This window comes from Perna viridis, chromosome 14, assembly GCF_037379345.1.
Source record: "Perna viridis isolate PV_CMFRI_1.1 ecotype Kerala chromosome 14, ASM3737934v1, whole genome shotgun sequence".
Taxonomy (NCBI): domain Eukaryota; kingdom Metazoa; phylum Mollusca; class Bivalvia; order Mytilida; family Mytilidae; genus Perna; species Perna viridis.
In genome coordinates this window covers 4,337,306-4,481,104 of record NC_142458.1, presented here as the reverse complement: position 1 = coordinate 4,481,104, position 143,799 = coordinate 4,337,306, and the positions used below count along the sequence as shown (strand labels likewise).

The following is a 143,799-nucleotide window of genomic DNA, read 5'->3' as shown; positions in this document are numbered from 1 at the left end:
ATGGACAAGGACAATTGGGATTTATATCAGTAAACCATGGACAAGGACAATTGGGATTTATATCAGCAAACCATGGACAAGGGCAATTGGGATTTATATCAGTAAACCATGGACAAGGGCAATTGGGATTTATATCAGTAAACCATGGACAAGGGCAATTGGGATTTATATCAGTAAACCATGGACAAGGGCAATTGGGATTTATATCAGCAAACCATGGACAAGGGCAATTGGGATTTATATCAGTAAACCATGGACAAGGACAATTGGGATTTATATCAGCAAAACATGGACAAGGGCAATTGGGATTTATATCAGTAAACCATGGACAAGGGCAATTGGGATTTATATCAGCAAACCATGGACAAGGGCAATTGGGATTTATATCAGTAAACCATGGACAAGGACAATTGGGATTTATATCAGCAAAACATGGACAAGGGCAATTGGGATTTATATCAGTAAACCATGGACAAGGACAATTGGGATTTATATCAGTAAACCATGGACAAGGACAATTGGGATTTATATCAGCAAAACATGGACAAGGACAATTGGGATTTATATCAGCAAAACATGGACAAGGGCAATTGGGATTTATATCAGCAAAACATGGACAAGGGCAATTGGGATTTATATCAGTAAACCATGGACAAGGACAATTGGGATTTATATCAGTAAACCATGGACAAGGACAATTGGGATTTATATCAGCAAACCATGGACAAGGGCAATTGGGATTTATATCAGCAAAACATGGACAAGGGCAATTGGGATTTATATCAGTAAACCATGGACAAGGACAATTGGGATTTATATCAGCAAACCATGGACAAGGGCAATTGGGATTTATATCAGCAAACCATGGACAAGGGCAATTGGGATTTATATCAGTAAACCATGGACAAGGACAATTGGGATTTATATCAGCAAACCATGGACAAGGGCAATTGGGATTTATATCAGTAAACCATGGACAAGGACAATTGGGATTTATATCAGTAAACCATGGACAAGGACAATTGGGATTTATATCAGCAAAACATGGACAAGGGCAATTGGGATTTATATCAGCAAAACATGGACAAGGGCAATTGGGATTTATATCAGTAAACCATGGACAAGGACAATTGGGATTTATATCAGCAAAACATGGACAAGGGCAATTGGGATTTATATCAGTAAACCATGGACAAGGACAATTGGGATTTATATCAGTAAACCATGGACAAGGACAATTGGGATTTATATCAGCAAAACATGGACAAGGGCAATTGGGATTTATATCAGCAAAACATGGACAAGGGCAATTGGGATTTATATCAGCAAAACATGGACAAGGGCAATTGGGATTTATATCAGTAAACCATGGACAAGGGCAATTGGGATTTATATCAGTAAACCATGGACAAGGGCAATTGGGATTTATATCAGTAAACCATGGACAAGGACAATTGGGATTTATATCAGCAAACCATGGACAAGGGCAATTGGGATTTATATCAGCAAAACATGGACAAGGGCAATTGGGATTTATATCAGTAAACCATGGACAAGGGCAATTGGGATTTATATCAGCAAAACATGGACAAGGACAATTGGGATTTATATCAGCAAAACATGGACAAGGGCAATTGGGATTTATATCAGTAAACCATGGACAAGGGCAATTGGGATTTATATCAGTAAACCATGGACAAGGGCAATTGGGATTTATATCAGTAAACCATGGACAAGGGCAATTGGGATTTATATCAGTAAACCATGGACAAGGACAATTGGGATTTATATCAGTAAACCATGGACAAGGACAATTGGGATTTATATCAGCAAAACATGGACAAGGACAATTGGGATTTATATCAGCAAAACATGGACAAGGGCAATTGGGATTTATATCAGCAAAACATGGACAAGGGCAATTGGGATTTATATCAGTAAACCATGGACAAGGGCAATTGGGATTTATATCAGTAAACCATGGACAAGGGCAATTGGGATTTATATCAGTAAACCATGGACAAGGACAATTGGGATTTATATCAGTAAACCATGGACAAGGGCAATTGGGATTTATATCAGTAAACCATGGACAAGGGCAATTGGGATTTATATCAGTAAACCATGGACAAGGACAATTGGGATTTATATCAGTAAACCATGGACAAGGACAATTGGGATTTATATCAGTAAACCATGGACAAGGACAATTGGGATTTATATCAGTAAACCATGGACAAGGACAATTGGGATTTATATCAGTAAACCATGGACAAGGACAATTGGGATTTATATCAGTAAACCATGGACAAGGACAATTGGGATTTATATCAGTAAACCATGGACAAGGGCAATTGGGATTTATATCAGTAAACCATGGACAAGGACAATTGGGATTTATATCAGCAAAACATGGACAAGGGCAATTGGGATTTATATCAGTAAACCATGGACAAGGGCAATTGGGATTTATATCAGCAAAACATGGACAAGGGCAATTGGGATTTATATCAGTAAACCATGGACAAGGGCAATTGGGATTTATATCAGTAAACCATGGACAAGGGCAATTGCTTAAGTGGTTTATTTATTTACTTTTTTTTGTATTCGCAATTCTTTTAACCACTTTTTAAAAAGCACTAAGTAAACCTTGTGATATTCAGACTGAAATTATTATACATCAGCATATTTCATCGTTGAACCGATTACATGTAGTGGTTCCTTATAGCATGATTTAGTTCTTAACAGTTTGTTAGTCTTGTGTCGTGTCGGCGTAATTATTGCTATAGACAATTGTCTGAAGGGAATTGTTGTGATGGAGTGCATTTGGTATTACTCATTATGAATTAATTATAGAATAATTAATTGGATATCGAATAGCCAAAATACAATGAAGCACGAATTATGAAATTATCATAAATGACTGGCAAATGGCTGCTTCCAGATACTCGGAATGTCCTGTTTACCAAAAAAGTCTATTTTTCATTAAAATTAAACAGGTTTCAGATCAGAGTGTGTAAATATTTGCCTCCACGTTGATATCTTTGGTGGCTTCGACTTGAATAATATGTGAACTATGCGTTGTTTATACCAGTATTACAAACAACTTACTGGCTTAGTGAAACTTATACTTCTAACTATATTTCACTAATCCTTTATTTAATAGTTGAAATACTTGTCGCATGTAAAGGTTAAAAATGTACATTATCTGTAAGAGTAATCAAGGGAACCAAGGTTATAGTGGTAATCAAAAGAATGTAAAAATCGAAGCAGCTTAAAATGTACGCAGTTCTTCATTAGTCAAAACACATCATTTGATTCACTTCAACATATAAATTGGCTTAATATTGTGTTAAACATTAAACCTGGTTTGACCCTTCTGATATTTGAATCGTGATGTAGAAGTATCAAAGATACTAAATACATGTCTAGATATCCATGCTTCAAGCTTTTAAAAGCTGTTGAAGAAAGTATTGTTAAAAAATGCCATATAAAGAGAAGAAAAATGAATTCTTTCTGTAAATATATATGGTCATTATTATGTCGGTCAGGAATGTCTCAGATATATAGCAGCTGTACAGGCAGGCATCGTTCTGATAGCGGAACACCTGTACGGTCTATTTTATGTAAAGCAAGAATGATTAATAAAGTGAAACACTTACAGTATGATCGGTGTTAAAATTATGTAAGTCAGGAATGGTTCAGATAGAGGAACACCAGTATGATCGGTGTTAAAATTATGTAAGTCAGGAATGGTTCAGATAGAGGAACTCAAGTATGGTCGGTATTATGTAAGCCAGGAATGGTTCAGACAGAGGAACACCAGTATGATAGGTGTTAATATTATGTAAGTCAGGAATGGTTCAGATAGAGGAACACCAGTATGGTCGGTGTTATGTAAGTCAGGAATGGTTAAGATAGAGGAACTCCAGTATGGTCGGTATTATGAAAGCCAGGAATGGTTTAGAGGATGGGACACTAGTGTGGTCGATGTTAGGTAAGCCAGGAATGGTGTAGATGATGGGACACTAGTGTGGTCGGTGTTATGTAAGCCAGGAATGGTGTAGATGATGGGACACTAGTGTGGTCGGTGTTATGTAGGCCAGGAATGGTTTAAATGATGTAACACTAGTGTGGTCGGTGTTAGGTAAGCCAGGAATGGTGTAGATGATGGGGCACTAGTGTAGTCGGTGTTAGGTAAGCAAGGAATGGTGTAGATGATGGGACACTAGTGTGGTCGGTGTTATGTAAGCCAGGAATGGTGTAGATTATGGGACACTATTGTGGTCGGTGTTATGTAAGCCAAAAATTGTTGTGATAGTGGAAATTTTGTTTGATCGGTTTTAAGTAAGGCAGGAATGTTTCACTTGTTTTCTGTTTTCTAAAAACTTTGATTTAATGAACTACACAAAACAGCAGTAACAGATAAATGACAAACTGTCATGTTTTCAATTTATTGAATGTGAACAAATCCTTGTTTCAATTCACATTCAATCTTTATCAAGATTTGGACGGTCATTCGAACTGGATATAGTGTTACTCATGATTTATCTTTCCCAAATGGGATATTTCAATCTGTAGAATATTATTGATTTTTATCATTTCTTTTATGACGAATAAAGTCGAAGCTAGGATTGTATGGTCACAGAATCTCTACAGTGTGCTCACAAAATAAACTTTATGGTAAAAATAAATCCATGCCGAGGTCAAATTCATCAGATCTACTGACATGCCATAGTATTCAATTATGGATGGAAACCAAATCTCTAATAGGATATTTGGAACAAAACACGACAGCTACTCTGTCAAATTAAAGTAGCTTAATGATATTGTCTACGGTTGATAGAACATAGAGACATAAATTATGACACATTGATGTATAAGTAATTATGGGATATTGAGTAAGTTTTGAAAAGAAAAAAAAACGTATAAAATTAAAAAAAAACGATTTTTTTTATCCCAAATTTATGGCAAATTACAAAAATAAATTAACACGTAGATTAAACCTAAGTGGTCTGATATAATTACATTGTCAACCATGTCTGCCTCATAACAAGTGCTATTCATCTTTATTTCATGCCTTTCCGTAGCATCGACACATGATGGTTTGCATACATTTGAACTGTATATAATCCAAATATTACAATGCGTTTATTTATAGTTAATTGAAAACACCACATGCCGTATTACCCTCTATGTAACCCAACAACTACCCATTCCTCTTTTAACTGATACTACTCTATATAAGTGACATCATGTCTACAAAATCCACAAGAGAGGAAAGCTTCTGAGAAAAAAAAATCGAAATGGCTGTTTCTTCAATAGTAAACATTCTCAAGGTAAATAAGGTATTGAAGAGTTTGTAGATGTTACACCGATCAGTTTTTGCATCGTGATATACGTCTTTTGATTCGCTTTGGAGCTGGATCAGGACCTCACTTTGAAAATTTACCTGTCACATTATAAAATTGTCGACAGAAAAAAAATAAAATCCGTGAAAACAAATTTCTCTCTGAGCTTTTCTTATTTCTTCATCTTACAGAACAGTATGACCAACTTCCTGATATTTTTGTTTATCATGTATGTGAATGCTATACCGGGATTTACTGTCGGGTTTTGAATTGATAGGATATGAGTTATCCTAGAAAAAGTTCAAAGCATTGACTTATAATCAATATTAATCATTGTAACCATCTCATCAGTAAGCTGTGCTACAGTATTACAATAAATAAATGTATATTATTTTAGTTCCTTTTGGCATCAACATTTCAATCGGTGTATTATACAAAATCAATATAAAAATCTAAACCACACCAAACAGCTCAGGAGTACTTGTCTTTGAACGAGCCAATTAGCAACAAAATAAATGCAAAGTAATAGTGTCTGGAATAAACCCTGATCTGAATATAGTGCAAGCAAAAACAAAACAATAGAAACACTCAGACATTTCGTACAAGTTGGTGAATTGTTTTACACTTGACTGTGTTTTCCTGTAACTCATATCTAATCAAATTTTAAATACTCATTGTTAAGATGCGTTCGATTGCAATCCATTTATCTTGTAGATACTGCAGTTTCAAGCCAATACCCGTGTTTTGTTCATTAGAATAAAGGTTTTCCATGCTTTGATATGATCCAACGATTTAGCAAAATTAATTTCCACTATGCTGATTTAATTAGAGGGATTCAGGCATAATATTAAATCATTTCTGGACTATTATTGTTGTGTTGATTTATTCAACGTGTCTTATATTTCTAATAGAATGGATTCTTAAAGTAAATAGAAATTGATGGAGAAAAATAAGTGCACCACTACTCTATTCACATGTTGGTATTTAATTTAAAACCAATACAGAAATAAATTTTCATATCACAGTGCAACAGACTTGCAACGTTAACGCCATCTCAAAAACAATTAACTTTAGCGCATCTGAAAATAAAACTGAATTAATGATTTTTCTCCTTGAATTTTGATGTTAATATAACATACTGTTTTATTTTTTCTCGTTGCCTTACACCGTTCAAAAGTGTAACAGGTTCACCAGTACTCACTTAGAAGGAAAGGCACCACCTATGGACCAACCGTATGTACCGTATGAGCTCTGTGAAAATTAAAATAGTGCCCTTAAAAGTTATTTCCTAAGTCAGATTCTTTATCCACTTTTATGAATTATGTGGTAATATGTAGTCTTTAAAGGTAACAGTGAAATTACTCGCACTTTCGATTTATCGTCTGTTTTTTAACAAAATACATCTGACAATGCGTAGCAGAATTGGTATAATTATACTATTAGAGATTCGACTTTTACACGGTTTCGTATTTCAATGAATAATGTTAACTCAAAGGACACTGATAACTGCATTTCAGTGGTTTTGTATAAAAATAATATTGGCTTTGTTAGCCTTTATTAAAATGTAGTATTGAATGGGAGCGTTGTTCTCGGTGTTGTGCTTCTATTTCATTTTTGATGCAACATCGAAACGGTTTGTAAATCCCCGCCGGACATCTCTCTGGCCACAAAACCAAAAGTAAACCACTCAGAGTTAGCCCTAAAGCTGTTATCTGCATACCATCAAATGTTTGATTTTTGAACACATAATCTGAAACTAAAATAACTTGTTTTAGTTATATTAATATAGAAACGACCTGTGGAACAGAAGTATGCCTGTTGCTCAAAACATGTAGATGTTTCTTATTGGTGACTGTTTTTTAATGTAAGATAAATGTGTTTGTTATTAAAATAACGAGCAACAATCTAGTAGTGACCTATTTGTAATGACACCATCAAAGTTTATACAAAATTTTTTTTAAAGTATTACGCACAGTCGTTTATATTTAAATACTTTTCTTTGATTTTTTTTTAATTCGATATTTTTTTATAACAAAATTAAGGGTAATAAAAAAAACTACCCAACTAATAACCTCAAAAAGGAACTGTCAAAAAGGAAAGTGGGGGTAACGAATGGCAATATTAATGCAAAAACCGGAAATTTGGAAACAACCGGAAATGGTCCTGACTTGGAACAGCCCGATGAAAATGAGGCATTAGGAACCAGTTTGTTTAGCGCTCTAAACTTTCTGATTTCCTGGAATGATTCAGGTATATTACAAAGTAAAACCAGTACAGAGGACGTAATGATGATATTATGAAAAAAAATCTGTTGTTCGTTTTATGTGGAAACCAAATGACATTTAGTTAATTTTATAATACGAATGATTTTATATCACAAACTGTACATATATTTTCAAATATCTAAAACAACATACTTGCACAAATAAGAATGCCTGCAGCCATCCCCAGACCGAAGAACACTTTATATGTCAACCCATTAGTGTAGCTCATTAATATATGGTACGCTGTAAACGATAATTTTTATTTAAAATGTAAAATCACAAGGTTAAAATAAATGTAATGCCATAATAAAGTAACACAAGAGTTGGTAAGACAAATCCAAAAAAATGTAATGATTAGTTTACAGTTTAACTTTATGCCGCAACTGGTTGGCCAAATGTACCTGAGCGTATTCACAAACCCTGTGGTCAGATCTGTCTGACACTGAAACATATCAGACACTATTTATATATCTATATATCAACATCCAAAATACATAAAACACTGGAGCTTCTTGCTTTGTATTGCACATGGTAGAACCATTAGGTGACGAGTTTAGTTTCTATTTCGATAGTTTTGGGTTTGAATACTTCTTGTATACAATTAAATTTTGGATTTAGATCTGTCTTTATAATTGTTTCTAATGCTGCTTTTGAGAGGTTACTCCTTGCATTATGTGTACAGCAATTTGAAATTTGGAATATATATAATTGGTATTTTTAATAGTTTATAACATAACTAAAAGACTTACATAAAAACAAAACACTTGTACCGCATACTTTATCCCAAGGAATTACCATGTTCGAAATATCTTCTGTCTTTGTTAAAACCAAAGCTAAGACTATAGGCCACAGGAAAACAACTGTAAATAAACCTACAGCAAAACATATTTTCATTAAAATAAATGGTGTATCATTATTTTCTGCATATTTTTTTAATATTGTAAGAAACAAGAGAGTATTTCCTATAAGGAGTCCGCAGTGATAAGAGAAAGTATAGAATCTTCAGTATTTGAAAGAATGTTAACTGTTTGATGTTCTCTGACTCTTATTTAATTGGTAGTTAACTTCATTTCCAGGGTGTTATTTTTCCATTTGTTTTATAGTTTTCAAGGATGAAATATACATAATTTCGCAAAAATCATTGAATACAAATAATAATAGCAAATTTCATTGTCAGATATATTAAATATCGGCAAAACATATAGAAACATTAGCATATTCTTTAACCGAAAAAATATTTACGCCAATGTCATCAAAACATACACTTTTCAAACTTACCATTTATCGAAAAGAATAAAGAAATCTTCCCAAAACCTGGTTGTCCTGCAAACTTTTTAAATAAAACCTAGAACAGAAACAAATTATAGTTCTGTTTTGTTCATAATGATAATAATGCTAATATCAATTTTTCAAATATGATAATTTATAGACGTGACCTTATATCATCTGTTTCATTAGGTTTCTGAACAGGATTATGTTACTACAAGATTGAAGTAATCACTACAGAAGTTTTATGGTCGGCATCATGAACTAATGGATCGTTTCCGTTTATCCATCTGCACAAATCGATTTGTTCACGGTGTCATAGTTTTCCCTTTCTCTTTCATCTGCCCCGGACTTGACATTTTATGGGCAATTTGGCGGGTGTTTCTGGAAAAGCAAATGACGCTTACCCTACCAGTGCGACATGCGGGTTGATTCCTTCTCCAAATGAGAACTTTTTCAGGTGTGTATTCATCTTTTTCTCTGTAAGACAGTTACAGTCAGTAGCTCTGACTTATCCACGTTTATTTTCGTTTGCGCATTTTATGTTCATTTAGTTAATTTGTTATACTGATTTGGTCAATTCTAGATGTTCAATCGTACAATTAGAATATAGGTTGTAACCTTCAGGTGTCAACCCATTTAATCAAAGTGATCAAGTGTAACGTATTTATCAGCGAAACTCACTATCATTATATCTGACAACTTTGTATTCATTATGTGACTAACTGAAGTTTCATTTAAATATCGGCAAAATAAAAAAAAAATAATAAGAAGAAAATCCAGAGCGACAGCGTACGGATGAACTAGCGGTAAATATCCAAACAAACGTGGCCTATAGGTGCGCTCATGAAATAAAGACGATCTACATGCTCAATATAATGAACCGAAAAAAAATTACACATAAAACTGAAGAAAGGGAAAACAAGATTAACACAAAATTAATAAAAACTCCCACAAAAAGCCCGGATGTCTAGCAACAAAAGTGCAGTTCCGCGACACATGTCAAACAATTTTGGCATTAGGGCGTATTTTTTCATTTTAACTAAGTATCATGCTGCAAGCGTAATATATAACTTGGAAATAGTATACAAATATCCGAAATTGACAAAATTAGATTAAAGTAACGAAAAAATCACAATGGCACGACATTTCCAAATCACAGATAAAATGAGTTTACAAAAAAATGTAATAAAATATTAACATTTATTTTAGCCGGACCTGCGTATCGATATTCGTATACCACGAATATAGGGTATGTATAGGTGTTATAATCACGCACGGTTTTTAGCAAGATTAAAGATACAGTTTGAATTCATACATTCAGCTAAGCAAAAATATGTTAAATAAAGAAGACTACAAAATCTAAACACATATATTACACTTTATATCAAAAACAAACGTCATAATAAAGCAAAGTAGCTATCTATATAGTTCGATTAGTATCGCAGATTTCAAAGTGTTTACTGACCATTTTGATCAAACATCTTGCTGACAAAGCGACCCTTGTAATAAATAAAAGCAATTATGATGAAATGACCAAAATCATGCACCAAATCATCAACTATGAAGAACAAAGGACTTAATCGGGAACAAATTATATAAACTTTGCATAGGCCGTAAATGTAACGCAGACAAAACCAACAGTCAATGTTTAGTGGATGTCCAGCGGAATACGAATACATGTAGGTTAAATAATAAACAAAAAAAAAAAAAAAAAAAAAAAAAAAATAGGTGATCAAAAATTTTTTTTCACTAGGTTCCATGTAGTGATTTCGAAAGTTGCAGATACAAACAGGAAACAGACGGGCAAAATAATCACTATATACCTCCTACTTTCAAGCAAGAAAGTAATAACAATGGCCATAAAAACAGCGTTCAAATTAATAAAAATATGTACGTCGATCATACATTACTGAACGCTTAGCAACTATTTTTCAGAACTTAATTATGGTCCATCTTATCCACGACTAAATCATAATGAAAAAAAAATGTTTGAAAAAAACACACACACAAAATTACAAATTTTCCAAACGTATAATATTAATGATTTTGCAACGTTAGATTGTCTGATTTTATCTTGTCAGTGATGATACATTACATATTTAATAAACTCAAATCTTGATGCTTTGATTGACTTTTTTATTTGAAAAAATCCATCACAGGAACAAAAGAATCACGATAATTTAAGTCAAACAAATATTATGATATATTTTGTTTAAAGTACAACCTGTGATACTTTTTTCTATCGCATCATCAATGCCTTAGCAACACAATATTTGAATGGAGCGTTAGACGGTTAGAATATATTATTAATTTTAAAGTAGCACATTATCATTTTTTTTATCTTTTCACGTGTTACAATGTTATTGTGATATGACATATACCAAATAAAACAATTATTTCTGGTTATTCATAATTTAAGGGTTTTGATATTACTGCAATTGAAAATTAATATAATATGTTCGTTTTAATTATTAAAGTCTTTTTAAGTCTTCAAGCCACGACTACTTTACAAATGAAAGAGAAATCAAGAGAAAAAGGATGCCTAGGATAATCAAAAGAACTCCATCCTAGGATAGAAGTTAAACAGGGAAAACAGACACACACAACAAAGAATATCCAAGGATAAGAAGAAGACAAGAAAAAAACATACACACACATCAAAGTGCTCTATCCAAGGATAACATATATATAGGGAAAACATACACACACAACAAATAACATGAAATAATTTAAAAAAAACATGGACATAGAAAGTAGATGAACATCCCGACTACACCAAAACTGGGGGCATGTACCAGGTGCAGTCCGATGTAGACAAAAGAGGAAAGATAAACTATGACATGGCGCAGATAAATGTACAACAGCAATCTAAAAATTCATGATGAAATCTACCTAACATCATATACATACTTTAAACACTGCCATAATAGCTGACGACCCCACTGCTAACATAACTCCCCAAGTATACTGAGAACCAAATGTATCTGTATACAGAAACATCACAACACCAATGATAGAACATATCAATGCTATAATCTGTGAAGAGAAGAACAAATATGTACATTGGCAGTGCAGGTATAATGGCGGAAAATATATATTATTTGTATGCGCCTTAGATACAGTCTGATCGTTTTTTGTTTGTGCACTGCAACTATTTATTTTTAAAGATTATTAACCGTGTTATTTTGAGGTACCTAAAAACTGGCTTTAAACAAATAGCTATCGGTTTTCTGCTATAGGTGTTACCCAAATGAAAACAGGAGTAGACATAATGCTACCATGCAAATACTGCAATGCTTTATTGGACACACTGTATTGTAACATAGAAAGCGTAGTTGCAGGATAAATACTGACAATTTACTACATTTAAGCAATTTGTATTTCGTAGACACTTTGTACAGAAAAAATCTAAGTACATTTGTAGATTGCTGATTTACTTTCATGTTTTCACTCTTTTTGTTCAGCATGTTGCTGTTTCTATTTTCCGTAATTTTTTCCTGTCGGTTTTTGTATGTCGCTGTTTCTGTTTTCCGTTATTTTTTCCTATCTGTTTCTGTTCTTAGTTTGTCCACTTGTTTTCTCGATGTTGCCGTTTTTATCTTCCTTTGATTTTCATATTTTTAGTTTAGTTACCAATGAAATAACATTATTCTTTAAAAAATTTAGTGCGTTCATCATTTTGGCATTTACAGCAGTTATCCTCAAAGTACAAATACCCTCAATAAAGCTATTTATGTTTTTTTTTATATGTTTTCCGACACGGAGAAATGTTTTTTCCAACATACTTACTCTTGCTGCCACAAACAGTTCAAACAAAACTATCCAAGAAAGCATGTAGTAATAACAATAGTGCGTTGAGTATATAGCATAAACATCTGCCGCGTTAATCAGGTCGGGATCTAATGCCCGGATAAACGTGTAAACAGCTCCGTTCCATAAAATACATAGTACTGCAGATTTACCCAGAAAATGGATCAGTGGGAATTCGTGATGACCAAATATTTGGAAATGTTCTCTGAAATAATGTAAAAAGATCTATTTTGGTCTAGGGATGACAATAAGTTTTACATATCATTACAATGCAGACAATTATCATAATGAACAGTTTAATAAATATTTGTTTTCCATACTTGGAATAAACGAATGTTGCAAATGTTTGTAAGTAGTGCTACACTTTTAGAATCAATAGATTTTCTAACAAGAATTCAACAGCGTAACAAGAGCGACCCGAAAGATGTGCACAGATTGTCAAACGCCAGAAACATTAGATATATATCCAGTTTTGTATGATTCAAAATTAAAAAACGATAACACGCCATGGTTGCTTTTAGTCAATTCAATTACAATTATTAAAAAAAAATTGCTTACTTCATTCCATATTCAATTCAAGTACATTTGAAGCGATAGAAAAAATCTAATGGACAAAACCTATACATGCGTCATTAGTTTATTACATGAAATATATATATTTACAACAGCTAATGCATTTGCCATTAATATGTAAGTGTTTACTTTGTTTACATTAAAAATTGTATAGTTCCATATAAAAGAACCACCAAAATACATTTAATTAACGTATAAAAAGCAGGATTTGTTTTGGTTTTTATCACATGGTAACTTTTGATAGTGACTAATGAGTTTACTAATGAAGATTTGAATCGAAGCGATAACAACAAAGAAAGGCACTTTAAGATATCCACACCTAAATTATATACAACAATAGATCGATGATCACAATGATCATTAGTATAATTATGATATTGTCACTTCAGAAATAGTTAGAAATAATAAAAGAAACCATTTTGCCCAGTTTTGTTTTGTGTTAACGACCATAAGCAGACACGAGTGTATCAAACATGAGATTTCAGCGCTGATATTCCAGCATGACAAATTATACAATAGAAAATATATTGCAATTCTTACACCTATTTGATTGATAGTCAACTATGAGAATTTTTGTGGATTATATCATTAATAATAAGGTACAGCCATTATGTTTACAGGGAAAAAAATAAGGGGATTCTTTCCTGGTGAAACTGGCATGTTGACCTACTTTTGGCCATATATTGTAGCCAAAAACCATGGTAACGAGTGTATTTGATTTGTTTCACTGTTTGTGTGACCAGAAACAGTTTATCAGACAAAGAAAAATACCGAAGGAGCACTACAGGACATTACATACCGTATTGCATGCTTTGGTGAGTAAGCTCCCTTTGAATAAAGATATAATGCCAGTGTGTAAATCGGGTACATGAGAACAAACCAAGCTGTTATAAAATACGTCACAAAATATGATGCATTGAAATTCCCTTCAAATGTGCTTTGGGCCAAGTATGTTGTAGAAACTGACGTGACAGCGATCAAAACAGTTAAGAGTATTCCAAATCGAATTCGGTTTGAGCTTTCATGTATCTCACAGAGGCATTCTGAAATGAACACAGTCGTTGCAGCGCTTGTTTGACTGGACTCACCATCTGGAAATAAAAAAAATAAAAACGAATCAAATGCGATTACACGTAGTTCCTTTTACTTCGCGAGTAAATACTCAATGAATATGAAAAGAGATTCTTGTAAGTTGACTACAATCAAGCTGTTCTTCGGTTTGTAAGATATTAACAAATATGAACTTAACATACAATAATCTGTATGTACAATTCCAATTAAGTCATGACGCAAATAACTAAATTTTAATTAAAACACAAGATTTGAAACTTTGTAATATATCATTGAAAGACTTCTGCAACTTAAAAAAAACATTTAAAGCATTTTGGTTACGTGAATTTAAAACCTCATTAAATATTGGGATAAAAAATGATCGAACTATAGATTTGTGACGATATTCATCTCTAAACTGATAAAAAAATAATGTATAACTATTTTGTTTTTTCTCATTTCAGTTAATAACATTTCTTCAAATTGTGGCAACTATCTCCATGGAGGAGATTGTTATTGAACAAGTGTCATGAACCTGCATATTTCCTCAAGTTAATTAAAATTAAAATCCAGTTTGCTTTAACTTATTGTCGGGCTTGATATTTTGTTCTCAATCTTTAGAATTTATTTGAGAAGTATGACGGTGTAATGAATTATGAACAAATTATCAATTTAAAAAGTACCAGTTATTTTTAATGGGTTATGAAAAGTATTGAAGTAATAATGTGGGTTCAATTTTAAAAGCATCGATTTATCTTTCGCCTACCATTAAACGTGTTTCATGAAATTGCATATGACACACATTCATCCTCTCAATAAAATTGTTTGAAATGCATAATTAATCTAAACATATAATACCTAATGTAATTTTATAATTATTGAACAAATTGTTTTTTTTTAATAATATGAACAGAACAAGGTACACATGTACATGAAATAGGTAATAAAATATATTTAAGCTAAAAAATGTTTCTGTTTTAACTTTAACTGTGTTTTTACGTTAAGGCCTGTTTTCTTTATCACCCTGACATCATTACAGCCACATTCCATGTTATTAAATTTCGTATTTCATAGTTTCTATTTAAACAGTGTATTCTTGACACACCCATATTTTGTGACATTGCACAAAGTTTTTAATTTTAAGTGATGTTTTTAAGTTGTAATTTGCATGGCTGGTGTTGGCTATCTATAACTACTATAAAATTGTTTTCTCTGGCAAAGACAACAGTACGATGTACCATATACGTTTTTTAAATGTTTTTTTTATGTTTGGTATTGCAAGGAAATGACAAACGGGAGAATAGAAGGAAACATGAAAACAAAATTTTAATTAATTGGCTAGAATCATTTTATGGAACTGTAAATCTGAACTGTTCTATACATATTATATTCAACTTTATTCTTCGATTGTACTCGAATTTATAACTGATGTTATTTTATTGTAATATGCGAAGTTATATTAATTTGTTTTACTATCAAAATTTAGATGTTTAGCGCATAGTTAATTGCATATCGGTCACTTAAATAACGGACATGTGTACGTAATATAGAAAAAAAGTGCAGTAAACTTTTGCACTTTTGCACATGAAAGTCTAACAATTGCAGGCTAACAGAGGCTACAACATGTTTGTTGTAGGACACTAGTCGTTTTGTGGTTTGTGTGAACTGGACAATGAATAACTAGCTAAGGACAAATAACTTAAGACATGTAACAAATTGAGAAAAATGAAAAAAGTGTGATTTACAAGAACTGGTTTCAATGTAGTTATTAAGATTTCTGCTATATACAAACTCAATTTATGCTTTTCGACTTTTTTTCAAAAACATCGTCTAAATATAAAAAGCAGTCAAAATTTAAATAAAAGACTTTTTTTTAGTAATATGATAAAAACCCAGGGAAACTGTAATAAGATCATTAAATGCAACATTTGATAAGAAAACCAACAGATAACAGAAAACTATCACTACAGTTGTTGTTTTTAATGAATATCAATACATAGCATTTTTCTTATCACACCAGTAACCAGCTCTCACTCAGTTATCCTCTAAAGCCTTAAGGTTCCTGGGCAGATATAAAGAACTGATATGTGATATTTATCAATTTTGGACTTTTTAGGTCCATACGTCATATATAGACCCGTTAAGACTATATTGACCGAGACGAAGCCGGATTTTAATGTTATGAAACGGATCCATATATAATGTATTGACTGAGAAAAAGAAATATATTACATATGTAAAAAGTGCATTTTGCGAATTTAAAAATTCGGACTCGGCATTTCTGTTTCACTCTAAAAACCAAATTTTATCAAAGACAAAGCATTTTCAAATTCTGGCAGAAAAATCGGTCACCATGACTTCCGAATCGTCTCGAAACCTTAAAATTTGAATTCAATATATCAAACTCTTCTAAAAACCAAATTTCATTCAAATCAGAGATTGGTGAATTTTGGGAATCGTTCGTCATGGCAACTGGCAGCAATTCGTTTCCGTTTTTTTTGGTAACGCAATCTTATTCAGCATGTCAAATTCCACCAATGTACTTAACAAGTTCCTGTCCACCTAGATTTCCGAGATATCGAAATGGTTTGTACCCGTTTTTATTTTAAGAAACATTGCATCAATAAATACGAAAATAGAAACATAGCGTCAAAATACGTTTAAATCGAAACATGGCTTTAGGCACACTGAATACCTTTTTGAATCACGCGGCCTTGATAGCCAATGCAAACAAAAGAATGCTACACCTAATGTGGGATCAGAAATTATATAAAAATCAATATTTATTTTTAACGTTATCGAAAGATAGCTTATTTAGATGCCAAGCATTGGATTGTTTTCCATGTCTGGTCTTTGTCTCTGAATTGCGTTCTTTTGATTTCCGCTAGAATCTTGGTTCCCTTGATTACTCTTGCAATAATGTGTTCGTCTTTTTACAGATGCTATTGAAATATGCATATTATATGAAGCCTTTGTATCATCCATATCATTTATCTGATTTCAGATTTTAACATTTGTCCCCTCTGGGTTTTGGGGAGTTTTAATAAGAAAATAAATGATATAGCAAAAATTTCCTTTTTGTTCTGCTTCACTATAATGAACAATAATGTCTATATTACGTAACTAGGAAGTCATATGAATAAATTAATTAAATTTTGATTGAGATATTTTTTAAAGGAACATATGCAAGTTAATTAGCTAATGGTTCATATAATAACATTACAGATGGTGTAGCGCTTAGAGTTTTCATTTCTAGCATATATATATATCCAATAGTTACAACGGGTATATTGAGATATCTTAAAATCCCGGTTCAAAATTACTCTCGTCTCAAGAACCAAAAGGAGAATTAGGGGAACCAGGGTTCAAATAGCATATAAAAGAATATAATCAAAGGATACCGTCTACAGACTCAACAAGACTAAAACGTACAAAGAAGCATAAATAAAGGATTTAGCCGGACTCCACTAAAAACTGGGAATATGGTCCATGTGAATCGCTGTAGACGGAAGAGGAAAGCAAAACGATGGCACAAAAGAACTTCTTTAGTAATTTTGTAGCAATATAATTATGTTTCTGAAGACTAATTTTAAGAAGTCTAGCATGGCACAAATAGTCCGTATTGTTTGGCAGATTGTGGTATAACATATGCTTTGCAGGTGCTAAAGGGGTGTTGTCAAAGAAAAGTTTAGGAAACAAAATGTGACGTCATCGGGTTTGTCATTTAGTTTGGTTATGAGATTCTACCTAAATGTTATGTCCATTTTAAAAAAAATATTTGCTGATTTAATAGTTTTAACGTCGTTGGAAATTTTTTAGACCCTTCTATGCTTACGTTCTTTTCCCTGAACTAATTGGATCCGATGGAGCAGTGTAACGAATAAAGGTTGTCACATTCTGAAACGTATGTATATGTATATAAATCAAGTCAAATATCGGCAAATGATGTCGAACAAAAGTAAACAACGCTATTATTTTTTTTTGGTATCACATTATCTATTTAGATCTCAATTTCGTATAGTTTTAAACCTGAAAAACACCGATATTTGTACTTTTTAGATATATTAACGAATGTTTTTGTCGCCAAAAAATATAAACTGATGCATTTTTGTGTTTTTGGCTACTTTGTATACCTCGTTGAGAAAAAAATCATTTTTTAAAGTTTTTTGATTCTAAGAACTTCTTCTTTCTACTGAATGAAGTAAACTGACATATGTATATACCATCATGTAACCCAATGTCTCAGCTTTACAATGGCACCCAGAAAAATGCGGTATCACTTATGATTTGCGGCAAAATGAAAAAAATGTACCCTTACTCTGCCGAAAACTCGCATAAATTGACATATTTTCCATGTCAAAAACCCTAGAATATTTATGCTTCTGTAATAAAAATGACTTATTTGGTATTTTCTGTTTAGTATTATCACAATCCATACTTCTGGGGTTCTTTTGGTGAATTTTGGGCGATTTTTGTTGTCAGAATTTAACATAAAAAGCGAAAAATGAGATTTTCGGTCTCATACTGAAAGGCTTATACTGAAAAATAATCCGAAGATATTCTTTGGCGACAAATTAATTCGGTTATGGGAGGTATGAAGGTACCTAAAAATCACCATGAAGTTGATGAGGGGGGGGGGTGTGCACGGTGGACCCTCCCAGCCCATGGACTATTCCTTATGGGTGTTTTAATTATAAATGAAGAGCACTTTACGTATGATATTTCCGATAAATATCGACAAAAGTACCAACGCTTCAATAATTGGACAATTCAGACACAAAATCTAAGTATTTGACTCAAACGCAATAAAGAATAAACAACGATAATCTACGTTTTCATTGTAGCGAACAGAATACATTTCTATTAATTACAACTGATTATTAGGAGAACAAGACGTATCACAAAGATCACGTGACATTTGATAGTGAGGTGTTCCGAAAAGGTAAGAAGGTATAATACGATAGTCTAGATACAATAATGCAGCTCCCCGAAACAGTTGGTCAATATTTTTAATTCAACAAAGTATCCTGATGTGATTAAAGTAAATAATAGGGAAATGGCGGGTAATTATCCGAAACGGACAAATTACACGGAACAATAAAAACCCACATTTGTATGAACGCTAGAACATCATTTTACCTGGAACTTGATATAGCAGCAAATAATCATGCGAAAAACTAACAACGTGTCAAGAATTTACTTTAAGATTTCAAAGGAAATGAAATGAAATGTATCTCTGTGTGATTTCGTCACCATCGCATGAGGGTAGAGTGATTTACAATCGTTATTGAGAAAATGCCCTAGTGAGTCATATGACATTCATAGCTCTCTTTACAGTTGAGCACTATACATATGGTAATTCTATTCTTTGTGCTGTTATTTTAGAACAAAGGGACGAGACAGATGATTGTTTTCTCCTTGAACTGTCAGTACAGAGATACCTATCTTTATTTTTAAAGTCGATTTTACGGCATTTATGCATTTACAAAGTAGCAAGTCAAAATAATAATGCTTACAGATAACATAATTGATACAACGACCATTAAACAAAAGTCTAGCCACATAATACAATAGAGAATTATAATATGATTATTCTGCTAGATTCTCTTTTATTATTGATGAAGTAGATAAGTCAGTTATACTGGTTGTTATATAAAGTTGAAAAGTTGAACTTCATGGAATGCGAAATTACTTCACAGGATTTGTTGAACATAATTTTGTTAAGCCTCGATTTAATTTGTAAAGAGTCTATTTTCTCCAGCAAGAAACATCCTAAAATATACGTCTGAAATTGTTATTTGTTTACTTTCATTGATATACCTGTCGGTCAATACAACGTTATGTCGATCAATAGGAAATCATATGAACCGCCTCGTTTTCAAAGTGACGTCATAATTTAAGAAGTTGTTTAATTGGTTTTTTTACTTTTCTTCCCCACGAATGAAATATATAAATATCTAATGTAAAATATGTTTAAAAAGTATAATACATGAAATAGTTCAATGATGCTGAAGGTCACATGGCAAGATATGGATCTGTGATCGCCCCTAAAAGTTTAATGAACCTTAGTTTCGGTTCGGTCCATATATCGCCATGTCACCCATGGCAACACAAAGAATTTGCTACAAAGAACAGATCAAATTTCTATAAAATAACAGAACAACCATGGCCACTGTGCTATTGTAAACCATGGACCTCGAACCATGGACCTCGAATTAACAATTGCAATGAACGTATGATTCAAGTTAAGAGGAGCGATATACGTTTTTTAGTGCTTTTTATTCTGTAAATATTCTTCGAGACTTCCATTACATTTGACAATGTAAAGAGAAAAGATTAAAGGTGCTCGATAGTTGTACTACAAAGATCATGTCCGTTGAGCACAATAAAATAGAAAAAAATCGAGGCAATTAAGAAAACAATGAGAAAATCCACATGAATTTAACTACGGTATAACCAAATCAAGATCAAGCTTAAAACCGAACAATTAGATAAAATTATAAAATACAATTTTCCTGTATAATTGTACTGTGCATACAAAAATACCAATCATACATATTGTAAATTTTGATATGCCGCTTGGGGTTAAACAAATTTGACTATTTGATCGGTGAATACCCTCGGGGACTATAGGTTGGCCAGCAGCGTCATCAATTTTTATTAAACACAAAAAACACCAATCATTGTTTAACAATAACTAGGTACTGCAATGAGTTGAACATTAATATCATAGATAATTTAACAGATGTTTTATACCAGTTTTTATGATTATCTTTATTTTCATTTATGAATACGCGTAAAACATTCTGCCAGTATAACTTGACTGTATACTATCGTTATAAATAAATGAAGGTGTATCTATATATTTATATAATAAGGATATATAATTGTATATTAACCTCCATTTATGCATCGTGAGGGTACTATATAATTGTTAACTTACCCCTACAGTCGCGTTGTAAGGGCACTATATAATTGTTAACTTACCCCTACAGTCGCATTGTAAGGGCTCTATATAATTATGAACTCACCCCAATACTCGCATTGTTAGGGCATTGTACAACTGTAATCGTATTGTTACGATACTATATACAATTAATTGTATACTTACCATTATCTTCGCTTGTCCGTTGCATGTCCGGTTGCATTATGGCAATGCAAATTCCATGATAATGCGATGGGTTGTATCTGATATTAATCCACTTTCATTTGATATATCCTGCAACACAGAAATACTCTCAATTTCATTTTAAACCTTCAGCATTTAAATTACAAATCAAGCTGATGTAATCACTAACCATTCCAAATAAAAGTAATGCCTTCCTACAGAAAATATCTCCAAAATAACTGAATAAACCATTTACAGGAGAAATGTTGTTACAATGTCGGTATTATATAATCATGGATTCCAATCGTCGGTTTCTCTGATTTCGTTTACATCAAATGGTAACACATTTCACTAATCATATAAAAAGCTGATAATATGTGTCAATAAATCGTACAAAGAAATTCGTCATTAAACATGCAGTGTATCCATATTCAACAACACTGACTGGACAAAGCTTAAACTCTTCCATACAAATGAAATGCTTTAATATGGTTTGACTCATTAAAAACAGACAAGTTTTTAAAAAAAAGAAACGCACACCTTTAGTACATATACGCAAAATAACCAGTGTGAACAAGATTTTGTTTAATATCTGACTATAGTTATCCAATAACAACTCTATCATAAAGTAATGAACAAACAGAGACTACGTTGATTTGTAGTATGTAAAACGTTTTATTGATTCCACCAGTAAACAAAAATGAACTGCAGATACGTAAAGCTTTCACAGACAAAATTGTATTTTCAATACATTTATATTTTCCTAGCACATATATAAGTATAAAAAGAAAACTTGATATTGAGCATTGGGTATTTGGTTTCAATGTTTTTATTAACGTATTGGTGATCAAATTATCGATATAGCAAGATAAAATTTGATTGACGTAAAAACCATTCTTGGCAAGTGAATGTATACAAATAACATCAGAAATTGACATATTATTATATTTTTCAATGATCATTAAGTTACAAGAGTAAATGTGCTGTACATTATAATTAAACAATGCAATCAATTGTAGCATGAACCATTTGAACTCTTTAATATGATAAAAATCAATGTTCCAGCGCAGAAACTTAAGAATTTTACATCATTACTGCATTATTCATTTTTCAATTTCTATTCCTTTAATTCGGATAAAACACATTGCAGTCAACGACAGCTAAAAACTTTCAACTTTCATACGACTTTAATTGGTTCATATAGTCAAGGAAATATTTGGGTTTTTTTATTTTATGTGGCAATTTACTCATATACTGTACATATCCATCGTTGGTGACCCGAGTCTATATTTATATGATCTTACGTCGCTTGTGATTTTGACCAGGTAACCAGGTGACTTAATTGAAGTACCTTTTATATACCTTCGAAATAATCATAAATTCAGTCGTTTAGTTTTTTGGTCCATTGAATTTTAAAATTCACCAATTTGTTTCCATACTAATAGTTTATATTATTTGTCTTACTCGTACCATATATTTATCATACATGTTTAACTTAAAATATTTTAGAACAATTGATATAGACGTTTGTTTAATCACAAGGCGCTACACTTACACAGAATATCAAAATTTGTAATGTACCGGTATATGATTGGTACATTTATACTTTTTTGCTTCATCTTGTTTTTTGTCTTAATCTGCACTATTTAAAATATAAGTTCTTCATGGGTAAGTAATTTGTAACTAGTCTGCGACTAAACAAACTGCGTAAGAACTACTTTCAATGGTGATATAGCCTAGCTGGCCGAGTGGTCTAGGGCACTGGACTTTGTGCAGACGGTGTTGACATAGATGTCACAGCGATAGAGTTCGAGTCCCGCGGAGTGAACGACCAAAAATGTGCTTCGCATATTTGACAGTTCTAACATCATGGGAATTGTCAGATCATTCTATTCATCTGTGTATTGATAATCGTCTTTTTGTATTGCCTTACTTTGATATTCGGAGATCGATACATTCGTTCTACGTGCACATATTTGTTGTCAAAGATATTCGTTTAATCTATAATACGTAATGAAAGCATTAATGGTATTGTCCTTCGAAATCTCTATTTATTTTCATAGTTGTTATACAGATGCACAAAGCAAATTACTTTTTTCATTTTTATCAAAACCCACATAAAAGAGAAAAAACTTATGTTTTTAAATAGTGCAGATTAGGATATGATGAAACGCAACAAATTACCCAGTATATTACCTAAATACAAACTGTTAAGTAGTCTCAAATATCACCAAAAAGGTCTTCAACAAGTGTCAATACACCTATTAGTAAGCTTTGAAGAGACCCGAAAACAAAAGTAAAAAGATCCACCAATTGACAAGGACATCGATTCTAGTATCATTTTTCCAGAATTATGTGGATAATAAGGGTAACAGCAAAATTACCTAACACTATTCCGATCTACAATCAAGTCAATCCTAAATAATATTTGATAAAATAGATGATACACCTCCGGAGAAGCTGATACCGCAATGGTCCTGCCTAGGTACATGTATTTCAAACGAAATTGTGGGTTCAATCTAGGTTTTACAGAGGGCTAAACCTTTTTTCCAGTTATGGCGTAAATAAACCAGAGGTGATTAAATATCATTTGCATGCTTTACTGTCATAATCGGTGGGTTAGTGTTCAAATCAGCACCAAACAAAAATACAAAAAGCAATCATTACTCATTGTTTTAGAAGAAACCGTGTATTTTTCAACATTGTACTGATATCTGAAAAAGAATTTCGTAAGAGACCATTTAAGACACATTTCCTTATACCCCTAATTCTGTCTGTTATAGAGATTTTTATGGCGTTCAAGAAAATTGAAGTAATTAGTACTTGCTCTAGAGTAACGAATCAATTTTGAAATATAAACACAATTTGCAGGAGGTAAAGATATATTGCTGCATAGGTAAGAAACATTTATAACTTTAAGACTAAAGTCGTCTGTTTATCATAAATCATTGTACTGAGATGACCACAATATATCATCAATATATCTGTGAAACAAAAGGATTTAGCTTCTTTTATATTTTTATTCTTTACGAGATTCTGAAGAAATTCAGTCTCGAATGAATACAAAAATAAATCTGCTAGGAAAGAAGCACCCATTGGAATCCCAACTTGTGGCTGAAAAATAGCGCCTCCAAATGTGACGAATATGTTATCAATGAGGAATCAAGCATGCTGCAAACTGCTTTTCTATTTAGCACACGGTACCCTTCTGAGATTTTTTAGAAAAAAAATTGTAATTTTTGTGATCTAGAACAACATTAATTCTCGAATTGGCAAAAGATTTACGAAAGAGTAATAAAAGGAACCAAGATTCTAGCGGATATCAAAAGAATATAATCCAGGGACAAAGACCAGGCATGGAAAACAGAAATACACAACAAAGAACATGAAGTAACTAGAAGGATAAGCGTCCTCTGCTTTTCTAAAAACACCCGTCGAGTTGCTCACTAAAGCCTTTTAAACGAGACTTCAATTTATCATGTGGCAATGTAGTGTCAAGAGTTGAGAAGTCAAAAGGTTGAAGAGAACCAATTTTGTGAAAAAAAATTGGATTTCAGATTTTCAAGTAATTTTTTTGAATTTTTAAGTATCCACATATGAATAATGCTACTACGAGAGAAGGTGGTATTGCAAGTACCTTGCTGATACAGTTACTGAAAATGAAACAGGTTGTATTTATCATAAAATGACATACGAATTTTAGAAATTCAGTCCCAATTACATTTGTGCAGGTCAGGATGGCAAGAGCTTTGTTTGCTCTGTATAGCAACCAAATATCATAGAAAAATATGGATAGATATGAACGATAGTGAACTGTTGTAATGACTTATATCGGCGCCGCTTTGTTGAATGTAAAAAAACGCACCTGATGACATTTCTCAAAATAATAAGTTAAATAAATATTTTTATATTGAATTTAAAATATTTTTAGGTCAACATAATACTTGCAGGCAGTAATGCGACTAAAACCTTTGAAATTTAGTAAACACATATCTCACTTTCTTCAATCAAACGCACTAAAATTTATATTATATCATTAAGATTAATAGTTGAAAGAAACAAAAACTTACGTCAAAATGGGTTTAAAATAAATAAAAATAAAAACAAACAAACAAACAAAGCAAAGGAAGACAGAAGCCAAAACAAACAAACAAACAAACCCAAAAAACCAAAAAAAAAAAACAACAAAAGACAAAACAAAACGAACACAAAAACGAGCAAATTTAACTAAAAATGGAATTAAACCAAATCTGTAAATATTTTAAATTAAACTGAATTGTCTCAATAAACAATATTATCATGATTAAACATTCAAGTGTGTGAAAGGGTTTATTTAGGGGTACTATTACTATAAAGAAATAAAGAAAAGTGGGGCTGGGGTGTTTTTGTTTAGTTTTTTTGGGGGGCGGGGAGGGAGTTAAAATAGTTCACAATGCTAATTGTCAGTGATTTGGATGGATAGTTTTTGATTTTACATGTTCCATGATATTTGAAGATATTGATTAGTATTTACGATGTTTTTTTAAGATATAAATTACTAACAAGAATGTTACATCATGGGATGTTTCACAAACGTTTTTTTTTAATCCAGGATATTTTTATGGTTAAATATTATCCCGGAAAATATTTACTTGCATGTACATGTATATTTCAAAAAGAAGTAAATAGTTTCCAGAATATTATTTTTTCTTCTTCTCGAGAATAGTTTTCAATTATAATACTACACTAAACATATTGTTAAAAGCATATATCAATGTTTGTTTTATGTATCGCTTAAATTCCAAATTAAATGATTCGTTTACGCTTGAAAGGGATTTAAAAACAAGATATTAACAATAATACAGAATAAAAAAATCAATTAATAGTACTAAAAAGTACTGCAATGTTAAATTTTCTTACACGTTTTTCTTTCTTGTGCTGAATACTAATCCACCTAGTATCATTATCACTTTTTTCTCTTTATGACTGTTCGTTTTCTAAAGTACTGAAAAACAGATAAATACATAAAATACTACTGATTTTTTTTAAAAGCCGGAAAAAGTATTTTTAAATGCCTAATTGAAAGATAATGCGGTTCTTTTTTTTTTGGAAACGGGGGAAACAGACTAATGCAACAACTTCGATTTTGTTTGTGTGAATTTTCACGTAAAATAATACATTGTTATTATAGTGACCGAATAACATTTCAATCCCTGGAGCAGTTTAATGTTTATCTTTTTTACCACATTTATATGAGTTTCCAATAGATAGTATTCTATAAACATGTTCTTCCATTGAATTCTAACCTTTTCTAATAATTGAAATGTAGAAAGTAGAAACTATGAAATGACGTTTGCCTATCGGTGATTTCAGCTAGTTAACACATACAATGTATGTATGCTTATTTCAGCCATTATCACCCATTTTAGAGGACGTTATAACCACAATCATTGGCTCATTTACAGAGGAAACGCTATTTTAAAGAAATTGTTATTTCCAAAAATCGCGACAAATAATAACAACAAACACAGAACAGGAGAGAAAAACTAACAAAATTGTATTCATAATCAACTTTTTATAATAACGTAAATATGGACAGTTTATGTTAATGGCTAAATTTGAGTTTGTCACTTGTTCGGGAGTATTCATATTCAATGTGTGTTTATTTGCTCTTACATGCAATTTTTATTATTTTTTAAACGCTACAAAAATGTATGTACTGTAAAGCTTCATTTATATTTAATCGGGCATTTTTTATAACGGGGAAAAAAGACAGAAAACTCCTTACGTTTTAAACTGTGGTTAATTGGGTTTTGGAAACAAACATATCAGTACTTTTTTATTGCTTGATTGATTTATTCATAGTTATGGTTTTCACTATTCATTTTTCTTTTACTTCCAAAACTTCAAACTGTGCTTTATGCAGCAACAACATTTTTCCGTATAATTTTTTATCAAAAGATTTATGTAAATGTCAAAAGAAAATTCAAATATTTAATGAAAATGATCTACACATATTATGTACAATTGCATACTTGGTTTATTGTTTGTCTTTTTTTTTCAGGTCTTACGGTTTAAATTCATATTGTGCAAAACAATTAATGTTGAAAACTTAATATGAACGATTGTATTGATTATGTTGGTATAATGGAAAGTTGCATCTGAATATTGAATGAAAAAATAATTAATATAATATTTTTTTGGATCCGATCAATTTTATTGAGTAAGCTGAGTAGAAAAAAGACAATGATACATTAAAGAACTTATACGAAAAAATTGAAATGTAAACACTTAAGCTCGTTAATGACATATATCTTTAAATATCTGAAAAATATACAGAACCGTGTACAATGGGACAATTTAAATACGTCAAAGTCCAAATGCATAACCAAAACGTAAAATCAGGAAAAAAAAACGATCTACATGCACAAAGTAGCGAACCGAATAAAATCAATTAATAAAACTGAAGATAAAAAAAAAGACGTAACACACACACACACACACAACTATATAACTAGCAATATGATCTCCCACAAAAACATAGAGTGATACCAGGTGCCCTGGAAGAGTAATCATATCTTGTTCAGCTGGTGGTAGCGGAGTGTTATCCGGTAACAATAATGGAGCTCTTTAACAGGGTTCACAAAGGGTTACATCAAACCCAATTCACGTTTGGACATTATCATTCAATTCAACAAAGTATCATGATGTTGATAAAGTAAAAAAATCCAGAAATAGTGGAAAATTATCCAAAATTAGATTAAATAAAATTCACCATAACACATGGGACAATATCATATATAAATGTAAAAAAGCTGCAACATCGTTTGAACTTGAAAAAAACATAGCAATACATCAAGCGAAAAAATTATATCGTTTCAAGAATTCAATGGGCGATTTCAAAGAAAATAAAATATAGCTTTGTGTAATTTCCACGTTATCACAGGATGGCATTGTGATAAGTGTATGTAACTGGAATTCAAAAATACCGTAGTGACACTTATGTAAAAAGGAGCAACACCACTGCGGCTAGTAAGTGTCAAGATCGGTAGGTTTTCAATCAGGGATGACGTGGAATCTAATTGATTGTACCTTGTCTCATCTGTGACTTCATATCGTTCGATCAAATTGTGATGACGATAGTAAAACTTCTGTAGGGATTATTTTAATAGGCTGATCGTACCCATGATTAAGAAGTTTATTTGAGAATATCATAGCTCTAGAGTTCGTGTAGTTAATCAGGCTCGTTAGTAACGAATCAAATGTGAAATTGTTCATATCTTCTGTACTGTTTTGATTTCTGATTATACCGATTTTGACAGGTGACAATTTTTTTTCTGCCCATTTGTATTGAAATATACCGAAAGTAACGAACCGTAATGGAAGCGGGATGTTTAGCGCGCTATAAAACCTGGTTTAACCCATCTTCCATTTTAAAAATGTCTGTACCAAGTCAGAAGCACTGCGGTGATTTCCAACTTTCCGATTTTACCCTGACATTGTCATTTGTCATACGAAGTTTCCTTTTGACTATTCCCTGGATTTAATAATTAGATAACTATGTTTTTACCATTAATTTATATCCCAGAGGCTGAATATGTTGGTGTTATACCACTAAAAATGGTAAGTTTACAATTGGGACGTCGAAATTCTCACGTTCGTAATTACAGATCGATTTCAAACGTCCTGTATTATCTATATACAAGTTAAGGTCTCTGTATGATGCAGTTGTCCTTTTAATTTTAAGTTCATTTTGGGTATATTAGATGTAGGTCATCTTTGAAACTAAGAATATTCAGGGATAATACATCATCTATTTTACGGAAACGGAAATTCAAGAAGTGGCCTACTCGCCTTTTTTTTCTGTAATAAAAATCTGGCGTCGTCCAAGTGCAGAAACAGATCGACCAAGAGTGGCTAACAATTCGTTCTCATAGATATTTCGATGGTCTTTTGAAACACATGTCTACCAAAGTCGACAAAAATATTGTAAGGCAGAAATTCCAACATTTCAACAATATTAGTCATATGAGTACTTTATTTATTATAAAAAGTATGTTTTTTTTTCACTAAGTCTTTTCTCTACTTAATATTAGATATGCATGTCTTCTAGTTCCCTGCTTTGCATAAAAACATAACTGAATAAGATAACATAAAACTGTCTTAAGCTAATCATGTTGGTGTACAGGGTAGAAAAATTAAAAAAACTGTACACTGATACATAAGATAAGGCTACTTAAAGAAAACAGTTCTGTAGGTTTTTTAATTCTTGAAAATTCACATGTGATTCAAAGCCCTTGTATAATAGGCTTTAGCACACAAATAATTAGTTGTCAAAAGCCTGTTTTTGGACTTTAATGCATCTATATAGCTGAGACAGACCTTTCCCTTCATTTTTATTTCAGTAGCCATTCTTTGAAATATCATATCAAAAAATATATCATTACGTCATCAATAATACATTAATGCCATTACGATAATGATAATCATGGTGTTATTGTAAAGTTTTGGGGTTTTTTTACGTGAAAAGTTGAATGTAGCTCCTAAATTATTCTCAACGGGTGGAGGCTGCTATTTTAGTTTCTTTTGCCGATATATGGTTTGTTATGTTTTTTTTAAAAATGTTTTTAATACTGATATTGTTTTTTTATTGTTGTTTCCTTTTATGATATGATCTACATTTGTCAGTTTTCAAGTTGATGCATAAAATTCTATATAAAATTGTCTCAAATGACTGCAATTACCAGCCATCTGTTAACAATCATCTAATTATAAATCGACTTTTTATCAAAGATTTTCCAGTGTTAGATCATCAAGATGTGCCAGTTTTAATTGTCTGATACATTAATCGATACAAACAATGTGATAAATATAGCATGAAAGCTGCTAATTAAACAAATTGTTTCTTAAGAAGAAATGGCTTTCAAGTCTTTCAATGAATGTTGACTGTACCGAGTAACACTGTTTTTTTTTTTTTTGGTTTTTTTATTTTTTTATTTATTTTATTTATTTTTTGGGGGGTGGGGGGTGGGGGTAATACTATCTAACCTGAAGCACAATACTTTCCAAAAACCAATCATATAAACCTTGAAAAATTCAGAATGATGTACATGTGTTTCACAGAAAAACTTTTCACCAAAAGCAATAAAACAAAACATCCAGAAGGTACAAAATTTTGATGAACAAAAAATAGTCAAAATCTAAGTGGCTGCATGAGAATTTTTGTTGATTGATTGATTTTTTTTCTTTTCTTTTCTAATTTTTTTTTCTTGATTTGTTGTTTTGTTTTATGATTTTTTTATTGTATACATACGAGTTTTCATGCAATCATAACATTTCAAATATAAACTATATAAAAACTATTGCAGGGACTACTTACCTTAAAAACTTTCGTTTGATTATTAACCAAATAACGTATATCTCTCTGCCATTCAAGCTCCAATAGTGATAGTCATTTGTGCATCACATGTGTTCATGTTTCGTTCAATTCACGTGAAAGTTACAAAAGATGTTAATCTATTACTAAGGATATAATTGAGCGCAGGTAAACATTCTGTTAAATGGCTGCTCTTAATTCATGTTGAATCCAACACATCTTTCATTCCTTTTGAAAAATAAGGTGTTGCTCATAAATAAAAGTTTTCCGTCAATTTTTTGAGTTCAGAGAATTGTAAAAAGCTCCTTACCAGAAAACTTATACAACAAAACAATGTTGTTACATTTTTCAATCGAAAAATTGTTACAGATATAAGATACAAATAAATTGTTCCATCATAAAGAGCCAGACTACGTATTTTCACTGCTTCCAATGAAAAAATAATTGGTTTTTTAACCTGGAAATGTATTTTCCTGTCGAGACCACCACTTGGGAGAAAATTACATTGCTTCATATAACTCCTTAATGTCATTTAAATGCAAATGTTGAGCTATGCTTGTTTGATGTTTTCTTTATTTAGGTATGTTTTAGAAATATTGTAAAGCAAATCGATCGCCTGATTTTACAGGTAATATCAGATAATACTATTAACTAAATAGTAAAGGAGGACTGGCTACGTATGGGGTTATGATGATGGTGTATATAGCACCTATACTGTCATGTTTCACGCCAACATTCCATGTTTACGGAATTGGGAGAACACTGCACTACGTTACATGGTAGACAAATAAAAGAAAGAGTAATCAAGGGAACCAAGGTTATAGCGGTAATCAAAAGAACGTAACCCAAGGACAAAGACCAGACATGGAAAACAGACATACACAACAAAGACCATAAAGTAACTAAAATCATACATACAAAGTAAATGAGCAACTCGGACTCCACTAAAAATTGGGAGCATGGAATAGGTGCACGGGTAAGCGTCCTCTGCTTTTCCAGAAACACCCGCCGAGTTGCTCATAAATAGTCATGTCCAGAGTAGACGAAAGAAGAAAGGAAAACTATGACATGTTGAACAAATCAGCTTTCATGGCGCAGATGGATACACCATAACGATCCACGAGTTCATGATGACGACCATAAAACTTCTGTAGTGATGACTTCAATCTTTAGCAACAAAACCCTGTTCCAGAAGCCTACTTATTAGAGTTCTCGCGCGATACAAAAAGTCTGCGTAGTTTCGGCAAGCTCTGGCATAACGTATGAGTTGTGATATGAACACTCCATACGCAGGTGCTGAAGGGATGTTGCAAGAGATGGAAGGAGAATTCTGAATGAAAAGTCATCACGTTTATCGTAAAGTTTGGTCAATAGTTTTCCTTTACCATCGATTTCTAAGTGTAGGTCAAGATATGAGGCTGACTTCACAGTGTCTGTAGTATCCTTTATCTCAAGTTCTTTGGGGGTAGACGCGATGTATCAAATCCCCAAAATTAGGATTGTTTAAAGATAATACGCCATTTAAATAGCGGAAACTGAGATTGAAGGATCTAGCTAAACGATATTCTTTCTTTCGGATCGGATCAGCTATAAAGTCAACCTCATAAGAGTAAAGGAATAGGTCAGCAAGTAAAGAAGCACAATTTGTTCTCATTGGAATGCGGTTCGTTTGTTGAAAAACGTGTCCACCACACTGGACAAATATGTTGTCGATTAAAAATTACAGCATCTTCTTTGGTATATTAGGAAGATGATTTGGAATTATTTCTTACAAAGTATGAGGAATCTCTACCAAGAACTATATATTTGTATCTAGGTGTACCATCTTTTTTGGAAAAACAATTTGCATAATGTTATTAAGTCGGAAGTTTAACTGAGTATGGGGAATAGAAGTATACAGTGTTGAAAAATCATAGGTTTTAATGCTATTATATTCTGATAATGGTCTTGAACTGATTGTCTCCAAAAGATCTTTCGAATATTTCAGGATCCACATTGAATTAATACCACTATGGGAATAACAAGTGCTGTAGTAGGACTGCAGACCCTATCTGACAGCTGTGAAGGTAGAAATTAAAACTTTTGAAAGAGGTCTGGTGGTATATTTTGCAGATCCAGCTATGTAACGTTGTTTCTATAGGTTTTTGTGGAGTTAAGGAATCCAGTACATAGACGGTAAATCACAGTTATCGTCCTTGGTAGAGAGACCAAAAGAGGATAGCACAGTTTTATGGTTTTCCAAATCTCTTTTTTGGAAAACGTGGTAGCAGTATAGGTCTTATCACTGCTATTATTGTCTACGTCTACCTCTGATAATAAACATTTGATGTAAAACGTTTTGCAGACAAAAGCAATGTTGTTTTGGGCTTTGTCTGCTGGTACGACAACATATTTGTCATGTATATTAGACAAGGTTAACCTCTTACATCTAGCCTACTACTTCAGAACACTTGAGTTCATCTCTTACATCTGGCCTTCTACTTCAGAACACTTGAGTTCACCTCTTACATCTGACCTACTATTTCAGAACACTTTGAGCTCACTTCTTACATTTGGCCTACCAACATCAAAGCTTTTGAGTTCTCCTCCGCTTTTTATTCGTAGTCGTGCTGTTCACTTTGTGTGTGTACTTTTACACACACAAATACATACGCACATACTTTTGTGTGTTCTTTTGTGTCGTGTGATTTGTTTATTGTCTTTTTGTGGTTCATTGAATTATATCGGAAAAAAATACAGAAATTATTTCAAAACCTTACAAACACAAAACCTGAAAATATATTTTATATAATGATTTTAAAAAAAAATACACTAACAGTAAGCTTACAAATTGTAAAATTGGATTCAAACCAATGCATTTAATAGAATGTATGACAAAATTAAAAGTTAAGTTAGTCTGGTAGTTAAAATCAAATAATTGATGGAAGACTAACCAAGGGAACCAAGATTTCTGCGGATATCAAAATAATGTAATCCAGGGACAAAAACCAGACATGAAAAACAGACAAACATAACAAAGAACATCAAATAACCAAAATAAAACAGACTAAGTAACAAAGGTAAATCATCAACTCGGACTCCATTACAAACTGAAAGCATGAACCAGATGTATTGGTAGGGTAAGCGTCCTATGCTTTTCTAAAAACACATGCGGAGTTGCTCATAAAAGGTCTAGTCCAGGGTAGAAGAAAAAGGAAAGGCAAATTATGACACGTTCAACAAATTAGTTTTCATTGTTCATATGGATACAGCGTAACGATCAATGTGTTCATGATGACGACCATAAAACTTCTGTAGTGATGACTTCAATCTTGTAGCAATATAACCCTGTTCCAAAAGCCTAATTGTAAGAAGTCTAAAGCGATACAAAAAGTCTGCATAGTTACGGCAAGCTCTGGTATAACGTATGAGTTGCGATATGAAAACTTCATACGCAGGTGCTGAAGGGATATTGCCACAGATGAAAGGAAAGTTCACAAGAAAGAATGAAAAATAATCGCATTTGTTGTATAGTTTGTTCAATAGGTTTCCTTTACAGTCGATATATAGTTGTAGGTCAAGATATAAGGCTGACTTCACGGTGTTGGAGTATTCTTTATCTCAAGTGATGTATAAAATTCCCGAAACTAAGATAGTTTAACGATAATGCGTCAGCTATATAGCGGAAACTGAGATTAAAGGGATCTAGCTAAACGATGTTTTTTTCTTACGGATCAGATCAGCAGTCAGCCTCATAAGAGTGAAGAAAAAGGTCAGCAAGTAGAGGAGCACAATTTGTTCCCATTGGAATGCTAATCGTTTGTTGAAAACCACGTCAACCATACTGAACAAATATGTTGTCGATCAAAATTTCGAGCTATTTGAAAACATCTTCTTCGGTATATTTGGAAGATAATTTGAATTATACTTCACAAAGTATGAGGAATCTCTACCAAGAACTATATATTTGTGTCTAGGTGTACCGTCTCATTTGAAAGAGTAATCAAGGGAACCAAAGTTATAGCGGTAATCAAAATAATGTAATCCAGGGACAAAGACCAGACATGGAAAACAGACATACACAACAAAGAACATAAAGTAACTAAAATCATACATACAAAGTAACAAAAGTAAATGAGCAACTCGGACTCCATTAAAAAGTGGGAGCATGGACTAGGTGCACCGGTAGGGTAAGCGTCCTCTGCTTTTCTAGAAACACCCGCCGAGTTGCTCATAAAAAGTCAAGTCCGGGGTAGACAAACGAGGGAAGGAAAACTATGACCCGTTGAATAAGTCAGTTTTCATGGTGCTTATGGATACACCATAAGGTCTCAGTATCGTATTAATTTTCCCATAGACTTCTATAGTGAAGTGCATATTTTTAGGATTTTTTAAAAAATATGTAATTTGATTCAATAAAACTTTCACTTATGTAGCATTTCTAAGGACATGTGAAAAAATAATTTCCCGCATAGAAAATAGGGTGAGTCCACGAAGATCGGACAGAAAAGTAGTCTTGAACTATAAATAGCCATTTTCCCTACTTTCACTTTCGTTTTGCACTCACCAAACCAACCTTTACAGTGGAACATTTTTATGATATTATGTTAGATTTTCTTTTAAAAAAGTTCTTCATCTTACAGTGTGATATTTGCTCTATTTTTTAAGTCATTGTTCATATCTTTTGACAAAACATTAGTTTGTAGAGAGGCAAAAAGAAAATGCACTATATTTTTATAGCATCCATGTTTTGACGTACACCCGCTCAGGGATATGCAATACGATACTGGTACCATAACGATCCACGAGTTCATGATGACGACCATAAAACTTCTGTAGTGATGACTTCAATCTTGTAGCCACATAACCCTGTTCAAGAAGCCGATTTGTTAGAGTTCTAGCGCGATACAAAAAGTCTGCGTAGTTTCGGCAAGCTCTGGCATAACGTATAAGTTGTGATATGAACACTCCATACGCAGGAATGTTGCCACAGATGAAAGGAAAGTTGACAATTCTGAATGAAAAGTCATCACGTTTGTCGTAAAGTTTGGTCAATAGTTTTCCTTTATCATCGATTTCAAAGAGTAACGACAATGTATAGTGTTTTTGAGTTGGGATTTTAATTGAGTACGGGAAATAGAAGTATAAAATTTTGAAAAATCATGAGATTTTAATGCTGATGTATGCTGACAATAATTTTGAATTGAGGGTTTCCAGAAGATCTTTCGAATTTTTCAGGATCCACTTTGAATTAATGCCACGATGGAAGTGTCGTGGTAGGACAGGAGACACTCTATGACAGCTGTGAGTATAGAAGTTAAAAGTTTTGAAAGAGTTTTGGTGGTATATTTTGAAGGTCCATATATATAGCGTTGTTTTTATGGATTCTTGTGGAATTTAGGAATCCAGTAGTATATAGACGGTAGATCGCAATCATCGTCTTTGGTAGACTAAAAGAGGAAAGCACAGGTTTATGGTTTTTTTACTATCTCTTTTTTGTAAAGTGTGGTAACAGTATAGGTATTATTACCGCTATTATTTTCTAGGTCTACCTCTGATAACAAATATTTGATGTAATACGTGTTGCAGATAAAAACAGTCTTGTTTTGGGCTTTGTCTGCTGGTACGACAAATATTTTCGTGTATAGTAGATAGTGTTTTTGCAACATCAGGGTCTTTGAAAACTGATGGAAGTTGACATAAACTCATACTTTTAACTGTACATTTATATCAATAGGAAAACTATGTAAAAGGAAAATACAGAAAAATATCAAAATCTTAAAAATCGGCTGCAGGTATCAGAAGAATTAAAGAGCTACAAATCAATTAAATAATTCAAGAACAATGTATTTGTTTTATAGTATCACAAGGACCAACTCCTTTATTTTAGGTCCGAACTAGCTTACGAGGAACTTCTTTCAATAACAAGTATACTTAACATCAAATTCTTTTATTTTGTTTTACATCAAGCTTTCTTTTCGGTGGACAGTTGATTCATATTTTTTCCAGTCTACAAAATTCGAAACTGAAAAATATGTGAAGAGCAGACATTGGGTTCTGCTGGTTTGAATATCATACACTTGATTATGGTAACTGAATTCTGTACGTTTAAATGATGAACGTTTAAAAGAAAAAAAAATAGCTGACGATCAAATATTATACCCATACTTATACATAATCAACTTATTGCACCCTCATATGCATGTGGAGGACCAATAACTCATGCTGTCTACGTACAAATATGTTCACCCCCTGATGAATGTTGACAGTTATATTCTTGTTTCATAGTTATAATAATGAATGACTAAACACGACTAATTGAGGAACTTCTGTTTTCGACAGAGTACTAGCTTTCAAATGCATTTCTTTTACGCGAGCTAAGGAGGTAGATCTAAGGTAAGGGGCACAACGCTTACAAATGATTGAAACGTTTGTATTCAGCATTTGACATCAATCTCGTGTAAGCATCAAAGTAACTCGGACTGATTTCATTCTATTTCAAATGGAAGCTTGAAAGGCTTTTGTAAAATTGAATATGATACAAACATATCACTGATTTCAAGAGTTATTTCCCTTACCCTAGGTCTACCTCCTTAAAATAGAAATCACAGGGTAAAAAATGAGAACTGATAATTTATTGTTTCCCTTTCCACCAAAAACACCAAAATAAGTTATTACAAGGGACACTGCAGGGATATTGAAGTGGAAGCTACTCCAGTGTTTAAAGAATCCATGCTTAGCTGGCAATTATACAGACCAACTCTTTAAAGTTTGCAGCGGCTGAAAAGACAAAATAGACAGGTGTATGTTATCTACCAGTTAAAGTCGAAGTTTCGAAAGTTCTATCACCGTCAACGTAACTGGATTTTGGAGTGTGTGTCACATTTTCATCGGTCAACAGATTCCAACAGTCTCAGATGTTCTGTAACTTTCCCAAACACGATATTTTCCTAGAATATTGAACTGTCGACCGTACAAGAGTACATATGTTTACTCCCGATTGTTAGCAGGCATGTGCTTCTCGTGTTTCTGTGTACAGTTTCTATAGGTTTGCGTGACTTTGTCTCCGACTGTTGTCATAAGCTGCTCTAGGTTTTTCTCGTTTGACACTACGATATTCATAATTTTACTCTTTTAAGAGGAGCATCAATTTTCACCTTTTTCACCTGTTCTATCAAAACATAATCGGATTGTACTGTTTGACGCAAGCTTTCAGGTAAAGAACTTAATTAACGGCTCGTTTTCATGGTTATATCTTCGTTTTTATAAGAAAACTAATCGGATTGTCTGCTTATACTATGTCAGACTTATACTCAAGGTAAGTCACAGAACAGTGAACGTTGTAGACTACAATTTAATATTTGGATTCTCTAACTAACAGAATATATTTTTTATCTCTTAAAAAAGGCAGTGATATTTTTCTCACTATATTTCTATAAATGTCTCTGCTTGATTATATAATATCATATTAGGCCGACATCGATTTATTTAACGAGAACATGTAAATCAATACTAACAGGTCGACGTATAAATATTTCTTATCAACTTCGTAATAACAAATAGTTTATGATACACACAAGTTTCATGAAAAGTAAGCTTTTATTGCTGTTTAATTGAAAATAGTATTTTACTCGTGGATCGTTACGGTGTATCAAACCGATTTGTTCAACGTTTCATAATTTTCCTTTCCTCTTTCGTCTACCTCGGACCTGATTTTGTATGAGCAATTTGGCGAGTGTTTCTAGAAAAGCAGAGGTCCATGCTCCCAGTTTTAGTGGAGTCCGAGTTGCTCATTTACTTTTGTTACTTTGTATGTATTATTTTAGTTACTTTATGTTCTTTTTACATTTAACGTTTGTTGGTTGCATGTATGCAGAAACACTACATTTCAAATAATAAACTGATTAAAACGTGTGAATTTGGCCAAAGATATATGCAAGGAGACACGAATATTCCGGGAACACACAAAAAAGAAAAAATATGAAGGAAACTTAAGAATTAAATTAAAATATACACTCAGAAGAACAAACATCATGAATTCGAAAAAAACATGGGTGAGCTTAAGTGCTCAGGGTGGACAGTTCCTGCTTAAACATTTGCAAATGTTGTAATGTGACAAAGAAAAGAAGTTATTAACCATATAGATAACATCACTGAACTTTGTTGTATATGAAAATAAAATTGAATGTTTAATCATTGGTTTTGTAAATAAAATTCCTTAAATATTGTAATTCAAGAAACATGCTATTATTTTCTATTCGAACCAATCACACATTTTTGCGTATTTGAATAAACATTTTCAATTGATATGATATAAATCAGTGATCTTTGAGTCGCACGGGAATCACTGTGTAACATTATTCATTTTTAGGTAAACTTCGGCAATCATTGGAATAACTTTACTGAGAGTAAATGAATTCTTCAACTTCGCTGTAAACAGGATGTGAATTCAGTTTTTAGTCGTTTAGATGAATGCATTAAGGTTTTGTGTTATGCATTTATTTAAAGGAATATAATTGAAAACACAAGCTTTCTTATACCACTTACTCTTTTTATGTTTTTTTTAAATTTGGCTTTTTCTAGAATGATTAGGTACACTAATACTCCTTTTTACACTACATACACAGTGATGAAATTCAATGTTTTTTTTTTCTGCCATTTTCTTAATTTTGTATTTAAGTTATGAAGGTCTATGTTCTACAGATCCTTTAGAAATGCTACATTCGCAGGTTGTTGTTCCCCTTCTCTCCAATGGTATGGCCATGTAGCCTGCACACTAGGGCGTTTTTGCATTAATTCAAAATAGTTTTTGATGTAGGGAAATTTGTTGAGATCCAATGACATTCTCCATGCGAAAGCAACAAACGGGAAGAACAAACAGTCCGCTAATGTGAACTCATTACCAGCAAGGTATGGATGGCCACACTGAAAAAGAGTTAAAATATCCACAACCATCAATGCAAGTTGTCTATACTGAAAGAAAGACTAAAATATAGCAATGCAGAAATAGCATACTGTTTATATCCAACCCGTGCACTATGTACATATTTCAAAGTGTTTTTTTTATTGAGTCCGGTTGCTCATTTATTAGTTTTCTTTTAGTGTCTATGTGACAAAAAAGTAGAATAAGTACTATGAATTAAACAAATTAAATAAAGAATACACATAGAAACTTGAAAGTCCCCACTCTTCCAAATACTAGGAGTTCCGTATCTGAAATTAACTTTTTGATATATTTGTTATCTTTGGGCAACAAAAACTAGTTTGAAACACTGACTTCTTTAATTTCGACTATTACACAAATATTAAAATAATTTCAAACGTGATATCACGTTTTGCTCGAATTAATGGATTTTATAGACTTTAATAATTTTGTATCCAATTAAAAGGTAAAATGATTGAGGGTTTATTGTTAACCCAGAATTGAAACAAGGATGTGTTCTGTCACCTATTATGTTCAATATTTTAATCAATAATTCAATCGATTCTATAAAGGTATTAGATATTGGTTTCAATATTGATGATGAAAAAATTGTTATATTCTTATATGCTGATGATATTATCCTAATGGCTGAAAATTTATAAAAAATGATTTATATTTTTTATTAGATGTTTTAAGTAAATGATGTGAAACAAACTGTTTAAATGTTAAGATAAATAAAAAAAATATACATTTTCATAATTCCGAATCCTTAGTAAAAGTACCATCAAAATCGTTTATTTTTAATGATATCATTGTATATATAGTATTTAGTTACCAATATATTGGTCTCCTTTTAACATAATATCTTGATTGTAATGAGATGACCTGAGCAGTACCTTGGTCTGCAAGTCATGCTCTTATATTACAAAAGCACATTGTGCAGTACTTTCACGAAACATTTTAATACTCTCGACTTGGCAATCTGGGGCACTCGAAACTGTTAATGTATAAACGCTGTACAAAATAGGGCTATCAGATTGTGCATGAGTGTTGGCAAGTAAATGCCAAATGATGTTATTATTGATAATATGGGTTGGAGACCACCTAGTGTAAAACATTGGACACTTGTCTTTAATCAATGTGCCAGATGCATTGTTATGTACAATGATAGAATCAGTTATAAAAAGTTCATATATGAATGATATTAATAATAAGAAAAACAGTAGCTTTCGAGGTGTATTCGAACTCAAAGAATATAATTCAGATATGTGTGTAAATTTATATTATATACTTGATAAAAATAATATTGTACAACTTGAAAATTTTTTATTTGAAAAATTAAATTGTGAGTGGTAAAATAGAATATTGTTACAAAATGTTGGAAATAGGTTGCATACTTTCAAATCATATAAAACCAACTGTTGTGTCCGTTACATACAGAAATTTATTACTTACTGAGGCAATTAAATATAATGAATAAATTATACATTGCCTGATGAAGAAAAGTCACTTATTTATTTGAATATAAGAAAGTGAATCTAAGAACGTGAATCTGAGAACGTGTGCCAAGCAGTTGCTATACCTACTATAGCACGTTACGTAGAACCAGTTTACAATACAAATAGTTATTATTTAATGACCGCATGTTGTATAAATTTTGCATATATTTACATATATATATAAATGTTTTAATAGTCTCTCATAATTCTTAAAAGAATGGCACCTGTATGTACCTTATTGTTATAATCACATATTTTTTATACTTCTAATTTTTAAGCATAACTATGTTTTAGTTAAATGTGATTTTATATGTGTTATAAGTGTTGAGACTTCAATAAAATGTTCAACCCTGATAGTGAAAATTATATGGCCGATAAGAATTTTCCAAAAGCAATTAAAGTTTTATGGATGAAAAAAACGGACTTATTTTTATCACTATTTTTTCTGTTTTATCAAATGCTTTCAGTCTGTACATCCTGCTATGCTAAGTGTAAATTGTATAATAGATAGCTTCGAAGGACTGCTTATCAAAAGGAACAACTTTTTTCTAAGGTAGTATGAGGTTTGACAAATGTGTTGTGTCCATTTAACAATGAAATGTTAGCTTGGATGCAACAGCAACTTCTACTCTTAGAAATAATTTAGTTCTCATGGGAAGGTATAAAATTACTCATGCAAGTTAATGACGTGGTATAATATTACTTATACAAGTTTATGACGTGGAATAATATCACTCATGCAAGTTTATGACGTGGAATAATATCACTGGTGCAAGTTTATGACATGGTATAATATCACTTATACACGTTTATGACGTAGTATGATATCACTCATGCAAGTTTGTGACGTAGTATGATATCACTCATACAAGTTTTAGACGTGGGACAATATCACTCATGCAAGTTTATGACGAAGTATAATATCATTCACACAAGTTTATGACATGGTATAATATCACTTATACACGCTTATCACGTAGTATAATATCACTCAAGCAAGTTTGTGACGTGGTATGATATCACTCATACAAGTTTATGACGTGGGAAAATATCACTCATACAAGTTTATGACGTAAACTCGAAGGTACCTTTTGCTGACATCATACTGCCAGGAAGTAATGTAATTTTGCTATTCGTTTAAAGTCAACAAGTAATGTTACCTGTCCAAGATATTCATTCCAGTAGACAAACTCCTCCCTGCATTTCTCTAAACTCGATTTTAATCTTTCCTGAAATGGTCTGTCAAATTATTTTTCGTTCTATGTTCAGATAAACAAATTATGTACCTATTGAAAGAGTAATCAAGGGAACCAAGGTTATAGTGGTAATCAAAAGAATGTAATCCAGGGACAAAGACCAGACATGGAAAACAGACACACACAACAAAGAGCACAAAGTAACTAAAATCATACATAAAAGTAACAAAAGTAAATGAGCAACTCGGACTCCACTAAAAACTGGGAGCATGGACCAGGTGCACCGGTAGGGTAAGCATCTTCTGCTTTTCCAGAAACACCCGCCGAGTTGCTCATAAAAAGTCAAGTCCGGGATAGACAAACGAGGAAAGGTAAACTATGACCCGTTGAATAAAACAGTTTTCATGATGCTGATGGATACACCATAACGATCCAAGAGTTCATGATGACGACCATAAAACTTCTGTAGTGATGACTTCAATCTTGTAACAACATAACTCTGTTCCAGAAGCCTATTTGTTAGACTTCTAGCGCGATACAAAAAGTCTGCGTAGTTTCGGCAAGCTCTGGCATAACGTATGAGTTGTGATATGAACACTCCATACGCAGGAGCCGAAGGAATGTTGCCACAGATGAAAGGAAAGTTGACAATTCTGAATGAAAAGTCATCACGTTTGTCGTAAAGTTTGGTCAATAGTTTTCCTTTACCATCGATTTCTAAGTGTAGGTCAAGATATGAGGCTGACTTCACAGTGTCTGTAGTATCCTTTATTTCAAGTTATTTTGGGTAGATGCGATGTATCAAATCCCCAAAATTAGGATTGTTTAAAGATAATATGTCATCTATATAGCGGAGACTGAGATTGAAGGATCTTGCCAAACGGTATTCTTTCTTTCTGATCAAATCAGCTATAAAGTCAGCCTCATACGAGTGAAGAAATAGGTCAGCAAGTAAAGGAGCACAATTTGTTCCCATTGAACCCGACGGTTTGTTGAAAAACGTGTCCACCACACTGGACAAATATATTGTCGATTAAAAATTCCAGCATTTTGTAAACGTCTTCCTCTGTATATTTGGAAGATGATTTGGAATTATTTCTTACAAAGTATGAGGAATCTCTACCAAGAACTATATCTTTGTATCTAGGTGTACCATCTTTTTTGGAAAAACAACGATGTATAATGTTTTTAAGTCGGAATTTTAACTGAGTATGGGGAATAGAAGTATAAAGTGTTGAAAAATCATAGGTTTTAATGCTATTATATTCAGATAATAGTCTTGAACTGATTGTCTCCAAAAGATCTTTCGAATTTTTCAGGATCCACATTGAGTTAATACCACTACGGGAGTAACAAGTGTTGTGGTAGGACTGCAGACCCTCTTTGACAGTTGTGAGTACAGAAGTTAAAAGTTTTGAAAGAGGTTTGGTGGTACATTTTGCAGATCCAGCTATAAAACGTTGTTTGTATGGATTCTTGTGAAGTTTAGGAATCCAGTACACAGACGGTAAATCACAATCATCGTCCTTGGTAGAGAGACCAAAAGGGGATAGCACAGATTTATGGTTTTCCACAATCTCTTCTTTGTAGAGAGTGGTAGCAGTATAGGTCTTATCACTGCTATTATTTTCTACATCAACCTCTGATAATAAACATTGGTTATAAAACGTTTTGCAGACAAAAACAATGTTGTTTTGGGCTTTGTCTGCTGGTACGACAACATATTTGTCATGTATAGTAGACAATATTTTTGCTACATCAGGGTCTTTGAAAACTGATGTAGCCTTGGCACTCATTGACCTACTTAAAACTTTCATTCGTTTCAAATTTAAAGACCTCACAGCCTTTAACCACTCTGACAGAGAATCAATGTCTTCTTGTTCTCGTTTTATCCATTTTCTTGCATAGTCCTCGACGGCATCCATAAGAACTTTTAAGTTATAATTCCAATTTATGGAGCGTGGTTCACGGTACTTGGGACCTTTAGAAAGGATATTACGTAGAGATTCGTTTTCGATAATGGTTAAATCTCCCGTAACGACGTGACCAGAAGGACCATATTTGAATGGAGAGCTTTTGCAAGAACAGTCAGGTGGTTTAACCTTGAAGTTCTCAATCTCAAGGTTCTGCAATAGCCTTTTATAATTGAAAATTTTGGATGCAATGGGTGAAGTATAGGAATAAGAAATAATTGGTATGGATTTGTCTTTGAAATATGGGGGAATTTTGTTGGTAACGTTTTTGTGATGGAGGATGTTAGTCAAATTAATTGCATCTATACCTTTGTTGACAAACGGTAGTGGAAGAAATGATCTTCATCTTGACTTTTCAAACAAACTGGTTTAAAGAGTCTGTGGAAACCAATATCCAAAATGATGGCAACAAGTCTGTATAATGATGAGGTGGGGTCAGAAATAGGAGTGTCAAGACTTGTTTTTTTAAAGGGAGTGTAGTAGAGTGAGAGGTATAGAATAAAGTGTGGTTCTAATGTGATGAAGTCCAAGAGATTTTTGTATGAAAGGAAGGAGACCATCTATGGAGACATCATGTAACTTAGGTGACGTATAGTGGCGATGGACATGACTCCTTTCCCGTCTTGGATTTTTGTCAAATAAATTCATCACATTCATGCTATTGTTATATTGGCTTGAAAGGTTTCCTATACTTTGGATGTTGTCATTGCATCCGTAAGGTATTGCAGTACCTAGTCTGCGTATCCAGTACTCCTCTCTTTCCCTACGATAGTTTTTACTTAGAACAGGACTGTTGGTAGGATGGTTTTTTTTTTCTAAAATACGAACTTTTAAGTGTTGTTTTACTTCATACAATGTCGTCCTTTGGAAGTTAAGTGTATATATTACATGACAAACAAAAAGAAGCTATAGTGAGTCACAACAAATACTTCAAATTCATTTTTGTGACAAGATATATCCATACCCATTTTACCCGACGAGAAATTTGTTACTATCAAATTTGGCGTAAACTAAAAATTTCACTGTTTTGCTCAAATAGAGAATTACCTTAAATGTATGTAGAAAAGGAAAGACAATCCTGTGTACCTCATTGAACGGACAGTGACGTATTTACAGTCAATAAATGATACATTCTGACAAATTAGGATTATAGATATTGTATTTGAAATGCTAGAATGTAATATTTTTTTCAGTACTATCTTTTACATAATGTATCAATCAATATTTTAACCCGTTTTTTGTTCTGTTTTGTTAAGTTTTATCTAATTTGATCTACTGTTTTATGGAATCAATTTCGAACCGGCAACACGGAAGTCTCTCATTTTATCTATGGAACTTTACTATTTTTTGGGTTCTTGTCCGATTATGTACAATAGACTAAAAGCAATATTTAGGTTATACCCACTTTATCCCTTGTGTCTTCAGTTGTATCCCAAATATAGTATGGTACTTCCTCCATAGATTTTCTCATCAAGTTTTCTGATGCCTTAAAATTAAATAAAAAAACAGAGTTGCATCTGTACACTTCATATCACAATATACTTAGTGCGATAAATAATTTGCTTTTGTGTTGTCAAGTATATGTTATTACTTTCCCTACTTTAAGATAACACTAGCAGTTCTCTTTCATTGAAATTTCACTCCTCATGTCTATATAAAAAGGACTTTTAACAACAATATAACACTTCACACTTTGTGGTATTACACATATATGCCTTTCACTCCATAATGCCTTTGCCTTTTTTCTAATTGATTAACATACATAGGGGAAACATCATTTTCTGTCACAACTAAAAAAAACTAAACAACAATTACCTCAAACCCCTTTTGAAGAACTTTGGCTCTTGCTACAGGATCTGACGGAAGGAGTTGTGGGCCTTGGTTGGGATATTTCGACTGAAAAACAAAAATGTTTTCACTATTTCACTTTGTGACAGATTCCAGTCTGTCATTCATTCTCTTAAGGTTGATCATATCTAATATTCTTTATATAAATTTTGCTAATTTTTCTGGAATATGATATTGAATTAACTTCAAAATTTTAATATAAAAACCATAGGTCATAAATTCACTATTTAACAAACTATCAAAATACTGATAGATAGAAATTCTTCTAAATTTATATAATTAACACTTAACTGACATTCTTTCAAACTCAGGAAAACTGTGGGTCATCGAATTTTTTCTCTTGTAATATCAAAAAACATCCCTAAAATTCCCATTACATTTCTATTGAGCATTTTCCGGCCTATTACTTCCCCTTAAAAGAAACTGTATACAATTTATGTTTGTAATTTTACCATACAATATTTCATGTCAAAATTCTTTTAAAATGATTTAAGCATACTATTTTACATCATTTTAGACATAATTAGTTCATCAAAAATATGTCTATGATTTTGTAAGGTGACAGAAAAGAATGCTCAGTGTAATAGGTATTATCTACTTTATTGTTTGTTTCAAGAAATCGAATAAAAGTGAATTATTACAAAATAGAGTTCAATGAAAACTTTCCATTGTTTATATGATAGCAGAAGTGTTTACATTTTACATGTAGTGTGACTGATAGTAATATGATATTCACGATACAAGTAATTCTTGAATAACTTTCGAATATACGCCTAAATATGATCAAAACTGTCAGAAGTGCGGCAATACTGAATTTAACCATCCAATACGTCACGTTAGCTTGGTTAAAATCCAGTATTAAACTAGTTAGTCAGTAAAAGTATAATTGCGTAAGGTTTTCCATATTGGCTAAGTTATTGGTCCTCTGCTAGCCATATACCTGGTAGCCAGGTTTCTGAATGGGGATGCAAATTAATCACTGATAAGCAATTTTACTTGTTTATCTGGTATGATTCATCTCTTTAATTACAGGCTAAGATGTAAATCAAAGTTGTTATTATTTTTTAAAGAGGTGCGATCGCACCCGCCGCACCCCTGGCTACGGCCTTGATATAGGATTTCGACTACGTCTCAGTCCAACAGTCCAATACGGCTACCCTCGCACAAATGACTAAGCAAATATGAAAAACCTTCCCCAATAATACTATATTAATACACAAGGTTTATTTTCATGTTCAATAAGAGACAAGTTTTAACCCAAGAGTTGATAGGGTAAAATTCTTATTAAATTATTTCAATCATTTTCACGATGTTGTTCATTATTTCAAGCAATATTAGTATAGGTGTATCAAGGCTTCCGCCGCCCCTCGAAAAGCACAATGTGATTATTTTAGAAAATCACAATAGCGAATTCTGCTTTTCGGAATTTCTTGATTCTGGTTATCACAGAAAGAAACCAACACATTCTTATTGTCATTGCCATAAGTGTTTAAACCAACCTCAAGCCAGAGACAAATTGCATAAGACTCACAGATAACAGCATCTCCATCTTTGAATGTTGGAACCTAAAACATAAATCAAAATTACATGAAATATCATAAAGCAACGTAGTTACCGACGCTAAAAAGTGATTGATTAGAATTTCAAATGATAGAGAACACCTAATCTAAGCAGGTGGTTTAAATGCACGTGACTGTTTAATTATCGGGTGGTGATTTAATTTCTGTATGAGGTTTCCCGCCATTAATTTTTTTCCAACATTGCTATATACACATGTATTTCAATGGCGGGATCGATTCTCCTTCAGAGTATTCTTGATTTAAATTATTTCCCCACTATCTATGTTGGAAAAATCTTAATTTACCATGGTCTCGAATGTACTGAGAGTCCGCTACCATAAAACAGTTGAGTTTGTTATCCGATATAGATGCTCGTTGTAACCTGATGCATTGTGGGTAAAACATACATTGGGGTAAAAGTCAGATTAAAGTAAAAGAAAAGTGTTTTTTTCATAAACAACACCAGATATTATCCAATATGGCAGATATAAATATGTTTCCTGAATGAGACAGCATTCTTATGTAGAATCAAATAGAGACAATAATGGAATATTTATTGTTATGCTAAAATTATAATTGTTTATCAAGTGCCTCATTCCATTTTATATTTTCACAAGTAAAATTTTAGTTTAAAAAATTTGGTGGTATAATTTTCAACATAACATTGCGATAGTTGATACAAACAATGTTCAGTGTGAGTAGCTGAGTGGGGTAAACTGTACTAGAATGCACCAGTTTCTCTTATGCACTTCCATAGTTCTCTTTAGAAGTACTTCTTGTATACAATCAGTTTATGGATTTTTATCTTCCTATATATATTTGATTCTAATGCTGCTGATGAAACACGTGTACAGTATATCGAAATTTGCTATTTATGATTGCTGTTTTTGTGTTACATAATCAAGGAAACAAAATTAAAAAAACAACTTCATTTTACGAGCATGGACCAGTGCAATAATTATGGTTAGAGTCGGTGTTTTTAAAGAAACACAAGAATACTTTCTGGAATTTCTTGTTTTAACGAAAAAAAAAACATAATGACGAATAAAATTAGCTTGTTCTTATTGTGGAAATATGTTTAGGTGATTAACACAAAATCAATGAATAGACTATAGTTTCGTTTTCTTCCTTAACACTGTCCAAGGGAATAATAAGGATTTACTACAAATGTAACCTCCGTTTTGAAGGATATAGTGAACTTTGTGTTTGTTCATTCGTTTGCCCATTCGTTGGTCCGCACCTTTTTCTCTTGATATTTTCACTGAAGCTTTATACAGGTATGCCAAATCGTAGAAGTCCATTTCAGACTTAAGCGATATAAACTTTTGTTAGACTGTTCTTTTGACGTTGCTTTTCATGGTAGATCCAGACTTTTATATTTTGACGTTGCTTTTCATGGTAGATCCAGACTTTTATATTTTGACGTTGCTTTTCATGGTAGATCCAGACTTTTATATTTTGACGTTGCTTTTCATGGTAGATCCAGACTTTTATATTTTGACGTTGCTTTTCATGGTAGATCCAGACTTTTATATTTTGACGTTGCTTTTCATGGTAGATCCAGACTTTTATATTTTGACGTTGCTTTTCCAGACTTTTATAAGTGTGTCTCTAGAGCGGTTATGGATTCCGCAAAACAATGGCAATTTCTGCATTTTTAAAGGCCTGGTTCCGGATTTTCATGGTAGATCCAGACTTTTCATGGTAGATCCAGACTTTTGATGGTAGATCCAGACTTTTCATGGTAGAACCAGACTGTGTCTCTAGAGCGGTTAGAGGATGCATTGTTTTTTTCACATTTTTTTTTCTAGTTTTAGTACCCGATTTATGTACTGATATAAATTCATTTTAGCTTAAAATGGAAATTGAATTAAGATGTTGACACTGAAAGTAACGCTTTAAATGTAAGCAGTAAATATTTCGTATACATTTCAACACAGAATGAAACATAATTTCTTATACAAACAAATAAGAATTTAAATCTATAAGTATTAATACTTGCTTTCCTGCTTTACATGCAGCGGGGCAAATAAATTAACGCAGTATTTCGACGAATTTTTGCATGAATGTCATAAAACGTTCTTTCTTTTTAGTGTTCTTTCTTAACGTGTAGTCAAGGGAACGTGCACGATTCAATGCCATCTGATAATTATCAGGTAACGGTCCCTTTGGTGAACGGAATGGTAGTCTTGCAGTCCATTTCCCTTCAGTGCCGATATGAAACTCTTTGTCCATAATTTTGAGAAAACTCCCATCATCAACTGAAAGACTAGGTTTGTTGTCCTTGTTTGTTGTTTCAAATATGTTAAGTCTAGTTACCTGTGATTTTCTATTAGTGTTCATGAGACCATCCGAAATACTAATCATCTGCTCACAAGGTTCAAATATAGAAGGACGGCCATTATCACTAACAAAGGTTTTGTATACATTTGCAGGCGAAATGTGGTGACCTGACAAACATACATCACCGATAACTGTCCATCCCAGAGGGGATCGTTGTGCAAAGGGGGCTTGTGGTGGTCCAATTCTTTGATCAATTACGTGATGAGGATCAGGTAGGTCACGACCTATCAATAACAGTATTTTCATTTCAGAGTCTCTTTTAGGTAAGTACTGAGAAATATCACTCATGTGCGCAAAATGTCTGGCAACATCTGATGTTGGAATCTCGGTTTCATTATCAGGAATGTTGTCACATTCGAGGACAGGCGGTAAGTTCATCCTACAATTATCATGAGTACTTTCAATGACTAATCCGTCTGCTACCCTTCCATGCATAACAATTTTCCCGGAACATGACTGCATAGTGTATTCTACCGGATTAGAATGTACACCTAACATATCCATTAATGAACCTTTTCCGAGTGTCTTATTGCTCTGATCGTCTAGCATAGCATACGTCAAAACTGAGTTTTCAGATTGACCTTCCCGAAACACACGTACTGGGACAATCCTTGCGCATGATTTACCACGAAATTTACCACAGACTTCGGTAAAGATAACATTGACAGTTGTACCTTCAGAGGGTTTCTCCTCGCCGTGCTTTTGAGTACTCTCTACAGGCAATTTTTCCCTCAATCTTGAGAACTGTTCTGGTGAAAATCGAGATCATGATGAAGTGCAGAACAGTGACGATCACTCTTACAGATTTCACACAGTATTTTGGCCTTACATTTATTTGCAAAATGTTCCGCTGTTCACAACATCTCAGGCAAGTGTTGTGCTGATTGTAGGGGGGTTTTTCTTTTCTGTATTGTAAGTTACTAAAATAGACAGAAGTTCTGTAAAATGATGTTTTATTTTCAGGTTCCAAAGATCAAGTCTACATTATATATTCAATAAACAATTACAATCAATTATGAATAAATCATGCATCAGTAAATCAATAAACAATTATCAACCTTTACAGTCTCACATACAACTTATTTCAAAGGGGAATAACTCATCAGGGGAATTAACTCTGTAACTTTCAATAGTTATATTTCATTAAAAAGGGGTGGACCTAACTCAAGAGCTTAACTCGCATATTTTCATTAATTGCATAACTAAATATATTTCTTTTAACATGCCAGATAATTCACAATACTAAATCAATGTAGTTTCTTAATAATTGCCTTTTTCCTAAATTAAAGTTATCTCATTAATCAAAAGAGGTACATGTACTTAAAACTCTAAATTGAAAAAGGGACTTTATATTTCTAATAATTAAAATGTTGTATGTAAGGCTTGCTAATAACATAAAAGTAATGATATGTATTTTTACTATCTGGATCAATCTAAATTCTAAGCATTCAAAATATTAACATATTAAATAACAATATAGCTACATTATATAATGAATACCTTAGTCTCCAGGCTTCAAACATTTCTGCAATTTCTGTAAGTTAAACTTATTCAAGTATTCATTAAAATTAGGGTTTTGAAGATTGTGCTTGTTCAGAATATTTAGCAATATAAATTTACACTCAAAATTATCTCCCATGAACTAAGTAATTATAAAACTTATTCCGGAGTAAATATGATAAGTTCCGTAATTCAGTAATGTTCTCTTTTTAAACATTTAACCTTTTAACAACTTTTAAAACTAATATCTTAAAAACTTATAATAACTCACATTTAACATAAAACTTATTTACAGATAACTTTAACATTATAAGACCTATTCAAGAGTCCATTTTGTATTTAAAATATTATATACAATTTGTCCTTAAAGTACAACAGATATTAATAAATCTTGACTCAAATTAATTATAAATTTAGTATTAACTTATTTAATTCAAAATCATATGTTAAATTAAATATTACTTTAACTTACCTAAAATAGACAGAAGTTCTGTAAAATGATGTTTTATTTTCAGGTTCCAAAGATCAAGTGACGCTAAAACATAATTTTGGATATTCGAAATTTTAGTCACATGACCTTTGGATTTAAGAACTTCTTCTATTTTCTCCAATGAAATGCCAAATAGTAATTAAAACGACTTCCCATAATTAATTTCATTGGTCATCAATTACCTGCTGATCATTTAAGCTTTTGTCAATCATTTTGACTTAATTCTTAGCGTCCCTAGTAAACGGATTATCGAACTTTTACCTATAAACAAAGAAGATAAATAATTCCCTTTGTTCCTTTAAATTAAAATACTTCCCAAATACAATTGAAATTTTTTTACTTGGATTTATCTATTTACTTTATAAAAGTCTTTATTAGCTAAAAGTATTTGACATCTAGTACCTACAAAAGAGACTTAATTAACATGCTCTTTGATATAAAACTTTACGTAATACTATGTACAAAATATCTGTGAAAGTATATAATTAACTTTTAATTCTATTTACAAGTTTCCAACTTCAGTTAATATTTAAAATTATATTCTTCAACATAAATCCGTTTTATAGGGTTACATTAATTTTATTCAATTCTTCTAGTATGAATTTTCTTTATAAATTAAGCATTATAATTTCACTTTCTTATAAAATCTATAATATTTCCTTTTATTCAAATTAAGCATTCTTTCTCTTTCTTTTAATGGAAATATAAAATTTCCATATTTTGTCTATTTTTCCTTCACTATAATACAAAAAATAAATCCGTTTTATAGGGTTACATTAATTTTATTCAATTCTTCTAGTATGAATTTTCTTTATAAATTAAGCATTATAATTTCACTTTCTTATAAAATCTATAATATTTCCTTTTATTCAAATTAAGCATTCTTTCTCTTTCTTTTAATGGAAATATAAAATTTCCATATTTTGTCTATTTTTCCTTCACTATACAAGCATTACTGGACTTTATCAATTTTTTCCAATCTTGCAAACTTTTGTTTCTAAAGGCTTTACATTGATTAACTGTATGCTTCGAGCCTTTGTGGATCAAACAAAGCAACTTAGTATTTCCAGCTGTTATTTCAGTTTTGTGTGTTGAAATACTTGTATTTCTTTTCATATTATAATTACTTTTCAAGTCTTTTACAGTTTCTTTAGGTTGATTACATATCAGTCCAGGATCATTTCGAATCAAACTAATCTCTCCAATAAACTTGACAAACTCAGCGAACGGAGGAAACAATACTGAATTTTGCTTCTTGAAATTAACCACTCGAGTGATCCACTTATCTTGAATATATCTGGGCAGTTTCTGTACGATTGGTCGTATGCCAAGAGAAGAGTCCAGGTATGAGAATATGGCGCTATAATTTTTCAAGTTTTTGACTACTTGAACTTCGTTTAACAAATCTAATAATTCGTATAACCTTTTGTAATCTATCTGGTCTGGTAAATTTGAAATTCTTGACTTCAGTGTAGATTTGATAAGTTCTGGCGACCCAAATCTTTCGTCCATTCGGGCCCAAATTAATTTCAAACATTCTTTAGGGTTAGATGAATAGGCAGAACGTGCACTCATAACCAAACGGTATGCATCTGCATTTTTACTGATACAGTCTTAAGTCATGATTTGAAATTGTGTTTTCCATACTAAGTAACGATCTGGTTTATCATCAAACTGTTGTTTCTGGAAACTTTCCAATACAAGATTTTTCTTATTAAGTAAGAGGAAGTTCCACAATTAATATCATTATGATCACACCCAGTAGTTGTTTGATAAGCTTGCTGGTGAAATTCGGGAACAAACATAGTGTTTGGCAAGGTCGCACCCTTTGACACTTCATGTTTAACAAATGGTGTGGACGTTGCAGTATTCATTGGAATATACGGAGGTGCATCCGCAGAAAGTTTCACTTCTGAGTTTTTATTTGAGAGTTCATTTAAGTAATGCAAAGTTTTTTTCAAATGGTGTAACTTCTTCCTTTGGCAATTCCTCATGAAAGAAGGAATGTGATCTTCGTCAATGTCTACTTGACTATGTTTTTTTCTGCCACAGTTGCTTCAGCTTCTTCTGCAGCAGTAGCTTTCTGTTGCTCTAAAATCTGAATCTCAAGTACTTTCTCGAATTGCTCTTTCTTAAGTTGAGTTTCCTTTTCCAGAAATTGCAGTTTTACCTTCTCAGACTCTGCTTTTACTCGTTTTTGTTGTGCTAATTGACTTTTCACAGATGAATGAGCATGACGGGAACTACCAGAGTGACGTGATCTAAACGATTTCTGTGACTGAATGTCTGATGATTCTTTAGCCAACTGGATATTATCTATAGTAACATATGTTTTCTTTTTAAGTTCATTGAAAATTGACCAGTAGTTTTCCAATTCTTCTCGGGAATTTTCAAGACTTAAGCGAGACAAAAAGTCCAAATATTCATTTGCATAATTTTCATATCGTTTGAAGGCAGTTTGAAAATCTTGTTCTGTATTGTCTAATGCTTTTATTGATTTCGGCAAAGATTCTATGTTTCCAATACAATCTGATAGAAAAAATCCTGCTGCTTGAACGTTCTTCACTAATGTGTGCCTTTAAGTTTTCTTGATACTCCTTTCCTTTCTCAGTCAGTTTCCTGGTTTCTGTTTCCATTTTCTCTTCAGGGGAAGCCATGTTTTTCTAGTACAAGTCTTTTTACTGTTCTGCCTCTAGATTACATGTATTGCAGCGGGGCAAATAAATCAACGCAGACAGTTAACCCGATATTCTTTGTGGTGTTCATAAACATATGGTAAAAAGACTGTGCTTATTTATAGCTAGGAACAACAAAAATAGTTGCTCGACTTCTGCGTGTTTCCGACAGGAAGTATACAAAAGCGTAAGAGAATGCTAGGAACCTGAAAAATTCCGTTTTCGAAAATGCGGGTACAGCACACTTGCATTTTTAAAAATCAAAACAAGAACTTGAAAGTATATACTTCTTTAAGATAATATGCTTGAAATTCAATGCAACAAATATTTTCACTTCTAACTAAAATATGACATTTTCACATGTTCTTACTTATAATGAGTAAAATAAAAATATTATTTGCGTATAAATGTACATGTAATAGCCCTAAAAACATCTCAACTGTATCCTATCCAGCGGTAAACTATCGCGTCACACATCTCAACTGCATCAATGTCATTTATTTACACGATTAAACGAACCCAAGGCAAACTTGAGTTCAAGTTGTTCTGTCGAAATTTTGCAATTAATATCAGGGTTTGTGGGTAGTTACATATCCTATAAACTCATAAACTAAATACTCTAAAAGATTTCTATCTTTTTGTTGAAATTTTTTTTAATTTATGGTGTACTGGTAATACGCGTTTTCTTTGCATGGGGCGAAGTGCTGATAATAGGCGATTAAAACGTGTTCATTTTATAGTTCATCATATCGGAAGCCCGAGTGATAATCTATTTAGATTCAAAGTACTATATAGCTACTCGTAAAAGCTGAAAGACAAATTGTTCAGACGGTTTGTTTACGATTACAACGATTTACTACTACCAAAAACGAGCTTTTACCGTTTTACGGTAGCGTATTTTCAGTACATTGATCTCATCGTATAGATAAAGATGTTATTTACCTGGCCACGTGGGTTTAAAGCCATCACTTCGGAGCTTCTTTGTCCATCTTCATCGAAGCTGATACGCCTAGAATCGTAATCAATGCCTTTCTCCGCCATAACCAGCATTGGTTTCCAGCATGGGATACTTCCTGATCCCCAGTATAGGATTCTTCCCGACATCTTAGTGGTATTGCTCGACTGCCTTGATAAAATATAGTAAAAACGTTCTTTATCATGACCCGTATTCGACGCGGGAAATAGATAATTTTTTGGTATGCCAAGGACAACATTTACCTGGTTATTTGGAGATGTTTTATATCAAATGATAACACATTTAATTTTTGTGTCTTGTTAGTTTGTGTAAACATGGGTCCAGATCTTTAGAAAACATATCTCTCAACACACTGTTACATGTATGCGCATATTTATATACAACGTCTCAGAATGTGACGACTCTATTCGCTACACTGCTCCATCGGATCAAATTGATGCAGAAAAGATATTGAAAACTTATAGAAGGGTCTGAAAAATTCCCAACGATGTTAGAACTGTCAAATTTGCGAAGCAAATGTTTGGTTGTTCCCTCCGCGGGACTCGAACTCGTACTGCTGACACCTACGGCAACACCGCCTGCACAAAGTCCAACGCCCTAGACCAGCTAGACTAAATAACCAGAGGCTCACGTGAGCCTGTATCGCTCACCTGGTTTAATTACTTGCTAAATATTTCATATAATTTTGCGTAAATTTACAAGGAATTTTCCTTAGATGAAGATTTTCTTGCAATTTAAAGCATTGGTAAACAGGAATTATTGCATGGGACAGGTTGGAAAGGGGACATAATGCATAGTTTGCAACCCCAACATACTAAAATCCGGAACCAGGCCTTTAAAAATGCAGAAATTGCCATTGTTTTGCGGAATCCATGAAATTTCTGCAAAACACAGCGTTTCTTAGACTCCAACATGATTACTTTGCTAAAAAACTAATCTTATTAAACTAGGCATTTCACATCCAGTTTTGTATGGAAATATAGTTTACAAGGCACATAAATGCAAACAATGTCCATCAAATCTTAAGAATTATTTAAATAGACTGATTCATAAAGGATATAAATTCGACATTGTTGTCAGATCATTAAATCTTGTCTTTGTAGGAAAAAATATTGATACTCTTATTAGATCATTACATTATAACTTAATCATTCATATTTTAGCATTTTAGTCATTGCACAACTTCTTGCTAGACCAACATAGTCTATGATGTTGCAGTTCTAAATCCTTTGGAAGTTTTGTAACTGATATTTTTTGTGTTGGGAGGCTTGAAGATTTGTCATCCTTATTTGTGTCCTGAGCTTGCTTTCAGTAACTGCGAGCATTCATTGTTTATACCTCATTTGTTTGTCTTCTATGTTATTGTTAATAATTGTTGAGGTACTTTTCTAATGAATTGGATGTATTTCAGGTTGATTTTTACTGTGTGTCTAACTTTGTATTTATTTTAGCCTTTGACCGTATAGAGGGGGAGGGTTTGGATCCAACAAAACTAGTTTAACCCCGCTGCATATTGTTTGCGCCTGTCCCAAGGCAGGAAATATAGTCACTGGCATGTAGTTGTCTTTTTTTAAAACATTTTAGTTTCTTACCATAAATGATAAACTGATATAGTATTGAGGAAGGGCCGGACCTTTTTCGGGATGCTGGGATCAGAGGTTTTTAAGCTCAGGATTTCGGGATTTCTGAGAATTAAGCCCGGGATTTCGGGAAATAAATCCACCGGGAATCGGGATTTTAGCAGTTTTTAAGTTCCTTTGTTGTTCGGGATTTCGGGATTTAGTAAAAATAAAGTCGGGATTCCGGGATCAGACCCCCTCCAGCCCCCCTCAGTATTGTGTTCACTGATTTATCCACTTTGTTTTTATTGGGGCAATTTAGAGCTTGCTACATGGAGGAAATTTCCCACTTGTTGAAGATCATGTGGCGACCTCTAGATGTATATTTTCTCGAGCGGAAACTTTGGAGATGGGAGGTTGTCTCCTTGACATTAACTCCATATCCGTTCTTTTTCATAAATAAAACCAAACACCAATTGCTTCTGGTTAAGTCAATAATCTGGTTTCTACAAAAGTTGATTATAAAGCTTCATACCAAATATCAAATTATTTCCATTAGTAGTAACTGAGAAAATTTGACGAAAATTTTATTTTGTTGTATGGTAAAGGAAAATTTCAAAGTCTTGGCAAACAGGAAGTGGTCGCAAGACTGAACTGAAAATTGGCTACACGGTACAACTCATCATTATCAAGCTTCAGACCAAATATAAAATCATTCCCATTAGTAGTAACTAAGATAACTTTGACGAAAATAATTAATGACAGACAGATGGACGGACGGACAGACAGACAAAGTGAAAACTATACGACTTCCGAATCTCACGATGCGGGGGCCCTAATTACTGATACTCCATGCCAAATTTCAGAAAGCTAGGATATGTGGTTCCAGAGAAAAATGCGACAGAAATGTTTTGTGACACAGACGACAGACAACGGATAGTAATCCCTATATGTCATCACTGCATGAACGCAGGCGACACATTAATGGCTGCAAGCAGACACATGCAAATTTTTTTAGCTCTTTGCATTTTTTACATGCAGAATAAAATATCTACTATAACCACTGGTAATGATGCTTCAGACCAAATATCAGAGCGTTCCTACATATATATACATGTACAGAAATGGAAAAATCATGGAAGTATATCTTTCCCAACAGATGTACAGCGAGAAAAACTTAATACCCCCTCGCCTACAGGAAACAGCCAACAGGAGCCAAGATTTTTGCAACGAAAATAGTCGACGGAAGAACTAACAACAGACACCATGATCAATATATACATTGTACCACCCTGAAAAAAAGGGGGGGTAATAAACACCAGAGATTGTGAGCCCTGCACTTACTATTAGGCCACAGTAAGTTAATTTATAGATTCTCATCCATCAGCAACAAAAAAATTGGGGCGAATAGGAGAATTCTATTTTAATATTATTTTTTTTTACCAAGTGCAAAATTCGTGAGAGAAAAAAATTCTAGAATTGTCATTCATGTCTTCACCGTGACAGTGACCTTTTTTATCCACGTTTCCGCACAGAAATTCATTAAAGAATTCTTTAACTGCACGGCCTCCGTGATGTTAGTGCCATACCACGGTTTAATTTCTTTAATTTCACTCACGAAGCACCATTTGACATTTGTTTTTATCGGAAGTACTATTTGTAGCATAAAAACGGAAACGTGACGGGCAGATACAAAAATAATCCAGAATTTTCAATTTTCAGGAAAATTTTAAAAATAAATAAATACCGGGCGTGTCATTTTGAACTGGGGTGGGCAGGGATGATATAATCTACCATTAACTTGATGTGGTCTTAACTGTTGGAATTTTATAAACATTGGCCACATATTCTTTGATCAAATGTAGTTTTGAACAAAATTAAATGTTTTCCAGTCCTTTCGTCCCCAAGTAGTTCCGGCCAAAGTAGTTCCGTCCCAAAGTAGATCCGGCCTAATTTTAAAAGTCGTTCCATCCCCAAAATGAAAAACCCCAATTATGCTAATTAACTGACAAAATAATATAATGTTTTAAAATTTTACCGACAAAGTGATGAAAGTTGCAGATGTTTTTTTTTTTATTTTTTGCCGACATTAGCTTGTTTTTTTCGTAATTTTGCCGCTAAGATCAAAAGACAGTGTTTTGTATTGTTCAGTAATTAACCTCTTCCTTTATATAGACGCCTTTTGACGCCTCTAAGTTGAAAAAGCACCCCCCCTTTTGAAGGCCTCTGAGAGTAGCTTGTGTTTTCGTAATTTTGCCGCTAAGATCAAAAGACATTGTTTTGTATTGTTCCGTAATTAACCCTTTCCTTTATATAGACACCTTTTGACGCCTCTAAGTTGAAAAAACCCCCCCCCCCTTTTGAAGGCCTCTGAGAGACTATAAACTATAGGTACACAGGTCCTTTTGGCTTATTTTGCTTTATTGACAGTCACTCAAAAAAATAAGTGTTTTTTCGGCGCGCCTGAACCTGTCAGGGGGGTCCCAGAGGGGGGATGTACCACCCTCTGTCCTGGTGGTTCGAAAGGGGCGCAAGCCCCCTCGCCGCTAGGAATTTCTGAGGGGTACATACCCTTGCCAAATGGCCTAAAAATAACAGGGATAGTTAAATTTCAGAGATTTGGCATGTTTTTGGCTGTAGTATCTACTGGTGATTTTTTTAAAAATTTTGAACACACTTTTTAGGGAAAATCTGGAAAAAAAATTGCAATTTTTAAGCCCTTTGGGGACCCCTGGTATCACCATGGTAACAGTGAACCCACTTTTGCAAAAGCCTAGAAAGGAAAGGGTTAAGAGAGTAGATAATTATGACTACGGAAGTAATTCAGATGTAAGCCAAATAATTTAATCATGTGCTTCTAATTATAAATCATTGAATTAGTAATTGATGATTGATGAATGTATCAAAAATTGATTGGCGGTAATAATTTTTTATTTTTAATATTCGATTGCATTGCAAAATATGTTAGAAATTGACATATTTGGTGGTTTGTGGTTGTTTTAAAGCAAGTTGAACACGAAATTAACATTTTCATATTTTTTGGAATTCCCGTAAAAGGTGTAAAACCACTAATTCCAGCTCCCATTACTTTCTAGGTTAGATTGAACAAATTTGGCATCATGTAACTTTATAACCAACTAAACCACATTTTTTAATTTTTAATATACAGCATATCAAAGGAACTACTTCGTCTCTCTAAAGTACTACTGGATTCCGAATTAGTGGTATTACACCAAAACAACATGAAACATATAAAGATCAAAAATCAGGGCAAATATACAAACAGTTAAAAATTTGGCCCTGAACGACTTTGGGACGGAACGACTTGGGCCGGAACGACTTTGGCCGAAACGACTTTGGGCCGGAACGACTTTGGGACGGACTGGTTTGGGGACTGAACTACTTGTAACCAATTAAATATTCAACTTCAATCTTAACTACATGATTGTGGGGGAGAGGTATCTGAAAGGTTCATGACAATGCATACATACTTGATCTCACTCATTCTGGGAAGGCAAATAATTCCTTAATGCCTTTTGTTCCCTATCTTTATTAAGTACAAACATTCATACATTCACATTCATGCAAGTCGTTGACAACTGCATTTTGGGATAGATATCGCTGTAATAGTAGTTGTTAAGCTGTTAAACTGAGCCCTCTTGTCCAGTCTCCTTTTTCAACTAAATGAATAACTGCAAGTATTTTATTAATTTAAAAGTTGCACATGTCTGTGAAAAGTAAATGTTTCATGGGCTTATTTTTACTTATGACAGTTATAGGAAGCGAAGCTTCCATATATTCTGAAGACATGATTTTGGTACTATGAGTTTGGATTCTGTCTGCGTCGCGTGCATTCATACAGAGTTATCTTTCTTTCCACGGTTGTCTCCATAAAGAATTCAGAACATCTCTAACAAAGTGCACGTAGAGGAGTACCGACTACATAGTGTAAGGACCGATAACTCTTTGCAAGAGATTATGAACCAGGGAATGTACGAAATGTTCTATTGCGGAAACGAAGAAGAGTGAACTAAATTTAAAATAAAATTAATTTATCATCAAACTGGCTTTGCTTCCTTAGAGGTTGCACCTCAAATTATATTAACTTTTGTCAAACCCAAGATTAAGTCATCATGCATTATTTCATTATAGCCTCAAACAAAAATGTTACTCTTTAAAGTATTGATAGATCACCGACACTGGTTAGAAAATATTTTAGGTTTTGGGGGCGGGAAAACAGTCCCAGTCAAAAGCAGATATTTACGACTTTAAATTTCATTGATACTAATAATTTTAGTTTTAAAATGATCTGTATACACTTTTCTAAGTACTTGTACAGGTATTATCATCTCATCATGAATGAAAACATAACAATTGTTCAATAATCCGGTGTCCCATCCATCAAAACTTACTTTCCAAGAAAAATTTTCATTCGGAATGCCTCTGTACACTTCATAAACACATACTAAAAAGTGTACTTCAATCCCGAACTTAGTTTTTTTTTATAAATAATTTTTGAAATAACAAGTTTCAAATATGTGACTCTTCTATTGTGAACTAGGCTTAAATATCAGCAAAATTTATCATTGAATAAATTAATAGTATAAATGATAGACATAGCAAATATTTTTTTTAATCTAACATAGCTTTTTGTATGGTCCTCCAATCTCGGAGCACCATCCTATAACTTTCTGAAAACTATGATTTTGTCAACGAACTTTCTAAACAAATGATAACTTACATTGAAGCATGTGTATGAGAATACAGCCATCCCATTGAGACCAACAAACATTGAATCAAATCTACAGGGAAGCTAGTTTTTATAGTTCCCAGTTAAGACCCTCTGATGCCTATAGGCTAAAAACCACTAATTCCACTTCCCATAGGCTTCTATGCTAATTTCACAATATTCAATGGCTTCTCTGGACTTTACCTTAACTTTAACCTGCAGATGACTATATATCAGCATGATTCTACATATGTCAGCTCACAATCCTCAGAATGGCATGTGGGGTTAGCAGACTTGCAGTGCAGTACTGGTCACCGGAAGTGAAGGGTCTATAAATAGCATGGGAAATCCCAGTGTTTTCACAAGATAGGGGTATATTTAAAAATCATTGTGGAGATTAGGCTTCATATCACAAGAAGCAAAATGCACCTATAAAATGTACAGAAATGTTTTTCCTTTCAGAAACTGTTTAAATTTTTAAAATAAGATGAGAACTTTTTTCACAGCACTATGAGGAACAGGGGTAATTTCTGCGTAGGACTATTTTTGCGTACGTTCCAAATGCTCATTGGTTGAATTGGTGGTCTGTAACCTAAAGAGTCACTTTTTGTCTTAGAAAAAATAAATAACTATACAGGTATCTTCCTACACACATACTGAATGCATTTGCAAAGTTTCAGTGAAATGTGACAAGCACTTTTTTAAATATTTGATTTTTAAATATAGGGTAACCAAGTTGTGCGAGCAAAAAAGTGAAAATATTCTACCATACTGAAATGCATTAAATATTTGCAAAGAACTTTTTCTGACTTTTCAAATAAAAAATATCAATCACAACTTGTTTTTTAACAATATTAATGAAGAAATAGTTTTAAAAGTAATCATTTTCTGAGAAATTGGTCTATTTTTAAAAATTTATTTCTGACATGCCTCCCATTTTTTCTTGATCACATGTCAAAAATCCTAAATCTTTAAATTTTCACAAAACGTGATATATTTGGCTTTAAATTTGTAAATATAGTGTTTTCACATTAAAACATGACCAGTAAAGGGCACCTAAAGCAAAAAAAGTGCTCAATAATGGATTTTCCATGTTGCCATAGGGGAATGCTTATATGGCCTTAACCGCAGTAATGAAAGTGAGTTTTTCCTCATTTCTAACCTAATTTTTGCTCAAATCTACACAAAACTTGATTTCAAGTGCTTATTACTACCATATTTAGGTAAACATAGCCCTCAAAGTTTAATATTTGATATTTTTACTAAATTTTCTACACTTTTTACAAGATAGGACATAAAAATCAGCCAAAAAGACCAATTTTCCATAATTTGGACCTATAACTTAAAAAAATGCATATTTTGAAGGATTTTTGTAGTGTATTCCTCTCATGGCAAAGTTAACAAGATCTTCAAGTAGTTTAAAGCTATTTGAAGAAACTTTTCATTTTGCCATGGCTTCAGCTTCAGGCTAAAAACCACTAATTCCACTTCCCATAGGCTTCTATGCTAATTTCACAATATTCAATGGCTTCTCTGGACTTTACCTTAACTTTAACCTGCAGATGACTATATATCAGCATGATTCTACATATGTCAGCTCACAATCCTCAGAATGGCATGTGGGGTTAGCAGACTTGCAGTGCAGTACTGGTCACCGGAAGTGAAGGGTCTATAAATAGCATGGGAAATCCCAGTGTTTTCACAAGATAGGGGTATATTTAAAAATCATTGTGGAGATTAGGCTTCATATCACAAGAAGCAAAATGCACCTATAAAATGTACAGAAATGTTTTTCCTTTCAGAAACTGTTTAAATTTTTAAAATAAGATGAGAACTTTTTTCACAGCACTATGAGGAACAGGGGTAATTTCTGCGTAGGACTATTTTTGCGTACGTTCCAAATGCTCATTGGTTGAATTGGTGGTCTGTAACCTAAAGAGTCACTTTTTGTCTTAGAAAAAATAAATAACTATACAGGTATCTTCCTACACACATACTGAATGCATTTGCAAAGTTTCAGTGAAATGTGACAAGCACTTTTTTAAATATTTGATTTTTAAATATAGGGTAACCAAGTTGTGCGAGCAAAAAAGTGAAAATATTCTACCATACTGAAATGCATTAAATATTTGCAAAGAACTTTTTCTGACTTTTCAAATAAAAAATATCAATCACAACTTGTTTTTTAACAATATTAATGAAGAAATAGTTTTAAAAGTAATCATTTTCTGAGAAATTGGTCTATTTTTAAAAATTTATTTCTGACATGCCTCCCCTTTTTTCTTGATCACATGTCAAAAATCCTAAATCTTTAAATTTTCACAAAACGTGATATATTTGGCTTTAAATTTGTAAATACAGTGTTTTCACATTAAAACATGACCAGTAAAGGGCACCTAAAGCAAAAAAAGTGCTCAATAATGGATTTTCCATGTTGCCATAGGGGAATGCTTATATGGCCTTAACCGCAGTAATGAAAGTGAGTTTTTCCTCATTTCTAACCTAATTTTTGCTCAAATCTACACAAAACTTGATTTCAAGTGCTTATTACTACCATATTTAGGTAAACATAGCCCTCAAAGTTTAATATTTGATATTTTTACTAAATTTTCTACACTTTTTACAAGATAGGACATAAAAATCAGCCAAAAAGACCAATTTTCCATAATTTGGACCTATAACTTAAAAAAATGCATATTTTGAAGGATTTTTGTAGTGTATTCCTCTCATGGCAAAGTTAACAAGATCTTCAAGTAGTTTAAAGCTATTTGAAGAAACTTTTCATTTTGCCATGGCTTCAGCTTAAGAGTCACTTTTTGTCTTAGAAAAAATAAATAACTATACAGGTATCTTCCTACACACATACTGAATGCATTTGCAAAGTTTCAGTGAAATGTGACAAGCACTTTTTTAAATATTTGATTTTTAAATATAGGGTAACCAAGTTGTGCGAGCAAAAAAGTGAAAATATTCTACCATACTGAAATGCATTAAATATTTGCAAAGAACTTTTTCTGACTTTTCAAATAAAAAATATCAATCACAACTTGTTTTTTAACAATATTAATGAAGAAATAGTTTTAAAAGTAATCATTTTCTGAGAAATTGGTCTATTTTTAAAAATTTATTTCTGACATGCCTCCCCTTTTTTCTTGATCACATGTCAAAAATCCTAAATCTTTAAATTTTCACAAAACGTGATATATTTGGCTTTAAATTTGTAAATACAGTGTTTTCACATTAAAACATGACCAGTAAAGGGCACCTAAAGCAAAAAAAGTGCTCAATAATGGATTTTCCATGTTGCCATAGGGGAATGCTTATATGGCCTTAACCGCAGTAATGAAAGTGAGTTTTTCCTCATTTCTAACCTAATTTTTGCTCAAATCTACACAAAACTTGATTTCAAGTGCTTATTACTACCATATTTAGGTAAATATAGCCCTCAAAGTTTAATATTTGATATTTTTACTAAATTTTCTACACTTTTTACAAGATAGGACATAAAAATCAGCCAAAAAGACCAATTTTCCATAATTTGGACCTATAACTTAAAAAAATGCATATTTTGAAGGATTTTTGTAGTGTATTCCTCTCATGGCAAAGTTAACAAGATCTTCAAGTAGTTTAAAGCTATTTGAAGAAACTTTTCATTTTGCCATGGCTTCAGCTTATAAAGAGTCACTTTTTGTCTTAGAAAAAATAAATAACTATACAGGTATCTTCCTACACACATACTGAATGCATTAGCAAAGTTTCAGTGAAATGTGACAAGCACTTTTTTAAATATTTGATTTTTAAATATAGGGTAACCAAGTTGTGCGAGCAAAAAAGTGAAAATATTCTACCATACTGAAATGCATTAAATATTTGCAAAGAACTTTTTCTGACTTTTCAAATAAAAAATATCAATCACAATTAATTTTATGAACTGCAATAAATGCCCAGTCAGCATATAAAACCTGTCAAATTATTGTACCTACATAATACTACTAAGGACATACTTTCACTACATATTTCTACAAGGCAACTACCATTAAATTTTTATTTGTGTGTGTGTGTGGGGGGGCTATTGCTTTTTTTTACCCTTAGTAAACAATTGTTTGTTGTCAAGTTTGGTTTCATTTGGCCCAGTGGTTTCAGACATGTTTTTCCGATAGGCTCCAATGTTAAGTTAAGATCCACAGTGGCAGCCATTTTGAAATGGCAAAAGAATCACAAGCTTTCATCTCCTCATGCCAACGATCATTTTTTTCCAGTTTTGTTTCATTTGGTCAAGCGGTTTCCGAGAAAAAGATTTTTACATGTTTTTCTCATAGGGTCCAATGTTAAAGTAAGATCCTCGGTGGCGGCCATTTTGAATTTCCGATTGGCACCAAAATCACAAACTTACATCCCTTCATAAAAGTGAACATTTGTGTCAAGTTTTGTTTAATTTGGTCAAGCGGTTTCCGAGAAGAAGATTTTTACATGTTTTTCCCATAGGGTCCAATGTTAAACTAAGATCCTCGGTGGCGGCCATCTTGAATTTCTGATCGCCACCAAAATCACAAACTTTCATCCCCTCATATCAGTGAACATTTAATAGTGTCAAGTTTTGTTTAATTTGGTCAAGTGGTTTCCGAGAAGAAGATGTTTACATGTTTTTCCCATAGGGTCCAATGTTAAACTAAGACCCTCGGTGGCGGCCATCTTGAATTTCCGATCGGCACCAAAATCACAAACTTTCATCCCCTCATACCAGTGAACATTTGTGTCAAGTTTGGTTTTATTTGGCCCTGTGGTTTCAGAGAAGAAGATTGAAATGTAAAAGTTTACGGACGGACGACGGACGGACGGACGACGGACGCCAAGTGATGGCAAAAGCTCACATGGCCTTTGGCCAGGTGAGCTAAAAATATAGCTTCTGCTGGCGAGTCAGTCCAGACATTTATTGTTCCCTTGATTGCTCTTTAAAAACGAAATGACAAGATACTCACCAAATATAAAATAGCAGTGTTGGTGTTATTACACAGTTTTAGGTAAGAGAGACAACTCGTTTTATCAACTGTATGTATAATTATATTTCGGTATCTAGCAAAATCGTCTTTTAACAACATTGTTTTAAGGGGTTTTCCATGCAAAACCAGGCAGTTGGTAGCATATGACAAATCCTGTTTTCAAACATTTTTCGCTCATTTCATATCACACATGCATCCTTTCTCAAAGATGAATGTTGGTTTTGGATAAAGAGACATAAATTTAAATTCATTTAAAAAAGGCAGATACTTCTTTATTTTCAAAAAAATTCGGTTGCTTTGTTAGAGAACTTTAATATCATTTTCTGAGCCATCTGTTGTCGATTCAAAACAAAATTGATACTACTTGACATCCATATAAATATATACATTGGAATCAAAGTTCCTGTGGGATGAAATTTATCCTGTGCCACCCAGATCATCGGATATGCCTGATTATTATATGGACAGCCTCTTAACACTTAAAAGAAGAAAAAAACACACACGAAGTAATTGAATGTTGGATGTTTGAGGGAGCGAAGGTGGACTCAAAACCCTGACTTGGGAGGATGATCATTGACATGATAATCTTCATTTAATTATGAATGAAATAAGTTTTTTTATGGAAACGATTTAAAGCAATCGGCCACCAAGTGTGGTGACTTATATTTTAAAAGTGGATACTGAGTATAACTGTTTATAATTATTTATAACTTAAATTACGATTATGTAATTATATCATTTTATGAAATGGTATCCATACTCGTGTAGAATTGAATCTTACTGTAAATGTCTTGGAACAAAATGGAACTGAGTAAATTATGATCAAAGAAAGTGTCGATCCTATGCTTTTTACAAACTATTAGTTTCACCAGTCTTGCCGGGTAGCAATTTCATGTTGGCTGTTTTGCAATGTAAACCACACTACTTCAACAAAAGGTCGGAACGCAAGTTTGCACACTCCGTAGAATTTCCACACATATAGATGATCTCGTATAAAACTAAATAATCCTAGGTTTGGTGACCATCTGCATGATATCTACCCAAAAGAGTTTGAAATTAAGGATGTTCGCTTGTCTATTTTAAAATATCAAGGGTTTCAAAGGGTTGTGAAATCTTTTATGATCTCCATGTTAGAATGATATAAGAATGAAAAATAGTTGGGTCAGTGTCCTCGTTTTTCTAGTTTTAAACATGCGAAATTTTCGCAGGAAAAGGATTTCTCTAGATTTTCCATAGGTTATGTCTGAGTAGGTTTATCTATTTGAAGAAGAAAAAAACAGAAGAAATAACAAGGATTTCATTAAAAATTCCGAAATAACATTTTAAGGCATTTTTAATGAAATTATGAAAAGAAAAACGGGTATGACTGTGCAGAAAAATGTAATGCTATGAAATTAATAAAACAAGAGGAGTCCGAAAATCTGACAAAAATTGCTGAACATAACCAGCGAACATCCTTATACTTAAGGACACTACAGACGCATTGAAGTGTGCCTTTAATTTGAATTTTCAATTTCAAATATTGACCATGGAGGGAGTTAAGCTTTCAACTATACTCTTTGACAATCAAAACGCAACGACTTTCAATTGATTTGTTTTCGAATAAAAACTTTACCGTATGGAGCCACGGCTTGTGTCAATTCTATACGCGTTTCTAGAACTTGTTAGCTCCCGCCGATTTCCTCGAGGAAGTTGAGCGGCTATAGTTAACACATAGATAAACGGGACAGGGAAATGTCCGTAGATCAAGTCCCCAGAATATACTAAAGTTAACGGACACCAACGACAACGGCGACAATGTGATTATATTATATACGAACAAAGAAAGTTGTGATTGTATTTCTCTCCTTTCTCCCCCCCCCCCCCATTTTTTTTCTTCTTCATCCCGTCCGCCGTCCCCAAAAAAATCAGTTGGAATCTACGTGTTAATAATAGATAAAATGTGTGATCAATAAATTTGACAGTTCACCTGGTAAATTTAAGATCACTGAAACAGTTAACAAACATTCTACCTCCTCTAGAAATTACGATTGACGAAGAGAGTCAACTGCTGCCCATATAGTGGGCATGTCAATAGTCCTACGGTCGTCACTATTATTCTGACCAATATCATGAATATTTCTTCCGGTTTGATCAGCAACTCTACATTATAGATGCTCAATGGACTTCATCTTCAACGAACAGCACAGCCGAAGTCTCGCGAAAAGCAGGAACTGCTTGCACAGAGCACGTGAGTTCCGGTTTTTAGGTTTTTTATTCGTTTCATTAGAATATGTGTGTGTGTTCTTAGTGCACGTGTTTTCTTGTCAAAAGGATTTTCCCTCTTAATAATCTTCAGTATAACTACTTTATATTGCCGATTTCACACAGATACGACTTAGTGTTATTATCAATAATTTAATATTAGAAGTAAAACGCCCTTTAATTGGATGAAAAACATTTGTCCATCATGTTATAGACCACATTTTGAAATGTAATGATAACGACATCAACCTTTTTATTGATTTAATCGCTGAACTTTGATACTAAAATTAATTTATAAGGAATAACTGTTTTTTTGTTGTTGTTTTTTTTTAACATTTTTTCGGACTTGTTGAAATAATCTCAGTGCCCGAAGTGTTATTATTCTCCGCAACCGTCATTCTTTCATAGAAGTCATTTGCAAAACCCTAAATTTAATTAAAAGAGTAATCAAGGGAACCAAGGTTATAGCGGTAATCAAAAGAATGTAATCCAGGGACAAAGACCAGACATACACAACAAAGAACATAAAGTAACTAAAAATCATACATACAAAGTAACAAAAGTAAATGAGCAACTCGGACTCCACTAAAAACTGGGAGCATGGACCAGGTAGAATGCAGGACCAACCTCATAATTTTGATTAATAACTAAACAAAGAATTGTTCTTCCACACTAGTTGTGTCTATTCAAAAGTGACAAGTTTCCAAAGTGATCCTGTTTTTCATGAGCTGTCTGTTGTAATGAGCACATTATTCACAATTTATATTACTTGACCTTTCGAGAACATTATATAGTGGTACATGTACATTTAACAAACCAAAGATTCGATTCCAGTCTTCTTTTTGTGGTATGCCACCTCGTTGTACTATTTGATAGAGACCTATACCTTTATATTTAAATGATTATCAGGACACCGTACGTTAGCATCACTTAATGAATGTATTCAATTTCTGATTAGTTTATACGCAATAACCTAATTTGGGTTCGTTTACGCTGAATAATCCACGAAGCGGATTGTTTCAGCGTAAACGGATCCAAATTAGTTTATAGCGTATAAACTAATCAGAAATTGAATACATTCATTATATTTTAATTAAAAATTAAAAAAAAAATGATATATCCATCACTTTTATTAACACTGAGTAGAAGCAACTTTAATTTTCCCGCCGTGTAGTAATTCTAGTAAACAAATTGCCCGCCATTTTAAAATCAGCGACAAGTCGCTGTCACTTCCAGGGGCATAGCTAGGTCGAAAGGATGTGTACTCAAAACAAATCATCAGGGTCGCATCTCGACCATGTCCATCTCAAAGAGATGGCATTACCGCAAGGGTTCTTGAGGCCCTTGAAGGCCCCAGAAGTTCTGAGGAAAAAACGGTAAAATCCCACATTCTTACCATTTTCTGGCACTTCAATTGCTGTTAGAAAAAACAAATTTCATGAGACTCATTTTGAATTTTAACTGATATATGAATATATTAAGGCTCTGACTGAACTAAATGTTGTCTTGTTGTTATGCACAATTTCAATGACTTTGATTACCTTTATCACGGGGCTCCAATGAGCTTTTTCAATTTTTCATCGATCCCTGTTTTCACCCATGGGTCGCCTGTAGCAGCGAACAAACAGGATGAAAAATATTAACCCACGGCAACAAACATGACGTGTCTTCAATGAACGGCGGCTCCGTCGAGGATAACCTCACGACAAAGGATAACATTACACTCAGGCCCAGCGAAATACACATACACATGCATTTTCAGACTACATTAACATTTTTAGACTATATAAGCAATTGCAGACTATCTTCGCAAAAAAAAGTCTAACAGAGGGACCAGACAATCCTGACTTGGGACAGGCGTAAAAAGTAAATGCAACAGTCAGACGGACTTACGCCGGCGAAACCAAAACGTGATTCGAAGCTCATACGAAAGAAGCATACAGCTTCCGTGTGATAAATATCTTTATCTCATTGATTATATCTGTATTAAGCAATGATGCATTCGTTACATTTCTCCGCCTAATGAATTTATGGAATGGGGTAAGCATACATTACATTTTTATTAGATCTATACTTGGTAGGTTAATTATAATGGTGAACTTTTTCCTATATCTATGTCATTACTATGCTTTTTACCGTCACTCAAAAAATTGAGACTTCAGTATATCAGGATAAGGTGGAGAAGAAAAAATCGTCTTCTTTTTGCCATTTTGAAATTTGTGCAATAAAAACTTGAGGAATGTAATTAAAGCACGAAACGTACGCAGATTGAAATCCTAAATTCCGGTTTAAAATGGATGAAAGACATTACATATGAAGTGTTTAGTAATTCAACAGGAATGGAAATTATTGGCTTAGAAAATATCATTATATCAGAGAAATAACAACTAAACCTGCATATAGGGAGCTACGCCCCTGACTTCATCACTGGGAAATGTTCAGTTATTTTCCAAAATTGAAGACAGTTATTAAAGCAGGAATTTGACATGAACCCGGCTGATATAAAGTTAGCAGAAGTGAGTTCATAAGTACCATATCCAATCGGATCCCCCGTTACGTGTGTCTGATCATCATGGTTTACGTTTTGTGCAACACGTGTGTCATTCTGGAGAGGAAGAGGTACCAAACTGTTTTCAGATTCATTTGATGATGATGTGGTTGGTGTAACAAGTTCGGCAATGGTATCGCTCATTGTTTTTTTTTTCTGCATAGTTGAGCAATCGCGATTGTAACAACGGACGGATGCCTCGTTTTTTGTGATGTTGACAAACAAAAAGTGGTTCCGTAAAAGGTGGGCGTGGCCTAAATAGCAAGTTAGTTTATACAATTGAAACAATGTTGATTTTTGTCAACAAACCAATCAAATGGCAGGATTCTCATCAAATTAAAATATATGTATATAAACTTAAGACGCACGTGTTTTCTCTTTCCTTTAATCTTGTCGCAATGCGTAAAATTTGTTTTTGTCAGATTGACAGACAAAGATATCACTTTGTAGTAAGGCCATTCTGAAAGCTTTCTATTACATTCCTGAATTCTCACATCTGAGACAACATAGATTTTCACATTCGAATGAACATATTTTGAAACAGTTTGATCAAGAGTCGACAACAAATTTTCACCATACAATACCCCACCCCAGTTACAACTCAACGCATCATCACCAATAGATAACTAAAACTCCATAAATCATCACCATACAATATAACCAAAGAAACACCACCATTAGATAACCAAGGTTCAACAAATCTTGAACATACAAAATTCAGACTTAACAAATGTCTGTATTAGTTTATTACAAAACAGTTTCCATAATACAATAACCACCAATATAGTTTATGAGAACTAAAAAAACATATAATAACATAGAAAATAATAGAATCACATACAACCTTACAAAAACATTAGTTATTCACATAGCAACAAATGTGGTTATCCTCACTAGCATCATCTAAAAATCATGATTGTTGGGTACAAATCATAATTGTTAGGTGAAAATCATGATTGTTAAGAGAAAATCATGATTGTCAGGTTTTAGGGTAATATATTTAAGCTAAGTAATCAACTTATTATCTCATTAACTTTATTACATGTAAATTTGACAAACTAAAATATATGGTATCAGTGATGTTGTTTACCTACCCGAACTGATGAAATATAGACTGTTCCGGTATCTGTCACCACAGTAGGAGACTCACTCAAATTCTAGCCAGTCCTGAATACAATTTTTCAATATACTTACTATATGGCTATATAAATGTTTGCTAAAATTAGTCAGCCCTGCCAAAAAATAACCAGTCTTGGGCTGGCGGGCAGGCTTCTAAATCTAACTCTGCTGTCACATGAACAAATTTATAGATAGTATTTTAACAATTTCAGAAATAATTCCTAAATTCGTTTTAAAAATACTTAACTGCTAAAGTTTTGTCAAAAGTGGTATTTTTTACTACTCTGTTTGATTTTTACAGCTCAATAATCATGTTGCAAAACTTAAGTTCAATAGTAAATCACTAAAGTACATTAAATCCCACGATAACAATACAAAATGTTTATACTACATTAATAATTTAGTAAAGATTAATATTCAGGCACTCAAAAAAGATCTTTCAAATGAGCCATATTGGCAGGTTGGGCATCTCCTTCTTTCCAATGTGGTGGCCATGTTGCCTGAACACTTGGACGAGCTTTACATCGCTCAAAGTATGCTTTCAGGTTTGGTACTTTATCAAAGTTAAGTGACATCCTGTAGCACCAACCGAGGAATGGTAGGAAGAAAACATCAGCCATGGTGAAATCTTGTCCTGCCAAATAGTCACTGCCACACTGAAATATAAAACATCAGCCATGGTGAAATCTTGTCCTGCCAAATAGTCACCGCCACAATGAACTATAAAACATCAAAAAAAAAAAAAAAAACACTGCCACTCTGAAACAAGAATTTATCAGTCATGGTGAAGTCTGGTCCTGCAAAATGTTACCAGAACTCACCTCACCCAAAGTAAAGATGTCAGTGTTACCAGAACTCACCTCATCCAATGTAAAGATATGTCAGTGTTACCAGAACTCACGTCACCCAAAGTAAAGATACCAGAACTCACCTCACCCAAGTATTTTTCCCAATTACTCAGTTCTTCTCTACATTTATCATTATTTTCTTTGATTTCAGCCTAAAAATACAAAGCATTCAATTCTCAACAACTTAAATCTTATCCTACAAATATAAACATCAAATCTTTATAGGAGATTAAAACAAAAAACTTCTTTGGTTAACTTTTTTTTTATAAAATCGCTATGAATGGCTAATTTTAAATAAGAAGGAAATGGTCCTAGAATTTTTTTAGATCAATGTTTGAAGATAAGGTGGTATTCAATTATTGATGAACAAAGTCATATCAATATTACTTCATATGGTATTAATTATCAGTCCATACAAAATTCAGACACTGCCTATGGTAAGGTGATTCATGATGTAGAAAAATCCATGGATCAGATAATGCATTTTTGGTCTACATGTACTATTTTTTATGACATTGTTCCTTTTTGTATTTAGATCTGTACTTTTGAGAAAACTACAGTTTAACTTCCCACTAAAATCAACCAAATCAAACCAGAGCAAGAATGATAACTCTTGCAAAGTGCTAATTTCAAGTCCAATCTAAATAAATTTTATCTAAAAAGAAAAAAGAAAAACTAAGACTGGTTATGTGATTTAAAACAGTTTGTGAACAAAAAATAAAACTGAGTTTGGTGGGTTCTTGACATGCATGAATCACCTCTGCCTGATTTTTATGAAGACTGCCACTTACAGAGATGATTTTATGAGGTTTAAAAATAAAGCGGAAATTGGCAAAATCAGAAGTAAATATACAGTAAAAAAAATTATTGTAACAGTAAAATTTGAAAAGCGGAATTCTTCTATAAGTGAAAAAAAATCATCCCTGTACTCAATTCAAATGCAAAAATATCAGAAAAATAAATTCTGATCTGGTACATACTCAAACTGCAATAGTCATAAGCATCAATCATTGATAAGACAGATCTGATGAACACAAATACATTCTACATTCTTGAAATGAAAAGGATCCTTAATATATATAATTACTGGTCTTGACCTTTTCCACAGTCTAAAGCTTTGTGTTTTATGTTTGTGGTATTTAGTGTATCACAAACAAGTGGGTTACCACCATGCGTAAGAATCACTTATCATTTTCAAGCACACATTGATCTATTCAAAAGGAAGCTGGTCAAGTTTGATAAGGAATCAATAAATCAAGATGATATCTCGAGATAATTTCAATGTTGTCCAGCACATCCATTGCATTAAAAAGATCTCTAAACACCTGTTCCCTCCGCAGAGCCTGTCTATGCTGGTGACGCACAAAATGTAAAGCGACAGCCATCTCAACTATAACAAGCATTCGCTAAATTTACGTGTGATTAACCCCCTCGCAAATAATGTTCGGGATGGACACTCAAACTGCATATAACGTTATTTGTGATTGTATTATGAAACGCCATTTCAACCCTGGATTTTACCTCTTTTCTATCTTCTTCCTTTGTTCTCCAGTAATAATACAGAACTCCTAACATAACCTTAGCTTGCATGTTCTCTGCTGCCTAAAAAGTCAACATTCAAAATCGTTATTGTTTGACAAATTTATAGATATACTTAAAACTTCACACAATATCATATTTACATGGATGGAAATTTTATAAGACAGAGTTATCTATCTTTGACTTACTCACCTCAAAGGCTTTCTGTAAGACTTTAGCTTTAGACTTTGGATCTGAGGGTATCAGCTGTTTACCTTGGGATGGATACATTGACTGTAATAAAATTTGTTATTACATATGTTTCATTAAACAACTGGATAAAAAATGTAAAGATCAGACAATGCTTTTACCAATCACAATGTTTAATCCTGTAATTTTTCTGTCCATTTTTAAGTTTCAATTCTTTACATACACACCTTAACATTTAGCAGGATATAACTTAAGGATGACATGTCTGTCTCTCTGTTTGCTCATCTGTCTCATGTATCTTTAACTCCTCCTAAAGTGCTTGATCAATTTTTACACAAATTCAAGGGAGTGATTATTTGTTAATGCTGTTGTGTACCTGCTATTTATTGTTTTAAAATTACTAAATTATACGGTAAACAGAAAGTAGACAGGCAAGGAACCAGAAAAGGATAGACACGATGTAAGTCATAATTTGCAGGAGTTGTTCCTATTACAGAATTATTGAACAAACAAAGCAAAACTCTTTTTTTAATTTCAGATTAATGAATGTTACCATGTTATAATTGGAATAAATACCTCAAGCCACATGCAAATAGCTGTAGATTCACACACAACATTATCTCCATCCTTAAATGTAGGTACCTGAAAAATACACAGAATAGTACAGTTTCAATTCATTTAAAGAGTAATCAAGGGAACCTAGATTCTAGCCGAAATCAAAAGAATATAATACAGGAACAAAGAAAGACCAGACATGAAAACAGACATACACAACAAAGAACATAACCAAAATAATACATACAAAGTAACAAAAGTAAATGAGCAACTTGGACTCAACTATAAACTGTAAGCTTCCTCTGCTTTTCTACAAACACCTGCTTTTGATTAAAGGAATCTTCTTGAAAATTAAGTAGACGAATATCTAGTCTATTTCAAACCATGTTCATGTTTATAGGTAATTTCAAGCAACTATATGTATTGTTAAGAATTTTCCCCCAGTTTCTGAGAAATAAGAAAAACAGAAACAATTGAATGAAAAAAGTTGCTGAATTAAAGTTGTCAGTTATAACTTGAAACAGTGCAGTTTCAACTATTTTTTAAAGGCTGATTGATGATTTATTCCATTTCGTCCATGGGTGGACATAGGGCGACTACAGTTTCTCTCCATTCGCTTCGGTTTTGGGCGATGGTGTTACAATTCTTCCACGTTAGTCCTACTCTCTTCAGTTCAGAGTTCAAACCCCTCCTCCAGGTGTTCTTTGGTCTTCCTCTTTTTCTTTGCCCTTGGGGATTCCAATCTAAAGCTTGCTTTGTAGTGTTTTTATTGTTCTTCCTTAAAGTATGACCAATCCATTTCCATTTTCGGGTTCGAATGGTGTTTTCTATTGGTTGTTGTTTTGTTCTTTGCCAGAGTTTCTTGTTTGTTATTTTTTCTGGCCATCTGATATTCAGTATATTTCTTAGGCATTTGTTAACAAAGACTTGTATAGATTTCATGGTGTTTTCTGTTTCTCTCCAGGTCTCGCAACCATATAACATTTTAAAGGCTATTTTCAGTCAAATTGTGTAATATTCTGAGAGCAGGATTTGAACCACAGGGGCTCATTAACGTAGACACTAGCTTCTTAGTTCTTTAAATGGTTAGTTCAAAAGGTAAATCAGTTAAAAACAAGCACAAGATATAAACATGCTTTCTGGATACGTTTGGCAACTATGAAACCAGGGTTAGGATAGCTAGTGAGCTCCTGGTCAGAGAGTAGTTCTTGCCTGAAAGTAATTCTCGCTGCACCACTCAATTTTGATCCTCTCCTGTCAGACAAGTTGAAGCCCAATTTTTACACAGAACTCTTAACAGATTGACAATATATTAACTTATATAAGGATAGACTAATATACAATTATGGCCCTCTGAGGAGGTGAATATCCAAAATTGTCAACCAGAACTAGGGTTATTTTCCTAAGGGCTTTAGCCCGAGGGGAATAACCTTAGTGAGGTTGACAATTTTGGATATTCGCCTAATTAGAGTGCTACAATTGTTTTATTATACCGAACAAACAAAGGACTGACAAAAAATGCATGGTATCGAATGTGCTAGGCCATCCATAAAAAAAATGTGTTAGGGTTATTCACCTGCTCTTGTATTTTGGATGGGTTATTCAATTATGGTATGAACTTTGGGGGTTATTCAACCTTTCTTGTGATTAAAACAAAATTATACAAAATAATCTATGTCACGAGATTATATTTCATCCAACAGAATTAATCCCTTATTATGTAAGGTATAATAATTGATATATAATGTTGTATTTTCTATCCTTTTTCTTCACATGAAATTCACTTGACTTTTTGCACATACAGGTACCACCCTTGAGGATAACTCACTAATACCATGCAACTAGTTTTGACACTTTGTGCTGCATTTTTAACACACTGAGACTATATATGAATTGAGGTATTATCTATCAATTTGGATTTGACTTGATTATGAAATGGATTAGTCTTCGGTAATTTTGTTACCCATATTTTATTGGTCATTACTGACCTGATGAAATTAATCATAAATTTTAACAGCGCGCACAATGGGACACAACTCATTGTGCCTAATTGACATATACATGTAGGTTTCAAGAGAGTTACTTCTCCTTATTCGTTATCCCTGTATTTATAGTAAGCATGTCTTGATGGAAGCATGGTTGTCAGTCTTCCACATATTTGTGTATTAATATGGTACTTGTGCACAATGAGTAATATACAGCTCCATGTTAGTCATATCTCATCCGATGAAAACAGACTGCCTGACTTACTGTCAAGATGGAATATGTCAGAAAGGTATTCTGAATAGTTCATTAGGAGTCGGAGAGATTGGGTGTTACGTTTTCAGAGCATCATGTTCAAGTCTTGTGTTTGGTAATATTGTTGACATGTAAGGTTATTATATACAGAAATTGAAGTTTAAAGTATGGAATATGACCTGTGTTATGATTTTTTTAAATCATTATTTGTTAAATTGTACGTATTATTTGACTTCCAGGCATTGAGTCTAGATGAGCTGTTATGCACAGGAGGTCTAACATGTCAAAGGGCAGCTTTTCGTCCAGGAGCCTTCTAAAACCTTAAGAGTTAGCTTAATGCCTACAACCTATTTTATGTGTATTATCGCTTCCAGCCTTTCCCTGCATATCAGATTTTTTTTTAGATACAAGTTTACGTTGTTTATAATCAGTGAGGAATTACTTGTTTGGATTTAAGACCTGGAGTCAATTACTTGCTTTGCCTGTGGAGCCTTTTGCTTCTACTGATTTGAAATTGTTAACTTTGAGAGGTCTGGGTTATAACAACCAGCATATGACTGTGTCTAAGTTACCTTTGTTACCTACCGATCTGTTTCGTATTGTTAATTTATTAGATATTTACGATCATCTTGATCGGCCTTTTTTGGGCACCAGATGTCTAAGACGAGTCAAGAGCATAGCAATTCCCTTCAGATATCGCTTTGTAAATCTATTGAACCTTTATTATGCTCTGTTCGTGCATATGATCACTTAGTTTCGTTGATTCCAGGAGGTCAGGACGACCCCATATTTGCCATTTCTGTCTGTGTTGAACTCGCGTTTTTAGGAGATGCTTGTTTTTGTTGATCTTGATAGAGCCTTGTATTCATTCCATTCACTTAGGCACGGGGTGCTGCATTAGCTGCTAAGGCAGGTATACCCGAGATTTTGTTTTAACACCAAGGGGACTGGCGTTCTCAACTTCTGATAGTTTTCCTATCTATATTAAACAGGCCAGTATGTCCCTATTAACCTTAACTATGAATTCCTTGATTCCCCGTTCATTTTCAGTTATTTATGTATTTGAATTTCTTTTGCATCCCATTTGTTGTATTCCATTTCTTTCCCTCGTTCTGTTTGGCGACTTTGTTTTGGATTTAGGTGCTTTCATGACCTTGCGTATTAATTGTATATTGTGTTATTTAGTTAATAATAAAGCACCAGTTTCACCAAACAGAATTAGTTGTCAATTGTGCACAATGGGACACAACTCATTGTGCCTAATTGACATTTACATGTAGGTTCCACGAAAGTTACTTCTCCTTATTCGTTATCCGGGTATTAATAGTAAGCATGTCTTGATGGAAGCATGGTTGTCAGTCTTCCACGTATTTGTGTATTTTTTTTCTTTCCTTCTAGTTTTTTATTTATTTATTTATTTTGTAAGTGTGTGTGCTCTTTTTATAGTCATTGTCTGTGTAGTTTGGATTTAGGTGCTTTCATGACATTGTGTATTAATTGTATGTTGTGTTATTTAGTTAATAATAAAGCACCAGTTTTGCCAAACAGAACTAGTTGCCAATTTGGTTAACATGTGTCTATTTGAAAGTCTGTCGAAAGAATACATATTATAGCTTAATAAATTCCGACAAATTCTTACCTGCCCCCTTGGATTAAGGGCCATAACTTCTGGTCCTTTGTGACCTTTCTCGCTAAAACTTATCTGTTTTGATTCATATTCAATGCCTTTCTCAGCCAACACAATCATTGGCTTCCAGCAAGGAATGCTTCCAGATCCCCAGTATAAAACTTTCCCGGACATTTTCTATTTGACTTGTTCAGACAACGCAGGTAGGCAAACTTTATATATATAGCACTATTACAGCGCAGCCGGTATCTTGTCCCTAACAAAGTTCTAAATATCAAACTTCCGGGGGTGTGTCCTAAAGAAACCGTAAAGTGTAAAACGAAAACAAAATGAAACGAATTGTGAAACATCTGGGAAATCATGGAAAACACAGACAGATCGCAGATACTGATAATGGCTGACTCAAAACTACAAAGATAACGTCGTGGCAACGTAACGTAACAGTGAATGTATAAAAGTATGTGACGGAATTTCCCGGAAAACATTCCTCCTTAACTTTAACAAAAGTATAAAACTGTGAAATGAAATAAATGAAAGTTAAATATAACATTAAGATAACACAACACTTCTTCAGTTACCAACATGCTAGAAGATCTAAAATGGCCAACACTATAAAAAAAAAAAATAGAAGAACGTAGGAGGAGAGCTAGACTCGTACTAATGTACAAACTGGCAAATGGTCTGGTGAAAATCGACGCGACCAACAGATTGAGCAGTCCAGTAAGACTCAGTCGAAATATGGGCCTACACTCCTACCAATTACCATCATGCAACACAGTACTGAGGAAAGAGTCACTCTACCCAAGAATCATCCGGGACTGGAATGCTCTGCCCACTGACATTGCCTCTGCCAAGAGTCTGGAATCTTTCAAGGCTCATTTACTTGATTAAATTAATCAAGTTGTTTTTACTTGCACAGTTAATTGTACAGCACACTTTGTTAATTTTTCTTTTAATGGCTACAAAGTAAAATAGGGCATTGCGCACTAAAAGTGACAGTATCATCAGTAATTGATGGCGGTCGCGAACTGGTACAAGTAGAAGTAGAAACACAGTGTTTGTTGTATATGACCTGACAGCCCATGAAAGTCTCTAAAATACTAGTTCATGAATCTCAATTTATAAATCTACCATCTATCATTTCAAAACAGTTGGTACACGTACAGAGTCCGAATTTCCTCTGACCCTGATTCCGTCATGCACAGATGGTCACGTGAGATCAACCAACACCGCCTTCTTTGTGTGTCTAAACAAGCGTGTGTACTGGAACAACATGGGCTATAAGGCGACTAAATAGTGCTCAGAACCCTAACCAGGGGCTAGGCGCTCTGCCCACAGAGCAACTGGGATGTGTGCCCCAGGTGGTGGAATGGGGTACCCCAGGCGTGTTACATGCTGGAGTTGTCAGGCTATAATACGGAAAACCTGACCGCAAACCATAGTGGTGCACCGTGTTGAGAAAGATGCCACGTTCCTCGCACGTTTAAGAACCCTGTGGTATTCGATAGGAGTAGGAACCTTTACGCTCCGGCACAGGAGGCTAAATTGCCCGACCTTACCCATCCCCTTTTTTCCAGTGGCAGTCAAACTTTGTCGACCCTATTATCCTTGTGACCCATCCTTTTTTTTTCATTTCATGTTCATTGTCTGAATATAGCTGAAATATTGCTGCTCGGACGTTAAACCCCAACAAACAAACAATGGAACAACATGGGCTCGATAAGTCTGAAGTGGGACACTGGTAGATTTGGAATCGAGGTGGTAAATGAAAGAGGTCGTCGTATATTTGATGGACGCAAATTTCAATGTGACTTTTAACAGTAGTTTTAGTAAGTTTCAATTAATTTTTCATTAATTTTATCTCTTGTCCCCTGCACTTTGTAATTCCGTTCCCGCAATTTTATTCCCAAAAATTGAACCAAATTATGCCACATGCATTTTTTTTGGAAAAAACAACTCCATCAAAATGGTGGCTGATGTCTTTATATTTTTCATTCCATTAGCGCACCACACCAGCCTATTTATACCCCACTGGACATATATATCTTATCAACGAACAGGTGCAGAAACTAGGAGTCATAAGATTTCTTCATATGAAATTTATGAAGGCATAACACAAAATGGATGGTGTATGTGTTTGTCATTGAGTTAAAAATAATCTTGATTTTTTTTCAGTGTAACTATGAACAAATGAATTATGAATGGGGAAAAAAGTGAGTGTCTTGTCAAAAATGCAATATATTCATGTATTGGAAATGCTATGTGAAATCAATGAATGATTCAAGTCCATAAACAGTTTTGTTTAATTGTGTACATTTAGCATGATCACTGGAAAACTGACAACTTTTCAATTAACTGATTTTTGCTTCAGGTATCAAAGAAGGTTGTGCTACCATTCTCCTGGCATCACCAGAATATGTGATTAAAAAGCATTAGAGAGAAATCCTGTTAGAAACATATTCTGAAAAAAAATATATGTTTAGTTGCATATGATGAGGAACACTGCATATCAGAATGGTATGTTGTATATAGTGACAAAAAGAAATGTATGCAGTACAGTTAGAAATCTACAATTACAACATGTAACATTACTAGCAAATTTGTGTATATTTTAATAGAAGCAAACCCACAGTGTACTGGTAGCTGCCTCCCATGTGTAATAACTTCTGTTTTACAAGAAAAGGGGCATTTTTTCTAAAGGGATACTGTTTGAGTTGGCACACATTGTATATTTATTTTTTTTTTACAATACACAATAAAAACCATATTTAATTTTACAGGTGATTAGATTTTAGAGAGGACCATAGAAAAGTATTCAAAGTAAAATAGATTCCACAATTCTCAATCTAACTGCAAGTTCAACCAAAGACAAAAGGACATATCTGTTGTATTGGAGCAAAGTGAGGCATCTGATGTGTCAGTTTTATCGAACAATTAAAAGTTATATATACATGTACATGTACATTTGTATATCTGCAAATTGAAACAACTAATATTTGTGTTGGCTCTCAAATCCTAAAATCACAATGTTTTTTGTACAGAATGATGTTTTGGCATTGATGCACAAAAATGATTTGTAAAATGGACCATGTCTTATGTTTTATTATTCTTTGTTCAATCTCTGAAGCATTGACCTTTTTATTAGCAAGGGGCAAGTAATCTTTTAAAAACGTTCCAAATTCCTGAAAGGAATATTTTACTCCTCCATTGAAAAGTAGAATAATAATGATTCTATGTTTCCCAAATTACTAAACATGGCATTTTTTTTTTCAAAATGAAATATTGATTTCAGTTGCTTCTGAATTAAAACTAAATGTTTGTGCTTGTGGAACATAAATTTCTTATCTGACATCAAATCCCTGCCCCCTAAATCCTACAAGAATATTGTCACTGGAAGATTTAACTAAATTTACTAGTGTATAAACCTGTTTTATTTATGATGCATGCACATAGTAATAGAGACAAGTGCAACATTTTGTTTAAACATGTAGGTACTCCAGTAAATTCCAAATAAACTTTTAATCAACTAATGTGAATGTTATAACTTTCACCATAACATACATAGGTGAAGAAAACTCCTCAGCAATTAAACAAATTGAAAGCGAATGCGAAACTCTACAATACAAGAATGTGTCCAACTTAAAATAAAAAGCTTTGCCAAATGCAGCATGATTCAACCACAGTCAATTAAACTCTGCAAGTGTGGACACAATATTAGTTATTGATGCACTTAACATAGAGTCTTACAGTTCATTATGGACACAACAAATCATTTGGACACAATATTGCACATTTTGAAATTCAATACAAGTATAAAGGTCTGCTTTAGAGTGCTTTCATGGAACACTTTGTACTTCATTATCTCAAAAAAATATGATTTGTTAGGGCGTGGCTTCCTTTATAATTTGAAAACTATAAAAGATATTTGAAATCTAATTGAAAAACGCAGGCAAGGATTTTGATGTGACATCTACAAATTTTTTTCAAACCATACCAGAAATAAACAAGTATTTTTCCCCTTTATTTCTTGAATCAAGGGGAAAAATACTTGTTTAGGGCCCCTTATTCTTACTTGGCATAAGTCACAACCCAAACAATCAATCCAAGTCTGTTTATTGTGGTATAAAATATTGTGAAGCAATATCATAGTCATTGCTATACTTTTATTAGAGTTGTATTGTTAATTCAATGAATTTCTTGTTTTAGGACCCATTTATGCCCCTAATTCTAACCCTCAAAATCTATACCAACCTTCCTGTTGTAGTTTGCATCCTTGTTTTAAAATTTTAAAGATCAACCAACTAATACTCAAATTTCCACAAAAAACCAAGTGTCTCCAGATGACCGCAACAAATCCAAACCAATATGCGAGTGAACAATTTTTGGGGTTGTATAAATATTTGAGATAATTTGGACTCAGACCCGTGAATACATGTAGATATCTTTTATTGTGACCAAAGAGTATAATTTGGAATTTATGTCCTCATCCATGGTAACTTGTTAGGACTTACATGTAGTCAACAGAACCACACTGGTATTCAGTTGTAAGAATCAACCATACATTCATATGAGGTAGTACATATATGTATTACTGATAATTTTTTATAAAATGCAGAGATACGGCTGTTTTTTTTTCTGAAAATAATATAAATCTTTAACTTAGATCAAATTTCCTCTGAAAATGTGACCCTCTTTTTATTTGGATATCCCAACTCAACATACTCATAACTAATTAAAAAAAAGGAGAGTTGCAGGATCAGAGGAAATTTGAATGGTCTTCAGGTAGTTGCAAGTAATACATTTTTGTGTAGAAAGTCAGACATGAACATAATGAAACAAAAAAGCAGAGATGTTTGGTAGTGAAAGAAAAAAAAATTTCACAAGCTTAATATAATTGGGTTCCCTAAGCCCTCTCTTTCCCATAGAATCTAAACAAAAAAAACAAGAAACAGGTATACAGACATCCAGTTCGTCACAAGTTACACTCCCAGTTAAAATCTCACATTGAAATAACATTATGTTAAACTTCAATATATTAAGAATCTAAGCAATTGAAGATTAAAATAAGTGCAAAACATGATGCTATTTAAAAATATGAAGCAATTTAAAATCCAGTAGAAAATGTGTATGATTGCCTTCTGTCCCCCCCCCCACACACATACCCCAATACATTTCCAATATTTTAATAACCTGCCCGAAAATTGAGTTTAAACTGCTGAATTAGGATGGGGTGCCACATGTAATATTTTACACATCTAAAAAATTCACTGTTCAACAAAAAGTAATGCAGCCAATTGTAAATTGTAAATTGGATCCAACTACGTGTTTTCATAAGTTGTTCCAGTACACGCGCTTGTTTAGACACACAAAGAAGGCGGTGTTTCAAAGTTCGAAATCGAAAGTAAGTGGCTACTGACCCTGGGTTAAGGCTTTCAAACTTCTTTTTACCGAGATTTGATGACAAATATCCGATAAAACTTACCGCTGAATCTCCAACTTTTTGTACGGCGCATCGTTCTGACCCCAACCCGACATATCAATATCCAAATAAAAAAGAGGGTTGCAGGGTCAGAGGAAATTCGAACTAACACGTACAATGTATGTCTCTTTTATCTTGCCATACTCTATCCAACCATGTCCCTCACCCGCGCCTGTCTTGCGGGGGCCCATAATCTTTTTACATCTTTACACGTTGTATTCTCTTCACTTTGTTTTCTTCTGTCGCAAGTTATTCGCTTCACGCAATATTCAACTCTTTGTACTTTCATATTTCATTTTGCACTTATCTTTCTATTTCTGTCTTGTGATTTATGTTCGTAATGTTTGCTTGTATATCTCTTATATGGTATTGTATACAACGTTGCCTGTGGTTTCTCTATTTGAACATTAGTTGTTGAAGATTTGACTTTCGTGTCATTTCTTTGCTTTTGTTTATTGTATTCATTCACTGGTTTTTTAGCATTAGGTGTCCTTAAGTAGTTACGCTTTAATTCTTAACGATCCGTCTGATTTAATTTGTAGCATCCCTAATTACATCAGTGTTGACTTGCTGATCAAAGGCGCTTTAACAAAACAAAATGCGCTACATATCCACGTGTCTGATTCCTCACTAAATTCTTCTTTCACTCTCATGAATCCATTTAATGTACTTAATTTTACCCTACTTTTCTGCAATACCGGATTGCTGCATGTTCTCTGTTGAAACTGCGCAAGTCGATATTCGTCCATTAAATTTACGTCGGATCCACTATCCGGCTCTATCATCATGTTTATATCGTCTAGTCTAACTTTAACGATTCTATCCGCATCTCTACTGTTCACATCGCTAATTTTACACACTTTCTTCAGATGCTTGGCGGTTTCAAAGAAATTATCCTCATCATCACTATCTGTAGATGAATAATTTGTTTTGCTATATCTGTTTTCTGACATTTTCTTAATATCTCAGTGCTTCTTTCCTTCTCTGCACATGGATGCGAAATGATTTAATTGTCCACAGTTTCTACAGTCATAAGCAGGACATCTACTTCCATGGCGAAATCCACAATTTTAACATATCGGTAACATTTCATCTGTTCTACTCTCCGGTCTATCTTGTTTCCAATTTTTGCTCTTTACTTTGAACACTTCATTTGATTCTGTTCTCATTTCTTTCATCTGTAAATCTGTGTCTTGAATTTGCATTGCTTCATCAATAAATCGGTCTAAGTCCCAGCCTTTACTTATTGTTTTTCTAATTAACTCACGGTTCTCTATACTCTGAATACACTGTTCAAGTATACTTTCTTCTGTTGTATCTCCGAATTCACAGTCTGGTGCTCTCTCTCTCTCTCTCTCTGAGTCTCGACACATAACATCCAATTGTTTCAGCTCTCTCCGGTTTCATCTTCGAAAAAAACGTATCTCGAGTGATGCTTATTTTTTTTTTTCGGAAGTAAGTACTTCTTTGCAGCTTGTTTCTTAGTACACTATATTCATCAATTTCTTCTGCTGGTTCATTTTTCAGACTTTTTTCCAAACGTGTAATTTCATTTCCTCCATAAATTAGTATTGCATCTTTCTTATCTTCAGCCTGTGTTATTCTATTTTTTTGCGAATATAGTCTTTAATTCCTTATATAGTCTGAAAATGTTAATGTAGTCTGAAAATGCATGTGTATTTCGCTGGGCCTGAGTGTAATGTTATCCTTTGTCGTGAGGTTATCCTCGACGGAGCCGCCGTTCATTGAAGACACGTCATGTTTGTTGCCGTGGGTTAATATTTTTCATCCTGTTTGTTCGCTGCTACAGGCGACCCATGGGTGAAAAAAAGGGATCGATGAAAAATTGAAAAAGCTCATTGGAGCCTCGTGATAAAGGTAGCCAAAGTCATTGAAATTGTGGATAACAACAAGACAACATTTAGTTCAGTCAGAGCCTTAATATACTCATATATCATTTAAAATTCCAAATGAGTCTCATGAAATTTGTTTTTTCTAACAGCAATTGAAGTGCCAGAAAATGGTATAAATGTGGGATTTTACCGTTTTTTTCCCCAGAGCTTCTGGGGCCTTCAAGGGCCTCAAGAACCCCTGCCGTAATGCTGTCTCTTTGAGATGGACATGGTCGAGATGCGACCCTGATGATTTGTTTTGAGTACACATCCTTTCGACCTAGCTACGCCCCTGCAGTAGTTTCACTGTTGGTCCAAGCAATTGTAGAAATTTGAATCACAAATTTACAAACGGACAGGGAATAAGAAAAACACATTGTGAGAATAAAAATCAGTGATTGCCTGTTTAATTCTAAAATTTTCTCTGGTATGGACATAAAGTAACTTGCTGCATTACGTTTTTTTCAAACGTACGCAAATTAGCAGAAGTAATTCAGCGCGCGCTGTACATGCGTGTTCTTTTATTCGTGATCGATTTCACATGTATGGTAAAAACAGGTCTGTTGGTGATAACTTGCATCTCCATTTTGGTGTTGCTGGTTAACGACAGTTGAATGAGCTAGTATAATCTACATAAAAAATCCTGGTTACACGTTTTCAAAACTTCAACTAAACTCTTCTCAAATTGAATAATCTAATTTATATATTTTTTTATCATTTGTCGATAACACAAAGAAATAATAACATAAAGCAATTACGAAAGAAGGGTTCAAGTTGGAAAACAATGAATAATGAATTCGTAAATTTTGATTTCTCCTGAATTTTCATTTAACTGGTATCTAAAATCAAGAATGTTTTACAGATCTGTCCATTCTTTTGATTTGCGCTAAAATCTTGGACCCCTTGATAACTCTTACAGAATGTTGTCTGGTATCTCTCTTATTTATTGTAAAATAATACAAAAATGGTAGGAAATTAAATGTATTTTGCAGCTTCTCATCTATTGGTTAATAATTATGAATTTCTGACTAAAAGGACTAAGTACTACAGAAAGGAGAAATTACCTACAAAAGTCGGTTCTGGTTTTGATATACGGTTATATGTTTGACATATCTGTAATGGTATTCTTGAGACAAATATCGACCAATATTTTGAAATGTGGACAAATGTTGATACATTTTACGTTTTTTTGTCATGAAATAGTGCACAGGGAATATACATTACGTGCTGTTTATTTTAATTTGTCAAATATAATTAAAAAATCGAGAAACACTGATTTAAAGTTTATAAACTGTGTTGCATGGTGATGAATCACTCTATCAACCATATTAATTGATTAAAATCATTGAAAATGTATTAGAGAAACCATAGATGTAGACCGTTTCATTTATCTATACAACATCAATGTTCATTACAAAACATCTTTTAAATAAATTGACTTTACTGTCTGAGAACGTGGAAGTTTTTGAAAGATTGATCGATCAAATATGTTGTAGTACATTTGAAATGCCACTTTAGTTTGTTTTTCTTTAAAAAAAAAATGCTTAAGCTAATAAAAAAGTTCACACAACCTGTATGACAACTTTTAGACTGGATATCAAACAACGCTTCAAGCTGGAACTTCAAACTGTACTACCAAGGCTCTTTCGAAACTATTAATTTCCATACTCACAGCTGTCAAAGTGGGTCTTCAGTCTAACCACGACATTTGCTACTCCTGTAGTGGTATCAATTCAATATGGACCCTGAAAAATTTGGAAGATCTTCTGGAAACCCTGGAATAATTATCAAAATATAATAGCATCAAAACCTAAGGTTTTCAACTCTTTATACATTATTCCCCATACTCAGATGAAAACCCGACTCAAAAACATGCGTGGTTGTTACTAAAAAAGCAAAACGATGTTCCTTCTTTTAGATCAGATCAGCTATTAAGTCAGCCTCATAAGAGTGAAGGAATAGGTCAGCAAGTAGAGGACACGTTCTTTTACCATTGGATTGTCTACCGTTTGTCGAAAAACGCGTCCACCACACTGGACAAATATATGGTCGATAAAAAATTCCAGCATGATTTTGAAAACATCTTCTTCGGTACATTTGGAAGATGATTCGGAATTATTTTTTACAGATAATGAGAAATCTCTACCAAGAACGACATATTTGTATTTAGGTGTACCGCCTTTTTGGAATAACAACGATATATAACGTTTTTGAGTCGGGATTTAACTGAGTATTGGAAACTGCGGTATAAAGAGTTGAAAAATCAAAGGAATATATTCCTTTGATTTCCACTTGAATCTTATTTCTATTGATTTCTCTTTGCATTCCCATAATATAACATAAACAAGTTCCGTGACTGTTCATTTGAAAAATGAAAAATGGAACAAGCTTAAACTAAAATTTGACTCTATAGAAAACGAAACGTCAGTTGTCATTAATAAGATGGATTTGACCAAAATAGTAAAGTTGATATTTTCCACAAGTGGGACTTTTGAATTTGGCCGCATCAATAGACTCCAACTGTTAATGTTTCTTATGAAGTCGACCATCTCAGAAAAAAAAATTGTAAACCTTAGTTTTCAGGGTAGCTACATTCAATGATATGTCAATGTAACGAGAATAGGTATGGTGTATATATCAAAAAGACAACAACCTCACCGGGATGAAAATGTCAGTCCAAGGCCACCAATTGGCCTTCAATGAACTACGAGGAAACCCTCATACCACCAGGCAAGTTGCAGCTGGCCCCAAAATAACATTAACATTAAACATATTTATGACAGTATTAAAACTGTAATATTAAATAATCATTTGTTCCCCTTTCTTCAGATAAAGGATAGTCTAGCCACAAGATTGGAGTCATCACTACAGAAGTTTTATTGTCTTCATCATGAACTCGTGGATCGTTACGGTGTATCCATTAGCACCATGAAAACTGATTTGTTCAACGTGTCATAATTTCCATTTCCTCGGTTGATGTTTCTAGAAATGTAGATGACGCTTACGCTACTGGTGCACCTGGTCTATTTTCACAGTTTTCAGTGGAGTTCGAGTTGCTCATTTACTTTTGTACTTTGTATGTATTATTTTGGTTATTTTATGTTTCTGTTGTGTGTCAATATTACATGGTAAAATGATAATGAAGCAACTGCGAACTAGAAACAGACTTGAAGAGGATTTTTACATGTTGAACAGACTTGCCTGGCCTGTACGTTGTTATTTACCCAAATTTGCCGAAGGACAAATATTCATACCCGGCTTAAAGATTGAGGCATCATTCCTATGTATTAAACAATGGGCTACAATGTTATAGCTACTTTGACATACTTGTATAAGAAAAATCGGTACACAAAATTTATGTTGTTCGTGGGGAAGGGTATACTTAAACAAAAAATGACTATATCATTTTACATACCAATTAATGCAAGGGAAACCAAGGAAAAATGATTTGATCATTAATCAAAAAGAACATAATTCATGCAGGGACAACAACCAGACAACGTAAATGAACACACGTAACAAAGAATATAAAGTAACTAAACTAAAACGCACATAGAAACAAAAGCAAACTAGTATAACATGCATTTAAAAAATATGTTCATAATAAACAACAATATGGACATAATCAAACAACACACAATGTTTTCCGGCATAGCACCACTGTTTTAAAATGCAATTTTTCTTTCATGATGTACTTCATATTTGAGGCCAATGTCCTTTCAATCTATGTTTAGGACCGTTGTACTCTGATTATCAGTCATCAACCGTAAAAATCAATTCTAAAGCTGTTACTTTTTATATCCAAAAATTATGTCAAGTACATCTGGGTCGATGAGCTCCCAGACTTATCGATCCTATAACCCAAATACTAACCAATCAAAACACTCCAAAAATCACCTTAAATAACCTGACCCACATCCTACGCGCAAGTCTACGTAATGTTATGTAGGCCGTAAGCAGAAGGGCGACATGACCTGACGAGGGAAACATCGGGACGGTGTCGGTTAAGGTAAGCTTTTCTGATTTTATAGATATAATTAATATTATCCATTTCATAGCTGAATTAAAATACTTTCACTTCTTATTTCAATTAAAAAAAATAAATCGTTAATATTAATTGATTTTTACCCACCTGCTAAACGTATCTTTTTGAAATGAAGGACTTTTTGGTTATGCAGAAAATTTACTGAATTAATAAGAAGTTATAAAAAACAATTTCAGAGAATAACAGATAATCACTTTGTACTTTATCAAGTTTTACACGTTGCAAGCGGAGCCAGAAACACACACACACACACACACACACACACACACACACACACACGCCTGTAACAAAATAGATATCAAAATGGCCGTGTTTGGTGAATGAACAACAAAAACATTAAAGTATAAATAAAACCTTTTTGAATTTACTAACAGAATAATTCATCGGTCAATTATTTAATAATTCATCAAAACAAATACTTCATTGATGAATGTAATGATACTATACTTTGAAATTACTAGTAATATAATTAACAGAAAAGAAGGTTCATTCTACAAATTCCACGATGTTAAAAAGCAAAATAAAAACATACGCAATCAAACAAACGTATAAAACTCATAAAGTAAAATCGAAACAAAAATTTCTCTCTTTTTTTATTTTAGCTGTCAATTAAATCTGTTTAGTTTGTATAGGCATAAAACTCTTCGCAAATTGTGCATTTCTTTATGTTCTTATTTGTTTATTTCAGTCTCAATGAGGCTGGGAAGGAAATGAGGTCAAAACGAAAGAAAAAAGATAGTATGATAACATCGTAAGTATCTTGACATTACCACATAGAAGAAGCAACAAACTATGCCTTAAATGTTGATATGTTGCATGTTTAATTTTGCAATATTTTTGTAGCCCTGTGAGTACAATAAGGTGAACGTATTTATCTTAATCAATATATTGCCAATCACAAAATTTTCAAAAACAGAAGAATCAAATCTTATATATTTATAATTTAACTATGCAAAGCATCACCTTTATTTTAAATTATGACTTCTCAAAACCTTCCTTTGAAAACATAGATTGAAAACATAGAATGGTTTGCAATGTCATTATGTTGCGATTATTTTTAAGTGTTGTGGTGCATGTATACAAATAAATAAATTTTCTTTGTGTTAAGGCTTAAAATCAAAATAAATTTGTTGTCTAGCTGGGCTTTTTGTCTCATAATAGTAATTTAACAACTTAGTGCATTTCATCTCGCATCAATCAATAACAATTTTATTTTTGGAATCAAATTCTCCTAACCTTTCCGGCCGTTTTATATTGAATACAATTAATTTTTACGTAACACAGAAATGTTAATTTTGTGCATATAATGAAAATAGCCTAAACGACTTTAGCAGATTGGCATGACATAGCAATATCAAATTTTGTACGTTTCATTCATTACCACAAAGGTAAATAACCGCACTAGCGAAAGTACGCCATTGGTCAATCCTTCTGAGGTCAGTGACACTAGTTATTTTTAGAATTGATCTAAAGATTGGAACGCATTGTCTTGCTTCTATTCAAGTTGGGTTAATGTCCTTATTTAAACATTTAAATTTCAACTGACAATTACACTTAATACTTAATTATTTTGATGTACAATTTTTATGTTCTTGGCCATCAATAAACAAGGATATTTCACCAAACAAACTAGTATAGATTAGTCTATGTAAAAATGTTGAATTAATTAGATTTCTAATATCGCTCTATTAAAAAAACGATTATATTTTCCTATCAAGTTTAATGACCTGATTTGTGTTCATTAATGCATTCGTTTGATTTATTAAAGGGTGTCATCCAATAGAATTAAGTACAAATAACCTCGCTGTTATTTAGTGCGCATCAGCAAACGCTCTTCCCAGATACGTGATGTTCGTAACGTCATAGCTGTTCTATCGGTCAATGAACTCGCATGGAAATCAGTATCTTTTCGCTTTAACAGGTCAATGACTTAGTTGAGTCAACTGTCATTTTTGGAAATTAATGTCTAAGAGAGAGAAATAGTATTTCTGGAATTGGACTTATCTAATGACATATTAAATGAAACCATATCATTTTCAATCAATTATAACACCAAATGTTAATCTAGGGGAATTAAATCAACTCTCTTCCAAATGAAGCTTATTCTAAAATTAACTAGAAATGACAAAGGCATCTGTTTTGTAGAAAAGACCTCAGATGAAATGAGAAGATATATCAAACCAATATTACCATCATCTAGATGAAATAGCAGGCATGGTATAAGATGATATAATAACCTGTGAACAGTCCTGTGATGCCTCTAAGAAATATGTCGCAACTGATGGACAACTCCTTAACATACCGAAACCATAGCTAAGCTATATACAGAATATTTCTGAAGTATACTAGGATCCCAAAATTAATAACTAACATTCGATGAAAGCATGATCCATACTTTAGACTTTTCTTCCTTGCCTGTGTTGCTGTGAGAACTAGACATCTTAGTGTGGTTTTACTGAAGAAAACAGCCATTCGTTGATCCAAGGTACTGCATGGTACTCTTGTGGAACAGAAAAGAAACAGATCATTTGACACCCTGTTTCGAATCTTACTTTATGTCATCAAATTCTAGTTTGTATCATTTTTATCAAATTCGTCGCTATAGATAATCCTGTAAAGATAATAGATCTCCGTGATTTGAATCAATTTGTGCCATATATTAAACAAGCTGTATATTTTGCTTAAATCATAAATGAATTCAGTGTGCCATAGGGACATTTTAAGTACGTTTTTTTAATTATGATAACGTGTTGTGTTTTGAATATGATAACTATCTGTGTTTTAACAGAATCTGTAAGGCAAGATTACATAAAATCATGCAAATAATAAATGAATACACATAGTCGAATTGGATACTATGTATCTATAGACTAAGTATGTTCCCAGAATGTATTTTAGTCGATGTTGTATTTCTTTTTGCTTTGACTAAACTTGGTTACCATTCTTATTATTAGGTTAATAAATAACAACTTATGAACAATGATATAGTAAAACAGGCGACTGCATTTGGGAACTTAAGTAAGATGATTTTCAAAGGCCAGTTATGTTGTAAGTGCGATGATTAAGTGATGTCTGAATTGAAAAAGTGAAAGTTGAAAGAGTTGAAATTTAGCCCAATAAATGCATGAAAACAGGGAAAATATGAATAAAAGTGAACTTCATTGGATCAAAAATGGTCACGTGTAAAAGCAAGAAACAAGTCATAATATTTTGTTGTACTTTTAATAGTTGTTATTTATCATTTTTGTTATTTTACAAAGAAACTCACCAGTGTTTAAAAATAATTCAGAGTATCGGAAAAAAAAATATAATAAGCTAAACATATTGGGATTTTTTTAAAAGTTACCTCTTTAATTTTTATTTTTTTTTAAAGTTCTAGTTAGTAATGAATGTTGGTCCTAGCACACAATTGTACTAACTTGTAAATAAAACGTTGTTTGTGAATGGAGTTAATGTAAACAGAAGATGTTCCCGCTGAAAAAAAATTCTATGTAAATAGCAAGTGTAATGATACTTTGTCTTTTGACTTGTAGAAAACTGATTTTTTTTTTTTGGCCAATGACGAACGAACGTAATCCAAAGTTGTTAATGTTTTTTCTCACTTCTATCCTTATTAGTTTAGAGTTTATGCCCGGAAGTGGATTAAGTTATTGCTCCACTTTAAAATGTACGAATGCGTTACAATGCAATTATAATCGGGGTTATTTGAGTGTTTTTGTTAACCGTGTTAGTTGGCTTAGATGGTTTTCTTAAAATAATTTGCTCAGGATAAATGTGTAAAACACATTCAGGATGAATATAACCGGCGAACGTTAATATAAGGTTGAGACACTGTAAATAAAATTTATAATGTCATACCTTGATGTTTCATTTTTTTTAATTGTAAATATTTCGGTGTTACTGTAAATTGCATTGATCACTTGCATACATGTATCTTTTTTTTCGTCTAACCTGTAGTTGCTTAAGAATCGATTATCAAAACCATGATTAAAATGTAAAAACTACTAAAACAATTCAAAAAGTAAAACTTATCAACAATTTTGCTTAGTTTAATTATTTTTTGGGGTAAAATACGGAAAATGCCAACCCCATTACATAACATTTCACGATGAGTTGTACCAAATCTGCTTATTGATTAAGATGTTTTTTTTCTGTTTGATAGCTTTTAAATTTCTTAAATATTGGTAGACGGCTTACCATTTTTGTAACTGTCATTTACACATGTATGAATATTTCCGGTGAACTGCTTAAACAAATATCCACATGCATATAAGTGTAGTATTTCACTATCTAGGAAATCATTTTCGTCCTGATTTGATAATAACCCGGTGACTTTTTTTTGGTATGGATGAATGAGCGATTTTATGACTTCAAAATAACATTGTGATGAAACCTGTAACATTGCAATGGTGGGATGGCGAGAGTATGATATTGCTTTGTTTCATTAGTATAGTGGGTTGATTTGACTCAGGACAAATGTTGTGCACATATGCATAGAATACATTTGAGGATGAATCTATCCGGTGACATTTCATTCCATATTAAGAACTTTTTTAAACAATTTGTGTGCTTACAATGAAATATTGTGACAATTAGAACAGGATGAATTAACCAGTGAACTTTTTGACATACAAATTGCATGACATATTCAGCAGTGCCATTTTTAATTCAGTTTGCTAGCCGGAAATGCAATTTAATATGAATCTGAATGTGATATTCATAAATAACGTGCGACACTCAAAACTTCATCTTTTCAAATATTCGTAGAATGAATATTCCCGGTGAACTGCTTAAATAGTTTATACTATAAACATTGCAAATTAATTATATATGAACTAGTGTACGAGTGATTGAAATCTATAGTAAATAGAACCTTTAATGTGAATACAACCCCGGTGAAACTAAGATTCGTGGATGGATGGATAAATGAAGACGTTGAAAGTTGTGACAAATACACGTTTGTAACTGAGAGAGGGAGAGAGTTAGGCATAAATATGTTTTGTATATTGTAATTGAAAAATTGTAGTTGTAGTGGCTTGATTTATTTTACTCAGGACAAATGTAGAAGCACATGCGCATTAGATACATTTGAGGATGAATCCATCCCGGTGATTTTTCATTGACTATCAAGGCTATTCATGTTCCATTATTATTAGAATCTCATCAGGAAACAGCTCGTGTTCGGTTGATAGTTTGAATTTCATCAAACTCATTTGTGTGATTGTTTTGGTAGAGAAATGTGTGAATGTAACCATTATGACTGGGATGAATATTCCCGGTGAAGTTATCGTTTATCATAAATGAAGTAGCATAATACATTTAACATTGTAATGTATGTTGTTTGATAGTAAGAAATTTATAATATAAATTTAAGATATATTATTGCCAGAAATGTTTTACATATGTAAAGCAATGATATCATGTGCTGTTGTAAATATAAATGACATAAAAAGCAACAACTTTTAAAAACTAGTGTAGTCTTATATAGCAACATATCGTATATACAAATTTTGTTGCTTATTTGACAAGTTTTTAATACAGTTTGAAAGTCACGGAAAAAAAGCTTTTACAACAAAGATTTTAGGAAATGCTTTTGCATTTTTAGAAGTCTTAAATAGCAACCATTATATACAATTGTCTTTATTTTGTTGCTTTTTCACTTGAAAGTCATGCGATGATCTCGTCACTATGTATAATGTTAATGTAAGCAAACTAAGATAAGTCTGTACAGTTATAACTAAAAATACTATGAACAGTAATTCCAATTAAATAATAACATTGACAGAAATTTTAGTGTAATGTGGATCTTTGCCAGTAGATGTAAATAGATAACCAAATATAACGTGTGATTTCACATCCAACTAGGTAAGTCCTGAATAGGATGGAATTAGATTGTAATGTAATAAGTATGAGAGAATGTTTTATGGACCAGAAATACCTGAAATTATGTATTGTTTTCCTTTCTTGGATTAAATTGTACAAATGTGTTATTAATAAACAATTTGGTTTTGAGTACTTCTTGTATATAATTTATTTTTGGATCTAGATCTTCCTATACATTTGATTCCTATGTTGCTGATGTACATCCTACCGAAATGTAGACGTTTTACATGATTGGTATTTTTGTATTATTGAAAATCTGAATCCACTTCACAGTTTGTGGCAACAAACTTACATTTTCTATACATTAATATTTTATTAATGTACTATCTTATTTCGTTGCATTGTAAAAACGTGAATTTAAGTTTTGAAAACTGTGATACTTTGTTATGACTATTATATAGAAGTACAGGAAACCCTGCATAATCTACACTTTATAATAAATGTAAGTTACACTTTCATGTACCTAGGTGTGTTGTATAGATTACTATTTCTTCCATGTTCAATTCCTGGCTTCTTCAGGTGCATTGTATATATCATTTTCTGTACTATTATAAGGTCTGGTATGATTTACTATGTATTCAAAACATTTCTCTACAAAAAAGATATAACACAGTCATCTATAGCTTCTTCTGGTACATTGTATACTGTGCATGTCTTACAAGAGCTTTTCATAAGGTTGTAGAACTAAAATATCTAAGATTACTTTACATAAAATTAATCAAGGTAAACAAAAGCAAGAAATATCCTTATGGATGCCAATATGAAGTTGATTATTAAAGTAATCATTTTTACTTTGTATCTTCTACCGGAAGAGGGGGATAGAACATGTTTTTAGGAAACTTGTTATACATCTGTTATTTAACACAATGTTAAACATATTGTTCAGACAATAATTCTTAATTAAAAATATTCTGGAATGATAAACTACCTTTATTTATTTATATCCCTATAAAATGTTTGATCAAATTAACTGATCCCAGGAATAAAAATACATCTGACACACTTTATTATCTAATGTGTGAGTGTGCATTCAATACACCTATTGTTGTTTTTTCCCCTAATATTTATCAGCTTTTTCTTTTTTTATTAAAAAATATCAGAGCAGTCAATTGTTGAAAAATATAAATTTAGTTGCCCTTTTCCTTATCCATAGTCCAAATTGTTGAATATTTCTGTGAATCATATGGAACTACCATTCAAGCTGTCTCAGCCTGAGAATTCAGATAGAACATGGTCATTACTTGTTGTATAGAATTTTAGAATCACTAGGTTACAAATGACATCTGTGCATTTATAAGGAGTGTGTGTATGATTATAATTTGAACTGTATGCACACCATTTGGAGCTCTATTTTTCAGGAAACTGTTAAAAAACTGATTGCACCCACCGTTGTAATCAATCAATTAACAGATAATGGGTGACATGCTCCTACAACATGAGAGGTTGGAATTTTTTTCCTCCATACCCAAATGGCACTAAGTCAGAAAAAAACTTGCCAGACAACTTCTATCACTGCTGGAGTGATGGGTGACTGACTAAATACCATGCAACTCTCCATGCTTGATTCTCAATATAAAATCATTCCCATGATGCCAATAAATGGTTTCCAAGGTCACAGAATAATTAACTTCAGATTTATAGAACAAGAGAACAGGAAGCTTATGCCAAAAGTCACACGACAATAAAATTTAATGGCCAATATATTGTTCAAATCTGGCAAAGAAACAAATACAATTAACAGATCAACTGCTGCCTTTTAAATTCTCATACAAAAAATATTACATCAATACATAAACACAAACTTAAGAAAGTCAAATACATATTGGTTATATAATTCAACATGATATTTGTTCTCCTTATAATCATTGCATAGACTTTCCATCAGCTGACATTATTATTTATTAAAAGTTCATTTTAATTATGATTAGGTGTTCAAGAAAAAAATATAAATAGAAAAACAACTAGTCCTCTAAATAAGGTCATACTCTCCGGAACTTAAATCTTCTCATTTTAAAACATAAACATCTTATCAGAATTCATAGTATCAATCGCCATGGTAATCCTATTCATACTTGATAAGTGTACTAGGAATCCAACTACGTACATCAGATACATCAGTTAGATGTCATAGGTGTCATCCTCATCCAGTTAGACATAAAAAATCTCACATGTTGCATTTGTAGTCAATCACTGTTGTTAGTCTCCTTCTTCAACACTGTTATAAATGAAGACAGCGTGAAATAATCTATCCTTATTAAATCTATAGTAAATCCTGAATTACTTGTCATGATTCAAGCTTAACATTCTGTTTTTAGTCACTCAACAGATACCTAGCTTTTAATCGAGTTATGAGCTTAACACCTGACATGCCAAGTCATAAATCCTTTCCTGTATCTAGTCCTGACCTCCGGGGTTTTAACTTCATCATGTACCAAGTGGTAACTCCTGTCTTAAGTCCCTTGCAGCATGAAATGCCATACATCTATTGATGTTATGTATTTGAACAAGCCCTGCTTGTCCACCACTAGCTACAAACATACAGGACTGTAGGTTTGGATTGACTTCAACCTGCAATGAAAGATAAACACTATTTGCTTAGGGTACATTTGAAAATTAATTATCTAAAATGGTGGTAATTAAATCAGTTAAGAGGGTGACCATGCCAAAACCAGGCAGTGGGCGGCACATTACACATTTTGTTTCCAAAAAATTTTCAACTATTTCATATTACAACTGCATCCTTTCTTAAATTTGAGTGTTGATTTTTGATAAACTTTTAAAAAGAAATAAATTACAAAGAAAGCCATGAAATTCATTGAAAAGGGGAGATAACTCTTTCGTTTTGTGCAAAGTTTGGTTGCTTTCTTAGGGAACTTTAAAATCATTTTCTGAGCCATCCACCGTCAATTTAAAAAAAAATATTTATACTATATGACATACATATACATATTTCAGTGACATAAAATTTTCCATGTACATCTACACCAAACTTTATGGGGAACTTGGGAGATTTCCACTTGAACTGCAGATCAAACTGAAAATGGTTGGATTTTGGCATAAATTAGCTTCTAGTGAAAATAAACTGTCTGGCAAATTATACAAATTATTATTCTACATGTGTGAACATGGTGAATGTAATTTTAAGTAGATTAACTATTTAAAATCTATATTTGATAACTGTGGACTCAGTGAAATATGGAATATCCAAGAGAATGTTGATGGTAATCTTATGAAAATTAACATTAAGCAGCGTCAGTTTATTCAAAAATGGTTTTCTGATATGAACAACTCGTCTAGAGGTGAATATTATTCTAATTTTAAACATGAATTTCAATTGAAGCCTTATCTTTTAAAATTAAAGTTGAGTTACCGGATAAATTTTTGTAGATTAAGGGTATGTAATATAAAGTTTCCCATTGAAACGGGGAGGTGGAGGAATATCCCAAGGGAAGATAGAATATGTAGAATTTGTGGAACTGGTCTTGGGGACGAATACCATTATTTTTGTGAGTGTAATAATAATGTAGTTTTAGACTTAAGAAGAAAGTTTATACCATCATATTATACAAGGTATCCAAGTAGAGAAAAAATGTATGGCATGATAAAATTTTGCAATATAAAGGTATTAATAAATGTATCGATATTCATGCAAAAACTGCAAAAGATATTTAATTAGATATGCTATTTGTATGCAATAATATTGTGAAAATATTGTCTTGATAACTTTATGTGTGATATTTTGTGTTTAGATGATCTAACACCTAGTATACATTTGCAGAACTGAAGATGTAATTTTTCAACATTAGCCTTATTTTCAAACCCCCAAATTTCCGAAGAGTATGTCAAAATAGGAACAACCAATACATCAAACAATTTTAATTGCAGATCAATTGGAATGGAAATATTTTGAATCTTTTTATATAGTGCATAAAGAGCTTTCTGAGCTTGATCAACCAATTTTTTCCGTGCTTGGACAAAATTTCCATTGTAATTAAATAAAAGACCCAAGTAAACATAGGAGTCTTTTATTTCTATATTTTGATTAAACAATTTAAAAGAAACATGTTGTTGTGATTTCCTTTTAGAGAAGATAACAACCTTTGTTTTTGCTACATTTACACTCAATTTCCAATCAGTACAATATTTTTCAAAGACAGAAAGTGCCTTTTGTAACTCTGGTGCCGACTCCGCAAAAATAACAGTATCGTCGGCATATAAAAGAATAAACAACTTTATATACATATTAAGGTTGTCCATAACCTTTTCACTCATCATTTTTGAACCATCCACAGAATTTTCAGACAAATATTCTTCCAAGTCATTAAGGTATAAGACAAAGAGAAAGGGAGATAACTTTTCTCCCTGCCTTACACCAATTTCACAAGGAAAGAATTCAGTTGTTAATTCCCCACTCTTAACACAAGACTTAATATCAGTGTACATATTTAATATAACATTAAACATTTTCCCACCAATATTATTTTTTACAAGTTTTCGCCAAAGTCCCACCCTCCACACAGTGTCAAATGCCTTTCTAAAATCTACGAAGGCACAAAATAATTTTTTATCCGAATTCAAATATAATGAAATTAAAGCATGCATGACGAACATACTATCCTGAACAGAATAACCCTTTCCAAATCCACCCTGGGCATCAATAATAATCCCAATCTCATCTGACAATTTATTAAGTCTCGAATTAAGAATAGAGGTAAACACTTTTCCCAGATTTGACATAAGACAAATTGCACGGTAATTATCTAAATTGCTTGGGTCTCCCTTGCTTTTGTATAATGGTTTAATTATCCCTGTTAACCAAGAGTTTGGAATAATCCCCGCATTAAGCACCAGATTGAAAAGTTTCATATAAATAGGCAGGAATTGATGTACCGTGCTTTTTATATATTCATTAACTACTTCATCGTCCCTGGGAACTTTACCATTGCATAAATTTTTCACTGCTGACAAAATTTCGTCTTCTGAGATTTCCCTATCTAAAATATCAATAATATTGTTATTCTCTATATTGTCTAATAAATCTTCAATATTGTCTTCCTCTGCATCATCGCTCTTATTTAGCGACTTAAAATATTCATACAATTGTTCAACTGTGATATTTACATCATTCTGAGACCCCCCTTTATCTAATAGTTTCAGAACTTTGACAAATCCCGTAAATCAGATTCTAGTTTATGTTGAAAATCTCTGAAACTTTTATTTAGTTCAGCCTTATATGCCTTCCCTGAAATCTTCATATCATCCCGGTTTTCTTTATTTTTTATAAAGCTATACCTATTCTTTGCCCTGTGAAATACTTTTCGTTTTTCTTTACATGCTGCATTTCTGAAGGGGTTAGGTCAAATGCTACAATTTTCAAAGTTCAAAGTTTAAATTTGAATAGATATGTCTATATTGAATGTATTATGTTTCAGAAAAGAAAGTGATGACAAGAGTCAACATTTTCTGACCTGACAGAGACATTTTGTCTCTTAACTAACTTAATTCAACTTTATTTAAATAATTGCTGCCTATCACTGAGTAGATTTTCACACCATTTGATAACTCCTTTGAATACAAATGTGTATTTGTCTTTATTAGCAAGACTAATCAATAAATCAATGACCCCTAAGCAACCTCATTTAAATACCTGTAGTGCTATGTATGTCTCTGGCATTTACAGTAAAATAGATTGTAGGTTTAAATCAGGTTTTGAGGTGATTTTTAGGGAAGATTCGACTGTACAAATTTACAAAAAAATTCCCATACCCTTACAATACTGATGGCCAACAGTTCAACATTATACATTTATGTCTGTCAAGACAAATTTTATTGATTATTTTTTAAGCTAGACTCCCACTTTTATATCAAAGCATTAGTTCTAATTCACATTAAATTTCATAAGTAATTTATTTTTATGATCATCCTATCCCTAGGTATTTTTAATCTCCAGGAATATGATATTGGCATTGACAGCCTTACCCATACTGATTTAAAGGACTGTAGATAATTACCATCTTAACTTTAAAACTGTAGCACAAAGTAATAATCATGTATAAATAGAGGACAAAGTCCTCATAATGATAATAAATACAAAGGATGAGGTACATTTACAGGTGATATTGGCCCCATTATTTTCCTGAAAATTGTTGTTTGAGTCAAAGCATACTTTTACTTGCTGAACAAAAGTGTTAAGTCATAATCATTTGGTCAAAATAGCTGGTTTTCTCAAATTTTACAAAACCAGGAAGTAAATTACCCATTCAAAATGAAATACAAAGGTCTGAGCCAAAGAAGTCTCATGTAACACCTTGATATTCTGAAGCGTTTTTGTCTATTTCATTGGAACTCCTGAAGATTTGGTGAGTCTATATTGGAGCAGGCACAGCAAATTTGGAAAAAAATGATCAATTTTGTACCATATTCCAGCTATTTTTGCATAAACTTGAGTTTTTAACAACTATATTTCACTTGTCATTTCTTAACAAGAACTAACTAAAAAAATTTTATATGGAAATGTTGTTTTCCCACATCAAGCCCTTATCATAACTGGTAACATTCTATGACCATGTTTAGAAATTCCTCTAATGATATAGTAATTTGATTTAGTGCAGCCAAAATGATTGAATAGTTTGAAATGAGAAAAACAAACTAAATGCAGAGTAAGCCAGTTTCGTATCTGGAACTACCCAGCACATACACAAGTCATCCAAAGTCTACTACTACTGGTTGTCATGGATAAGGCCACTCTAGCATAAAGCCATGTCCTCTTACAGGTTAAAGCAGTCTCATATTAGTCTATTAAGTACTTAATTAACAATTAAATTATTTGTCAGAAACAAAGAAATTGACTACTTCAAGTTTAAATGTTTAAACCAATTAGATCAGTACTCCATTCCTATGCAATATTCTTACCCTATGCATTGACTTCAGAGGAAACTGTGCTAAGCTCTGATCATCATTATCAAATAGCAATCTCCTCTCTAAGGTCTGAAAAACAAAACTAAAGATAAACAAAAATCTTCATTCTAACATCTGAAAACACAAGTGATAGGTTTACAAATCTGATAACTGACCCTCATTTCTATTTCATTCTTTTAGGGTAGAGCAGAAATGATTTTACGAGGTCTACAAACAAAGTGGAAATTGGCAAAATCCGAAGTAAATATACAGTAAAAAAAAGAATCATAATGTAAAAATCCAGATTTGAAATAGTGGAATTCCGCTAAAAAGTGGGAAAAAATCATGTCTGGTAAAAAGGAAGATGATAATAGACAGCAACAAAAAATTGCCTACAATGTATACTTTATCTTTATGTTCCATATAACATATTTGAAAAATCAATCCATCAAGTTGGAGTTAGAAAATTGTGACAAAAGTCACAGACAGACTGAGGGAAAGACAAAATGTTTCCAACATACCACCCATACTTCACAAAAATTACCATTTCTTCTGCTAATAAATCGAAGTTATGTAAGATAAGGTTGTAATATTTTGTTGTCTATATGAAAATACTTATGTGTGAATGAAAACAGGGAATATCTAAGAAGATAAGAGACCCCACCCCCCAGATGTTTAACCCAGGGACAAATTTGGACACAAAATTCAAGCTTGGTACAGCTTTGAATTTGGTTCTGATTAAGTATTTGACTCAAAATATTTAAAAACAAAAAAGCTTGTATAACAGTCATAAAAGCTAACAAACTATTCACCAAAGTTTCATAGACATTTCTTGAAGCATTTTGAAGCTATTGTGCAATTATGGGAATTCCCCAATTTTTTATGAATCAAGTCCAATAAATTGAAAACAGAAGATTAGAAATTCATAACAATTGAAGAGAGAGCTAACATCAATAGAAGTTTCATGAAAATGGATACAAGCACTACTGAGTTATAGTCTGAAAACTGTGAATTCCGCTGTGAAATAAACAATATACCAAAGTTTCATTGACATAATTTGCTGCATGAGTTTTGAGTCACCATCTGAAAACATAAAACCTCCCTATTTTTTGTATAAAGTTACTCAAAAACGAATGAGCAGAAATTTATTAAAATCTAAATGGAGTTTTCATCAATAGAAAAAAACAAAAGTATCACCAAAATTCGTGAATGTAATTTTAAATCTAGACAGATGTCCGTATAAAAAAGGAAAAACAACAAAAAGACAGAAAATCTAAAATAAACAAGAGCAGCACAAACCCACCCAAGAGTAGATGGAAGTAAGGTGCTCTAGAAAGCTTCTCGCCATACATCCACTGTCCAGCAAAAAACACGAAAATCTATGACAAATGTCATTGGTTAATTTTTTAATTCAGATCTTACTATATCTTTGATTCTAATACTGTCGATGTGAGGTTATGCCTTGAAATACATGTACAGCATATTGAAATTTGCAATATACCAGAACAGTATTTTTTGTATTTCACTGTGGAAACAAATATGGCATAATGATCCACAAGGTCATGGAGATGATAGTGAAACTATTGAAACCATGATTTCAGTCTTTTACAATGAATGTAAGCTTGAAAGAAAATTTCCAGTAAAAAACAAATAAACAAGGTATAACATATATAACTCACCATATTTTGTGTGAATTCTAGATAGTATTTATTGACTGTTTCCTGATAAGTTTCTGTTTGGTGAACTGGTGATCTCTGAGTAGAGCTTTCTCCTCTGTCTGTAGACTTGGGTATCATTCTAACTTTAGACAGGAGCTTTTAAAAGGGAGGGAACACTGATTGTGATTAAGTGAAATATTTTGTTCAATTATTTTGCTGATATTTCTTCATGGAAAGGTACTCTTACATACCTATCTTAAAAACAAATATTTAAGTAGCAGTCTTGAAAAAAAATCAGACAGAGGGAGGTTAATCATGTATGTCAAAAACCCACCGAATTCAGTTTTATTTCTTGTTCAGAAACAATTACTGATCACATAACCATTCTTAGATTTTCATTTGGTTGTTTCACTTCTGGGATAAAAAAGTATATCGATTCTACATGAAATTGGCACTTTGTAAGAGTTATCGTTCTTGATTTGGTATCATTTGGTTGATTTTTATGAGTTTCTAAAAAGTGCAGAATTCAGAAATGATTATCCTTATGTGAAAGTATCAGACTGAAAAAACATCGTTTGGTGGGTTTCCTTCACTATGAATCCCTTTAGCATTTGCAGAGTCTGAATTTTATGTGGACTTATACTTAAATTGTTTTGAATATATCAAAAAACTTGTGTAGGTAAGTATACATTTCACAGTTAAACATGACCAATTAACCTCCTTTAAATGTTTTTTTGCAGTCTCATGAGAATGCTGAGTTTTTTTTTCATGAGTCATGTATAAATCAAATGTTTTGCTGGGCACAGCTTGATATAACCCTGTCAAACCCTGAACAGTTGGTGCAAGTATGGACACACCATTCAAGCTTGATCCAGCTTTGAATTTTTTTAGATTTTTTTCACAGGAAAAGAATTTGACCAGAATCAAAGTGGCCCCTTTTTGGCCACCAATTCATACATGGTTCCAGTCACAACCCTGGGAAGTAATCCCTGCCTTCCTTTAAAGGTATGGACCCTCATAGCAGAATTCAAGTCATTGTCCACACATAATGCAAATCTTGTTTCTAACAACTTTTTTGCCCCTAATTACTAATTTGTTAAAATCACATCCTTAAAAACCAATCCCAGTCATCTGTCTGTGGAATAGCAGCTTGTGGTACAATTTTAAAGAGATCCGTTCACTTTAAGTGAAGTTTTTGCTCATACATAATGAAAATATTTGTTTCTGACACCTTTTGGGTCCTTAATTCCAAAACAATTTAATTGACAACCCCAAAAATGAATCACAGCCTTTATCATATATGGTATTGCACCTTCTGGTACAATTTTAAGGAGATCCATTCACTGCCCAGATGTTGTCCACACATTATAAAAACACTTCTCACCCCCTTTTTGACACCTAATTCTTACATCACAACCCCCAAAATATACCACTGTCTTTCTCATGGTTCATTTATACTCAAGTTATTTTTTGGATAACATGAAAATGCTTTTTTCTGTCCCCTCTTTGCCCCTATTCATTGATAATAGGTTCAAATGACAACCTTAAAAATATAATAAAGCCTTTCTTTTGTGGTATGGCACCTAATGGTATAATTTCGTGAAGTTCCAAGTTATGTCTGGAAACCAAATCGTCTACAGATGCCAGAAAAAGACAACACAAGCAAAATACCATTATAGGAAGGCAATTTTTTTCACAGTTGAATAAAAAATATTGACTTGATTTTTTTTTATAATGATCATACCATCCTTGATTTAGGTGGCTTCTTTTCACCATGAACTGCTGGATAATATGTCGCTACAAGGTTACCATGGAAATCACAGCCTAGCAACATAGAGTGCCAGTTAGACACAGATAAATCCTGCAATGAATATAACACTATACATAACCAAGTACTCCATTGCTTTGACAATCATGAAACTGTACAGCTATTCAGACAGGGAAGATGGCAATGTATTGTGAAGTAAAAAATGTAGTGATGAAGAAGGAATGCACAAAAAATTTGTGACATTTGCTTTGTAATAAGTCACACTGGTTGTAAAATTATCATTGATCAGGACGAAGTATCAATGTAGATGCTAAGAAATATGAATGGTTAAAAATGGTTCTGTCAGAAGTGACATACTCCAGGAATGACATAAGGAAATGATTGTGTGAATATTTGATGAAGACACAGTGTGTATTTTAGTAAGTCTATATTCCTGTACATCAATACTGCAGCAATATAATGCCATTCAATATAGGAGCGCATTATCAACAAAGGAACATCTACAAATTCACTTGATATTTAAGCACTAATAACTCTGTCCCTCATAGGCAAAGCCTAAATTCATATAACTTCAATACGGTGAAATACTTTGGACACCCTGTTTTGGATTGAAAGTAGCAGCAGTACTTGCAGTGCTTTAATGTCATTTTAAAATTGACTTTTGACTAATAGAAATACTGAAAATGTACTAATTTTTGGCGTGTACTATTTTTCATTTTTTTTTTCACGGTGGACAAAAAAGCGCGAAAAATAGTACATGCAAAATTAATTTATAACACTAAATTATGCTAATCATTTTTTGAATCCGTGAACATGCTCAATCGATATTATGCGCAAAAATTAATATGTTTACAGTACCTTTAACCAATAATGATTTCCAAGGTGTTTCCTTACAGCTAGGAATAATTACATAACTGTATAAAAATATAAAATGAAAACTGTACACAGGCAAATGTGCCACACATGAGAATCATACAAATATGATAATCATGTTTCAGTTTATATATGGTAATCGCATGATTATCATAAAATAATCATATGTTTTTCACAAACATATGATAGTCATATGTTTTCAAGCCAAAATTAACATATGATAATCATATGCCTATCATATGTTAAACATCATATGATTATCATATGAATCAAGCACCATATAATTATCATGTGTGGTACATTTGCCTGTGTAGGTGATTTCAACAACTTAACTGATAGACCATTGCAAAATTACCCAGACTCCAATGACAGACCAGTGATGACCTTCCCAGACTCCACTGATAAACAACTGAGTGCTGACTTACCCAGACTCATTTGACAGACCAGTGCAAACCTACCCAGACTTCATTAATAGACTAGTGCCAAATTACCCAGACTCCATTGACAGACTAGCGCTGACTTATCCAGACTCCATTGATAGACAGTGCTAACTTACCCAGACTCCATTGATAGACCAGTGTTAACCTACCCAGACTCCATTGATATACCAGTGCTGACCTACCCAGACTCCACTAATAGACCGCTGCTAACTTACCCAGACTCCATTGATAAAACTTTGAAGTGGAGAATTAATAGCTCTGTTTCTGTTCATGAGGTCACCATATGACTGGATACGGATGTGGACTTTCTGTGGTCTGTAACAAAATAACATTGATGTAGAAAAACTTACTTGAAGGATGTAATAGAGACATCTGGCTTATTATCCCTAACTTACCCTATAAAAACTATGTTGTTTATTCAATATAATATATATATGTTATGTTGCAGTGAACAGCTCCGTGCAGGTCTGGGTGTTAAAAGAATAGGCCTGCAGCAGTGCTAAGCTTGTCGTAAAAGGCGACTAAATAGTGCTCAGAGCCCTAGCTGGGGGCTAGGGCGCTCTGCCCACAGAGCAACTGGGATGTGTGCCCCAGGTGGTGCAATGGGGTACCCCTGGCTTGTTACATGCTGGGGTTGTCAGGCTATAATACGGAAAACCTGACCGCAAACCATAGTGGTGCGAGAACCCTAGCCAGGGGCTAGGGCGCTCTGCCAACAGAGCAACTGGGATGTGTGCCCCAGGTGGTGGAATGGGGTACCCCTGGTGTGTAACATGCTGGGGTTGTCAGGCTATAATACGGAAAACCTGACCGCAAACCATAGTAGTGCACCGTGTTGGGAAAGATGCCACGTTCCTTGCACGTGAAAACCCTACTGTGGTATTCTCCCGGAGTAGGAACCATAGGGCTCCGCCACAGGAGGCTAAATTGCCCAACCCTACCCACCTCTCCCTATTTCCAGTGGCAATCAAAATTTGTCGATCCCATTATCCTTGTGTCCCATCCCTTTTTCATTTCATCATCATTTCATGTTCATTTATCATCAGTTTCATGTTCATCGTCTGAATATAGCTGAAATATTGCTGCTCGGACATTAAACCCCAACAAACAAACAAACAAACACAGTGAACATGATGATAATGACTTGAGAATCTAACATTAAGTTACATGTGATGTAATGCTATATATACTACTACTCATCAGTCCAACAAAACCATTGGGGTAAAGCGGACGACCATAACACCATATGACTATCTGTCATACTTATTTTGTTGAATAACTAGAATATACAACTTAATGAAAGAAATTTATTCTTAACCAAATATCCTTTCTCTATCTTGGGATTACAATTTCGGCCATTACGGTCATCCGCTTTACCCCAGTGAAAACAGGAAGTTGATATTCGGAGGGCAACCAAAATCACTTAGAATATAAGTTCAAACATATATTAAATCACATACCAGATTTGAAATCAATCCATTAATAGGGAGTCTAGATAATTGATACTATAATTGGAGGGATTGACAGAATGATAGAAATTACGTAGTGATTCCAATAGTCATTGAGTGGGATATAAAAACCTCTTATTTTGCATGGAGCAAATGTAATACATAGTTTCATGAGATTTTATTTTCTACTCAATGCTGAAAATATGAAAACTGTAGAAAATCAATTACCACAGACCAAATATTTATATTGACCAATACTGTATATTTCAATGACATTGTCATAACTACGTAGTAACATGTGTGTATGTATCCACACCAACTCACACATATACATCATCATCAGAATAAATAACACTCTGTACATTGGATGGCCAATCTCCTGTTGTTAGGGAAGAGGATTTTGCTGATGTCAATGGCAATACCAAATTATCTATACTCCATATCTTCATATATCTGTCAAGACTGGTAGTCATAAAATACTTGGAACTATGAGGGCACCAGGTGACACATGTGACTGGTTTAGAATGAGGTATAAATGTTCTAAAGGGTAACAGTAAAAGACCTTGGTCAGGAGTTTGAATTCTAAGAAGTGATGAAGTAGTCTGTAGATCCCAGATTCTAACTGAACCTGAAACAGAAAAAATACAAGCAGTGTAGATAAGTAACCATTTCCTATCCATCTTTTAACACAACTTAACATTACAGAGAAACCTTAGTCTATCAAAATTCTAAATGGAAGATCTCCACTTTTTCTAAATGATCTGCTGAAATTAAAGTAAAACATTATCATTTCATGTATAACTAGAAAAGCTGTGAATAATGCTCACTGATTTGATACCCCCACCCCCCTCCATTTGAAAACATGCACCATTTGATCTTCAAACTGTTTTGTATCAAAATCTAAAATGGGAGGTGCACAATGGGGACATGTATAATGATTATGTGAAAGTTTCATTCAATTCCATTCAGTGGTATAGGAGGAGTAATGAATAAGAGATGAGTCCCCCCTGTGTAATGGAAGGGAGGGCGGGAGGACAGATGCACACCCTATCTATATATCCCCAATTTGCAAGTTTAAACATAAGGAGTTTGGTGATATTAGGTTAAACAATAAGCTTATTCATGTATTTATGTTAGTTTCTAAAGCTTTTGCTTATTGTTAATATTGTGTACCAACATTTTAAATAAATATTACCTGACTCGACATGACCTATTTGAACTCAGACCTGATAATACCTAAAAATAATTAGACATAATGGGCAAAGTTATTTCAGTTTAACCTAACATTACCATACTGCTGAAGTTTAACGTAATATCACCAAACTCCTTATGTTTAAACTACCATCACATAAGTCCTCACATTTTACCTGCCATCACCAAACTCCTTATCTTAGTAACTTAACTAAGTTCAACCTTACATTACTCCATATCCTAGTCATCCAACTTCTAAGTTAAACTTACCAACACCAAACTCCTTATTTCATTCATCAAACTTTTAAGTTAAACCTACCACCACCAAACACCTTTCTTAGTCATTAAGGTTCTATGTTAAACTTACCATCACCAAAGCCTCCTAACAGATATCTCCCATCCACTCCAGACCATGACAATGTAATACAGCCAGGTAGTTTACCTCTGCGTACTTTATGACCTACTAGTGTTACCTCAGGTGTCGGCTGATATACATAGGGTGTTTTACCATCATTATTGGTCAGCTGATCGGGAGCAGGAATACTGAAACATAATCAAACTTAGATGACGAACATAAAATATATCTATACATATTTAACTCCATGGGATTGAAATATATCATATACATATTATGTTAAGCAACAATGAAATTACTGATGGAAAAGCACAATGACATCATGTGACAAAGAATGTGTGAATGTTTCATGAAATTCCATTCAGCCATTATAGAGATAATGCAGAATAAAACTTGTACAAAAGGATTAACTGACTGACAAACAGACAGACCAATGAAAAGATGAATGATTTTAAAGTAGTGAACATAAAAATGTTGTTAAAGAAATTTACAATTCCTTAATAAAAATTCTGAATACAGAGTCAGATTCAGCATATCAAGGAACATTGAAAGTAAAAGAATGATAGTTTTTCCCAAAAATTTGGTCAAGAAATAAGCAATTTATATCATACTATATATATAGTTTTAGAAAATGCTTATTTTCTAATTTTCAAACCCTAAAATTCAACCTTAACTTTTTAATGAAAGGAATGGAACTTTGTGGTTCTACTTTCCTGTAAACATTCTATTCTCATATATCTAAGACATACATAACACCCCACAGACAAACATAACATCCCTAAGATAAACAGAACATCCTACAGACAAAAAAAACAAATCCATGATTACTTCGTGTAAAAAGTAACTATGTTTACAGGAAAATAAACATGAAGTTTTATACCTGAATATTCTAATTGAGCCATCACCACAAGCTATAGCCAGTAATCCTATCTGTCTGATTCTATCTTCTTCCTGAAAATTAAACCACTTTTAAATTTCAACATGCAGTTGATTGCCAAAAAATTCTATCTAAACCAAAGCATAGCTAAGGTCCATTTACAAGATTTCATTTGTATGACTAACCATCATAGACAAGATACTGGATTGAAGTAGTAGACTTACAATAGTTTGGTTTGTAGACTGCCAGCATCTGTAGGGACACCACACCATCTGTCTAACTACACCATAGTCATGGGCAATACAGAACTCTAACTTTGGGCAAGGTAAACTTTGTCTGAAATTAACAATACAATACTCTAACTATGAGCAAGGTAAACTTTGTCTGAAATCAACAATACAGTACTCTAATTTTGGGCAAGGTAAACTTTGTCTGAAATCAACAATACAGTACTCTAACTTTCGGCAAGGTAAACTTTGTCTAAAATCAACAACACAATACTCTTACTATGAGCAAGATAAACTTTGTCTGAAATCAACAATACAGTACTCTAACTTTGGGCAAGGTAAACTTTGTCTGAAATCAACAATACAGTACCCTAACTTTGGGCAAGGTAAACTTTGTCTGAAATCAACAATACAGTACCTTAACTTTGGTTTGTTTGTTTGTTTGTTGGGGTTTAACGTCCGAGCAGCAATATTTCAGCTATATTCAGACAATGAACATGAAATGGATGATAAAATGAACATGAAATGAAAAAAAGGATGGGTCACAAGGATAATAGGGTCGACAAATTTTGATTGCCACTGGAAAAAGGGGGATGGGTAAGGTCGGGCAATTTAGCCTCCTGTGGCGGAGCGCAAAGGTTCCTACTCCTATCGAATACCACAGCAGGGTTCTTTAACATGCGAGGAATGTGGCATCTTTCCCAACACGGTGCACCACTATGGTTTGCGGTCAGGTTTTCCGTATTATAGCCTGACAACCCCAGCATGTAACACACTAGGGGTACCCCATTCCACCACCTGGGGCACACATCCCAGTTGCTCTGTGGGCAGAGCGCCTAGCCCCCCGGCTAGGTTTCTGAGCACTATTTAGTCGCCTTTTATGACAAGCTTAGCGCTGCTGCAGGCCTATTCTTTTAACACCCGGACCTGCACGGGGCCCCTAACTTTGGGCAAGGTAAACACATATTACAGCGACAAGAATATTACAGTATTGTATTGGATCTTATAATAACCTATATAATACACTTGCCATAACTACGCAGACTATCTGTATCACGCTATAACTCTAACAAATAGGCTTCTGGAACAAGGTTACGTTGCTACAAGATTGAAGTCATCACTACAGAAGTTTTATGGTCATTACCATGAGAACTGATTTATTCAACGGGTCATAATTTTCCTTCCCTGGTTTGTCTACCCTGGACTTGACATTTTATGAGCAACTCGGCGGGTGTTTCTAGAAAAGCAGAGGACACTTACCCTACCAGTGCTCCTGGTCCATGCTCCCAGTTTTTAGTGGAGTCCGAGTTGCTCATTTACTTTTGTTACTTTGTATGTATGATTTTAGTTACTTTATGTTCTTTGTTGTGTATGTCTGGTCTTTGTCCTTGGATTGCATTCTTTTGATTACCGCTATAACCTTGGTTCCCTTGATTACTCTTTAAATCACAAATTCATCTACATAAGAAAACCTTTCTATTGATATTGAATTTTCATAGGGTCACCATATTAATTTTATCTACAGATGCCGTCAAACATATTTCATAGATAAGAAGGCAAAAATTACACGATGTCTTTGGTCAAAATTCTACATCTTTGTCATATTTTCAATTCCTGACCAATGGAGTCTTTAAATAGTTAATGTAATTTAATGTTTTTTATAAACGAGGCTTATCAAACATGTCAAGTGTGACCCAAATCAGACCAGTAAGTTTCCCAAACACAGTAGCTTTCTCCTGGCAAAGCTAGTAAAAACAGTGTACTTACAAAGACTGGTTTAGTTTACCAATGTTCCATATCTGTATCATGTTTGGTTCCTCTTTTGTGTCAGTAACCAGATGCACCAAGTCCATGTCCAAGTGACAAGAAATGGCAAGATATTGTGACTGGTTCCTGGTCTGTTGTGGCATAGGGCACCAGGCTAAACCCCACACTGGACCTCCAACAAAAAAGACACTGCTTTCTGAAAATACAGTATGTTAAAGAGTATCAACTTTTTATAGCCTGCAATACTTTGAAAGTATTTTTAAGTTGCTGAAAAAAAGATATCCACTTTCAATAACCACTGTTCACATAATAACAGAGATTACATATATATTAAAATATTCTGTTGGAGCAATATATGCCTGGTAATACTGCAATTTAATTGATCAGCTTGACAGGGGTTATGAGACCATATTCCTATGGTAGACCTGAAGATATGGAAAGGGATTATGACATTTATTGCTACAGTGAAAGTGTAGTTAATAATTAAGTGTATTCTCTGTAAGAGTCAGGCAGTGGATGAATCACACATAAGTTATTCCATGAAATATTATAAAAAATATATCTAAAATGAAGAAATGATATTCATTTTTCTTCAAGTATTGGTTATTCGAGGTATAAACATTACGAAATGCACTGCAACTTAATCTTCAAAGGGAGACAAGTCACTTTTCCCTCATATCATTCTATCGAAACGTTAAACTTGCTTTTCTACACCCTCCGACACTTCAAAGACAAACAAACTGTCATCTCATCTTCAATAGACCAAAAACATTGTAAAATTAATGTGTTTTTTCATTATTCTTCAATTTTGCCTGATTTTTACAAATCTAATCACTTAATAACAGAGAATAAACAAACCTTTAAAACATTTTGATTCAAACATTTTCAGTTGTGCTCTATCCATAATGAAGCCCTGTTGTTTTTGTGTTTTTATACAGAATTCTGGACTAACTTCTGTACAAGGAAGGTAACCCTGACTTTCACTGAAATAATAAAGTGTGTATCAGTCTATAGGATTCTAGTCTTTTTCTGGGCATTATCATCAGTTACTATTCACAAATTACTATTAATAAAATCTGGTAAAACATATTTTTATTGAAATTTCACTTTATTTTGTTAATTTTAAAAAAGTAGTAACTATTCAGTGATATTTAGTTTAAAACTAGAAATTGCCCCTAACAGGACTTAATGCTTCCCACAACCTGTTGAATCCTGTACATTTGGGGACCAACATGAACATATGATTCATATTGGACACAATTTTTATGGTGGACAGACAATAAACTTTCTGCACACAATTTGCTGCCATTTCTAAAACATCCAACTCCAAACAGCAATCAGTGCTATTTTTTGTTGACAACACAATAACAGAATATGACTAATTCCTGACAATATGCACATCTCCATATGGTACTCTATACACTTCATTGAGTTTCATAACAATCCTGCAAGTCCTTAAGAAGTTGTGGACAAACCCTTAGATTAAGTTTTTGTGAAAAATGCCTAAGTTCAAACAATGCATCTCCTGATATTTTTATCAGTGACTACAGTAGAAACTCAAGGAGCAATATATTGTTGTTTTCATTATCTCATTTTCAATATGAGTTTTGAAGATTTTCACTAATGGTGAAGTCTTAATATCAGGGATGATTTTACAAGGTCAACAAACAAAGCCGAAACTGGCAAAATCGTAAGTAAATATGCAATAAAAAAAGAACTGTAACAGTAAAATTTGGATTTGAAATAGCGGAAATCTGCTAAAAAATGGAAGAAAGTCATCCCTGTAATATCATTTGATAGTATATTCTATAATTCAATAGTGGAAGGGAGAAAATAATTATAATATTTTCTACAATTACCTGGTAGAATTAGATTAGAATTGGAGTTGGATAGTTAGAGATTTGGTTCACTTTGTTAGGAATCATAGTATGGAGATAATAAGGTATCATATTGTTAAAAATCTCATACATTTAAGTCACAATGCTTCAGCCAGCCAGTTTTAAATTTGCTTGTCAAAAAAAATCAATTTTGTTCTAAAATCATATCATTCCATTACAAGGATGTTAACTTTTACCATTAAGTACACTTCATACAAAACTTCTGTCTTTATGAATTTACTCCTTAGAGAATGGGTTCGATTCTGCCACCACTGGACAAGATTGTGTGAACCTTGTACTTACTCTTCAGCTAGTGGGTTTCAATCTGGCACCTATGTACAAAACTGTGGGAACTGTGTACTTACGCCTCAGCAAGTGGGTTCCAATCTGGCACCCTTGGACAAAAGTGTGGAAACTGAACATTGTTGTATCGATCTATTTGTTTACAATTCTCCAGATTCTTGTGAAAATTGTTTACAAAGTGGATACCAGTGTACAAATGCTTACCTTCAAATACAAATTGAAAAACAGTGTAAGAATTAGAGTAATATTTAGCTTAGAAAAGACTTCTAATACCCAAAATGACATGAAGTACTTACATCTATCAAATATAAAACAAAACAATTTCTAGATAAGAACCCATACCCCTTTTAATAAATTCTGGATCTGCCCCTAGTACAGAGTAATGACTGTGTTATGAATACTATGAAGATATAAAAATAATGGCACAAAAAAAAAAAGATTAAAAGACACTACATCTTTCAATATCTATCAGATGTTCACACTCTTTTGTTGCATTGGAAAACACTTCAGGAGGACAACCTAGGGTAAGAGACATTACTCTTGAAATCAGTGATATGTTTGTATCATATTTAATTTCACCAAAGCATATCAAGCTTTCATTTGAAACAGAATGAAATCAGTCCAAGTTACTTTTATGCTTAAATGAGATTGATGTAAAATGCTGAATTATATAAACGTTACAATGATTTGTAAGAGTTGTGTACCTTACTCTAGGTCTACCTCCTTAAGGTATTCTGTAATGATCCTTGTCAAGTTGACAGATTTAGGGCATCAGTTGGTATGATATGAAGTGAGAAAGTTTTAAACTTTGTTTATTACATTTATTATTCAAGTTGCAAATACTCAACTGGAAAATATTATAATTTGATTTTCAGCGTCTTTCATGAGGTAATAATATGAAAAAAATAATATGAAAAAAATAATTTCTTATGCAAGAAAGAATTTTCTCACTTTTGAAACAAGTACATACCTATTATAAGCCATTTGAGATTTCCTTATCTCAACCGAAGGTATGATAAAATGTGCAAAGTTTGTGATGTCACAATTAAATGTTTTACGATGTCTAATGAATACCCAGAGATTGTGACAAGCAAAGCATACTAATCACCAAAATTATTTTAAAAGACTGGGAAATTTCAGACACCCTCAGGTAACATTTCAATGTTCTCTGAGTCAGCAGAGACTGGGAAATTTCAGACACCCTCAGGTAACATTTCAAATGTTCTCTGAGTCAGCAGAGACTGGGAAATTTCAGACACCATCAGGTAAGATTTCAATGTTTTCTAACATAGCACAGCCTGGTTAGAGAAATTGAAATCTTATCCTTGTGTGTCTGATATTTCTCTATATTGCATGCTCAACATTTTTAGATTCTTAATATTCTGTAACTTACTATCATGAGCTACTCTCATCTCCTCTTTCTCATCTTCATCAATAAAATCTCCAATGATTTCTTCTTCATCATCATCATTATATTCCTCTTCTTCTGAAGATTCGGGTTCAACTTTAGCATCAGGATCATTATCATCTGAGGTCACATCCACAATTTGACCATCATAACTACGACTTATAGCCATCAATAACTTCTCTGCTCTGTAAAGTAAACAGAAGATCAATATTCCAAAATTAATAAATAAAATGCTTCACAGAGCTCAGCTAGATACGCCGTCAGAGGTTGAACCCTGTACAAATGATGCAAATATGTTCATAAAATTCCAGCTTGATACAGCTCAGAATTTTAATTGTGATTAATTGTATGACACATGATTATATTTTACCCAGAATGGATAAAAAAAACATTTGAAAATTTTAAACTGGCAAATAACTTAAATACTTACAATAAGATTTAAAAAAAAAATACATGTAACATGAACAGACAAACAGACAGATGGACGAAGTGCTTTCTATAGATCTAAGAATATTTGTTTCAGTACCTGTAGGGTATGAGAATAAAAAAAATCAAAATCCTAGATCAAAAGAAATAAACAATTCATGTTGTCATGGCACTTGGTGGAAGTATTTATGAGTTAAAAGTTTAAAAACTGAAAATCACCCCATTTTTGTACCAATAAGGTCCCATTAAGAAAAATGGAACTTTATAAGATTCAAATGGAGCACACATCAATGCAAAGAAACAATTCACCAAAGTTTCACAAAAATCGGTGTTATTGAATTATTGTGCAAAGTGTGAACAAAGAATGGACAGATGGACCATAATAGGTCTTAAAAGTGTATATAAACATATGACAATTACAGCTTCCATTTATAGTTTATAATAATTCATTATATAGATAGCAGTGTTTTATGGAATGTTCTCAGGGTAATAAATTTTGATAATTCACACTGTGATATAAATTTGGTAATTTCACTCTCATGCTTTCTGCTGCCAAAACATCACAACTTTGATATCAATCCGCCAATCACAGAATTCAAAATTCATATTGAAAATATGCCAAATAATGAAGAAAATCTATATAATAAGTAGGATAATCAATTGTTTATCGTGAATAACCACAATATTATCACTCGTCGTGTCAAGAACACTTGAGGATTTAACTCCAGTGCGTAACAAGTTCCACACTTTTGTTAAATCTAGGCATTCTTCTGCACTCATGATAATATTTTGGTTATTCACTCTTTCCAATTAATTATCCTATTATTATCTGCCCTGTAAGTGAAAGCATGTAGCATCATAATTACAACCTATACATGTAGCTAACAATAACTTCTTTGCCCTTTGTGAATGAAGTTTCAATGAAGGAGTATTCCAGTAGGAGGCTTAGGTATTATGCAAAAATTCTTGAAAAATGGGTTAGGACTCATAATATCAGTTATACAACAAAAATATCAATTCAATATCTGCAAATCATGAAAAAAGACAGAGAACCAGCCTTTTACATGTTTCATATCAAAAGATTATACAACTGCAAAAAATCATCTAAAAGAAATAAAATTTGAACTTGATTACATCATTCATTTTATCAACCCCTTTTGTTTTATAGTTACATACCTTCTGGCTGCAAATCTCCTTTTATCAGTAGACACCTCTTCTGAACTTTCTTCTTTCTCGGCCAAACTTGTCTCAGTCTCTCGGTCCATTTCCTCCATCTTATCTTTTCTAATATGCATCAGGTTATGTTCATGTTCCCACATCACCATTATATACTTCTGACACAAGTCACAGAAAAATTTCTCGTGCTGTAATGTTTTAGAGAATATTTTTAAAACTAAAGTTTCATGCTTCTCCTAAATCAGATACTTGCCAAACGACAAACTTCTTCGTCATGTACAATTAGTCTAAAAAAATTAAGAATCAAGCCGACATGATGATTTGTAGTAACATAAGTTGGCACATGGTCACCTCACATTAAAGGCTCTTTTATCTCATAGATATTTACTCAATGAATTCTGTTATCATAATTAATTAGGATTGTCATTTTGAATAAATTCTTATGCCCTGCAATAGCCCTAAGCTTGTCGTAAAAGGTGACTAAATAGTGCTCAGAACTCTAGCCGGGGCTAAGGCACTCTGCCCACAGAGCAACTGGGTTGTGTGCCACAGGTGGTGGAATGGGGTAACGCTGGCAGGTTATAGTACTGGGTTTGTCAGGCCATAATACGGAAAACCTGATCTCAAACCAAAGTGGTGCAACGTGTTGGGAAAGATGGCACATTCTTCGCATGTTAAATAACCTTTCTATGGTATTTTCTCAGAGTAAGAATCATTGGGCTCTGCAACAGGACGCTAAATTGCCTGACCCTACCCTACTTCCACTGGCAATCAAATTTGTTCACCCCATTACTAGTATCCTTGTGTCCCATCCCATTTTTTATTTCATCATCATTTCATGTTCATTTTATCATCCATTTCATGTTCATCACCTGAATATACCTGAACTATTGCTGCTCAGGCGTTAAACCCAAACAACTAATCAATCAATTGAATAAATTTTTATATCCATTGCTCGTCTTATCCTGCCCTAAAATTAAACGTAATTGTGAGTACTAAGTACAATTATCTGTAATTCCAATCTTTTAAGCTTTAACAATGCCTTACCTCCCGACCACACCACTGAACATGTTTCTTGTAATAATGCATATATCTGATCTCTTTACCACACTGAGGACAATTCAGTTTACCAATCTTCTTTATAATAGTTGTCAAGGATCTCCAATCAGTCAAGCCCTCTGGACAATCCTTATCCCACTAAAAAACATGAAATTCAATTTCAGGTTAACATTTCAATGTACATGTATATAATATGAAATTAATTTTGATGGTTTTCTGTCATTATCATGAGCTTAGCTTCTGAAGGCAAACTATTTCTCAATCTCATTTAAATCTTACAGATAATTTTGATAAATCATATAGAACCTTGCCTGGCAAGCAGTTGAATATCATATTTCAACATTTAAGATAGCTAAACTACTAAATTTCAAGGTTATTATAAGAAATTTCAATGTGAAATATGATAGTCAACTGCCAGCAGTGTAGGACTCTGTTTCTCTAATTCCAGAAGAGCCCTTGCAATATATCATTATACCTACAGCAACCACCTTACTGCTGCATAATGTCATGAAGGTTTCTATTCAAAGCATAATAACAATAAAACAACAATCAGCAAAATCAGTGACAATGAAAACTTCTTTGCAGGTAAATGTTCTTTTTCATATTAATCATCCTCAGTAATTTTTGTTGATAGGTCTGTCTTGTCTCTTATGGTATAACCATGTAACTTACGATGTCTTATCCATAACAGCTCAGTTTTTGTTTACAATAAACAGGAGATATTTGTACTACAAGAACACCAAATGAGTGATTTATGCTGCTCTTCTCTGTGTGTATTCTAATTTTTTTGTCTTTCTTGTTGTTTGTTCTGTTGATAGATTCTCTAATGTGTTTTGTCCATAGAACAATCCTCTTTGATATCTTATATTTGCATTCAATATTTTTTATTTACCTTCCTCAATAATACATTAAACTTTGAGGGATTTTAATATTTTTGGTACAAGGTATTTGAAATTATATTTTATTGTCAGATTTTTTATTTAAGGACTTTCTAACATAGGAAAAAAAACTGAATGTATTGTACTTGCTAAAATAATACTTATGAGCAGTAATGTACTTACTAAAGCATTATGGCTAGTCATTAGATGTTGTTTCAGGTGATTTAATGCTTTATAGTTTGATCCACATCTCTTACATTTATATTCTCCATCCTGGTAAAACATGCAGATCAAATTAGTTAACAATATGCATTTCTATCCTTATATTAACAATTAATAAGTTCTTATTACAGATATTTCACTTAAATCATTAAATATTTCAACATAACACCGAAAAATTACACAGGCACTTCAGACAAAGATGGTTATAAACACCCACTTCAGGCAAAGATGGTTCAAAATACCCACTTCAGACAAAGATGGTTCAAAATACCCCATTTTATTCCTTTGACAAGCATTATTTTTGTCTTATTTGTATATCTTATTCATATATAAATATCAGAAATACCACAACAAGTGCTTTATACCAGTGTAACCCCAAACAAGATCTGTCAGATCTGGTTCCTGACATACAATGTACTTACAGGAAGTATCACATGATCTGTAAGATCAGGACCTGGCCATACCGACAGAACATATCACATGACAAGTCAGATCTGGTCCCTGTCATAGTGGCAGGAAGTATCATATAACCTGTCAGATTGGGTCCCTGCCATACAGACAGGAAGTTCCAGATGATCTGTCAGATTGGGTCTCTGTGATATTGACAGGAAGTATCACATGATCTGTCAGATCTGGTCCCTGTCATACTGATAGGAAGTATCATATGATCTGTCAGATAGAATCACTGACATACCTGTTAACCCTCCCACAAATTCAATGAAAAAATTAGAAACTCCCACATAAATTATTACAATTTTTGGGAGATTTAAGGGTAAAAAAGGTTCACTTTCTGTGAAAATACTAAATAATAGAATTTTTACACCAAAAATTGCTTTTACGTAAAAATCTCTCACAAGACACAGTGTCATTGTTGAAGAATCTCCAACATGAACCATTCCAATGGAGAGAATTTCCCACATGAACTGTTCCAATGGGGAAGAATCTCCAACATAAACTGTTCTAATGGGGAATAATCTCCCACAAGAACTGTTCCAATGGGCCAGAATTTCCCACATGAACTGTTCCAATGGGAGAGGATCTCCCACATAAGAGTGTCAACAGAGGATAATCTCCCATATGAACTGCACCAATGGGGAAAATTACCCACATGAACTGTTCGAATAGGGAAGAATCTCCCACATGAACTGTTCCAATAGGGAAGAATCTCCAACATGAACTGTTCCAATAGGGAAGAATCTCCCACATGAACTGTTCCAATAGGGAAGAATCTCCAACATGAACTGTTCCAATAGGGAAGAATCTCCCACATGAACATTTCCAATGGGGAAGAATCTCACACCTGAACTGTTCGGAAGAGGAGAATCTCCTACATGAACTGTTCCAATGGGGTAGAATCTCCCACATGAACTGCTCCAACAGTTAACAAATATGTACTAGTGATTCTTTCTATTTGATCCTTTATAATTGGATTTTATACCTCGTTTTCAGTTTTTGATTCCTTCTTTGGTGTTTGCTTTGTCTTAACTTTTCTTTTTGGTTTCAGTGGTTGAACAAAGTCCATAAGACCGACAGCACTTCTTCTTGTTCTTTTTGATCTGAGTGAGCTGCTGGTGGTACCTAAAATAAATCATACAAGTTACATGACACATAACAAATAATCAAATTTCTTTTTCTTAACTTCCAATCATTTCAAATGTGAAATCTCTATTTTGGGAGATATATTATTACACAAAATAATTTTTTACCTTACTTAAACTTCTGTTCTATCAAATAAAGTTAAAAAATCAACTGGCTTTACACGTACATATAGGTTAAATCTCGTCAGAAATATAGTCCAACCCGTCAAACTAAAGACATTTCCACCCTGTTTCTTTATTTTACAAATAATACACGTTAATGTTTCATTCATTGGCTCTCATATATTGTTTATACTCCTCATTTGCTAATCAATATTACGAGAAATAAACAAACACATACTATTTTCATCTACTGTGGTTGGTTCAATGCATTCTCGTGGTTCTTCATTTATACTGTCAGCTTCCTCTTCTTGGCAATCAGGGACACTAGTTACCATGGAAACGTCAGGTAAACATGGACTTACTACTGAAGTGATGGACTTAGTGATCTCATCATTTGACAAGTCATTGTTTTTCTGATCATTTTGTTTCCATTTGGTTGTATGTCTACTTTTCTTTCCAGACTTATTGGAATCTGTTATGCTTGAACCATCGATAGAATAATTGTACGTACTGAGAACAGAATCAGTCATACTTGCCACACTTTCTATAGTCGATTCAATGTTGCTTTCTAGTCTATTCATATTTTCAGTGTTTGTGTTACAGTTTCCATTTTTGTCTTTTTCAGTATCTTCAAAGGAATCTTCATCACATTTCTCTTCGATCAATTTCCGTTTTGCTTTGCCTCTAGGTGGTTTGGGTAAAATTTCAGAGAGTGTTTTCTTCACTGATTTCTGTCCAGAATTGGGACTTTTCCTAAATTTCATTGATAGAGGAGATGGTAATCTTTGTATTTCATTGTTTGATTTTTGATTTGATCTATCTGAACTTGACAAGGATAACTGGTTATTATTTTTCTTAATTGTTTTTGCCTTATTTTCATTGTCCTTTTTATCACTAATCTGACCAGACTTTTCACCATCACCCTTTAAACTTTGAGCAATACTTGCTAGATGGTCACCAATTTCCATCCAAGTTTCTGTAATGTCATCAACACTATGGTTACTGTCAATTTCTTCTGAAAACTTTTCTTTGAATGAGTACAAAGTTTTACGTCTTTTTTCAGATGAGGTAGAATAGGAATCACTAGAATCAAAGCCTTTTTTAGGAGGAGTACATTTTGTTTTATGTTTATTTTTACCTCCACAGGGTTTTGAAGTCATATAAGGAGTACACTTTGTACGATGTTCATCTTCATCTTTACAAGGTTTTGAAATCTTCTTTCTTCTTTTAGGTTTAGAGAAAGTCACACTATCTTTGGAGACCGTAACAACCTCAATATCTGAAGCTGTATCAGTGAAATCACTCTTAGGATCATCACTATCTTTCAGGTTTATTCTCCTTCTTTTCCTTGGCACATGGCCTGATTCTTGTTCTGACTTTTCAGCTGAACCCAGAGTCTGTTGAGTGTTTAATTTTTCACATTGTTTTTTTCTACCTTTAGTTTTCTCATTTGATTGGTTTTGTTTACATGCTGCAAACTTCATAATATCAAAAACATTTTTACTGTTTTTCTTCTGACTTCTCTTCAATGGAGAATCAACTATCTCTCCTTCTGAAATCTCCTTTGTTGTCCTCTGACTTCTCCTCAATGGAGACTCATCCATCTCTACATGTACTTCTGAATTCTCCTTTGTTTTCTTCTGAGATTTCTTTGATGGACATGATTTAATTGATATGACTTCTTTGTGTTTTCTTGATGGTTTTGTGGCAAAAGATTTATTACTTATACATTCCATATCATGAACAGATGTGTTTTGAAATGGCCCCTTCCAATAATACTCCTCTATTGATAAGTTGCTGTCTGTGAACAAACTTTGATCATCATCAAAATCTTTCTTTTCACTGTTACCAGAATCTGTCTTTTCCTCATCAGTTGACCCATCACTGTTTATCAACTGAAGTGATTTAATAAAGGAAAATTTATCTATCTCTGGAGTTAATGATACAATTTTCTTGCTATGAGTATGGGGTGTAGATGTCTTTTGTCTTCGATGGTTTAAAGTTTGTCTTTTCACATTTAGGCCTTTAGATTGTGCACCTAAATCTTTAGTTTGAACCTGTGATGTCCTCTTTAGTTTATCATCACTAGATGATTTATTCATAGCTATGTCATCCAGTCAACTAAAATAAAGAAACAACAAAGAAAATTTAATACAGACTGACCTAAGCAAAAATTCCTGCCTGAGTTCTGTGAACGTGGATATTGATGCTACAATTTGAATGGTGAGAGGATAACATATCTCCAGCAAATCCCTTAACTTTAACATTTTTACATTTTTACAATGTGAAAATACAATACAAATACCTGTACATACAATAATTTCTAATCAAGGCTTGTATATAATTGATGGTGAGCATACAAATAATATGGGGTAGGCACTGTCTAAATCAGCGAGCACTGTGAGCTTTACCATACATGTATAGTCTGTGCGAGACTTGTAAAAAAAAATAAAGGACATTAGAAAATGGGGGGTTGACCCAGATGAAATTTTTGCCTCACAAGTGCAATATTTTTTTTTACATTTAAGCAGCAATATATTATCAATTTTGATAATATAATCGCAGTTATATTTTTTCCGAGGCGGGTTAGGTTATTGACAACAGCAACATTGGAACAGTGGAGATACATGTATGTACATCCACGTGTTTCCCGAAGTTTTTATAAACATAACATTCACTTCTTTAAATAAGTATAACAAATTAGAAAAAGACTTGAAAACTATCAGAAAAGGTGAATCTATTTTTACTGAAATGTAATCTTAACCTGTATTTTTTCATTTGTTTGACTGAAGGAAATGATGAATTTTCTCCATAAGTACAGTAACTTTTTGTTACTTCCCGGACATGACTTTTTTTTTTTAGTATATTGGGGAACCTTAAGGGAAATTTAGAAAGTACATGTAAAAACGGTAAAGCTCACACCGCTTTGCGGCGCTCCCTATTAAAACCAGTCCTAAACATGTTTAAGTCCACATGAAATAAATCTCTGACAATAATATCCAGTGACTAATTACATATTGATTAAAATTTTTTTAACCATGATAATAGAAATTTTTCCAAAATTTAAAAAGTCTTTGGTTTTAGATAAAAAAAAAACTTAAAGTGGGGACAAAATTAAAGAACTTATCAAAAACCAAAAACCTCAAAAATCTGGGTTTTTTTTTGTAGAAACCAAACTACACATGTAAGCCGAATTTTGACCCCTTGAAGCTCAATGTGAGACAAAGTTTAATATCCCAAATCTAAATAATCAACATCAACAATCACCTTGGCACCTAAAATATCACAAAAATTATTTCTTTGTAGAATATTATGTACATTTCAGAAGTTTTGGACACAATTTAACATGTCAAAGTCATTTTGGATGAACTTTATAAATTGAGGTAAATTTTCAAGACTTCAAATACATGTACACTGATAAATTCAGCATATCAAAGAATATTTTTATTTAAACAAATTGCTATCTACTACTGTTATGCATTGTTGTCGTTGTCTTGGATAATGTGCGACAACTTACATGTAAGTTGTATCTGACAAATTGTTATGAAATTTTGATATGATTTTATTGAACATTAGAGAAAGTAATCAAAGGATTCAAGATTCTATCTGAAAACAAAGAGTAATTTTATTGTTATTTAGGGCACTATACAAATTATTATCAATATTATTATGATATTGGTCTATAGAAATCTCTAATTAGTATATTTGAAGACAATTTATGTTTGGAAAATTAGTACATGTATGTTTACATCTCGGCATATGGACTTGCTATTTTGAATGGCTTCTTGTTTAGATAAATTCTTTGAAGAACTTTCAAAAGTAAGTCGTACATGTATTTTGTACTGTCAACAAAGCAAACAACAGAGAGGGTCAAAATAATCATGTTGTCATTGGACAAAATTTAAAATACCAGAGCAAACGAAATTAATATCTTGATTACTCAGCCATAGCCATTTGTTTTTATCAATGACCAGTTACTATCAAATATGGATACCGGTAGTATAAACAGGGGCTTTGGCAATTGTTTTTTGGAACAATATGTTTCTGGAAGCAATTAGTTTTCAACCTAATCCATCCAAGCACATGTCAACATAGAAGAAATTGTTCAAGGTTTGATTAAGACAAGTTTTACTGTATATTAGAGATATGTTCAATTCCCTCTTAACCCTTGTTGTGCTGAACAAAAGTCTAGATCTCAATATTTTGTAAACTTATGCAAATTATATGCAAATTAGTTGCACAATAGTACTGATGTTGATTGTTATATGTAAATTAAAGATGATCACAGGGTGGGGTGTTGGGAGAGTGAGTGGGCGAACGAGTGAAAATGAATCTGTCACTTGAAAATGGTTATTTTTGTCCATTTCTGGTCATTATTTGCTACCTGTGCACATTCATCCTACAGCCTGAAGACTGTGAAGGCTACTGAAGCCAAGTGTGTTACAGGCACAAGTGGTGGGGTCAGGAGCCCCCCGAAGGTTCATTCATGTGAAAAAAATGAGGATTTATTTTTCCAATTTGTGGCCTCTGTTTGTCCTTGAAATGGTTGTGACAGAAATCATTCTTATTTAGTTTCCAGGCAAATTAGAGTACTACAGATAATTCTGCTCCGGCGTGGGTCCTAGAAATTAACCCTACCACAAAAAATATTATTTTTTTGGACAGTGGAAACTCATGACCTCTTCTTTTAGCTTTCAAGTCATTATTAATTAACAAACTCTATATCAGATAGCCTCATTTTAAAACACAGTCACGCTGCATGCAGATGGACATAAATTGCGCTTGCCTAAACTCAGATTTACACACCCCGTGCAGGTCCGGGTGTTAAAAGAATAGGCCTGCAGCAGCGCTAAGCTTGTCATAAAAGGCGACTAAATAGTGCTCAGAAACCTAGCCGGGGGCTAGGTGCTCTGCCCAGAGAGCAAATGGGATGTGTGCCCCAGGTGGTGGAATGGGGTACCCCTGGCATGTTACATGCTGGGGTTGTCAGGCTATAATACGGAAAACCTGACCGCATACCATAGTGGTGCACCGAGTTGGGAAAGATGTCACGTTCCTCACACATTAAAGAACCCTGCTGTGGTATTCGATAGGAGTAGGAACCTTTGCGCTCCGCCAACAGGCTAAATTGCCCAACCTTACCCACCCCCCTTTTTCAAAATCAAAATTTGTCCACCCTATTATCCTTGTGTCCCATCCTTTTTTCATTCCATCGTCATTATCATTTCATGTTCATTTTATCATCCATATCATGTTCATCGGCTGAATATAACTGAAATATTGCTGCTCGGACGTTAAACCCCAACAAATAAACAAACAAACAGTTTTACACTACCAAAACCGATAAAGCGGAACTTGGTCCAATCCTGAACAGGTCTAGGTGCAGCATGACAAGGGCTATTACACAAAAAAGGGGAATAGATAAATTCTGAAAGGCCATAACAACTAAAGTAATAAAATCCATGATAACACACTTTTATATTAAACTAAGTCAAATAAGGACACAAAATTAGACTAAAGCAACATAAAATCACCAAAAACATGCTTCATACATTCATTCATTTATTTGTTGAAAATTTTGAATTTTATCTTAAACCTGATATCACAAAGCAATAAATCATGCAGTATTAAACAAAATAGGTAAAAAAAAATTACTAGCAGATTTCAAAAGAAATAAAATATAGAAAAAATGACATCAACTGAAAATTTATACTAACATTTACTATAGCCAGACCTGTGTAAGAATATCCATGTACCTCGAATATAGGACATATTTTAAGAACATTTTATTGAATTAAATATAGACTAAAGCTCAAAATAAAATATGCATTGAAAAAGTCAAGCCACAAAATAGATACAAATGTATAAAACCAAAGTCATTAAATATAGAACTACATGTATGCTATGATCACAAAAAAAAAATCATTAACAAACACATCCCCATACAGTAGAAGATAAAATCAATCTTACCTCTCCAGATATGTGCATCTAAACTTAAATAAAAACTTCAGTAACTGAAACTCAGGAGAGCGATGTGATGTGACTGTATATTAAAATCATCTCATTTTTTAAAAACTTTTTTTCTCAATTTTTATGTTACCTATACACTTCTAATAGAAACTACAATGTACAAATGGAAGCTATTCTGATTTGTCATAAACACATTTAAACCTCGTATAATATTTAGTTCATGGGCAGCAGAAACTATTTTTCCCCATCCTTTTATCTACATTTATACAAATTTTATGTACATGTACGTGTACATGTAGGTGTCTATAAAGGCAAATACATGCATGACACAGGATACATTATATGAAGGAACATGTACAAGCAATTTCCAAAAAAAGTTACTATTGTCCCAATTTTTTACCAATCAGGTAAAAAACAGCAGAGAAAATAGTGAATTTATATGATTGAAATGTAGGGGTGAGCTCAATGTACTATGGCTCAGGCTCAAAGTGTCTCTGTGATATACAATGCACAAATTACTTGTTAGGTGCATGGTTACAATCCAGCGTATTCAAAATAATGCACCAAACTCATTCCTTCCTTCTGGACAACCTTCTAAAACTAGGCTTTTTGCAGACGACTTCATAGTATACAGAACAATACATACAACTTCGGATACAGAAATTAAACAAGGTGACTTATACCAACTCGCAGAATGGGAGAAAACATGGGGAATGGACTTTCACCCCCGAAAGTGCTGTGTAGTATCAGCCACCAGAGCATGATCTTCCATCAGTCATACATACATACTCAAATGAAAAGTCTTTGAAAGGCACAAGAGTATCAAATACTTAATGTACCTAGATGTATAATATGACATCATGTCATGGAAACACCAGTCCACATAGACAGAATAACCATGAGATCCAATAACATGCTAGCTAGGATTCTTACATAAGAACCTGAAGAATAACATGCTAGCTAGGATTCTTACATCAGAGCCTGAAGAATAACATGCTAGCTAGGATTCTTACATCAGAACCTGAAGAATAACATGCTAGCTAGGATTCTTACATCAGAGCCTGAAGAATAACATGCTAGCTAGGATTCTTACATCAGAGCCAGAAGAATAACATGCTTGCTAGGATTCTTACGTCAGAGCCTGAAGACAAAAAACAAGGAAACCAAGATGAATGCCTACTTTGCAGTGGTCAGATCCAACTTAGGACTACTGCACAAAAGTATGGAACCCCCTACCAGAAAGTGAGGAAAATAAAGATGGTACAATGGCATGCAGTCTGCTTTACCACCAGTCGTTAGAATAGCAACAGTAGTGTGGGCAGTAATTTGATAGATGAACTAAGATGGGAAACACTAGAAAGTAGGATGATGAAACAACAACTAACAATGTTCTACAAAGTGGTTAACAATCTTGTAGACATCAATGCCTAATACCATCAACAGCAAGAACGGAAGGGTAGCGAGCACGTAATTTTTCAGCGGAATTTTGAAATATTCTGTTAGATTCCAGTTTTAAAAATCATTTCTGCTCCGTTCCGTTCCAAAGGTAACAAGCTCTGCCTACTCTCTATTACAGTTCAAAATGTCAACAAAACAGGGTCTATCGTGGAAAATTATCGAAACTTCAATAATAAATGTAATTTTTGTAGCAAATTTGGTATCAGCATACAGGAAAATGATTCCGGAATCGAACTAAGTAGGTGTGACATGCACAATTTCAACTTGAATTAAACGGATGAAGGGCGATACTCCGCGGTACTGCCAAATCTCCAACTTTTTGTATGGCACATCGTTCTGACCCCAACCCGAAATATAAATATCCAAATGAAAAAGAGGAGGGTTGCAGGGTCAGAGGAAATTCGGACTATATTGTATATTGTATTTGGTCTTTCTTCAAAATTTTTCTCAGGCACATGGGGAGTGTTGAGTAGTGGTCACGAATGACACTTCTAGGTCGGGTGTAGATAGATACATGTATATAAAACAACATCATACATGTATGTGAATTGATGGGTCAAATATACATATAGACCATTAATTATTACGACAATTAGGCCTGTTTACAGCATGTTGCATCATCAATAACTTATTTTTATACTACTTTAAGATTGGAATTCGACGTAAATAGCGTTTATTTGGGGAAAATCACATCAAAAATTAACTGTATTGTAGTTTGTATCATCATGATGTTTATGTGTTCAATAAATGGCCCAGGGTGATTTTTTGTTGTGGCGAAATTTTTTAAAACAAGCTTTCGGAATAATGTATATCCGCAAATGTGGATGTAATATTCAAAAACAAGAGCGAAAAACGCAAATAAAGAAGAAATAAAGAGACTGGATAATTTCTTACCGAACTTTAAGGAGACGACAAGATTTGAACATCATCGGGCTTTTGACAAGCTTCCTGTGCGCATGTAGGAACAGTCTAAATTCTTAACTACCTAATCCGCTCCTACGAAATTTCCAACTTGGATATTCTAATGTTTTTTTTTTTTTTTTCAAACAATTATTTGTCTTCAGTGGAACATACAAGAAATGGAATAAATCAACTTGATCAACACTGTTTTATTTATAGACAAATTATCAAATTTGTACCGGATCGGGACTGTACTTCTTAAATTGTAACTTTTACTTTCATTTCAAGCACAAAGAAGGAATCGAATGAGAGTTTTTGCCTATCTGGTTTGAGGTAAAAAGAAATATTAAATGTTAATATAGACGAGAAAACAAAAGAGATATATCTCAAGATTTCACCACTTTCACATCTTATAGTGATCTAGCGGTGTACTGAAATGTAAAATTTGTAAGAAAGGCCTACTAATATTAGTAAAAAGAGGGACATGTCCGTGAATGAAGTTCTATATTTATAAAATGTGTATCGTCTGTCATATCAAGTTTATTTATTCTTAAAGCTAACAGTCATAGGCACATTTTGATATAAAATTTATTTCATTTTGAGTCAGTTAAAGTGAAAAAATATTGACAGTTCGGTGAAATGTGTCGTTTTTTACGGGGGTACGATAACAAAACACTAAATACTTGAAAATTACTTCATGTCTGTCAAAAATACTTATCATATTCTTGAAGCTTAAACTTTTTGATATATTTTAATGTATATTTTGTTGAAATATCTAGAAATCAAAATCTTGACAAGACAAACTTTTTGCAACTGCAAGTTTTCAATTTTTAATTGGATGTGGGAACAAATAAAGTTATTTTTTCTAAACTATAAATGTCTGTCAAAAAAATATTTACACATTCTTTAAGCCTATAATAAATGGTAGACTGATATAAAAATATTTTATTTTTGAGTTAGTTAAAGGGTGAAAATCTTGACAGGATGGGCTCTTTGTGTTACGTGATTTGTGCAGTTTTTTTACAGGGTTACTGTAACAAAACATAAAATACCTGAATTTCATGAAATGTCTGTCTAAAATATTTATCATATTCTTAAAGCTTATATTTTTTGCTACATTTTGATGTATAGATTTTTGAAATTAAATCAGAGATAAATCCAAAACCTTGACAGGACGAACTTTTTGCGGGTTGAAAAATCTTCATTTATCATCATTTTAATTAACTGAATTAGAACTATAATATACTTGTTATGTATTTCTTTCTAAAATAAATTATATCAGTTTTGACTTTCCTTTGAACTTTTATTTATTTATTTATTTTTATTATTTTCATTTATTTAAAGTTAGTTGGTTTGTTTATTTTTTTAATATTATGACATAATCAATTATGTTTTAACTGTTATGAGTGTTTTAGACCAACCGCTACTATGCATGTCTATGAAAATTTTTTGTAGTTGTGGGTCAGTGTGGTCCGAATAATTATTCCATCTTGGGAGGCTATTTTTTCTTAATTCTCCCTCAGATTAAAAAATGTCTCTGCAAACGCCATGATTGTAGCGAGCGCCGCGAAGCGGTGTGAGCTCTACCATAATTATGTGTACTTTCTAAATTTCCCTTAAGGTCCCACAATATACTAACAAAAAAAAGTCATGTCCCAGAAGTAACAAAAAGTTACTGTACTTATGGAGAAAATTCATCATTTCCTTCAATCAAACAAATGAAAAAATACAGGTTAAGATTACGTTTCAGTAAAAATAGATTCACCTTTTCTGATAGTTGTCAAGTCTTTTTCTAATTTGTTTTACTTATTTAAAGAAGTGAATGTTATGTTTATAAAAACTTCGGGAAACACATGGATGTACGTACGTGTATCTCCACTGTTCCACTACTGCAGTTGTCAAGAACCTAACCTGCCTCGGAAAAAAACATAACACCAATTATAATATCTAAATCGAAGCATAGCTTTTCTAAGATAGGAAAGGCAATCATTTTCTTGTTTGGAATTTGCAGCTGTTGTCTGAATTTTGTTTACGTTACATGATATGTATATAACATTTCCACTATCTGTGGAGAACTGTAATATTTCCAGTACAGATTGGTCTGACAGGACAACACTGAAATGGATGTTGCTAGAGATGCCCTTAAGGATAAAAAATGTAAAGTATTGCGAAGTGCTATAAATTTATAGACCATTTTGAGAGCAAGGGGAAAGTGGGGTATGGGGTTGGAATTTTGGAGGGAAAAATGTTCAAGTTATTAATTTATTGAAGAAAAACTCATTAATTAACAAGACAGATTTTCAAATAGAAATATTGATCTTGCTTGCTGGTTAAATATAAATAAAAAACAAAAATTTGCATCCGGGTCAACCCCTTTTTGTAATGTCCATATTATTTTTACGAGTCTCGCACAGATGCTACATGTATGGTAGAGCTCACAGTGCTCGCTGTTTTAGGCAATGCCTACCCCATATTATGGACTGGGATCAGGGGTCCATTCGATAGTCTGTCAGGTTAGATGGTGTCACACCCCCTTGGACCAATAGTACGATAGGTCAATGGTCCAACAGGGTCGCTAGTCAGTCAAGGGACAAATTTCAATGTCTCAGTTATTTTACCACTTAAAAAACACTAAACATGAGTTTTCCCCGCATAAACTTGAGAGGGAGCTGTTGTCATTATTTGGCATCAGTTGTCTGTCCGATCCTAAACTTTTTTTATTAACTAAAATCACTGTAGGGATGGCTTTAATTGGTATACGTAGCCCATTCAAAATACAGGACTACAATATATTAATAAATGATAAGGGTTAGTGGAATAAAACAAATAATTAAAACTATTAGCTTTTATAAATGGTGTCCTGACTATAAAAAAATTAAGGTTGAATACAGGACTTGTAACCAAGTTAAGAAGGGCGTATCCTTGAAAATTTTGCCTTGAACCTAGGACTATAAAATAATGTTAAATTCTTGCTAGAACTTGATAGTTTTCATTGGATATGACAGACATCCTGTAAGGACAGAAAACCAATATGCCTGAAGACTTGGGGGGGGGGGGCATACATGTAATAATGCCCAAAACATAACTTTTATTATTATGGATATATATGTTTAGACAGATTAATCTTTTTAATGAGATTTCTCAGAATTGTCAGACTATCAAACTGTCGAACCTTTGATATATCCCCAGGGTCAGTGTATAAGTTACTAGACAGTGTATTTCACTCAAACAATTGGTAAGGTCCAAGTGGTTAAGAGGGTTTGTTACAGAAAATTTTGGTTTTGATTTTTGAAAATCATTGGAGTCAGCCCCTCTGAGGCCAATCCATCATAGGGACTCATAATAAAGAGGGACATTATTTTATTAATATAATTTTGATAGGAAAGGATCAAGGGTTACACTCACTTACATAGTTACTTGAATGTTTTTGATAAATATTGTCATAACCTTTAGACGATATAATAAAATCAGTTAACAGCCTCTGTATCATAGAGGTTTGAGCTGTGGATGATTCAAAGACCTACAATTTACATGCATTACAAAAATTTTAATCAAACATAGTGTTATATTGATTCAAAATATAAATGGTATATGGAGTAGTATAGAACTTAGAAATGTATTAGTTGAAAAGAATACACTACAGTCAACACAAATTTTAATTTCTCTACTCTTCACAGTGGAGATATAAGTGGAGTTACAGTGTTTCCATTCTTCACAGTGGAGTCACCATTTCAAAAATTGTCTGTAGTTTTCCACTCCTGTCTCTATACCAAAGTATATATAATGGTTAAAGCAGTTTTATATCATTTCTCAGTTATGAACAGGACAGAAAAAATATTCAAAAGTAATGAAATGGAGAAATTTTATCCTAGTTTTTACTTTGGTGGAGTCACAGTGGAGGACATGAGTGACTCCATTGTGAAGAGTGGAGAAATTAAAATTTTGGTTGAAGGTAGTGTAGGTACATTGTAGATGAAATAGGTTAAAAGAAGTCCAAATATGCATCTCTGTATTCTTATGTAATGATATCTACTGCCTGAAGTTTTCCTTTCCAATGTAACTACATTACTTAAGTGTAACACATCAATAATTATCCAGATATTTTTTTTTTCATTTTCCATTTCTATCATAAATAAATATCCCTGTAACATCATGGTCATAATTGTAATTTGTTATTTATTTTACTGTTCTTTAGCATTGTATTTATACAGTGTTCTCCCCAGGCCATTATAACACTATGATTTCTTACCACTGTGCTATCAGTAATTAATTTTAGATCGAATGTTCAGTGCAATAATTTTGGAGAAAGGCCGTAAGAGCTGTGCTATGCCAGTAAGCACTGTGCTATTTAAAAACTAAGGGGAGAACAATGGTTTGTATTCATGCCATTGCCATTTATGGTAAATGTATGTGTGCGAACTAATATAGTTGTCTATTGTCTATTGTCTTTGAAGTGTGTCACCTACAACAAACAAGCCTTGTCTCAACTAAATGTAACAATGTGTGCTAAGGGGATACATTTTGATTATACGCTATAATCTTATCCAGTGCTTATTTCAAATTACTCTGATATGTTTCTACGTTCTATTTTACTCTCTATACTATCAATGAGAATACCATTTCTATAGGTATAAATATAGTTAATATTCATGATGTCACAAGGACTGCTCCCATTGGGGGAACAATCTGTCATGAAGAAAAGGCCAGTGGCCATGGGATAGAATAATATTTTTCAATTTAATATATTTTGAAAGGTATTTCATTTTGCACTTCGGAATATGCCAGTTCTTTATTTTGCTGTTTTTTTTTCACAGCACTATAAACAGTGGTGGGGGCTAGGGTCAAAATTTAGCACATTTTCACATTGTATGTAAAGAAGCCATGGAAATGGCCAAAAAATGCTGCATGACCCTATGTTTTTAAAGTTGCAAAAGATAGCTTGACATATGAACCTGAAAGAGTGATACATTAAACTGCTTGATTTCTAGAGGTTTATTCACAAGGTGCATCACTTAAAATGTGGGTTTGCATTGGAAGCAACAATAGTTTTCGTTTACTGAATTTATTCCTATAACTATTTTATTCTCAACTATAGTAGTCTTTCTTGTTAGTGATTTTTTAATCCCACTATAATTCTTATTTCCAGCATATTTTTATTACAGTGTATTACTTTCATTTTGTTATGTTAGGCAAACTGTAAATGGTTGGGTAATATTTATAGCTAGTGCCAATAAAATGACAACTCATGCTAATGAATTGAAATAGTTCTTTTCATTAAACTTATGGAGATAACATTCAAACAGTTATTTATATAGAGTATATAAGTCTCATTATGTGACTACATAGTTTACCAAGAATGAGTCCCAATATACTGTTCAAATGCATAAAATTTTACTTTTACAAACTGTTGAGTTTAGTAAAAAATACCAATAAAAATGACTAACATCTATTTCTACATGATAAAAGTGTTACAAAAAAAATTTACTTTCTAATGCTGTGGTTCCCTGAAGTAAACAATAGACTGATCTTCAAATTTCAATACATTCCACTTTTGAAAATGAAGCTAGAGAATGACATACAAACCCTGTATGTTCAAAAAATAAAACCCAATATCTGAAATGCACATGCAAATTTATTCACTTGACAATTGATGATAATGATTTTTATTTTCTCTTAAGAGATGGCTGCTCCCTCTGGTGGACAATTCAACCCAATGATGTCACAGGCATCTGTTCCACCATTTGGCTCCTCTGGAATGTCTCAGCCCCCATATCAACCTCAACCACAGATTGTCTCCCCTACCAGAGAAATCAACACTGTGTTCTTATGTAAAAAGGCACAAGAAGGTGTCCAGGATATTGTTCAGAAGGCTGGAGAAATATTTAAACTGTTACAAGCAAAGTCTCTACCTGTAAGTTTATAATCTGGAGACATTTGTGTATAGATTGACAGTAATATCTCTATAAATCATTTTTATGCCTAATGTTATGAAATCTTAAGTTCTGAGTTTTTTTGGGACTGTAGATTTATACCTATATTGTTATTACAAACCGAACATGATGTCAATCTGTTAATCATGACAGAAACTGGTTGAAAAATATTTGGAGTTAAGGAGGTAGACCAAGGGTAAGGGATATAACTCTTGAAATCAGTGATATGCTTGTATCATATTCAATTTCACCAAAGCTTATCAAGCTTTCATTTAAAACAGATTGAAATCATTCCAAGATACTTTGATTCTTACATGAGATTGATGTAAAATGCTGAATACAAACGTTCCAATGACTTCTAAGAGTTGTGTCCCTTACCCTAGGTCTACCTCCATAATTTAACAAGATTCTCAAACTTTATATACAGAATTAGTTGTAAAAAAATAGTAAAAATGGTCTCGTACTATTTGAAGCCTTTCTTTATATTGTTTTATTTATGTCTTTAATTATGATAGCTGCCTAATGGTGTACAGATGAATGCCCAGATGCACCAGGAAAAAAGAGCCAAACTTGAAGAAAGTATACAACAATTACAACAAATATTCCAGAAACTTAGGATAATGTATGACAAAGCTCTCGAGATTGTAGGTCCTGAGGATCCCCCTGAGGAAGTAAGTTAATTAGAGGTAAAAATTACAACACTTTACTATAAGGCTCTGGTTATTGTACGTCAAGAGGATCCCCCATAGGAGTTAAGTTAATTACTGGTAGAGGTACAAAATGTAAATGTAAATTATTATGCTTAAGAAAATATTTCACAAGGCTCTTGGGGCTTTACATAGATAACACCAAGAAGCTTTACCAACGCAAGTCAAACTCATAGCTTTTTCTGTAGATGACTACTCTAGTGAAGATAAAATGTTAGCATCAAGACATCAGTACCAAACATCACTTCCAAACATGATCAGTCTGACATTGGTAAGAAAACTCTGACCATGCTAGAATAACAATAACCACCAGAATCTTTGATTAGAGTATTCACTAAAGGATTGGCTTCAAGCACAACAAAAAAAATGAGGAGTTAGTAAATGCATTTGATATGCAAACGGAGAGTGACAGTCTGAGGCCAGAGGCAGATCCAGAGATTCTCAAAAGAGGGGCCAGCTCTGTCATTGTTCAGCGATTTCCTATACAGTAAAACTTTTAGAACAGTTAAATTCTGCAAAAAAAAAACTTAATATAAAATAAATTAGCTATAAAAACGTTGTTAGGCACAGACTATTTTTGTCTTGCCTCCGATGAAAGTTGTGGAAGGCAAGACTTAGGTTTTACTTTTCAAGTGATGGTGGCATCAATGGCATCTACAAACTTAACGTTAAGTTTTCTGACAAGTTCATTTAAATATGAACCCCTTTTGCTAAATCAATGATATTTGATGTACAGATGCATTACCATCATTGCATCACAAATTCATGCCATTTTGACACACATACCCCCGCAGTCATGGTCTGTTGACTTAGAAAATTTAATGTTAAAGTTTAATGTTAAGTTTTCTGACAAGTTCATTTAAACATGAACCCCTTAATGCTAGGTCAATGATATTTGGTGTACAGATGCATTACCATCATTGCGTCACAAATTCATGGGAATTTTATGCATATAGCCCGTAGCCTTGGTTTGTTGACTTAGAAAATTTAATGTTAAAAGTTTAACATTAAGGTTTCTTATAGTTCATGTAGACAGTTTTATTTGGATTCCATCCACTGCATGAGTCGAAGGGATTTACAGTGTGCCCTCCCTATAACGATCCTCATTAATGGCGGTCCCTCTTTTATTTCCATGCATTTCCAATTCCTCAGTCCTTTCCTATTTCATAATAATGGATTTTATTACTTTTGTTTTTGGGGCTGTCCAGAGCTTACTTAAAGGTGTGTTTACACTTGTTGAAGAACTTATAGTGGTTTCTGAAAGTATTTATGTCATATGCTACCGCATTTGTTGTGTTCCACTTTATACATTCTTTTTTCTTTTATAACAGATCAATGTTTAAAAGTGTAAGGTGCTGCAAACCAGGTTTTCGTGTAACCTGTTCAATAATTAAAACATTCCTTATTCATTTTCTGGATGAACATGAAGAATCAAAGTGTACATGTATATTATTGATCTTTTATATTTATTTTAGGCCTTAGTACCAATAGTTGGTGAACAATTTGAAGACAGATTTCCTCCCAACTCTGAACAGGCTTATATGAGATCTAGATATTATTCTGATGAAAACAACCAATTAGCAGAGGTACATGTAAGATACTTATTTTAAAAAATAATTCTAAATAAATTAGGATGCATGAATTATCTAATTTATAACATTCCATGTAGACAAGCTGCCTCTGTAACAGGAAAATTAGGTCAGAGAATATTTCACAAAGGGAACTTTAAATAGCATTAAAGAGTTATTATTCTGTTTTTATAAGAGTAATCAAGGGAACCAAGGTTATAGCGGTAATCAAAAGAATGTATTCCAGGGACAAAGACCAGACATGGAAAACAGACATACACAACAAAGAACATACAGTAACTAAAATTATACATACAAAGTAACAAAAGTAAATGAGCAACTCGGACTCCATTAAAAACTGGGAGCATGGACCAGGTGCACCGGTACGGTAAGCATCCTCTGCTTTTCTAGAAACACCCGCCAAGTTGCTCATAAAAAGTCAAGTCTGGGGTAGACAAACGAGGAAAGGAAAACTATGACCCGTTGAATAAATCAGTTTTCATGGTGCTGATGGATACACCATAACGATCCACGAGTTCATGATGACGACCATAAAACTTCTGTAGTGATGACTTCAATCTTGTAGCAACTTAACCCTGTTCTAGAAGCCTATTTGTTAGTGTTCTAGCACGGTACAAAAAGTCAGCGTAGTTTCGGCAAGCGCTGGCATAACGTATGAGTTGTGATATGAACACTCCATACGCAGGAGCCGAAGGGATGTTGCCACAGATGAAAGGAATGAAAAGTCATCACGTTTGTCCTAAAGTTTGGTCAATAGTTTTCCTTTGCCATTGATTTGTAAGTGTAGGTCAAGATATGAGGCTGACTTCACAGTGTCTGTAGTATCCTTTATCTCAAGTTCTTTTGGGTAGATGGGATGTATCAAATCCCCGAAATTAGGATTGTTTAAAGATAATATGTCATCTATATAGCGGAAACTGAGATTAAAGGATCTAGCCCAACGATATTCTTTCTTTCTGATCAGATCAGCTATAAAGTCAACCTCATAAGAGTGAAGGAATAGGTCATCAAGTAAAGAAGCACAATTTGTTCCCATTGGAATGCCGGCCGTTTCTTGAAAAACACGTCCACCACACTGGACAAATATAAGAAATAGGGGCAAAATTCAGGGTTGGCAATAAAATTTTTCTTCAACTTTGTGTATATTTCTTATTTCTTCCATCCAATTTCAAAATTAAAGTACATTTGACCGCTTTCTTTCTGGTCAGAAACTTACTTTATACTGTCTCAAACATTTAATCATACTCCATAGTTGTATCAAGTTGTTATGTTGTGTCTATACTTGTCCTTTCTCTGTGGAATTCTACCTCTGTGGTCTTATCAAGCTGAAGTCTATTAAACATTTTTTTTTTAAGTAAAGATTCAGATTGTGAATGCCACAAGCGATAACTATGTGTGAACATAAGTTCAGTGTATACAAAGGATGCATTATTGATAATTGACTGTACAGTGATGCTATGTGACCGTTCCTAACTGAATCTTTACAGAGAATAGAATGGTTAAACTACTGAGTTGTTCAATAACTTTCAATTCTCTGCTTCCTACACCTTCTTGTTTTTTTTTGTCCCTTTTGAATTTATTTTTTGGCTTTATCCACAGTTACTTATTTAAGTTGGCTTCTCTTTCTTAATCATTTTATAATTTAAGGTCATTTCAACAAATGTTTGTGTGTTAGATTTAGTCAGTTAACTTTGTTTCTGTTTGCAGCAACTAAGATCTAAGAATAAACAGTTAAAAGAAGTTATAGATCAGATGAGGACAGTGATCTGGGAGATAAATACTATGATGATTATGAGGAAGACATAGTCATGTGACTCTAGTCATGTTACTGTATACACAATTACTGTACACATTTAAATTGCTGTTGTGGTTACCTCTGACAAGGGAAGTCATCCAGATTTACATATAGCTCTGTGAACATTTTGTTGTGGTTACCTCTGACAAGGGAAGTCATCCAGATTTACATGTAACTCTGTGAACATTTTGTTGTGGTTACCTTTGACAAGGGAAGTCATCCAGATTTACATGTAGCTCTGTGAACGTTTTGTTGTGGTTACCTCTGGCAAGGGAAGTCATCCAGATGTAGATGTAGCTCTGTGAACGTTTTGTAACTATGTACTGTAAAACCTATTGTATTGGCAGTATAATCTTTGAGATTTTCATGATGTCACAAAATATGCAAATATGCAGCTCCCCCTTTCAATTAAGTGGTGCAGGTTAACTTCTACATTAAACAAGGTATTATTGGAATTTGAAGAAATTGAGTGAAAACAATTTTACATAATAAACATGCTTCTACTAAGAAAATTAGTTGTGCTGTTAGCTGTCATCATAAAGAATTATCCAAATAAGAAATGACTGTTTTATGTTCGGAAGTTTTGTGTTAATACTTAACCTAATATTTGCAGTCATATCCTGCTGCACTCAGCAAAACATTGTACATATATTACTGAACATTTTGATGTTGATTTAAGAAATGTTTATTGAAAAATAACATAAATTTTCCATGTGCATATTGTATATTAAAACATATTTGTGTCTTTAATCATGAAAAAGTAGCTCTGAATTTAACTGAATTAGGGCATGTCAATATTTTTTTTTCCATTGAGCTATAACAAAATTATTTTAATCAATCAGATTACAGTATTTTTTATCTCAAATTAATTTATGAATAAATGTATAAAACTAATCAAAATTGTTTTCTGATTACAAAGAGTTGAATAAATCTTCTCATGGTATTTAGGGAGCAACCATTTGATTTTTATGGGTAGGGGTAGGGGGCTAGGATCAAATTTTCTATTCTGCCTTTTTGTTTTGAGAAAGTTTAGGTCCTGCTTTTTTTCACTTTGGCACTTAGTGATGAATTTTTTATTAATGCAAAAATAGATCCTGCCTATTTGTTTTTCTTATGGCCTGGCTTTTTATTTCTTGAAAATTTCAGTCCTGCCTTTTTATTTCAAATTTGATCCTAGCCCCCTTATAAAAATCATATAGTAGTTTCCTTAATATAGAAGATTGTCAACTGAAACACCATCTGCATGATTATAAGGTTGAACTATACTATTGAATTATTCAAATAAATGAAAGTACCATTACATGTTTATCTTACAGAACAAGGTATTGTAGTGTATATGTTTTAATTACATGTACATGTACAATGATTTTGAAGTTTTCCTAAGTCAAGACATTTGGCACCAGTTAATTCCAAGTTATTCAGTGTTAATACTTCAAACCAAAGCTGCTCAGGACGATGGGATAGACCTATGCCGAAATTTTCAGAACGATCTATTGATGAATGAATATGTTACTGGTCTTGAAATTGGTTTTTTCCCTGAATTTTACATTTCCAACTTTGAAAATCTCCTCTGAAACCACCAGATGGATTAAAACAAAACTTTGCGTGAATATTATGTAGAATATGTTCAGCAATCTATGCCTGTGGATTTTTTATCTTGTGAAA

At 33.2% G+C, this 143,799-nt stretch overlaps 7 protein-coding genes and 3 long non-coding RNA genes across 18 annotated transcripts; 4 read left to right on the top strand and 6 right to left on the bottom strand.

Moving 5' to 3' along the window:
• Positions 1–6,313: 6,313 nt before the first annotated feature.
• Positions 6,314–31,290, bottom strand: LOC148597809 (solute carrier family 35 member F3-like). Of its 3 annotated transcripts, XM_088562106.1 has the most exons (10): positions 30,784–31,290; positions 26,325–26,409; positions 21,429–21,536; positions 14,067–14,358; positions 12,674–12,899; positions 11,795–11,920; positions 8,894–8,960; positions 8,365–8,487; positions 7,769–7,858; positions 6,314–7,107 (listed from the first exon to the last, which is right to left on the bottom strand). In XM_088562106.1, exons 3-10 carry the CDS (start codon positions 21,463–21,465, stop codon positions 6,899–6,901), a joined length of 1,170 nt encoding a protein of 389 aa, XP_088418232.1. In that variant the 5' UTR covers positions 21,466–21,536; positions 26,325–26,409; positions 30,784–31,290; the 3' UTR covers positions 6,314–6,898. The 3 variants fall into 3 exon arrangements, with proteins under 3 accessions (XP_088418232.1, XP_088418233.1, XP_088418230.1); XM_088562107.1 differs by lacking the exon at positions 26,325–26,409; XM_088562104.1 differs by lacking the exons at positions 26,325–26,409; positions 30,784–31,290 and adding an exon at positions 21,966–22,073.
• LOC148597810 (uncharacterized) lies at positions 8,825–10,609 on the top strand. Its single transcript, XR_015918703.1, has 2 exons — positions 8,825–9,341; positions 10,094–10,609. It is a non-coding gene; the product is annotated as an uncharacterized LOC148597810 (long non-coding RNA).
• Positions 31,291–38,279: 6,989 nt separating the features above from the next.
• LOC148597806 (glutathione S-transferase A-like) lies at positions 38,280–61,754 on the bottom strand. Of its 4 annotated transcripts, none has more exons than XM_088559998.1 (7): positions 61,713–61,754; positions 55,708–55,891; positions 47,698–47,763; positions 46,166–46,246; positions 45,756–45,836; positions 42,342–42,410; positions 38,280–39,684 (listed from the first exon to the last, which is right to left on the bottom strand). In XM_088559998.1, exons 1-7 carry the CDS (start codon positions 61,730–61,732, stop codon positions 39,457–39,459), a joined length of 729 nt encoding a protein of 242 aa, XP_088416124.1. In that variant the 5' UTR covers positions 61,733–61,754; the 3' UTR covers positions 38,280–39,456. The 4 variants fall into 4 exon arrangements, with proteins under 4 accessions (XP_088416124.1, XP_088416127.1, XP_088416125.1 ...); XM_088560001.1 differs by having other exon boundaries at positions 55,708–55,887; positions 61,713–61,741; XM_088559999.1 differs by having other exon boundaries at positions 61,632–61,719.
• LOC148597808 (uncharacterized) lies at positions 49,434–51,739 on the bottom strand. The gene is made up of 2 exons (XM_088559996.1): positions 51,601–51,739; positions 49,434–51,020 (listed from the first exon to the last, which is right to left on the bottom strand). Exon 2 carries the CDS (start codon positions 50,647–50,649, stop codon positions 49,792–49,794), a length of 858 nt encoding a protein of 285 aa, XP_088416122.1. The 5' UTR covers positions 50,650–51,020; positions 51,601–51,739; the 3' UTR covers positions 49,434–49,791.
• On the bottom strand, positions 51,037–55,683 carry LOC148597807 (uncharacterized). Its single transcript, XM_088562028.1, has 2 exons — positions 55,673–55,683; positions 51,037–54,666 (listed from the first exon to the last, which is right to left on the bottom strand). The coding sequence occupies exons 1-2, from the start codon at positions 55,681–55,683 to the stop codon at positions 54,114–54,116; spliced, it is 564 nt and encodes a 187-aa protein (XP_088418154.1). The 3' UTR covers positions 51,037–54,113.
• A 10,795-nt stretch (positions 61,755–72,549) lies between the features above and the next one.
• Positions 72,550–80,220, bottom strand: LOC148597805 (glutathione S-transferase A-like). The gene is made up of 6 exons (XM_088560912.1): positions 79,949–80,220; positions 76,093–76,158; positions 75,520–75,600; positions 75,310–75,390; positions 73,872–73,940; positions 72,550–73,596 (listed from the first exon to the last, which is right to left on the bottom strand). The coding sequence occupies exons 1-6, from the start codon at positions 80,108–80,110 to the stop codon at positions 73,366–73,368; spliced, it is 690 nt and encodes a 229-aa protein (XP_088417038.1). The 5' UTR covers positions 80,111–80,220; the 3' UTR covers positions 72,550–73,365.
• Positions 80,221–81,119: 899 nt separating this feature from the next.
• LOC148597804 (uncharacterized) lies at positions 81,120–83,466 on the top strand. Its single transcript, XR_015918705.1, has 3 exons — positions 81,120–81,765; positions 82,308–82,453; positions 82,717–83,466. It is a non-coding gene; the product is annotated as an uncharacterized LOC148597804 (long non-coding RNA).
• A 7,752-nt stretch (positions 83,467–91,218) lies between these two features.
• Positions 91,219–98,159, top strand: LOC148597803 (uncharacterized). The gene is made up of 3 exons (XR_015918389.1): positions 91,219–91,316; positions 92,041–92,103; positions 93,498–98,159. It is a non-coding gene; the product is annotated as an uncharacterized LOC148597803 (long non-coding RNA).
• Positions 98,160–98,969: 810 nt separating this feature from the next.
• On the bottom strand, positions 98,970–132,185 carry LOC148597802 (uncharacterized). 3 transcript variants are annotated; one of them, XM_088560581.1, is made up of 20 exons: positions 132,108–132,184; positions 129,756–129,773; positions 124,024–125,906; positions 123,524–123,663; positions 122,047–122,136; positions 120,974–121,123; positions 119,927–120,114; positions 118,310–118,509; positions 116,979–117,120; positions 115,595–115,719; positions 114,737–114,932; positions 112,967–113,078; positions 112,746–112,816; positions 111,878–112,053; positions 110,644–110,947; positions 109,087–109,186; positions 107,535–107,651; positions 105,812–105,946; positions 104,148–104,222; positions 98,970–99,803 (listed from the first exon to the last, which is right to left on the bottom strand). In XM_088560581.1, exons 3-20 carry the CDS (start codon positions 125,885–125,887, stop codon positions 99,660–99,662), a joined length of 4,329 nt encoding a protein of 1,442 aa, XP_088416707.1. In that variant the 5' UTR covers positions 125,888–125,906; positions 129,756–129,773; positions 132,108–132,184; the 3' UTR covers positions 98,970–99,659. The 3 variants fall into 3 exon arrangements, with proteins under 3 accessions (XP_088416707.1, XP_088416706.1, XP_088416705.1); XM_088560580.1 differs by having other exon boundaries at positions 129,756–129,778; positions 132,108–132,176; XM_088560579.1 differs by lacking the exon at positions 129,756–129,773 and having other exon boundaries at positions 132,108–132,185.
• A 143-nt stretch (positions 132,186–132,328) lies between these two features.
• On the top strand, positions 132,329–143,434 carry LOC148597801 (mediator of RNA polymerase II transcription subunit 30-like). Of its 2 annotated transcripts, none has more exons than XM_088560583.1 (5): positions 132,329–132,446; positions 137,792–138,024; positions 138,559–138,714; positions 140,226–140,336; positions 142,047–143,434. In XM_088560583.1, the coding sequence occupies exons 2-5, from the start codon at positions 137,794–137,796 to the stop codon at positions 142,143–142,145; spliced, it is 597 nt and encodes a 198-aa protein (XP_088416709.1). In that variant the 5' UTR covers positions 132,329–132,446; positions 137,792–137,793; the 3' UTR covers positions 142,146–143,434. The 2 variants fall into 2 exon arrangements, with proteins under 2 accessions (XP_088416709.1, XP_088416708.1); XM_088560582.1 differs by having other exon boundaries at positions 140,226–140,342; positions 142,047–142,287.
• The last annotated feature ends 365 nt before the right edge of the window (positions 143,435–143,799 follow it).

What these genes read in the sequence shown, in the direction of transcription:
- LOC148597809 (XM_088562106.1), bottom strand. Translation starts at nt 21,465, where the DNA reads ATGCAACCGGACATGCAACGGACAAGCGAAGATAATG. An exon ending in ACGGACAAGCGAAGATAATG is followed by an intron (nt 14,359 to 21,428) that starts GTAAGTATACAA and finishes TTTTATTTCCAG; the next exon opens with ATGGTGAGTCCAGTCAAACA. An exon ending in AGGCATTCTTATTTGTGCAA is followed by an intron (nt 7,108 to 7,768) that starts GTATGTTGTTTT and finishes AAGTTATTTTAG; the next exon opens with TTTCAGATTATGTGTTCAAA.
- LOC148597808 (XM_088559996.1), bottom strand. Translation starts at nt 50,649, where the DNA reads ATGCTAGACGATCAGAGCAATAAGACACTCGGAAAAGGTTCATTAATG.
- LOC148597806 (XM_088559998.1), bottom strand. Translation starts at nt 61,732, where the DNA reads ATGAAAATTTTTCTTGGAAA. An exon ending in CTTTAAACCCACGTGGCCAG is followed by an intron (nt 47,764 to 55,707) that starts GTAAATAACATC and finishes TTTATGTTTTAG; the next exon opens with GTTCCAACATTCAAAGATGG. An exon ending in CTGAAGACACAAGGGATAAA is followed by an intron (nt 42,411 to 45,755) that starts GTGGGTATAACC and finishes AGACCATTTCAG; the next exon opens with GAAAGATTAAAATCGAGTTT.
- LOC148597805 (XM_088560912.1), bottom strand. Translation starts at nt 80,110, where the DNA reads ATGTCCGGGAAAGTTTTATACTGGGGATCTGGAAGCATTCCTTGCTGG. An exon ending in CTATTTGCATGTGGCTTGAG is followed by an intron (nt 75,601 to 76,092) that starts GTATTTATTCCA and finishes ATTTTATTACAG; the next exon opens with TCAATGTATCCATCCCAAGG. An exon ending in TCTTACAGAAAGCCTTTGAG is followed by an intron (nt 75,391 to 75,519) that starts GTGAGTAAGTCA and finishes TTGACTTTTTAG; the next exon opens with GCAGCAGAGAACATGCAAGC.
- LOC148597802 (XM_088560579.1), bottom strand. Translation starts at nt 125,887, where the DNA reads ATGAATAAATCATCTAGTGATGATAAACTAAAGAGGACATCACAGGTT. An exon ending in TGGAACCCACTTGCTGAGGC is followed by an intron (nt 115,720 to 116,978) that starts GTAAGTACACAG and finishes TTATTATTTCAG; the next exon opens with TGAAAGTCAGGGTTACCTTC. An exon ending in CTCTGAAGTCAATGCATAGG is followed by an intron (nt 99,804 to 104,147) that starts GTAAGAATATTG and finishes CTTTCATTGCAG; the next exon opens with GTTGAAGTCAATCCAAACCT.
- LOC148597801 (XM_088560582.1), top strand. Translation starts at nt 137,794, where the DNA reads ATGGCTGCTCCCTCTGGTGGACAATTCAACCCAATGATGTCACAGGCA. An exon ending in CTGAGGATCCCCCTGAGGAA is followed by an intron (nt 138,715 to 140,225) that starts GTAAGTTAATTA and finishes TATTTATTTTAG; the next exon opens with GCCTTAGTACCAATAGTTGG. An exon ending in ACCAATTAGCAGAGGTACAT is followed by an intron (nt 140,343 to 142,046) that starts GTAAGATACTTA and finishes TTCTGTTTGCAG; the next exon opens with CAACTAAGATCTAAGAATAA.